General features: G+C 46.7%; 3 protein-coding genes and 2 non-coding genes across 9 annotated transcripts in view; 2 read left to right on the forward strand and 3 right to left on the reverse strand.

Annotated features, from left to right (window-relative positions):
• Positions 1-10,361, reverse strand: part of LOC120310636 (procathepsin L-like) — a 12,433-nt gene extending 2,072 nt beyond the window's left edge. Inside the window, exons 1-6 of the mRNA XM_039349272.1 lie at positions 10,308-10,361; positions 9,174-9,306; positions 7,666-7,788; positions 6,385-6,543; positions 4,553-4,777; positions 2,413-2,581 (exon numbers count right to left, since the gene is read on the reverse strand). Coding sequence (XP_039205206.1) covers positions 2,413-2,581; positions 4,553-4,777; positions 6,385-6,543; positions 7,666-7,788; positions 9,174-9,306; positions 10,308-10,342 — 844 coding nt within the window. The 5' untranslated portion in view covers positions 10,343-10,361. The remainder of the gene's footprint in view (positions 1-2,412; positions 2,582-4,552; positions 4,778-6,384; positions 6,544-7,665; positions 7,789-9,173; positions 9,307-10,307) is intronic.
• A 12,791-nt stretch (positions 10,362-23,152) lies between these two features.
• On the reverse strand, positions 23,153-80,930 carry DPP9 (dipeptidyl peptidase 9). Of its 5 annotated transcripts, none has more exons than XM_039349280.1 (21): positions 80,740-80,930; positions 78,284-78,373; positions 70,229-70,485; positions 67,742-67,854; positions 66,396-66,569; positions 63,078-63,246; positions 62,226-62,339; positions 57,320-57,448; positions 56,379-56,440; positions 54,595-54,695; positions 52,937-53,114; positions 51,333-51,498; positions 47,557-47,636; positions 45,425-45,577; positions 42,667-42,802; positions 39,959-40,104; positions 37,589-37,735; positions 35,060-35,212; positions 33,049-33,191; positions 27,725-27,836; positions 23,153-24,675 (listed from the first exon to the last, which is right to left on the reverse strand). In XM_039349280.1, the coding sequence occupies exons 2-21, from the start codon at positions 78,337-78,339 to the stop codon at positions 24,583-24,585; spliced, it is 2,682 nt and encodes an 893-aa protein (XP_039205214.1). In that variant the 5' UTR covers positions 78,340-78,373; positions 80,740-80,930; the 3' UTR covers positions 23,153-24,582. The 5 variants fall into 5 exon arrangements, with proteins under 5 accessions (XP_039205214.1, XP_039205215.1, XP_039205216.1 ...); XM_039349281.1 differs by lacking the exon at positions 80,740-80,930 and adding an exon at positions 80,354-80,653; XM_039349282.1 differs by lacking the exon at positions 80,740-80,930 and adding an exon at positions 80,344-80,653.
• An 820-nt stretch (positions 80,931-81,750) lies between these two features.
• TRNAG-UCC lies at positions 81,751-81,822 on the forward strand. The gene has a single exon. It is a non-coding gene; the product is annotated as a tRNA-Gly (tRNA).
• Positions 81,823-82,201: 379 nt separating this feature from the next.
• TRNAV-CAC lies at positions 82,202-82,274 on the reverse strand. The gene has a single exon. It is a non-coding gene; the product is annotated as a tRNA-Val (tRNA).
• Positions 82,275-140,648: 58,374 nt separating this feature from the next.
• Positions 140,649-143,045, forward strand: part of LOC120310643 (protein fem-1 homolog A-like) — a 2,614-nt gene continuing 217 nt past the window's right edge. Inside the window, exon 1 of the mRNA XM_039349286.1 lies at positions 140,649-143,045. This exon is cut by the window's right edge and continues 217 nt beyond it. Coding sequence (XP_039205220.1) covers positions 140,783-142,753 — 1,971 coding nt within the window. The 5' untranslated portion in view covers positions 140,649-140,782 and the 3' untranslated portion in view covers positions 142,754-143,045.

The raw sequence follows: 143,045 nt of genomic DNA on the forward strand, positions 1-143,045 counted from the left end.
TAGATAGATAGATAGATAGATAGATAGATAGATAGATAGATAGATAGATAGATAGACATGATAGATGACAGATGATAGATGATAGATGATGGATGGATGGATGGATGGATGGATGGATGGATGGATGGATGGAGAAAGAGAGACTGACTGACTTACTGACTGACTGACTGATGTGGAGTCCTTGGTGCTCTCTGAGCTTGGTTATTTTCTTCCAGACGTTTCATAACCCAACTAGGTAACATCATCAGTGCTGGAAAGTAGTGTGGGGTTTGCTCTCTGTTTACATACAGGTGGCTTGCCCTGTCAGCATTGGGTGGGGATGGTCTTGATGTTTCCTTGATTAGGCTGTTGTTTACTGTTTGATTGTTGGTCTGAATTGGTTGTTCTTTGATTGGGAATTTGTTTACTGCTTGATGGTTGATATAGTGTTTATTTATTTATTTATTTATGAGACTTATATACCACTTTAAGTGCAAGCACTTTCTAAGCGGTGTACACCAGTAAGCAATGTGTATATATATATATATATATATATATATATATATATATATATATATATATTTACATTGCCCCCAACAATCTGGGTCCTCATTTTACCTGCCCCGGAAGGATGGAAGGCTGAGTCAACCTTGAGCCGGTGAGATTTGAACCGTTGACCTGCTGAACATAGTCAGCTAAAGTGGCCTGCAGTACTGCACTCTAACTGCTACGCCACCTCGGCTCATTAATATTTAATAATAATATTTAATAAGTGTTAAACTTATTTACTCTATTTTTATTTACTGTTAGACTTCTACGCCAAGACTTCTACGCTAGGCGGCTTACTGTCATGCAATTAAAATACCAAATAAAACATTACGCGATGAGTGTTAAATCTTGGTGTTGTCTTTGGTTATCTAGGTGTTGTTTGCTGGTGAGGAGGCGTTTTGATCTTTTTTGTTTCCTTGGTGGCTTTTTGATGTCTGTTTTGCCACTAACATATTGTATAAACAGACAGCAAACCCCACTCCTTTGTAGCACTGATGATGTTACCTAATTGGGTTGTGCAACGTCTGCAAGAAAAAAACAACCCAATGGTATGTAAATATAAGCAGAGAGCAAACCTCACTCCCTTTTAGAACTGAAGATTTTACCCAAACCCAATAGAGGCCATCCTTGTTTCAGCAAGCAAAATTGGCACCAGTGACTTGGTCATTAAGCAGAGCAATCACTAAATGAAAGGGTCCTGTGCCCACGATCCGAATGTAAGGACCCACCCCACTTTGCATCTTAAGAAGACAGAACTCTTGGAATATTTCTTCCAACAGGGATCCTTTATTAAGAGAAAATGGTTGCAGGCGTTCTAGACAGGACTTGAGGTTCAAGCTCTCCCATTCGAGGTTTTAAGGGGTTCCCCAGTAGTCCCACCCAATCACCCCCCTCTTCCAGTGACAGTTTCAGGCATCACAATCCCACCCCTTTTTTCCTTTCTTCCGTCTGGATGGAGACTTCAGATAAACTACATGAAAGGTAAATAGCCTCCTTTGTTATGATAAGGCCTTTTGGTGCTAACCCCATTCAAACTCTTTGAAGTTGCAATACACACATTCAGTTCCTTAGAAGTATACTGAAGGAAGTGAGGGCCATAAAGCCCTTTTGTTCTCCCCCTTCTCTCCCTCTTATGGCAGAATCCAGAGAAGGCAGAATTGGGGTTTTCTATATTTGATAACCAAAGATGAAATATAATTGGATTCTGGCACCGACTTTCTTTTGCTTTAAAGAGCCATGAAGCTCTTCAAGACAAGGATGGCTCGCAAAGTGACTTTTTTCATGAGTAACGGTGAATGGTCATTGTCTGAAGCAATCACTAAATGAGGACTGTCTTTATTTAGCCCACAGATCTATCTTACAGCCATCAGATTACTCTACAGCAGGGGTCTTCAACCGTGGCCCTTTTAGGACTTGTGGACTTCAACTCCCAGAATTCCTCAGCCAGGCACATTTAAATTTACATTTTTATCATCACCCAGAAAGGAAAAACACAAGATAGTCAGGCACATAGGGATATCCTGAGGTAAATCAAACAGTATACAGAACACCCAGAGGAAAAAAGGCGGGAAAAAAGGGAAACGCCCCCTTCATACTCACAGCAACCAATCAGAGTGTAGATTGCCTCATGCATGAGTCAGCACTCTCTAATTCAGGGGTCTTCAAACTTGGCCCTTTTAGGACTTGTGGACTTCAACTCCCAGAATTCCTCAGCCAGCATGGGGGAACTATGGCCCCTTCATGACTTGCAGACTTCAACTCCCAGAATTCCTCAGCCAGTGTGCCTGGCTGAGGAATTCTGGGAGTTGAAGTCCACAAGTCATAAAAGGGCCACGTTTGAAGACCCCGGCTCTACAGATCCTCAATTGCCTCAGTTCTCCTTACCCGACTTATAGAAATGGAATCCGAAATTCTTCGCGTCCACACCCAAGGATACTGGCCCCATCGTGGCCACAGCTTGCTCCAGGGCTGCCTCATTCTGTGACTGAATCCGCACTAAGGACGTGCAGTTGCCCACCCGAGTTGTTGGGTTGTAGTGACATTCGAACTCGTCCTGCAGAGATGGGACAGGAAGACGCAGGGGAAGTTTAGCAGCCTTTTCTGAGACTGGCCCATAGAACATAGAATCAGGGTTGGAAGGGATGTTGGAGGTCATCTAGTCCAACCCCCTGCTCAGGCAGGAAACCCTATACCATTTCAGACAAATGGCTGTCCAATCTCTTCTTAAAAACTTCCAGTGTTGGAGCATTCACCGCTTCTGGAGGCAGGTTGTTCCACTGGTTAATTGTTCTAACTGTCCTTAGTTCTAGGTTGCTTCTTTCCTTGGTTAGTTTCCATCCATTGCTTCTCGTCCTGCCTTCAGGGGCTTTGGAGAATAGCTTGACTCCCTCTTCTTTGGGGCAGCCCCTGAGATATTGGAAGGCTGCTATCATGTCCCCCCTCGTCCTTCTCTTCATTAAACTAGACATCCCCAATTCCAGCAATTCCTTATATGTTTTAGCCTCCAGTCCCCTGATCCTCTTTGTTGCTCTTCTCTGCACTCTTTTTAGAGTCTCAACATCTTTCTTAAATTGTAGCAATCAAACTGAGACGCCAAATTAGCTCTCCATGTGTGATTTAGTGCACTGCACAGAATAAATAGCAATAGCACTTGGACGTATATCGCTTCACAGTGCTTTGACAGCCCTCTCTGAGCAATTTATAGTCAGCCTATCTGCCCACTGCTCCAACAATCTGGGTCCTCATTTTACTGACGTCGGAAGGACGGAAGGCTGAGTCAAGTTTGAGTCGGAGAGACTCGAATTGCCAAACTGCTGCCAGTTGAGACTCAGCAGAATTACCCTGAGATTTGCTACTTCGCGGGGGTGGGGGGACAAATTCAGCATTTGGCTACAGTAGATCCAGTTGCTGTTTTGGCTAAGAGTGGTGGTCCTCACTTTATGGAATAGCTTGATCCCTGAGATACGTAGGAAAGCCCGCATCCCTTGCCTGCAGGCTGGAAAATAGTCAAACCCATCTTCCATCGAACAGGGGTCCTCAACTCTGGCAACTTTAAGACTTGTGGACTTCAACTCCTAAGTCACTTTTTTCAGTGCTGTTGTAACTTTGAGGGGGTCACTAACTGAATCGATGTAAGTCGAGGAGCACCTGTAGAGTATGACCTTTTAAGTAACATACTGTTCATTGTGTAATCAACAAAATGGCCAGTAAATAGAAGAATAATAACTACAAACATAGTCTTGGGGGGGGGGTCCTTCATGCTCTCTGGATTGGTTCTTTTCTTGCAGACATTTCATGACCCAACTAGGTAACATCATCAGTGCTGGAAGGGGGTGGGCTTCTTCAGAATAGAGTAGAGTAGAGTAGAGTAGAGTAGAGTAGAGTAGAGTAGAGTAGAGTAGAGTAGAGTATCTCGTCCTGTAGAGATGGGACAGGAAGACGCAGGGGAAGTTTAGCAGCCTTTTCTGAGATTGGCCCATAGAACATAGAATCAGGTTTGGAAGGGACATTGGAGGTCATCTAGTCCAACCCCCTGCTCAGGCAGGAAACCCTATACCATTTCAAACAAATGGCTGTCCAGTCTCTTCTTGAAAACTTCCAGTGTTGGAGCATTCACTATTTCTGGAGGCAGGTTGTCCTCACTGTCAGGAAGTTTCTCCTTGGTTCTAGGTTGCTTCTCTCCTTGATTAGTTTCCATCTGTTGCTTCTTGTCCTGCCTTCAGGTGCTTTGGAGAATAGCTTGACTCACTCTTCTTTGGGGCAGCCCCTGAGATATTGGAAGGCTGCTCTCATGTCCCCCCTCGTCCTTTTCTCCATTAAGGAGGAGCTTAATGAAAAGAGCTTTGTTTCATTCTTTTCGTTTCTAGCACTGATGACGTTACCTAGTCGGGTCATGAGACGTCTGTAAGAAAAGGACACAGCTCAGAGGGCCCCGAGGACCCCACAGCTCCACTCTGAGCCACAAAGATTCTCTTCCGTCGGTCGATCACGCCTTGCCCATGTCCACCTCGTCTCCCTCTCTCACCTTCTCCGGGTAAGGATAATCCTGCTCCGAATTGATGCCTCGGTTGTCCCGAACGTACTCAAAGGCGTGGCTGACGTAGCCTCCATGACAGCCCTTGTTGCCCAGCTTCCAGGAGCAGTCCATGAGGTTCTGCTCGCTCAGGGGGACCAGCTTGCCGGTCTTCTTGAAGAGCAGACCCTCCAGAGCCCCCGTGGCACTGAAGGCCCAGCAGGAGCCACAGTGTCCCTGTGAAGAGTGGAAGAGGCTGGGAGGAGCTCTGCAGGGCCAGGAGGCCAAAGCTGGTGTCTAGGGTTCGGTATTTAATTGAGGAGGAGGAGAAGGTAGATGGAGACAGTGAAAGAAAGGAAGGACAACGAAGGGAAGGTAGAAGGAGAAGGTGAGAAGGAAGAGAAGGGGAAGGGAAAGAAGAAGGGGAAAGAGGGAGAGAGGGAGGAGAAATGGGAGAGGAGAAGCAATGGAGGAGGAGGAGGGGAAGGGGAAGGAGAAGGGGAAGAGGAGTATAGAGGGAGGAGAAATGGGAGAGGAGAAGAAATGGAGGAGGAGGAGGAGAAGGAGAAGGAGAAGGAAGAGAAGGGGAAGGGAAAGGAGAAGGGGAAGGAGAAGTAGAGAGGGAGGAGAAATGAGAGAGGAGAAGAAATGGAGAAGGAGGAGGAGGAGAGAAGGAGAAAAGGATGGGGAGGGAATAGGAAGGGGAAGGGGAAGAGGAGTAGAGAGGGAGGAGGAGGAGAAATGGGAGAGGAGAAGAAATGGAGAAGAAGGTGAAGGAGAAGGAGGGGAAGGGCAAGGAGGAGAAGGAAGAGAAGAGAAGGAGAGGATGGGGAGGGGAGGGAATAGGAAGGGGAAGGAGAAGGGGGTAGAGAGGGAGGAGAAATGGGAGAGGAGAAGAAATGGAACACTGCTATCATGTCCCCCCTCGTCCTTCTCTTCATTAAACTAGACATACCCAATTCCAGCAACCGTTCCTTATATGTTTTAGCCTCCAGTCCCTAATCATCTTTGTTGCTCTACTCTGCACTCTTTCTAGAGTATCAATATCTTTTTTACATCGTGGTGACCAAAACTGGATGCAATATTCCAAGTGTGGCCTTACCAAGGCCTTGTAAAGGGATATTAACACTTCACGTGATCTTGATTCTATCCCTCTGTTAATGCAGCCTAGCACTGTGTTGGCTTTTTTGGCAACTGCAGCTCACGGCTGGCTCCTATTTAAGTGATTGTCCTCTAGGACTCCGAGATCCCTCTCACAGTTGCTACTATTGAGCAAGGTACCCCCTATACTATACCTGCACATTTGGTTTTTCTTGCCTAAATGTAGAACCTGACTTTTTTCACCACTGAATTTCATTTTGTTAGTTAGTGCCCAGTGTTCAAGTCTGTCCAGATCCTCCTATATCCTAAGCCTGTCTTCTGGAGTGTTGGCTATTCCTGCCAGCTTGATGTTGTCTGCAAATTTGATGAGTTCCCCATCACTTGGGGAACTCATCACTTGGTCAAAGAATGCCATAAGATTTGTCTGGCATGATCTATTTTTGAAGAAAGAAAAAGGAAGATGAAGATGAAGAGAAGAGGGAGGAGATGAGGAGGAGGAGAGGGCAGAGAAGGATCGGAGAGAGAAGAAAGAGAAGGGGGATGAGGAGGAGGAGATGGAAAAAGAAGGAAGAAAGAAGAGGAAGAAGAAAAAGATTGGTCTGGAGAACAAAGCTGGCTGTCATGGTCCCCTATCATTGCAGAAGGAGGAGGAGGAGGAGGAGGAGGAGGAGGAGGAGATTTTTCCCGTAAACGTGGAAAAAAAGAAAAATTCTAGCTTGATTACAAAAATCCCCAGAACTCACCTGATTTTTTATAGGAGTGACGAAGCCCTTCGTACGCCAGTCCACCTGCTTGGGTATCTCCTTCGTGGCTGATTCTTGGAAGTAAGTGGCACCTTCTTCATGCTCTTTGGTTTGATCGGGCTGGAAACGATTCAACATCTGGTTAAACTCCTCATCTGTCTGGGGAAGAAATCAGGAATTTTGTCTCCCGCTGGTGACTTAATTTTTCAGCAAGACAGCAGACCAAGTCGTGGGAGAAACCGAGGTAGAGAAGGTGAAAGAGGAAGATGGATGTGCTTCTAAGGTAGTCATCAAAGGGAAGCCAAACTGTAACTCTCTAGGCTACAGCACCGTTTCTTAACCTTGGTAACTTTAAAGTATGTGGACTTCAGCTACCAGAATTCCCCAGGCAGTATCTGTGGACTTCAACTCCCAGAATCCCCCAGGCAGCATCTGTGGACTTCAACTCCCAGAATCCCTCAATCAATATCTGTGGACTTCTGCCTGATCTTCTTCTCCGTTGGCCCTCAGAGATGGCTCGGACAGCTGAGGGAGCCGCCGCTCCTCATCAGCTGAGCAGAGCCTCCTCGACAGAAGTCGCATCCTCCAGGGCGACTTTGGACCGGCATAAGGATCTGCCAGCAGAGGGAAAGCTAGCCGACGAGGAGAGAAGTCTCCCCGTACGACTAGAGACGCCGCATATGTGGGCTTCAGCTACCAGAATTCCCCAGGCAATGTCTGTGGACTTCAACTCCCAGAATCCCTCAATCAATATCTCTGGACTTCAACTCCCAGAATTCCCCAATCAATATTTATGGATTTCAACTCCCAGAATCCCCTAGTCAGCATCTCTGGACTTCAACTCCCAGAATTCCCCAGCCAGCATCTCTGGACTTCAGCTCCCGGAATTCCACAGCCACTATGGACTCAGCCGGTGCGCACCACTTCGGCAGAACCTGTAGTTAATTGTTTGTTGCCCAGGCCTAGAACGAACTTCCGAAAGCGGCATCCACACAGAGAACCGATTGTTCACCTATGTTAATCCCACCACTGGTCGTAAATCAAGGACTGATACCTTTAATTTGGCCCTCCAATGAAAAGAGAGGACGTGTTAGCGAAGGCGGAAGTCAAGAAGAGATGGCAGAGGATGAGATTTGTTAGATAGAAAGATCAACACAACGAATGTGAATTTGGGCAAACTCCAGGGGACGGTGGAGGGCAGAGGGAGCTGGCGTGCTGTGGTCACAACGATTAGACACAACTTAGCAACTGCACAACAACAACAACCCATCCAGAGTTTACCAGATCACCCAAGTGGTTCATGGCCACTTGGAAGCTGTGTTTGCCCTGAGCGGCTTCCAAATTGTGTTGTTCAATTCTCCACAGGTTCCTCTCCCAAATCGTCCGACGGAAAGATTCTTCCTCCTGTAACGACACAAAGGGCCTGTCACAAACTGAGACACAAACGCTCCCCCCCACAACCCATCTCACCCCAAGGGAACCCCCCCCAAACTTAAATAACATTTTAATTTAAGGCCAGTGACAAGGAGACACCATGATCCATTAGCCAGTGTTTCTCAACCTTGACAATTTTAAGGCACGTGGACTTCAACTCCCAGAATTCCACAGCCAGCAATGCTGGCTGTGGAATTCTGGGAGTTGAAGTCCACGTGCCTTAAAATTGTCAAGGTTGAGAAACACTGAAGCCTGATCCAAGAAGCAACAGTAGATAGATTTCAGTACAGGTCAATTTACGACCATAGTGGAGCGCCAAATTTTTGTTGCCAGCGAGACAGTTGTGAAGGCAGTTTTGCCCCATTTTACAGCCTTTCTTGCCACAGTTGTTAAGTGAATCACTGCAGTTGTTAAGTTAGGACCAAGGTTGTGAAGGGATTCCGGCTTCCCCCACTGACTTTGCTTGTCAGAAGGTCGCAAAAGGGGATCGCAGGACCCCAGGACGCTGCGACCGTCATAAATATGAGTCAGTTGTCAAGCGTCTGAATTTTGCTGCAATGGTCATAAGTGTGAAAGTTGAAGTCCACCCATCTTAAAGCATGCTGAATGGAGAATTCTGGGAGTTGAAGTCCACCCATCTTAAAGCATGCTAGATGGGGAATTCTGGGAGTTGAAGTCCACCCATCTTAAAGCATGCTGGCTAGGGGATTCTGGGAGTCGAAGTCCACCCATTTTAAAGCATGCTGGCTGGAGGATTCTGGGAGGTGAAGTCCACCCATCTTAAAGCATGCTAGATGGGGAATTCTGGGAGTTGAAGTCCACCCATCTTAAAGCATGCTGGCTAGGGGCTCCTGGGAGTCGAAGTCCACCCATTTTAAAGCATGCTGGCTGGAGGATTCTGGGAGGTGAAGTCCACCCATCTTAAAGCATGCTGAATGGGGAATTCTGGGAGTTGAAGTCCACCCATCTTAAAGCATGTTGGATGGCAAATTCTGGGAGATTAAATACACCCATCTTAAAGCATGCTGGTTGGGGAATTCTGGGAGTTGAAGTCCACCCGTCTTAAAGCATGCTGAATGGGGAATTCTGGGAGTTGAAGTCCACCCATCTTAAAGGATGCTGGCTGGGGAATTCTGGGAGTGGAAGTCCACCCATCATAAAGCATGCTACATGGGGAATTCTGGGAGTCGAAGCCCACTCATCGTAAAGCATGCTGGCTGGGGGATTCTGGAAGTCCACCCATCTTAAAGCTGCCAAAGTTGAGATCCATTTATGTCCCCTTCCAATACAGTAGAATTAGGTCTGCTGGACACACTTCCCAACTGGACTACCTCACAAGGCTGACACAAACTCACCTCCAAGTAGCTCTTGGCGTGTGTTTCCTTCCATCCCTTCCATGCCCCTTCCAAGGCCAGATCCACGGGGTTGCAGGACACTTTCAGAAAGACCAGAGTTGTCACGGTGAGCCGAACAAATGACCACATGTCTCTGTCTTGGTGGAAATGAAGATATCCTGGGGATTAAGGATGCTTAAAGCTGGGGTCCCTGTGCTCCCACTGATTTTATTCACCCCAACTGCTGCATGATCAATTTCTCGCCTAAATAAAAAACCTTGGCATTTGCACTAGTTAAATTTCATTCTGTTATTTTGAACGCATGTCTCTAACTTACCCCGTGCACCTTCAAGCGTGTTTCTGTCTCCTGGAATAAGTAATTCCACCCAGTTTTGTAAATTTAATAAGCGCTCTCTCTCTCTCTCTCTCTCTCTCTCTCTCTCTCTCTCTTTCCCTCTCTCTCTCTCACACCCTCCCTCCCTCCCTCTTTCTCCTTAAGTCAGTGGTTCTCAACCTTTTTAATGCCGCGACCCCCCAACCGGTCATAAGTCAAGGACTACTCAACCGGTCGTAAGTCGAGGACTACTCAACTGGTGCAGCACCGTTTGCAGAATGGGACTTTTGGCGGGCTCAGCAGGGCAGAGACAGCCTGGACAATTCCTATTGGCTTTTGAAAGCCAATAGAATTAGACTCTATTCAAGAGAGTCTATTCTATTGGCTTTCAAAAGCCAATAGAATAAAAGGGATTAGCACAGCTAAGGAAAAGGGGGGAAAAATGGCGGACTGCGTTGTTTGGCGACCCCCGTGAAATGGTCGTTCGACCCCAAATGGGGTCCCGACCCACAGGTTGAGAACCACTGCCCTAAGTCGTTAATAGAAAAAACCATCTTGCTTGGATATTTTGAAGTTTTCAAAATGTCAATTCAAATTCAATATAGAGAAAGCTAAGACAAGAAAAAACAACTGCACTAGTATAATATAGGTGGTCCCTGGCTCAATAGTAGTAACTGTGAGAGGGATCTCGGAGTCCTAGTGGACAATTACTTAAATAGGAGCCAGCCGTGTGCTGCAGCTGCCCAAAAAGCCAACACAGTGCTAGGCTGCATGAACAGAAGGATAGGATCAACATCAGGTGAAGTGTTAATACCACTTACAATGCCTTGGTAAGGCCACACTTGGAATACTGCATTCAGGTTTGGTCACCACGATGTAAAAAAGAGGTTGAGACTCTAGAAAGAGTGCAGAGAAGAGCAACAAAGATGATTAGGAGACTGGAGGCTAAATCATATGAGGAACGGTTGCTGGAATTGGGTATGTCCAGTTTAATGAAGAGAAGGATCAGGGGGGACATGATAGCAGTCTTCCAATATCTTAGGGGCTGCCCCAAAGAAGAGGGAGTCAAGCTATTCTCCAAAGCACCAAAGGGAAGGATAAGAAGCAACGGATGGAAACTAACCAAGGAGAGAAGCAACCTAGAACTAAGGAGAAACTTCCTGACACTGAGAACAATTAACCAGTGGAACAACCTGCCTCCAGAAGTGGTGAATGCTACAACACTGAAAGTTTCTAAGAAGATACTGGACAGCCATTTGTCCGAAATGGTATACGGTTTCTTGCCTGAGCAGGGGATTGGATTAGTGGATCTCCATGCCCCCTTCCACCCTATTATTCTATCTTCTATGTTTAGCAGGTGGACATCTGGTGTGCGCCAGGCTGGGGAAGTTCTCCGTAAATCATAGCCATGATCCTAGCAGGTATGCCCAGTACTGCACATTGAGGCCTGCCAACTTAACAGAGGTTCATGAAGCCTTAGATAAAGCAAAGTATTAAAGGCAGATTATTTTTTTTTCTTTCGTTAGATTTCTCATCCAATATGATTGTACAATTTGAAACTGGGTGGGATATTAAGTGGATCGCTGCAATTGTTCAGCTAGTAACAGGGTTATGAAATCGGCCTGGCTTCCCCATTGATTTTGTCAGAAGGTCACAAAAGGTGAAGCCTTCCCCCCCCCCCTTTTTACGAGTCTGTAATCCCTTGGTTCAGGGTGGAATTGAAGCGACCTGAGCTGAGCGTTTGCTGGCCTTCCTGATGCCTATGCAGTGTTTGCAGGAGATTATTTTCTCTTTGCGCCCTGAAAGAGAAAATTCTGTTGCTGCCTAGGATTGACGTGTCAACATCCAGCTGAAGAATCCAAATAAAACTCCAGGTTCATTCCATTTCTGAAAATCTTACCGTTTATTGAATACACTGCTTGGCTTTGTTGAAACAAAACAAAGTTCCAACACCAGTTCATAGACTTATAATTTTCCCAGCAAAACCCCCAACATCTTCCATAATTCATAGCCACAAGTTCAAGTTTGTTATCGGAACCGTCTGCTTCAAATCCACACCTGTTCTGGTGTCCTTGAAAAGGCTTCAGGCTCTCACGGACTGGGTATGCAGCTAACGAGTAGGCTGGCTGGGTCGCTCAATAGTCAGAAACTGGTGAAGTGGTCACAGCAACGCCTGCATTTTCTGCGTCGCATTAAGAAAAGCACATCCTCCTTCCCCTGTCCTGACCACTTTCTACAGGGGGACGATCGAGAGCATCCTGTCATACGGCATCACAGTCTGGTTTGAAAGCATCCCTGCTTCAGACAGGAAGGCGGTGCAGAGAGTGGTGAGGACAGCCGAAAAGATCATGGGCAGTTCCCTCCCTCCCATCCAGGACAAAGTACAGAAGCGATGCTTGAACAGGGTCCGTAAGATCATCTGGGACACCACACATCCTCTTCACGCCCTGTTTTCCTTGTTACCTTCTGGGAGGAGGGGCTCCGTGGTATCCGAAGCAGAACATCCAGATTCAGGCAGAGTTTCCTTCCATACAGCATTAACCTTGTGAACTCTCAAGCTTCCATTATATATTCAAGATGGACAGTATTTAATATTTATTTGCTACGTACAGTATATGTAGGGATGTAGGTCTATACACATGTTGTATATAGTATGTTTAGGTGTGTGTCATGTCTGTGTTTCACTTTGAGAGCAGGCAACTAAATTTCATTTTTGATGTGTGCCGTTGAAGTGCTTCATTAGTTGGAACCTCTGACAAAAGGTTTATCTTATCTTGTCTTGTCTTCTTGCCTTGCCTTGCCTTATCTTATTTTATCTCTCCCCCTCCCTTAATCTAAAGCAGTGGTTCTCAACCTTTTTAATGCCGCGACCCCCAACCGGTTGTAAGTCGAGGACTACCCAACCAGTGGTAAGTTGAGGACTACCCAACTGGTCGTAAGTCGAGGACTTTCCCTGCCCGGGAGCACCGCTCATGTGTGGTGCCGCCCCCTGTGCCGGCTGAGGCATAGCTGGCAAGGGGCAGCGACGGCGCAGGGCGACCACCGGCTGGGCCACCAGCTGGCCCAGCCCAAGGGAGGTAAGGCACCCGCCGGGCCCCACACGTGCCAGCAACCCTCCCTGCGCCCGCCGGCCTCCCACCTCCCACCCCTGGCCCTCTTTTACTTCCATTTTTAATAGTTGCTCAGCAGGGAGGGGTGGAAACTTCCAGACAGCTCACCTTCGCTGCAGACAACTTGCAGCACCGTTTGCAGAATGGGACTTTTGGTGGGCTCAGCAGGGCAGAGACAGCCTGGACAATTCCTATTGGCTCTTGAAAGCCAATAGAATTAGACTCTATTCAAGAGAGTCTATTCTATTGGCTTTCAAAAGCCAATAGAATAAAAGGGAGTTGCACAGCTAAGGAAAAGGGGGGGGGGAAATGGCGGACTGCATTGTTTGGCGACCCCCGTGAAATGGTCGTTCAACCCCAAATGGGGTCCCGACCCACAGGATGAGAACCGCTGATCTAAAGGCACGTAGCTGTCAAAGTTTCATCCTTGGTCTAAAGTCTCAACTTTCCCAGTGGGAAGCAAGAGTCTTCACCTTAAGGCCCCCATGCTACTCTAATGTCACCTTACAATAAAGTAGAATTAATTCATCGGTCTGGGTTTTGCATCTGGGCCATTGCAAGGCTAACAAGCCCAATCTGGCCCTCTTCCCATTGCAGTCTGTTTCTGTGGTTCTGCTCCCCTAGACACACACACACACACACACACACACACACACACACGTGAGTGCACATAATATGCACACAGGAAACAGACCTTGCCTCATCGCGATTGCGGCATTTTTAGGGGAAAGACGAGAAGAAAACCTTTTTTTTTTTAGCAAAACATTCAGTTTCCAAATGTTTTGCTGTTAAACAGTGCAGGGTGGGAGAATTAGGATTAAATTGCAGGAATATTTTTCCCAATCCTTTCCCCCCCCTCCCTTCCCAAGGGGTCTTTATGTTTTGTCTACCGCTACCCCTTCAGTATTTTGGATCATTATGACTCCTGATGTTGCAGCTAAGATTAGAATGAGGAACCGCATTAAATGCAATTAATTCCGGGCCTCGCCCTTTATGAGTCTTTCTTCCTACCTACATCAACAGCTCCTGCTTCTCTCAAGTTAGGTGTTCCTTCTTCATTCACAGGATTCTATCTGTGGAAAAGCCCCATCTACTTTTGTAGGGAAATGCTAGGACACAAACACCCCCCCCCCAAATTCTGGCATGATCTTTACATTAATTTATAATAGAATAACAAGGTTGGAAGGGACTTTGAAGGTCTTCTAGTCCAACCCCCTGCTCAGGTAGGAGACCCTATATCAGGGGTAGGCAACCTTGGCTCTTTTATGACTCGTGGACTTCAACTCCCAGAATTCCTGAGCCAGCCATGCTGAGGGGACAGGGAGACGTTTCCAAGCTGACCCATGCTGGCTCAGGAATTCTGGGAGTTGAAGTCCACGAGTCATAAAAGAGCCAAGGTTGCCTACCCTTGCCCTATACCATTTCAGACAAATGGCTGTCCAGTCTCTTCTTTAAAACTTCCAGTGTTGGAGCATTCACTGCTTCTGGAGGCAAGTAGTTCCACTGGTTAATTGTTCTCACTGTCAGGAAGTTTCTCTTTAGTTCTCTCTTTGGTGAGTTTCCATCCGTTGCTTCTTGTCCTGCCTTCAGGTGCTTTGGAGAATAGCTGGACTCCCTCTTCTTTGGATCAGCCCCTGAGATACTGGAACACTGCTATCCTGTCCCCCCTCGTCCTTCTCTTTATTAAACTAGACATACCCAATTGCAGATACCGTCGCTTATATCTTTTAACCTCCAGTCCCCTGATGATCTTTGTTGGTCTTCTCTGCACTCTTTCTAGAGTCTCAACATCTTTTTTACATCGTGGTGACCAAAACTGGATGCAGGATTCCAAGTGTGGCCTTACCAAGGCGTTATAAAATGGTATTAACACTTTGTGTCATCTTGATTCTATCCCTCTGTCAATGCAGCCTAGGACTGTGTTGGCTTTTTTGGCATTTGCAGCTGCCAAAAAACTGATAATTAAGTTATATTTCTTAACACCTCTATCGTCCCCACCAACAACAATGTACTCAGCAGCCTCTCCTCATGTGTATACTGGACCACACAAAGAGTGTGTTTGCCTGTGATCAAATGAGATGGCTTGAAAGGGACGTGAGCATCTTAGGAACATGATAAGTATATCTCTGGCTGCAGGATGGTCAAGCGGAGCTTCCAGAGGCTGGGGCAGTCTACCTAAAAAAACTAAGCATTTCCTAGAGTCTTTGAGCGCAGCTCCCTGTTTTAATGGAAGATGACAGATGTCCCCTTGTTCAACAGCAGCTCCGTCCCCCGATTTATGACCTGTTCCCCCCAACTGCGCTTACCTCTTTCCCAGAAGAAAAGGCTAGGAAAAGAGATTTTTTCTGCTTGCCCGTCTCCCTCCAACAGCAAAAGTCACCGGATCTCATGAACTTTTTCTCCCCCCACCCTCCTGCCCAGTTTCCTTTCATTTGCCCTGCCTCCCACCTTGTGGGTTTTGCAAAGCTAAAAGCCACAAGTTTGTGACGTGAGCCCAACTTCCACGGAACCTCCACCGGTAGCTCTCCAGCACAACAGAGGATGTGGTTTTCTTGCGGTGATCCGGAACTCAGGGCTTGTGCTTGCTCAAAGAAGAGAACATGAAAAAGAGGGCATGAAAAATAAATGCACGGGACTTCCTAGGTGTGCAGGGGGTAAGAATGAGGAGGGTCCAATGAAGGGTCTGTGGCGAAAAAGGTCCAAGGTAATTTTTGGGCTGCATCCAACGCAGGACAGGGGAACAGTCACTGAGCTTTATGTCATTCCAGCTCTGAACCCCCCCCCCCCAAAAATGCCGTACACCCCATTTTAGAAGAGACAGGGAGAAACTGGAGAGGTTCACAGTTGCCAAAAGAGGTGGGAGAACCCCATTTTTTAAGAGCTACGGGTCGTCCTCAACTTATGACAACTGAGCCTGACGTTTACCATTGTTAATGTTGAGTCCTCGAATCAATGGCGAACGAATGCAGCACATTCTGTAGTTCCAACAGCTCTTTTATTGAAGTCTTTTCCACTCCGTCACAGCTCTGAGGCTCGCAGGCCTCTCAGACTCCTTTTAACAACGTCCCCGGGCAGAATGGTAACAATTAGGTGCGCTCCGAGCCTCGCGCATGTGCGCGAAGCCGGTGCCAGCCAGTCTGGTCCCGGGCAGCTTGCAACTGCCCGGGACCATTGCAACGTCCCGAGCCTGCCTTTGCAGGCTCAGGACACAACAGTTAAGCCAGAAGTTCAGACGGTTGCGAAGCTGAGTTTTGCCCCGTTTGACGACTTGGCTTGCCACAGTTGTCGAAACGAATTGTTGCAGTTGTGTAACGAGTCACAGATGAATCCGACTTCCCCATGGACTTTGCTTCGCAGAAGGTCGCCAAAGGAGGCATCACATGACCCCCGGACACTGCGACTTTCGTAAAACATGAACCAGTTGTCATGTATGTGAACTTTGAGCACGTACGTGACCGTGGGGACACTGCAATGGTTGTTAAGGGTGAGAAACAGGCAAAAGTCCCTTTTTTCGTTGCCACTGAATGGCCACTAAAGCCAGGGGTAGGCAACCTTGGCTCTTTTATGACTCGTGGACTTCAACTCCCAGAATTCCTGAGCCAGCCATGCTGAGGGGAAAGGGAGAGGTTTCCAAGCTGAGCCATGCTGGCTCAGGAATTCTGGGAGTTGAAGTCCACGAGTCATAAAAGGGCCAAGTTTGAAGACCCCTGCTCTTAATCTTTATCCTAGGTAGGCAACCTTGGCCCTTTTATGACTCGTGGACTTCAACTCCCAGAATTCCTGAGCCAGCATGGCTCCGCTTGGAAACCTCTCCCTTTCCCCTCAGCATGGCTGGCTCAGGAATTCTGGGAGTAATAATAATAATAATAATAATAATAATAATAATAATAAAACAGACAAGCACCTGCAACATAACACCCCAGACTTAACAATTGTCGATAAGAAAGACAAAAAAGTCTGGATAGTGGACGTGGCAGTGCCTGGAGACAGCAGAATAGACGAGAAAGAACTGGAGAAGATAACAAAATACAAAGACCTACAAATAGAAATAGAAAGACTGTGGCAAAAGCAAGCAAGGGTAGTACCAATAGTATAGGCTCCTTGGGTGCAATCCCAAAACAACTGGAGCACCACTTGAACACCATTGGCATTGACAAATTCGCTATTAGTCAATTGCAAAAGGCAGGCCTTATTAGGAACTGCTTCCATCCTGCGACGATATCTGTAATACCATCAAACATCCACATCTGCCTATCCCAGGTCCTGGGTAAGGACTCGATAGGTAGACAAAATGCCAAATCCAGTCTGAACATCTGGCTGACTGTGCGATGATCGATAATAATAATAATAATAATGAGGAGGAGGAGGAGGAGGAGGATAGAGTTGGAAGGGACCTTGGAGATCATCTAGTCTAACCCCCTGCTCAGGCAGGAAACCCTATACCATTTCGGACAAACGGCTGTCCAGTCTCTTCTTAAAAACTTCCAGTGTTGGAGCATTCACTGCTTCTGGAGGCAGGTTGTTCCACTGGTTAATTGTTCTGTCAGGAAGTTTCTCCTTAGTTCTAGGTTGCTTCTCTCCTTGATTAGTTTCCATCCGTTGCTTCTTGTCCTGCCTTCAGGTGCCTTGGAAAATAGCTTGACTCCCTCTTCTTTGGGGCAGCCCTTGAGATACTGGAACATGACTATCATGTCCCCCCTCGTCCTTCCTTAAACTAGACATACCCATTTCCAGCAGCCTTTCCTTATATGCTTTAGCCTCCAGTCTCCTAATCATCTTTGTTGCTATTCTCTTTCCAGAGTCTCAACATCTTTTTTACATTGTGGTGACCAAAACTGGATGCAGGATTCCAAGTGTGGCCTTACCAAGGCATTGTAAAGTGGTATTAACACTTCACGTGATCTTGATTCTATCCCTGTTAATGCTGTCCAGCACTGTGTTGGCCTTTTTGGCAGCTGCAGCACACGGCTGGCTCCTATTTAAGTGTCCACTAGGACACTAAGGTCCCTCTCACAGTTACTACTATTGAGCAAGGTACCCCCTATACTATAACTGTACATTTGGTTTTTCTTGCCTAAATGTAGAACTTTACTTTTTTCACCATTGAATTTCATTTTGTTAGTTAGTGCCCAGTGTTCAAGTCTGTCCAGATCCTCCTATATCCTAAGCCTGTCTTCTGGAGTGTTGGCTATTCCTGCCAGCTTGGTGTTGATTGCAAATCTGATGATTTCCCCATCTATCCCCTCGTCCAAATCATTGATTAAGTTGTTGAAGAGCACTGGGCCCAGAACAGAGCCCTGGGGCACCCCACTATACACTTCCCTTCATGTAGATGTGGTTCCATTGAGGACCACATGCTGAGTACGGCCGGTCAGCCAGCTATGGATCCATCTGGTGGTGATGCTGTCTACCCCACATTTTTCTATCTTATCAAGTAGTAGGTTGTGGTCTACTTTGTCAAATGCCTTACTGAAGTCCAAGTAAATTATGTCCACAGCATTCCTCTGATCCACTAATTTTGTCACTTGGTCAAAGAATGCAATAAGATTTGTCTGGCATGATCTATTTTTGACAAACCCATGTTGGCTTTTAGTAATGACTTTGTTTGCCTCTAGGTGTTCGTTGATTCGTTGTTTGATTATCTTTTCCAGGATCTTCCCAGGTATTGAGGTCAGGCTGATAGGTCTGTAATTTCCTGGATCCATTTTTTTTTCCTTTTTTGAGGATGGGAACTACATCAGCTCTTTTCCAGTCCTCTGGTAGTTCCCCTGTGTTCCAGGATCTTTGAAAAATATAGTTCAGTGGCTCCGATATCACATCTGCCAGTTCCTTGAGAACTCTGGGGTGTAATCCCTCTGGTCCTGGCGATTTGAACTCATCTAGGCTGGACAGGTGCTCCCTAACCATTTTCTTGCCTATCTTAACTTGTGTTTCTGTTTTGTTTTTTATGGCACTATTTTGGATAGGTTGGTCTGTTTTTTCCCTTTGTGTAAAGACAGATGCAAAAAATGAGTTAAATAGTTCTGCTTTCTCCCTGTTGCTTGTCACCTTCTTGCCACTTTCACCCACTAATGGACCAATCGTTTCCTTCACTTTTTTCTTGTTCTTTACATGTTGAAAGAAGCTTTTTTTTTGTTATTTTTGACTTTGGTCGCAAGTCTTAGTTCATTTTAAGCCTTGGCTTTCCTCAATTCATCTTTGCAGGCTCGAGCTATTTGCTGATATTCTGACTTAGTTATGTGCCTCTCTTTCCACTTTCTATACTTGTCCTTTTTATCTTTCAGTTGATCAGAGAGTTCTTTATGCAGCCATGCTGGTTTCTTTTGAGAGCTGTTATTTTTCCTCTTTGTTGGTATTGTGCTGGACTGGGCTTCTATTATCTCACTTTTCAAAAGTGAGTTGAAGTCCACGAATCCTAAAAGAGCAGAGGTTGCCTACCCCTGCACTAAACAAATGGTTGTTGAGGACTACAATTTAGCCTCAGCTGTGGTCGTAAATTGAGGACTATCTGTACTTTGAAAAACCCTGATCTAAAGCATTTCAAACAGAGGATCACCCATCATCAGTAGAGACCCCCATTTGGCACTGAAGACTGAAAGAACCCCCCCCCCAGTTAAACCTGTGTTCCCACATGCACCTTATCACTGATTTCTTACACCCACGCAGGCCACCGAACTGCAAACTCTTTGCAAAGCTGCGGACTAACAAGAGTTTACCAAAAAGCTTGTGAGGTACCTGCTAGCTTTGCCAGGTGGAGTTAAAGGTGTCGGGTGTACAGAATCATAAAAAGGTGAGAAAAACTGAGCAGGGTGTCTTTAAAAAAAAAACAGAAAAGAAATAATCAGGTGCCAGAAATGACTCTGCTATTCAGAAGCATCAATGGGGGGTGTGTGTGCAGAGTAGCCATTTTGTCTTCAGAGACGACACAGAAATTGCGAGTGACAATTTCAAACTACAAACTGGCTTTGAAGCACCGGTTTTTGCGGCCTAAGTTCTTGGCTCATTTTGGACTTCCCTTATGGAGAAGTCAAGGGCCTACACAATTTTATTTTTTTATTTTTGGCTTCTCTTAAGCAATGTTTTCCCAACCTCAAAACAACTTTCTAAGATGTGTGGACTTCAACTCCCAGAATTCTCCAGCCTATTCTCCAAAGCCCCTGAAGGCAGGACGAGAAGCAACGGACGGAAACTAATCAAGGAGAAAAGCAACCTGGAACTAAGGAGAAACTTCCTGACAGTGAGAACAATTAATCAGTGGGACAGCTTGCCACAAGAAGTTGTGAATGCTCAATCACTGGAGGTTTTTAAGAGGAAATTGGACAGCCACTTGTGTGGAATGGCATAGGGTAGGGGTAGGCAGGCAAACTTGGCTCTTTTAGGACTGGTAGACTTCAATTCCCAGAATTCCTGAGCCAGCCATGCTGAGGGGAAAGGGAAAGGTTTCTAAGCTGAGCCATGCTGGCTCAGGAATTCTGGGAGTTGAAGTCCACCAGTCATAAAAGGGCCAAGTTTGAAGACCCCTGCTTTAGAATTATATTTCCTAAATTTCCCAGCCAGCATGATGGAAGAATTTTGAAGCTGTAGTCCCAAAAGAGATTGAAGGCAGATAATCAAGAAAGGCTGGCTTAGATTCAGGCATTGAGTTTGAACATGGCATAGGCCAGTGGTTGGCAACCCTGGCTCTTTTATGACTCGTGGACTTCAACTCCCAGAATTCCTGAGCCAGCATGGCTCAGCTTGGAAACCTCTCCCTTTCCCCTCAGCATGGCTGGCTCAGCAATTCTGGGAGTTGAAGTCCACGAGTCATAAAAGGGCCAAGGTTGCCTACCCCTGGCATAGGGTTTCCTGCCTGAGCAGCAGGTGGGACTAGAAGATCTCCGAGGTCCCTTTCAATTCTGTTATTCTGTACTGTGTATCTTAAACTATCGCCCAGGTTGAGAAACACCAGTCTTGAGTCTTGATCAAGGTTTGTCAGTGACGAAATTTACAAGTCACAGGACTCCACAGTCGTTTTGAAATAACTACGCTGGTCAGGGCATTGGCTCTCCAGCTCAGAAGCCATATAACAATTCCTGAGAATATCGCTAGAAAAGCCAAATAGTTTAATCAGGATCCCGTCTTGGTTTGTCTGGATTTCTACAGGCCAGTTGTGGGGAGAAGTTCAACCTAAGCACGTTTTGCCTGTTCTTGAGCAGGGGGGGCTAGAAAGATGATGATGATGATAATAATAATAATAGTAATAACAATAATAAAGTTGGAAGGGACCTTGGAGGTCATCTAGTCCAACCTCCTGCTCAGGCAGGAAACCCTATACCATTTCAGATCTTCAGGCTTCTAGGGAGGAGAGAGAGAAACATGAAAATTGCAGTGGCAAGAGTCCCCAACTTACGATTATAATCAAGCCAGGAATGATGGTTGCATGTTGTACTGGTCATTAAGTGATCACCATGGGACTGCATCCAGTTTTATGACGTGTGTGTGTGTGTCAGTCATTAAGTGCACTCAGGGTCAGCAAATGGGGAAGTAAAATGCGTGCTCCTGGCAGAAAATGTCGCAAATTATGTACCACAGGATGGTAAATGGGAAGGAAGCTGGCAAGTAGCCCTGGGGAGGGCAGCTGCAACTTCAAATGGTTACTAAAGTGACCTGTTGTTAAGTGGAACACTACCTTAAAGCAGTTAAGGAAAGCATCTGGTTTCTAAGTACAGTAGTCCTCGACGTACAACAGTCCACGTCAGTTGCCGAGGACCCAAGTTTTGATCAAGTGACTGTGGGGATGCAGCGACGGCCGTTAAGTGTGAGGATGGACTGGTCATACTTCACTTTTTGCAGTGCTGTCATAACTGTTGCTAAATGAACTTTTTCAGTGCTGTCGTAACTTCGAACTCACTAAATGAACTGTCATAAGTCGAGGACTCCCTGTACTCGTGTTCTAAAATAATATAACTGGAGTACAGGGAGTCCTCGACTTATGACAGTCCGTTTAGTGACCGTTCGAAGTTATGACAGCACTGAAAAATGACTTGTAACTATTTTTCACACTTACGACCGTTGCAGCATCCCCGCAGTCACCTGATCAAAATTCGGAGACTTGGACACTGGTTCATGTCTATGATGGTCGCAAGGTCCCCAGGGTGTGTGTGTCACGTGACTTCCCTCTTGTGACCTGACAAAATCAACGGGGGAAGCCAGATTCACTTAACAACCGGGTGGCTAGAAAAGTCATAAAACAGGGCAAACCTTAACAAATTTCTCGCTTAGCAACAGAAATTCTGGAGCTCTGTGGTGGTCGCAAGTCAAGGGCTACCAACAGTGGTTCTTTTTCATTCCTGCATTCCCAACGAAGTCAAAACTAGAAAAAAAATTCAGCCCCCAAACCCTTCTGCCCATACAGCTAGACCAGTGGTTCTCAACCTTTCTAATGCTGTGACCCCATAATACAGTTCCCCATGTTGTGGTGACCCCCAACCACTTATACATCCCAGGTGCCAGGGGTGTGGCCAAAGGGGGAAAAACAATGGTGGACAGCCTTGTTTCGCGACCCCCATGAAATGGTCGTTCGACCACAAATGGGGTCCCGACCCACAGGTTGAGAACCACTGAGCTAGAACAATTAACCAATGGAACTCCTTGCCTCCAGAAGTTGTCAATGCTCCAACACTGGATTTTTTTTTTTAAAAAAGAGACTGGACAGCCATTTGTCTGAAATGATCTAGGTTTTCCTGCCTGAGCAGGGGATTGGACTAGATGACCTCCAAGGTCCCTTCCAACATTATTATGATTATGGATCATTGCAGTCAGCCAGATGCTCAGACTAGATTTGGCATTTTTGTCTACCTATCGAATCCTTCCCAAGGATTTGGGACGGGCAGATGTGGATGTTTGATGGTATTACAGATCTCGTCGCAGGATAGAAGGAGTTCCTAGTAAGGCCACCTTTTGCAATTGACCAATGGCGAATTTGTCAATGCCAATGGTGTTCAAGTGGTGCTCCAGTTGTTTTGGGATTGCACCCAAGGAGCCTATGACTATTGGTACTACCCTTGCGTGCTTTTGCCACAGTCTTTCTATTTCTATTTGTAGGTCTTTGTATTTTGTTATCTTCTCCAGTTCTTTCTCTTCTATTCTGCTATCTCCAGGCACTGCCACGTCCACTATCCAGACTTTTTTGTCTTTCTTATCGACAATTGTTAAGTCTGGGGTGTTACGTTGCAGATTATGATTATTATTGATCATCGCACAGTCAGCCAGATGTTCAGACTGGATTTGGCATTTTGTCTACCTATCGAGTCCTTACCCAGGACCTGGGATAGGCAAATGTGGATGTTTGATGGAAGCAGTTCCTAGTAACGCCTTTTGCAATTGACTAATAGCGAATTTGTCAATGCCAATGGTGTTCAAGTGGTGCTCTAGTTATTATTATTATTATTATTAGCATCATCATCATCATCCCATTAATTCCCAAGCGGGCGATTCTGCAAATTTAAAATAAAAATAAAAATATAAATAAGACACAGGTTATTAAAAAAAAAAAAAAGTCACACCAGGCGGGAAGCAACCGTATTGCCTCGTTCCAATAGTTTAATGAGTCACTACATCTTACCACTCATAATTATAAAAGAATAAGAATCCATAAAAATATTTTCTTTTCATAATACGCACTTAAAGAGACTGGGGGATGGGGAGGGAGGAGAGTTGTTGTTTTTGCGTGTGGTTGTGTGGTTCAGACTTTTTTTTTTTCTTCTTCTTCTTCCGTGGCCAGGCCGAACGTTTCCTTCTCGCTTTCCGTTTCGCCCCACCCAGGGGGAAGCAGGAACGGACGGTCGGGCCGGGGTGGGTGGGTGGGGGGCAGGAGTTTCTCCAGAGGGGCAAACGCCAAGTGGAGACCCCCGGATCTCTCCCCGGACTGCTGTTGACGCTGAGTGGGTACATTGGGGAGACGTAGGGCAGAGGGCGACCGCAAAGCGAACGGACAAGCGACATCCGCGGGAAGGTTGGGAGGTGGGGGGGGGAGACCAAAAAAAAAATACAGTCGCTGACCGGCAGAGAACTGAAGCAATGCCTATTTTAACAGGGACCCCCTCCCTCAGTGGCAGGACGAGGAGACGGGACAAGGAGAGAGATTAGGACACAACCAGAAAGAAGGAAAAAAAAAAAAAGATTCTTCCATAAATAAAACTCACAAGGCTAAAGAAAAGCTAATTTTGCTAAAGAAAAAGGAAAAAAAAAAAAAAAAACCAAACCAAACTCAGCCACCGTTATGCCTGGTTTCCGGATAGCTTTCAAACATGCTGGAGGGGTGGGGGTGGGAAAGGATGGGGCGGGGGGGGGGATCCAAGAGACAGCAGCACCACATGCTTATAAATAGAGACCCCTGACAACCCCCCCCCAGTTCCTCTTCCAGTCAATTTTCCTCTTTCTTTCCCCCCTCGTCCTTTCCTCTCCCCTTGCCCGCCGAGCCCACCTAAAAAGTCAGGAAAAGGATCTCCTGCATCCGAAGGGGGGGGGGAGCCAAGCCAGCAACAAGGTGGAAAGTGGGAGTAGGGGGGGGGGAGGCTGGTGGAGACACACACAGAGAACTCTAGCGAGTAAGAGAGAGAGAGACAGGCAGACAGTCCGAGGGGCAAGGTGGGATGGGGGGGGGGAACTGCCCGTCTTTTATTTCCAGCACAAAGAAAGTAGCAGCAAATACTTGGGGGGGGGACTTGGGGGGGGACAGACTAAGAAAAAGCCATAAGGGAGGCTGGGGAAAAAAAAACACGTTAGAGCTGCGCCATCTGGAAAGCAGGAGAGCCTCCCCGGAGCCCAGCGCAAGGAGAGACGTGCCGCCACCATCACCCCCCCCCGAGGCGGGTTTTGTGCTCTGCGTTCGAAGGCTGCCCCGTGGCTGAAGAGAAGCAGCAGGAGCAGAGAGAGGAACCGTGTTGGCGTCCACGGCGAGGGGAGGGGGGGGGAGAGCAGGAGGAGGGAGGGCCCGTCCGCCCTCTCAGAGGTATTCTTGAAGAAAGTGCAGCAGCGTGATTTCGTAGTGCTCGCCAGACTCAGGGCAACGAATACTGTGTCGCTCGTTGGGATAGATCTGCGGGTGAAGGGGAGGGAAGAGAATGGTGTAAGAGTCGGACCCTTCCGGACAGCCACGGAGGAGGGCGGGGGTCCCCTTTGGACAGGGGTCTTCAAGCTTGGCCCTTTTATGACTGGTGGACTTCAACTCCCAGAATTCCTCAGCCAGCGTGCCTGGCTGAGGAATTCTGGGAGTTGAGGTCCACACGTCATAAAAGGGCCAAGTTTGAAGACCCCTGATATCGACTTGAAGAGGAGTGGACTTCAACTCCCAGAATTCCTCAGCCAGCGTGCCTGGCTGAGGAATTCTGGGAGTTGAGGTCCACACGTCATAAAACGGCCAAGTTTGAAGACCCCTGATATAGACTTGAAGAGGAGTGGACTTCAACTCCCAGAATTTCTCAGCCAGCGTGCCTGGCTGAGGAATTCTGGGAGTTGAAGTCCTCAAGACATAAAAGGGCCAAGTTTGAAGACCCCTGATATAGACTTTAAGAGTGGACTTCAACTCCCAGAATTCCTCAGCCAGCGTGCCTGGCTGAGGAATTCTAGGAGTTGAAGTGCACAAGTCATAAAAGGGCCAAGTTTGAAGACCCCTGCCCTTGGACCTAGCTGCAGGAGGGGAGGGAGAGACAACCAAGGCCATAGGGAGAAACCCCCATCCCTTTGTTCTCAGCCTCGTTCATCATCTATCTAGCATAGGTTGTCCCATGCTGGAACCGACCTCTTCTCCAACTGCTGGGATCCTAAAATCTCCTAGCTTGGGGAAGCATTTAGCAATAGACTTATAGAGCGCTTCACAGTGCTTTACAGCCCTCTCTAAGCGGTTTACAGAGTCAGCCCGTTTCCCCCCAAGCAATCTGGGTCTTCGTTTTACCGACCTTGGAAGGATGGAAGGCTGAGTCTACCTGGAGCAGGTGAGATTTGAACTGTTGGCAGTTGGCAGAGTCAGCCTGAAATGCTCCATCACTGGAGGATTTTAAGAAGAGACTAGACAGTCACCTGTCTGAAATGGTGCAGGTTCTCCTGCGTGAGCAGGGGGCTGGACTAGAAGACCGCCAAGGTCCCTTCCAACCTATTCTATTCTATTCTATTCTATTCTATTCTATTCTATTCTATTCTATTCTATTCCATTCTTTCATTCCTTATTCTATTCTACTCTACTCTTCCATTCTCTTCTATTCAATTCTCTATTCCATTCCATTCCAATCACTGTGCCATTACAGCTTTAGGATGCCACCAAAGAGATTGCAGGGTGCTCCAGACATGCCGGACATCCTGGCACGACACCCCCGCCCTTATTGTGATGGGTCTGCCCTAGCTAAGACACCAACACTTCATCTTCTCATTCTACACCAGTGTTTCCCAACTTTAGCAACTTTAAGATGTATGGACTTCAGTTGCAGAGTAAGTCCTGGAGGCAAGATGCAGGCCAATGGTGGATGGGCCAAAGGTCTAACGCAGGGCTTTTCAATCAGTGGTACGGGTACCACCTGTGGTACATTGGCACCTGGCAGGTGATATGCGACCATCCTAGAAAAGTAGCAGGGGAGGGGAATGGGCTGAACCGGTGGCAACACCGCACAAGCCTGAGCGAGAGATGGCTGGAGCTGCAGGGCTGTCAGGGCTCAGCGGAAGCGCCAGGATCAGCTCTTCTTCGGGGCTGTCAGGGCTCAGTGGAAGCGCCAGGATCAGCGCCAGGATCCAGCTGGAGCTCGGTGCTGATCCTGGCGCTTCCGCTGAGCCCAGAAGAAGCACCGATCAGCTGGAATGTTGCAGCATCTCCAGGGTCTTGTGATTTACATTCAGATGCTTGGCAACCGATTTATATTTATGACAGTCACAGTGTCCCAGGGTTATGTGAAGTGACCAAAACCTGCTGCAACCACCCAGCAGACGGGGGGAATAAAAACCAAACACCCCCCACCCACTCCCACTGCCAACAATGAAAACCTCGGACAGGAGGAAGAGCGCAGCTGGGTGGGCAGGCAGGTGTCTTGCTCGGCTGTGGCTTGGGGGGCACTTTTTTCAGTGCCATTGTAATTTCTAAGAGTCACTAAGCGAACTGTTGTAAGTTGAGGACTACCTGTGCTTTATCACTTTTTTCCTTTTTTTGGGTCATCAAGTTTTTGACACCTTGCTAGGCGACTGGTGGTACTCGGATGTTGCCATATCCTAAAAGTGGTACAATGGGTGAAAAGGTTGAAAAGCCCTGGTCTAACGGTGCCAAGCCGTGGTGGCGGCAGTGGTTAGAATGCAACATTGCAGGCTCGCTCTGCCCACTGCCAGCAGTTCAATCCTGAGGGGTTCAAGGTTGACTCAGCCTTGTATCCTTCCAAGGTTGGTAAAAGGAAGACCCAGATTGTATGTGCGTGTGTGTGGGGTGTGTGTGTGTGAAATGCTGACTCTGTAAACCGCTTAGAGAGGCCGATCAATTCTAAAGAGGCGTGTCAGTTTTGATAACTGTCCTTCCCACTCATGAATTTTGCAAAGTTTTCTTTAGCAAGGTTTATTAAGGGGAAATGTGAAAGTAATACAAGAATTCCAGCTTGTAAATTCTTTTCAGTTTAGGAACCGTGAATCCAGATGTGTGAACTTCAATTCATTAGGTAACACCATCAGGGCTAGAAAGGAGTGGCGTTTTGCTTTGAGTCTGTGGCTTGCACTACCAACTGGAGCTAACAGTAAAGAACAGCCCAAGCAAGGAATCCCCAAAAACACTCCCACCAACAATGATAGGGCATGTCTGGTGAATCTCCCCCCCCCCTTGAAGCACTGATAATGTTACCCAGTTGGGTCATGAAATGTCTGCAAGAAAACAACCAACTTCAGGGAGCACCAAGGACCCCGCAGTCATTGTCATAACCGTCTTCGTCCTCCCCCTCTCCCTTTCTGCAGCACCCCCTCCCTTCTAAGGACGGAAGGAAGGAAGAGAGGGAGGGAGGGAGGGAGGGAGGAAGGATAAATACCAGTACCTTAGCTGGCAGAGACCTGCACCTTACCAGCTGCAATTCTCCTCTGATGCCAGCGGGCAGCACCATGCCCTTCTCATTTCCAGCACTCTTACCTACCTGTAGCTGATACGGTTTCCCAGCCCGGATTAGTTGGGAGATCAAGAAACTGGTATGGAAAAAGTGCACGTTTTCATCCAGAAACCCGTGGAGAATCAGCAAGCGGTTGGGCCTGGGAAGTAGAGAGAGAGAAATGATCCAGGCTAAGTGTCAACCGTCCCTGCTTGATCAGTTAGGAAAGAAAGACTCCCGGCCCACGATTAGCCCAAAACATACTTTACTAAAGCTGAAGTGGTTACAGAAGAGGCGAAGCTGGATCTGAGATTTTCGCGCACAAAGGATGCAATTAGCATCCCAGGCCGACACCAAGTAGCATCGGTTCGATTGGAGCAGCACAAAAACCGTCGGCCACGCTTGTGAGTTCATCAAAGTCTGGTGTTGTGAGTCCGTGCCAGCCAGTGGACCCGGCAGCTGAGTCTGGGGAATCGGAGGAGGAGGGGCCTGGAGAGCCATCAGAGTCAGAGCAAGACGCTGATGAGCTCCAGGACTTACAATCTGATGAAGAACCTGGCCCCTCCACTCGTGCTCAGGCAGAGGCCCAGCTGTGTGGGGAAGCTGAGTCAGACTCTGAGGACTCACAGCTGGAAGATATCATAGATGCTTGCAAACGCAGACTAGCAACAAGAGCAGGACAGAGGGAGGCAATGGGGCGACTCCAAAGGAGGAGAAGGCATTAAGAAGCCACTTAATAAAAAGGGAAGGTGTGTGCGATGCTGGTTGCTGAAGGCAACCGTTTGCAAAGGACTTAAGTTTCATGGAATCAGGTTCTGTTCGCCTTGCCTGTGAACAATTCTCTGTTTGAATCCTGTTCTGTTTGCCTTGGGACAATTCTCCATTTGCATCGTGTTCTGTTTGCCTCTGCTTTTGGGACATTTTGCAGGTCTGTACCTAATTAATAAAAGGGGTTTGTTTTTCCTGCATTTCCAGCCTACTTGTTAAAAAAGGGCTTGTGAGTTAACAAGGACTCACATAGTCTGGGATAGAACACCTGCCACACCATGAGCAATTCCATCAACAGACACACTGACCTACAGTCAGCCTACGAACGCCTCAGGATCCAAATCAATTGTACAATCAACCAGAGACAGCACTGACCCTCAACCATCCCGGGCAAGCCCCCACACCAGTTGACCTCCCGATGACCTTGACTTGAGTAACCTCCCCATCACAAGACTCACACTGGACCCATCACAGACCCTCACTTGATATACCCACACCTGAAGATCTTATAAAGCAGGGGTCCCCAACCCCTGGTCAGTGGACCAGTACTGGACCACGGCATGCCAGCAACCGGTCCGCACAAACAAGCAAAGCCCCATCCATGGGATACAGGCAGCACGGAAAGCCATGCATTCTCTGGTCAGTGGGAAAGCCTTTCTCCACAGAACTGGTCCCTGGTGCCCAAAAGGTTGAAGACTGACATCCTGTCATGCCTCCATCAGAGTCTGAATCTGCAGAGGAAATGAGCTGGAACAGGACCCTGTGGAGGTGGAGGGGTCTGTGGTTTCAGAGGAATGTGGGGAAGGGCAGGCCGAAGCAGGCCAGGGCCCTTCAGGAGTGGGACAGGAGGAACACAAGAGACAGAGTTCAGGCGATGAGCAAGGGCCGCCCCCTTGAGCAAGGGCCGCCCCCTCCTGATCGTAAAGCATGGAGAGTGGAGAGGAGGGAACAACGCAGGCAGACTCAGCTACTTGGGAGGAGAGCGTCCCGCCCCTCTCCACGAGGCACACCTGGAGACGGAGATTTAAGGAGATGCTGTGGGGAGAGGCATTTGTCGGGAACAAACGCTGATTCCTTGGAGTTTGGTGTATTGTTGCTAATCTCTTGTTCTGTGACTTCTGTTTGGAAACTCGAACTATTGGATTGACTGATCACGTTACTTGAATGTTTAAAGACCTCAGACCGTATTTCGGCTTGTCTCTTTTGAAAACTGTTCAGGCAAGCTTGGATTCAAACAGACTCGTTAAGTTTATGTCTTCTTCTTTGTTATCTCTATGGCCTTGCGCACTTATGCTAAGCAGACTGTATTTGAACCTACTTTCAGCCAGAGTTGGCTGAAGGGGTGTGTGTGTGTTCTTTTGTTGGAGGCTTGCCAGCAATCGTGGGAGCATTTGGGGAAAATTTGGAGCAATAAAAGAAGTGTTTCAATTGCCAGCTGACTGCATTGCCTCTGTGCTGTGCCCTGGGTCATCACACATCCCCTAACAAACTCTGCTGAAGACGTTACCTAGCCTAGTAACGAAACGTTAAGAAACCAACCCAAAAAAGCTTGAATTAAGGAGATCCACCCACGATCCCTTTTCCCCAGCCAAGCCCTGGTCATCGGTCAATTAGGCGTTAACAAATTGTTTGGGAAACGGTCCCTGTCTCTGTGCACTTCTGCATTCCTTTGGTGTGTCCTTGAGACAGCTGATGCATCCCATGGGACCGGTTTCGATTCCTCTCGGTTCCCTCCCTATGTCCCTAACCCCCCCCCACTGCTCCATCCCCATTACTAATGTCAAGCTGTCAGCTTGTGATGCGTAGCTTAGCAGAATGGCAGCCTTGACAATAAGACTGATGGAAAAGCACCTGGATGGGCGCACCTGGGCTAAGCACCAAATTACCAGCGACACTGGTGAAACGTTGGGAAAACAGCAGGAGAGGTGAGGTGCGGAAAAATCAGAGGCCGTGTTCGCACCGCACAAAGCATGCAATATACGTTTCGAAAGGGTCCGCCTTCAAGCTAAGCCACAACGTGGTTTATTTGCTTTGGGCTTAGTGTAATTTCCAAATCCTACCACTTTGGGTTTTTAACCAGGTCGGTTAAAATCCAAAGAGTCGCCTTGTGGAGGAGACGGGCGGCATAAACACTGAATAAATCAAAGAAACAAACAAAATTAACACCGAAAGCAAAGCTTCTGTTTGACTTTTGGGGCAACTCTGCGCGTTTTGTGAATCTAGTCCGATGAGATCACGTGTCAAGCAAAGCCAGGCAAGGGGTTAAATTCCAGGTTCGGTGTGTCGTTTGAACCCAGCACTCTGGAGCACTATTCCTTTCTCACTATCTTTTCCAAGGTGGTGGGTGGGTTTTTTTTGGGGGGGGGGGAAGGCAGGACATCTGATGCTCCTAACGAAAGGTTAACCACAATTGCGACCTAAATTTCTGTGTGGCTAAGCGAGGCAGTTGCTAAGTGAAACATCTGCCCCATTCTACGACCTTTCTTGCTGCAATGGCCTAAGTGTGAAAAATTGTCACAGGTCACTTTTTTTCAGTGCCGTTCTGACTTGGAACAGTCATTAAATGAAAGTTGTAAATCAAAGGACTATTTGCACAGAAAGGCGTACGAATATCCAAGGCAAGCTTTCCATCTGGCACTGAACGCTGAGCTTGGCATCACCACATCGAACTGTCCATCTCAATGGGGAGATGGAATGGAATGGAATAGGATGGAGTAGAGTAGAGTAGAATAGAATATAGAATAAATAGAATGGAATGGAATAGAATAGAATAGAATATAAAATGGAATGGAATGGAATAGAACAGAACAGTGGTGGCGAACCTATGGCACGCGTGCCAGAGGCGGCACTCAGAGCCCTCTCTGTGGGCACGTGCGCCATGCCCCGGAGATACCAACTGTCCCTCTTCAACCAGCTGCCCGCTAACTCGCCGAGGTCCTACATGGCCGGATGCATCCCAGCATCCATGCGCTCGCTGGCCTCTGTGTGCAGGGGCCGATGGTGTCAGGCAGCAGCCGCCCCGGCCCCTGCCTCACCTTGCCCTGTGACAATGGCATTCCCGCCCTACCTCGCCTTGCCCAGCCTCACCCCGCAGGACGAGTCTCCTGTCCACCGCCCCACCTGCCAGAGACCCCATGGATCTCCCCCAACCCTGCCCGGCCCCCACAGGCGTCCCTCCCCATAAGCAACATCGAGGTGATCATGCCCACTCTGGCCACACCCACCCAATCTGCCATGACCACTACAGCCACGGCCACCCAGTGAGCCACGCCCACCTGGCACCTGGCGATAAATAAGTGGGTTTTGGGTTGCAGTTTGGGCACTCGGTCTCTAAAAGTTTCGCCATCACTGGAATAGAATATAGAATAAATAGAATGGAATGGAGTGGAACAGAACAGTGATGGCGAACCTTTTAGAGACCGAGTGCCCAAACCGCAATCCAAAACCCACTTATTTATCGCAAAGTGCCAGGGCTGCATCAGGATTGTAATGCCCTCGGGGGGGGTGTGGCCCACTGGGTGGGCGTGGCTGCAGTGGTCACGGCAGACTGGATGAGCCTGGCCGGGGCCAGTCCCTCACCATCTCTGGGGCAACCTCAGGGGGCCAACACCGCTTGCTCGCTGTCTTCCTGCCCTGTCACTTCCAAACGCCATGTGCTCGCTACTCTGGCGAACTCTGCTGGGGCAACAGCACGCGTGCCCACAGAGAGGGCTCTGAGTGCCGCCTCTGGCACGTGTGCCATAGGTTTGCCACCACTGGAATAGAATATAGAATAAATAGAATGGAATGGAATGGAATAGAATATAAAATAAATAGAATAGAATAAATAGAATATGCAATAGAATGGAATGGAATGGAATGGAATAGAATAGAATAGAATAGCATAGGAGCTGGAAGGGACCTTGGAGGTCTTCTAGTCCAGCCCCCTGCTCAAGCAGGAGAACCTATACCGTCTCAGACAGGTGATTGTCTAGTCTCTTCTTAAAGATCTCCAGCGATGGAGTGCCCACGATTTCTGAAGGCAAAGCTGTTCCATTGGTTGATTGTCCTCAATGTCATGAAGTTTCTCCTTAATACCAGGTTGCTTTTCTCCTTGACCAGTTTCCAACTATTGTTTCTCGTCCTTCCCCTCTGGTGCTCTAGTGAACAAGCTGACCCCCTCTGCCTTGTGGCAGCCCCTCAAATACTGGAACACTGCTATCATGTCACCCCTATTTCTTCTTTTCTTTAGACTAGCCAAACCCAAGTCCCGTAGCCGTTCATCGTATGTTTTGGTCTCCAGGCCTTTGATCATCTTAATTGCTCCTCTTGTGAATTTTTTTTCCAAACTCTCAACATTTTTTGTGATACGGTGACCAAAATTGGCTGCAATATCCCAGGTGTGGTCTCACTAGGGCTTTATAAAGCGGTACTAATACTTCGCGTGATCTCGATTCTATGCCTCTGTTTATACAACCCAGGATTGTATTAGCTTTTTTAGTTGCTGCTGCACACAGCTGGCTCATAGTCAAGTGACGATATTGTGAATCTGGTTGAGGGGGCCTCACCCTTACACCCTTTCCTCTACGCCCCCCCCACCCCATCTGATATTGCATAATACTCACTCATTAGGGAGTTTCTCGACATGCAGGGCCACCGAGCCTGCTTCGTAGCCTTGCTGGTTGTTCTCCGGGACATCCATGTACCGCTCCGTGTACCCGGTATCGTAAGCCATCCAGACGGTGACGGGGGCTCCTGCTATGGCGACCTACGGGAGGCGAATGAAATAAAATCTCAGGGGCTGCCCCAAAGAAGAGGGAGTCAAGCTGTCCTCCAAAGTGCCGGAAGGCAGGACAAGAAGCAACGGGTGGAAACTAACTAAGGAGAGAAGCAACCTAGAACTAAGGAGAAACTTCCTGACAATTAGAACAATTAACCAGTGGAACTACCTGCTTCCAGAAGCAGTGAATGCTCCAACACTGGAAGTTTTTAAGAAGAGACTGGACGGCCATTTGTCTGAAATAGTATAGGGTTTCCTGCCTGAGCAGGGGGTTGGACTAGATGACCTCCAAGGTCCCTTCCAACTTTATTATTATTATTACCAGAGATCCACTTTGGCTATTCCATATTTCTGTAGTAATATGAACTAGCCATTTCTATATCGGCAAATCAATCTTATAAATAAAACCCATAATCATGGCGTCCTTTTTTTTCCACCTCAAGCACAAAGTCCAGAAGTGGTTTCCAAGTAGAAACAAAAGTACTTAAATTCTTTTCTTTTATAAAAACAGTCAATTTAGCCATCGGTGCTAATTCCATCCACTGGGTGTATGTTTTTCTGTTTTTTTTATTCCCCTTGATAAAAAAGAAAGCATGCAAAATGTAAGTAGATAAATAGCTACCACTTCGATGGGAAGATAACAGCATTCTGTGCGCCTTGGCGTATAGCCATACTGGCCACAGGAATGGAATAGGAGTAGGTGCAGAGCAGAGCAGAGTAGAATAGAACCAAACAGAACAGAATATAGTATAGAACAGAATATAGAATAGAATGGAAGAGAACAGAATATAGAAAAGAACAGAATAGAACATAAAACAGAATAGACTATAGAATAGAAAGAATAGAACAGAGAACAGAACAGAGAACAGAACAGAACACAGAACAGAATAGAAAATAGAAAAAATAGCAGAACATAGAACAGAATATAGAACAGAACACAGAACATAATGGAGAATAGAACAGAACAGAGAACAGAACATAGATCAGAATAGAATAGAGAATAGAACAGAACAGAACGGACTATAGAATAGAAAGAACAGAACAGAGAACAGAACATAGAATAGAATATAGAACAGAACAGAATAAAACAGGGAACAGAGAACACAATAGAATAGAGAATAGAACATAATAGAGAACAGAACATAGAACAGAATAGAATAGAGAATAGAACAGAACAGACTATAGAATAGAAAGAACAGAACATAGAATAGAACATAGAATAGAATATAAAACAGAACATAGAATAGAACAGAGAATAGAGAACACAATAGAATACAGAATAGAAGATAACAGAATAGAGAACAGAATATAGAACACAGAACAGAATAGAGTAGAATAGAATAACAGAGTTGGAAGGGACCTTGCAGGTCTTCTAGTCCAACCCCTGCTCAGGCAGGAAATATACCATTCCAGACAAATAGTTGTCCAGCCTCTTCTTAAAAACCTCCAGCATTCAGAGCTTCTGGAGGCAGGTTGTTCTGCTGGTTAATTGTTCCCACTGTCAGGAAGTTTCTTCTTAATTCTAGGTTGCTTCTCTCCTGGATTAGTTTCCATCCGTTGCTTCTTGTCCTGCCTTCAGGCGCTTTGGAGAATAACTTGACTCCCTCTTCTTTGGGGCAGCCCCGGAGATATTGGAAGACTGCCATCATGTCCCCCCTGGTCCTTCTCTTCATTAAACTAGACATGCCCAATTCCAGCAACCGTGGAATGACCACGGAAAATGTCTTTGGACAGCAGTGGCTCCCTCGGCTAGGAAATGGAGATGGGCCACCAGCCCCTAGAGTTGGACACGGCTGCACAGGGGAAACCTTTTACCTTTTGAGCGGGGGCCCAGCCAGCCAGCCTGGAAGGCTCACCTTGAAAACATGGGGCTTGTAAATCAGCCCCACAAGGGAAAGGAAACCTCCGTACGACCAGCCGTGGATGGCAACGCGGCTGAGGTCGATGAACCCGTATTTCTCCGCGACGTAATGTAAACCTTCAACCTGGTCCTCGATCTCCACCTGGCCCTGAAGGGGATGGCAGAGGAAAAAAAGAAAGAATAACAGACTTACAAAGAGCTGGAAGGGACCCTGGAGGTCTTCTAGTCCAACCTCCTGCTAAAGCAGGAACCTAGACCGAGAGGTGTATATACAAGGCAAGGAAAGGGATTTGGGTAACAATTTTTAATCTATCAACATCTTCTTTTTTTTCCTTCATTTTCTGACAGCCATCGAGCAAAAATCGATGGAGGCAGGGGTGGGATTCAGCTGGTTTGCATTGGTACAGTAGAACCGGTAGCGAAATTTTGCTGAGTTCGAAGAACCAGCTGAATGCACACCGCTTCTGGAAGTCCGTTCTAGGCCTCAGAGGCCTGGAGGGGGCTTCACCAGCCTAGAACTGCCCGCCGGAAGTGCGTGGATGCCACTTCCAGAAATCTGTTCTAGGCCTCAGAGGCCTGGAGGAGGCGTCCCAGGCCTAGAACGGCCCACCAGAAATGCGTGGATGCCACTTCCAGAAGTCTGTTCTAGGCCTCAGAGGCCTGGACGGGGCTTCACCAGCCTAGAACTGCCCGCCGGAAGTGCGTGGATGCCACTTCCAGAAGTCCGTTCTAGGCCTCAGAGGCCTGGAGGCCTCCCAGGTCTAGAACGGCCTGCCGGAAGTGCGTGGATGCCACTTCCAGAAGTCCGTTTTAGGCCTCAGAGGCCTGGAGAAGGGGTCCCAGGCCTAGAACGGCCTGCCGGAAGTGCATGGATGCCACTTCCAGAAGTCCATTCTAGGCCTCGGAGGCCCAGGCCTGCATCCAATAAGGGAACCAGTTGTTCAGGTATTTGAATCCCACCACTGGATGGAGGGACAGTTTTGGCAGGCAGCAGGGCGCTCTCCTCACAGCGCCAAGAGCTGAGCCGGGTGGCGCGAATCTGATGAGAAGTGCAATGCTGCCTAGCCCCCAGGCTGCCCAGTTTCAGCAGGCAGCAAGGTGCAAAGCTGGCGAGCTTCGCACCTCCCGGCTCAACCTCTCGGCGCTGTGAGGAGAGCGCCCCGCTGCCTGCTGAAATTGAGCAGGCTGGGGGCTGGGCGGCCTTGCGCTTGTTTTCGGATTCACGCCACCTGCCTCAGCCTTTCGGCGCTGTGAGGAGAGCGCTCCGCTGTCTGCCGAGATAGGGCAGACTAGGGGCTGGGCAGCATCGCGCTTCTTTTGGGATTTGCGCCGCTCGGTTCAGCCTCTTGGTGCTGTGAGGAAAGCGCCTCGCTGCCTGCCAAAACCGGGCAGGCTGGGGGCTGGGCGGCGTCACGCTTTTCAGATTCACGCCGCCTGGCTCAACCTCTCGGTGCTGTGAGGAAAGCGCCCGGCTGCCTGCCGAAACCGGACAGGCTGGGGACTGGGCGGCATTGTGCAGGTAACGTTGACTCTCACGCTGCTCATGGCATCCCCCAGAGCCCACCAAGCCAGATTTGTGAAGTAGGTGAGGGCCATGTGCTGGCCACTTCCAGGCGATGGTGCATTTCTTCATTCCTCACGAAGGGTGACACCTCTCCAGCTGCGTTTCTTGCCTGTTTTTCTCCCTCCCTCGTCTCAAATATGTTCCCACCACTCTGTACTTAGGAAGGAAAGAAGGAAAGAAGGAGAGGGAGGGACTGAGGGACCTTAGTCCTGCCCTGCTGCTCTTTCACCACCACCCCCTTGCCCCCTCCTCCTGGCCTATCCTGGGGGTCTCCCATCCTAGTGCTAAGGAAGCTTTGGATACAAAGCCGGGTCTCCTCCCATGGAGAGGGAATGGGCCTCCCTCTGACTTTGCCCTCATCCCCATCATAAGCAACCTGGCTAAGGAGAGCAAGCACAACAGCAGCAGCAGCTTGAGGAGGAGGTAAGTGCAGCTGGCCACCCCCTTGGGGAAGTGGGGCTGGGCTTGGTGCCGCAGGTGCTCGAGGGCCAGGCTGGGCGCTTGACCTCTGCTGTCCGGGGCTCCCGGCAGCCCACGCCACCATCCAGCCCCCCCCCTCCACATGGCCTGAGAGGAACGGTGAGGCTCCTCCAGTGGACCATGCTTTGGCACTTGCCCTGGTCCTACCCCCTTCTGCCAAAGACCCTCAGATCTGTCCCTCTCCTGCCCAGGCCCCCACAGGCACCCTTGATGCAAATGATGTAGAGCTGGCCACGCCCACCCAGTAGGACACACCCACTCCCTTCATGCCCACCCAGTAGGCCGCAACCACCCTGGCCACACCCACCCGGCCCCCTGAGGGCAACCACAATGCTAATGCGGCCCTCAATGAAATTGAGTTTGACACCCCTGCAATAAGGTAACACATGCCAGTAGGATAATAATATAACATTTTACTCGTCTGAACGGCGAGACAAGAGGCCAGATCCACCGCCTGGAGGTAACAGGACGAGAACTCACCATTTGGTTCTTAAGAGCTCCCTCAAACTTAAGGCCTCTCTGGCATGAGCCTCGCCCGTCTATCACCACCACGGCGTAGCCGAGGGACGCCAGCGTGTTCAGCCGCAGGTACTTGATCCCTTTGAAGGAATTATTCACTAGTTGGACCTAAGAGACGAGCAGAGGAAAAAAAAAAGGGGGTGGGAACAAGGCACCCATTTGTAAGGGAAGCAGCTTTTTGTGGGATCCAGTTTCCTGTACGATCCTCATTTTGAAAACGTGGCCAAGGTAGCAAAGGCCGTTTCGCAATCGTGGTGAATATCTGTAGCTCAGTTGCGGGATGAGGGTGAAAGATTGGTTCTCCGAATTTGTGGGTTGGTTTTTGGACGCTTCGTTACCAGGCCAGGTAACACCTTCAGCGGAATTTAGGGCAGGAGTCCCCAAACTATGGGCTGTGGCCCACTTCCGGGCTGCATCCTATTGGCCACTGGGCCACTGCATGCTTATATGCGTGTGTGTGTGTGCAGCCGCGCTCGTGCGTCGTGGGTATTCGCGGCCCCATTCGTCCGAGCATCCTGGGGGTTTGCGGCCCCACTTGGGTGAGCGTTGCTGGTGTTTGTGGCCCCACTCGTATGTCGCGGCTGTTTGCGGCGCCACTCGTGCAAGTGTTATGGGCGTTAGCAGCCCTACTTGTGTGAGGGTCGCAAGCATCTGCGGCCTCACTCTTGCGAGCGCTTTCGGCACCACTCACACAACCAATGGGTGTTCGAGCGCGCGTGCGCTTACTACCCACACCACCCCTTCTTTCCCCCCCCTCCCCCCTGCTCCAGGCCGCCAACTCTGAAAGGTTGGGGAACTCTGATTTAGGGGACGACACTGTCGGTGCTCTTCTCTTTACAAAGCCCTTACAAACAGGAGAACACGGGCATCCACTAAACTCCGCTGAGGATGTGTACCTACCCTGGGAACAAAACATTGGAAAACCAACACACAAGCTCAGAAAACCAACCTTTTCCCTCAAAGGCAATTTTCTTGCTTTCTGAACCAAGGTGTCAACGCTGCTAACATCGGATGTTTTTGTTTGGACAACATATGAAATTGCAATCATTTTCCTTCTTGTGTTTTACTCTTAGAATTAGAGTTAGAATTAGATGATACTGGGGGGGGGGGGAGGAATGTGCATGGGAGTTTAGTTAGACATAACAATACTGTAACTAGTGTGAGAACCAAGGTTTTTGAAATAAGAGACGATAAGAATTGGACTGGAGAACTGCAGGGAAGGTCTGCATTTCAAACTAATTGGAGAATGTGATTTATGATTGTAAATTAGAGGAGGGAATTGTGCTTTGATACTATGTGTTCAGGGGAGGGGAATTCAGATTTGGACTTTGACTATGTATGTGCCGATGCTATGCTTCTCGAATAAAGATTCTTTAAGGTAAACAATGCCTTGAAGTTCTTTGAAGAGTTTCATCTGTCGGAACCATGAAGGCTCTGAAGGACAGGAAGAAGCTTGATGTTTTTGAACTTTGATACTGGAGGAAACTTCCAAGAATACAGGTATTCCTCGAAGTTACGACCACAATTGAACCCAAAAGGGATGCTGCTAAGACAAACACTGGTTAGGTGAGTTTTGCCCATTTTTCTTGTCGTCGTTAAGCGAATCATTGCATTTGTGAAGTCAGTAACACGGTTGTGAAGTGAATCTGGATTCCCCAATTGACTTTGCTTGGCAGAAGGTTGTGAAAGTGGATCACGTGACCGTCCCCCCCCAGGACGTTGCAACTGTCATAATTATGAACCACTTGCCAAGCGTCCGAATTTTGATCACGTCACCGTGGGGACTATGTGACAGTTGTTAAGTGCGAAAAACGGTTGTAAGTCCATTTTTTCAATGCCGTTGTAACTTTGAACAGTCACTAAATGGACAGTGGTAACGCGAGGACTACCTGTACGGGGAACCCTTGATTTCCAAACATCCGCTTCGTGACTGTTTGAAATTACAACGGCACTAAAAAAATTGACTAAGCACCGTTTTTCATACTTACGACCGGTTGCAGCATCCCCGCGGTCACATGATCAAAATTCAGACGCTTGGCAACTGTATTCATGACGGTCGCAGTGCCCTGGGGTCACGTGGTTCCCTTTTGCGACCTCCTGACCATCAAAGTCAACGGGGGAAACCAGATTCGCTTAACAATCTCACGATTCACTTAACAACTGGAGCGATTCACTTAATAAGCATGGCAAGAAAAGTCGTAAAATGGGACAAAGCTCACTTAAGAACCGTCTCGATTACGCAACAGAAACTGTGGGCTCAACTGCAGTCGTTAAGTCGAGGACTGCCTGCATTTGGTGGCCCGTCCTCCTGACCACCGGGACCCGCCTTACCTGAGGCCCCCCGTAGACAAAGAGCACCGTAGGATGCTTCTTCCCAGGCTGGAGGTCGTGCGGCTTGTACACCATCCCGTAGAGTTCGACGTCGGACTGCGTGCGGAAATGACAGATCTCGGGGGGGACGTAATCAGCAGGACAGCCTACAAAACACGGGAAGCAGAGGGGTGGGGGAAGAGTCACGCCAGTCGTACTCACACGACGCCACCTTCTTACCAGCGAAGATGGTCCTGTTGTGAGTCCTCGCCAGGCAGTGAACCCGGCAGCTGAGTCTGGGGAATCAGAGGAGGAGGAGGAGGAGAAGGAAGGGCCTGGAGGGACATCCGAGTCAGAGGAAGGCTCTAAGGAGCTCCAAGACTTACAGTCGGACGAGGAGCCTGGCCCCGCTACTCACGCTCAGGCTGAGACACAGCTGTGCTGGGAGCCTGAGTTAGACAATGCTGAATCACAGCTGGGCGGTATCCAGGATGCAAGAAAAGAGAGTAGGACAGAGGAATGCAATGGGGCTGCTCCAAAGGCAAAGAAGAAGGCATTAGGAAGCCACGCCTTGCTGCATAATAAAAGGGAAGGTGTGGACATTGATTCAGGTCTGTGAATAATAAAAAGGGATTTGTTTTTTCCTGCGGTTCCAGCCTGTTTGTTGGAAGAGGGGTTTCTCCTTGTGAGCGTAACAAGGACTCCCATAGGTCCTCCTGCCAGATGTCTCTGGGAATGGTCCTGCTTAGTAAAACAGGTTGTTTCTCGTCGTGGAATTAAACATAAAATGTAGCTTCTGAATACAGGTAGTCCTCGACGTACGACCGCAATGGAGCCTGGAATGGTTTATCTTGCCAAGTGAGAGAAATTTGGTTCAGTGAGGTCTGCCCCATCGGGTGATTTTTTTTTTCCTTGCCACCTTTGTTAAGTGGATCGCTGTGGTTGTTAAATTAGTCGCACGGTTGCAAAGTGAATCTGGGGCACTGGATTTTGCAAATTGTGATCACGTGACTCTGGGGGGGGCACTGCAGCCATCGTAAGTACGAATCAGCTGCGAAGCATCTGAATGCAAATAGTGTGACTGTGGGGAGGCTACAACAGTCACAAGCGTGAAAAACGGGCAGCAGTCACTTCTTCAGGGCCACTGTAACTTTGAACGGTCACTAAATGAACTGTCGTAAGTTGAGGACCGCCTGTATTCTGCGGGCGTGGAGAACGAACTCCCGAGGGAGACGAAGACACGGGCTCTTCGATCCAAAATCCTAGAGTGGTTCTCCCAATACAGGCAGTCCTCGGCTTGTAACAGTTCATTCAGTGACCGTTCAAAGTTACAACGGCACTGAAAAGAGGGATTTATGACCGTTTTTCACACTTACGACCGTTGCAGTATCCCTGTGGTCGTGTGATCAAAATTCGGACGCTTGGCATATTTATATCGTATTTATGACGGTGGCAGAGTCCCAGAGTCACGTGATCTCCCTTCAGATAAGCAAAGTCAATGGGGGAAGCCAGATTCACTTAACCACCCGTGTCGCTAACTTAACAACTGCAGTGATTCACTTAACAATCGTGACATGAAAGGTTGTAAAATGAGGCAAACCAAGGTTAGCCAAGGTTTCACTTAGCCACAAACATTTTGGGCTCAATTGTGGTTGTAAGTTGAGGACTAGCTGTAATACTGCCACAGAAAAGGGCCTTCAGGGGGGTGGGGGGTGGCCCCTTCCTTATGGAACATTGTTCCCCTGAATTAAGGATGGCCTGTGTGCTGCTGCTGCTTTTCCATAATGCCCCCAAAACATGGTGTTGCCAGCGAGCCTCGGGGTGACACAGATGGAGTTCATCGAGTGGCTGATTTGTTTGTTGCTGTCACAAGGTTTGTGTGTATATAAAAGAGAGACAGACAGAGACCCAGAGAGAGAGAGAGAGAGACAGACAGAGACACACAGAGAGAGAGAGAGACAGACAGCGAGACAAACAGACAGGCAGACAGACAGAGACAAACACACAGAGAGAGACAGAGACACAAACAGACAGAGACAGAGAAAGACACACATACACAGAGAGAGAGACAGAGAGAGACACAGACAGACAGAGGCAGGCAGAGCGAGAGACAAGACAGAGAAGTAGACAGAGAGACAGAGACAGACAGTCAGAGAGACAGACAGAAACACAGAGATAGACAGGCAGAGACAGACAAACAGTCAGAGATAGAGACACAGAGAGAGAGACAGAGACACAGACAGAGAGACACAGAGAGAAACAGATAGGCAGAGACAGAGACAGACAGAAACAGAGGCAGACAGAGTCAGAGAGAGAGAGAAGAGAGAGAGAGAGAGAAAGGGAGAGAGGGAGAGGGAGGGAGGGAGAGAGAGAGAGAGAGAGAGAGAGAGAGAGGAGAGAGAGAGAGAGAAGAGAGAGAGAGAGAGAGAGGGGGGGGGAGGGAGAGAGATGGGGGTTTTATATGCCGAATTTTTAAGCCAGACTCACCGATGTCCAAGTTGGGTGGCGATATATATTTAATAAATTAATTAATGCATGTCCGTCAAGAACGAAGGGCGGGGCAAGAACCCTCCCATCCCAAATTCTCTCTCCCCCCCCCCAGTTCCACAGAGAAGTTGGCCCACCCCTTCTTCCTAAGATCTCAAGGCAGAGCTTGGCCACCTGTGTGTGGCTGGCCCTAACCTTGGTGCCCGTGGCTGAATTCAGACGCCCGGCCCAATTTTACTCACTGGCAGCTTCCATCATGCTGGCCCAAAACTTTGGCTGCTTGTGGAGGGGGTCTTCGTCGGAGCCGCTGAGCTTGTAAACGTGCACACAGGGAGGGGTCCTGACGCTACTGTAGTGACTGATGAACATATCGAAGTTCTGCGGGAAAGGATGAAGATCAGGAGAGCGTCCGGCATCCAGACCAAGCGGGGGGGGGGAGGTCCAAACCTGGCGACTTTTAAAGACTTTTGGACTTCAACTCCCAGAATCCCCTGGAACTTTCAATACCCAGAATCCCCTGCAGCCTGAACTCAAAAAAGGATCAGGTAGCTGGTGATCTGTCAAGCCTATTCTGGAAAGAATTTGCTGGTCAGGATACAGGGCGGTCCTCAAGTTACGACAGCTCTTTCACTGACTAAAGTGAACGACAGCGCTGGAAAAAGCGAGGTGTGTTCATTTTTCACACTTACGACCGTTGCGGCATTCCTAGGGTCACGGGATCGAAACTGGAAACTGACTCATATTCGTGAGGGTTGCAACATCCCCAGGTCTCCTGACCCCCTTTGGCCAGGTCAAAGGGGAAGCCAGATCCATTTAATGGCCGTGTTATTAACTTAACAGCTGCAGTGATTTGCTTAAAAACTGCGACGGGAGAGAACGAAAAATGGGGCAAAGCTCGCTTAACGACTGTCTCGCTTAGCAACGGAAATTTTGGGCTCAAGTGTGAGGACTACCTGTAACGATGAAGACTCCAACATGGTGTATTCGGGTCCTTGGTTGATCTGGACCACTCCCTCTTCTCTTCCCCAATTAAAGAGCAGTTGGGAATCTTTCTTTCTTTCTCTTTCTTTCTTTCTTTCTTTCTTTCTTTCTTTCTTTCTTTCTCTTTCTCTCTCTCTTTCTTTTTTTTTTTGTAATTGCCAGCCACGTTACAAGTGGACCATTTCTGCTCTGCCCCCATAACTCCAAGCTGGAGAAGACTTCCAGTTAGAGCAGTGGTTCTCAACCTGTGGGTCAGGACCCCATTTGGGGTCGAACGACCATTTCACGGGGGTCGCCAAACAACGCAGTCCGCCGTTTTTTTCCTCCCTTTTCCTTAGCTGTGCTACTCCCTTTTATTCTATTGGCTTTTGAAAGCCAATAGAATAGACTCTCTTCAATAGAGTCTAATTCTATTGGCTTTCAAAAGCCAATAGGAATTGTCCAGGCTGTCTCTGCCCTGCTGAGCCCGCCAAAAGCCCCATTCTGCAAACGGTGCTGCACCAGTTGAGTAGTCCTCGACTTACGACCGGTTGAGTAGTCCTCGACTTACGACCGGTTGGGGGTCGCGGCATTAAAAAGGTTGAGAACCACTGAGTTAGAGACTAAGAGGCTACTCTTAGTTCACTCAGGGCTAGTCTTAGTCACCAGAGACTCTAGAAACATCGTGGAATGAATATGGACACCTGCCCGTAGAAGCGCAGGTCTACCAGGATGATCCTAAAAGCTGCTTTTTTTTTCCCTCCCTCCCCCAAAAGGCGACTGGACTAGCTTGGTTTTTCCTTGAAGACCTTTCGCCTCTCGTCCGAGAAGCTTCTTCAGTTCTGACTGAAACGTCTTCCGAGGAAAAACCAAGAAAGTCCAGTTGCCTTTTGAGGGAAGAAAAAAAAAAGCACCTTTGGGATATCAATATCTCAGGGGCTGCCCCAAAGAAGAGGGAGTCAAGCTGTTCTCCAAAGAGACTGAAGGCAGAAGAAGAAGCAACGGATGGAAACTGACCAAGGAGAGAAGCAACCTGGAACTAAAGAGAAACTTCCTGACAGTGAGAACAATTAACCAGTAGAACAACCAGAAGCGGTGAATGCTCCAACACTGGAAGTTTTTAAGAAGAGACTGGACAGCCATTTGTCTGAAATGGTATAGGGCAGTGGTTCTCAACCTTTTTAATGCCGCGACCCCCAACCGGTTGTAACTCGAGGACTACTCAACTGGTGCAGAATGGGACTTTTGGTGGGCTCAGCAAGGCAGAGACAGCCTGGACAATTCCTATTGGCTTTTGAAAGCCAATAGAATTAGACTCTATTGAAGAGAGTCTATTCTATTGGCTTTCAAAAGCCAATAGAATAAAAGGGAGTAGCGCAGCTAAGGAAAAGGGAAAAAAATGGCGGACTGCGTTGTTTGGCGACCCCCGTGAAATGGTCGTTAGACTCCAAATGGGGTCCCGACCCACAGGTTGAGAACCACTGGTATAGGGTTTCCTGCCTGAGCAGGGGGTTGGACTAGATGACCTCCAGGGTATCTTCCAACTTTATTATTATTTATTATTATTATTGATCATCGCACAGTCAGCCAGACCTTCAGACTGGATCTGGCATTTTTGTCTACCCATCAAGTCCTTACCAAGGACCTGGGATAGGCAGATGTGGATGTTTGATGGTATTACAGATATCGTTGCAGGATGGAAGCAGTTCCTAGTAAGGCCGCCTTTTGCAATTGACTAATGGCGAATTTGTCAATGCTGATGATGGTGTTCAAGTGGTGCTCCAGTTGTTTTGGGATTGCACCCAAGGCGCCTATCACTATTGGTACTACTTTGGGTGCAATCCCAAAATAACTGGAACATGACTTTAACACCATTGGAGCATCATCATCATCATCATAATCATCATTATTATTATTAATCATCCATAACCTGGATGACTGAGGAACTCCACAGACATCTACCAGGGGGTGAGGTGGGTTTCATTTTAACCTGGATGGACTGGTTGCAAGAGTTCAACTTTCAGACCTGCGGAAACGGACCTGACTCATGGAGCAGCTGTGGGAAAAGCCCAGAGTGGTGAGCCGCACGACCTCGCCAGGAGATTCGTAGCTGACCACGTAGAGATGGTGTTCCAATGGGGTATCCTTCGTGCCCTGGAAATACACCAGCTTCGTTTCTTCATTGACCCAAATCTGGAGATGCAAAAGAGACAAGTGTCAACGTCCAGCTCAAGGATCCAAACAAATCGCCAGGCTCTGAAAATCTTACCGTTTATTGCAGTGGTTCTCAACCTTTCTAACGCCGTGACCCCATAATACAGTTCCCCATGTTGTAGTGACCCCCAAGCGGGTGTGGCCACCAATAAGAGGGAGTAGGACAGCTAGGGAAAAGGAAAAAAAATGGCGGACAGCGTGGTTTGGCGACCCCCGTGAAATGGTCGTTTGACCCCAAATGGGATCCCGACCCACAGGTTGAGAACCACTGGTTTATTGAAATACAAGGCACGATCCTGTCGAAGCAAAACTAACTCTTGAGGTTCCCAGACACCAACTCATAGAATTAAACGATAATTTCTCCAGCCAAACACCCCCCCACCCTCTCATCTAGTCTCTGTAAACAATTTCGCTTTGTTATGGGAACCGTCTGCTTCTCCTCCGCACCCGCTGCAGTGCCCTTGGAAAGGTTTCAGGCTCTCACGGGTCGTCAGAGGAATCATAAAGGTTTCGTTTCTCCATCTAAACCAGTGGTTCTCAACCTGTGGGTCGGGACCCCATTTGGGGTCGAACGACCATTTCACGGGGGTCGCCAAACAACGCAGTCTGCCATTTTTCCCCCCCTTTTCCTTAGCTGTGCTATTCCCTTTTATTCTATTGGCTTTTGAAAGCCAATAGAATAGACTCTCTTGAATAGAGTTTAATTCTATTGGCTTTCAAAAGCCAATAGGAATTGTCCAGGCTGTCTCTGCCCTGCTGAACCCGCCAAAAGTCCCATTCTGCAAATGGTGCTGCACCAGTTGAGTAGTCCTCGACTTACGACCGGAGGCAGTCGCGGCATTAAAAAGGTTGAGAACCACTGATCTAAACACTTCTAAAGCAGCACCTCACCCACACACGCACACATGCACCCAACGCAAATGGCAAGTTTCGTCCTTGACGGACGGAGTGAGAGAGGATGGGAGGGGCAGAGCGCACGTGGAAAACTGCTTTGAGAATCAGAATTGTGAGAGTTCATTTCAGCTACACACCCTTAGTTTCGGAGGTTATTGGCCCAGTTGGGCTGAAAAGGGCAGCAGCGGTGTCATCTTTAAAGTTCTGAGCCAGTTTTGATCACAGCGATCGTTCTGACTTTTTTGAACCTGATCCGCGGATGCTCCCTCCTTAGCTTAGCTGCAAAAAAGATCCCAGAGTCTGCATATTAAGTCAATGGATAAATCCTGCAATTAACAGTGTATTCTGCCCAGGGTAACCTTTTCAGCAAAAGATGATCTTACCAGTTGGAAAAATCTGCTCGAGTAAAACAGCATTTGTGTGTCTGTGTATGTGGGAGCCTTTGAGTCAGTTTTTGACTCCTGGGGCAGTTGAATTGACAAGTTTTTTTTTTTTTTTAAAGGGATTTGCCACTGCCTCCTTCCTCGGGCTGAGAGAAAGTGACTGACCCAGCCGGCTTTCATGTCTAAGGCAGGACTAGAACTCACCGTCGCCTGATGACTGGCCCAAAATCACCCAGCCGGCTTGCATGACTAAGGTAGGATTAGAACTCACCGTTGCCTGGTGACTGGCCCAAAGTCACCCAGCCGGCTTTCATGCCTGAGGGAGAACTAGAACTCACTATCTCCTGGTGATTGGCCCAAAGTCACCCAGCCGGCTTTCCTGCCTGAGGTGGAACTAGAAGTCACCGTCTCCTGGTGATTGGCCCAAAGTCACCCAGCCGGCTTTCATGCCTGAGGGAGAACTCACCGTCTCCTGGTGATTGGCCCAAGGTCACCCAGCTGGCTTTCCTGCCTAAGGCAGAACTAGAATTCAGAGACTCCTGGTATCTATCCTGGTGCCATAACCAATACACCAAACCACCTCTCTGATTCCTGCAGTAGGAAACTATCAATCAGGAACCAGAGAAGAGATGGCAAAGGCCTGAAATGGCGTTTTCACTGGGCGCGCAAGAGACCTTGTACCTTGTATCCATGCCGGGCCAAAACTTCCCATTCTCCACTCGTGAGGGCCGCTTCTTCCTTCAGAGGGCATTTGAAGTCACCTGAAAAGACAGAAGAGAGTCGATGGCCCAATTCCACAGCGGCTCCCTGGGATCAGCTGTGAGGACAATGCATCAACCATAATTTGCTGGGCTACAGCTCCCATCCTCCCGTGCCTAAACGTTCGAAGACCTATGGAGACCTCTGGGTTTGCCTTGCCTTAAATCAGGGCTGGGCAACCTTGGCTCTTTTATGACTCGTGGACTCCAACTCCCAGAATTCCTGAGCCAGCCATGCTGAGGGGACAGGGAGAGGTTTCCAAGCTGAGCCATGGTGGCTCAGGAATTCTGGGAGTTGAAGTCCACCAGTCATGAGGGGGCCATTGTTCCCCTATGCTGGCTCAGGAATTCTGGGACTTGAAGTCCATGAGTCATAAAAGACCCAAGGTTGCCTACCCCTGCTCTAGAAGTTTCTACTAGACCACGGGTAGGCAACCTTGGCTCTTTTATGACTCATGGACTTCAACTCCCCAAATTCCTGAGCCAGCCACGCTGAGGGGAAAGGGAGAGGTTTCCAAGCTGAGCCATGCTGGCTCAGGAATTCTGGGAGTTGAAGTCCACGAGTCGCCAAAGAGCCAAGGTGGCCTACCCCTGCCTTAAATGAAGCGGAAGGGAGCAGAACACTTGGGAGTGTCGCCTTCCCCTTTGTGACCTCCTTAAGAGTGTCCTTACAACAAGACAGGATGCTTTCGTCTAAAATGAACTGGGAACAGTCCCATTTTTGTTTTTTTCTGAAAGGAGAAGCTCTTGGTGGCCTCTGAGCTTTGTCTTCTTGCAGATGTTTCATGACCCAGCTAGATAACATTATCAGTGCTAGGAGGAGGAGGAGGAGGAGGATGACAGTTGGTCCTTAATGCTCTCTGACTTGCTTGTTTTCTTGCAGACGTTTCATGACCCAGCTAGATAACATTATCAGTGCTAGAAGGAGGAGGAGGAGGAGAATGACAGTTGGTCCTTAATGCTCTCTGACTTGCTTGTTTTCTTGCAGACGTTTCATGACCCAGCTAGATAACATTATCAGTGCTAGAAGGAGGAGGAGGAGAATGACAGTTGGTCCTTAATGCTCTCTGACTTGCTTGTTTTCTTGCAGACGTTTCATGACCCAGCTAGATAACATTATCAGTGCTAGAAGGGGATGAAGTTGGAGGAGGAGGAAGAGGAGGAGGAGGATGACAGTGGATCCTTAGTGCTCTCTGACTTGCTTTTTTTCTCGCAGACATTTCATGACCCAGCTAGGTAACATCATCAGTGCTAGAAAGGAATGTGGGGCTGGCTCTCTGTTTGTAGATAAGTGGCTTGCCCTGTCAGTGTTGGTGAGAGTGTGGTTTTCTCATTAGTAGTTCCTTGATTAGACTGCTGTTTACTATTTGACTGACAGTCTGAACTGGTGGTGCAGGCATCTGTATATAGAGAGCAAACAACAAAATCCCCTCTAGCACTGATGATGTTACCTAGTTGGGTCATGAAACGTCTGCAAGAAAACAGCCAAACTCAGAGAGCGCCAAAAACCCTACAGCCCTTCTCCTCCTCCTCTCTCCCTCCCTCCCCTACAAACTCCACTCCCTTCTAGCACTGATGATGTTACCTAGTTGGGTCATGAAACGTCTGCAAGAAAACAGCCAAGCTCAGAGAGCACCAAGGACCCCACAGTCCTTCCTTCCTTCCTTCCTTCCTTCCTTCCTTCCTTCCTTCCTTCCTTCCTTCCTTCCTTCCCTTCCCTTCCCTTCCCTTCCTCTCTCTCTCTTTCTTTCTCTTTCTTTTTCTTTCTATTCTCCTCCTCCTCCTCCTCCCTGCAAGGTCCCCAAGCGCTGATGATGTTACACAGTTGGGTCGTGAAACATCGGTAAGAAAGCAACTAAGCTCAAAAAGCAGCAAGGACCCCACAGTCCCCTTCCTCTTCTCCACAAAGCCCATTCCCTTCTAGCGCCGATGATGCTACATAGTTGGGTTGTGAAACCTCTGGAGGAAAAACAACCCAATTCAGAGGACATCCAGGAGACTCCATTTCAACCCTGGGCTACAAATATTCTCCTTTTTTTCTGAAAGGCTCAGGAGGGGGAGATAGCAAGAGAAAACCCCGTGAGCTAAAAGGAGCCCACCAACATCGACCGAGAAGAATTTCTGCCAGATCGAAAGATTCGTGCAAATCCCAGAAAAAGGATTTTTCCAAGTGGGCGTTTTGCCACCCACAACTGTGCTGGGCGAACAAGTTCACACTGTTGTTTACTCTTTCTCACTATTTCACTTGACCACTTTTTAAAAAAGGGTCTTAAACGTCTTTGTTGTTTTTAAATGGCTGGCAAATTCGACGTTACGACAGCCTCCCCCCAGGTGCTTAAGACCCCATTCTGGTGTTCTCACAACCACACATACATGCAGACACCCGCAAAGTCACACCCACAGCCATTTGCAGCACTGCGTCGCCCAATGACCCCATGCTTTTCAGCCTTTTTTTTAAAAAAAAAAAAAAAATTATTTGCCAGTTTCTGGCCTGTTACTTCTGGTTTCCAGCAAAAAAAAAAAAATACTGATTTGTATAATGGATTTGTTTTATGACTGTAGTGTTCGCTGAACAGCTGCCACAAAATAAAATTTGTAAAATCAGGCACTCCTGTGGCGACCTGCCGAATGACTGCAACTCTAGGCTCAGTTGCAGTCATAGGTCAAGGACTACCTGCAGACATATACTGTATACTTTCCTTACCTGTGAAAACCAGTTTGTTAAAAAAAAAAGAAGCAACAGGTGAAAAAAAAAATTTTTTTCCCCACTCTGAACCAATGCAACATAAGCTATCTTAGGAAGGGATTGTGTATTGAAATATTCAAGACTGGGGTCCATGGTGCTCTCTGAACCTGGTTGTTTTCTTGTTTTCTGCTTCATAACCGAACTAGGTAACGTCATCAGTGCAAGAAGGGAGTTAGTGGAGAGGAGGAGGAATAATGGGACTGTGGGGTCCTTGGTGCTCTCTGAGCTTGGCCGTTTTCTTTCAGATGTTTCATGACCCAGGTAGGTAACATCATCAGTGCAAGAAGGGAGTGGGGTTAGTGGAGAGGAGAAGGAGGAGGAGGAGGAATGGGACTGTGGGGTTCTTGGTGCTCTCTGAGCTTAGTCGTTTTCTTTCAGACGTCTCGTTACCCAGGTAGGTAACATCATCAGTGCAAGAAGGGAGTGGGGTTAGTGGAGAGGAGGAGGAGGAGGATTGTGGAGTCCTTGGTGCTCTCTGAGCTTGGCCGTTTTCTTTCAAACGTTTCATGACCCAGGTAGGTAACATCATCAGTGCAAGAAGGGTTAGTGGAGATGAGGAGGAGGAGGAGGAGGAGGAATAATGGGACTGTGGGGTCCTTGGTGCTCTCTGAGCTTGGCCGTTTTCTTTCAGACGTTTCATGACCCAGGTAGGTAACATCATCAGTGCAAGAAGGGAGTGGGGTGAGAGGGGAGGAGGAGGATGGCTGTGGGATGCTTGGTGCATTCTGAGCTTGGTGCTTTCCTCGCAGACGTCTTATGACCTAACGGTGTAACGTCACCAGGGTTGGAAGGGAGGAGGGGTTGTAGAGCGGCGGAGGAAATGTCGCTCTCGGAGCGTGCAACGTTTCACCAACTAGGGAGCCTCACGAGCGCTAGAAGGGAGCAGGGTTGGCTTTCCTTTCACGTCCCAGGACTCTGCAGAGGGAGGAGGCCCCAGCGCTCCCAGATCTCACCTTTGCTAGGCAGGTATGGCTGAGTCCAGTCGTACGTCTTGCGCTGCAGGATGGCTGTGACTCTGTACAGGTGGCAGAAGCCCGTCTGGCACTCGTTCGCTCGGAGGAAAGTCAGCTCCTCCTCTTCCCCCTCGGACTGGGCGAAGGGGTAGAAGATGTCGTGGACCTAGCCGGGAGGCAAAAACGGCAGGAGAGGCTAAGGACCCATCCGCTCAAAGAGGCAGCAATCGGGGGCGGGGAACAGTTGTTGGGAGAGTTTTGCCCCGGGTTACGACCTTTCTTGCCACAGCTGTTAAGTGAATCAGAGTAAAAAAGAGGTTGAGACTCTAGAACAGTGGTTCTCAACCTTTTTAATGCCGCGACCCCCAACCGGTCGTAAGTCGAGGACTACTCAACTGGTCGTAAGTTGAGGACTACTCAACTGGTGCAGCACCGTTTGCAGAATGGGACTTTTGGCGGGCTCAGCAGGCAGAGACAGCCTGGACAATTCCTATTGGCTTCTGAAAGCCAATAGAATTAGACTCTATTCAAGAGAGTCTATTCTATTGGCTTTCAAAAGCCAATAGAATAAAAGGGAGTAGCACAGCTAAGGAAAAGGGGGAAAAAATGGCAGACTGCGTTGTTTGGCGACCCCCGTGAAATGGTCGTTCGACCCCAAATGGGGTCCCGACCCACAAGTTGAGAACCACTGCTCTAGAAAGAGTACAACAAAGATGACTGGGGGACTGGAGGCTAAAACATAGAAGGAATGGCTGCTGGAATTGGAAATGTCTAGTTTAATGAAGAGAAGGACGAGGGGGGACATGATAGCAGTCTTCCAGTATCTCAGGGGCTGCCCCAAAGAAGAGGGAGTCAAGCTATTTTCCAAAGCGCCTGAAGGCAGGACAAGAAGCAACGGATGGAAACTAAATCAAGGAGAGAAGCTACCTGGAACTAAGAAGAAACTTCCTGACAGTGAGAACAATTAACCAGTGGAACAACCTACCTCCAGAAGCAGTGAATGCTCCATCACTGGAAGTTTTTAAGAAGAGACTGGACAGCCATTTGTCCAAAATGGTGTGGGTTTCCTGCCTGAGCAGGGGGTTGGACTAGATGACCGCCAAAGTCCCTTCCAACTTTATTATTATTATTATTATTATTATTATTATTATTATTATTATTATTATTATTATTATTACTATGGATCATCGCACAGTCAGCCAGATGTTCAGACTGGATTTGGGATTTTGTCTACCTATCGAGTCCTTACCCAGGACCTGGGATAGGCAGGTGTGGATGTTTGATGGTATTACAGATATCGTCGCAGGATGGAAGCAGTTCCTAGTAAGGCCGCCTTTTGCAATTGACTAATAGCGAATTTGTCAATGCCAATGGTGTTCAAGTGGTGCTCCAGCTGTTTTAGATTGCACCCAAGGAGCCTATGACTATTGGTACTACCCTTGCTTGCCTTTGCCACAGTCTTTCTATTTCTATTTATAGGTCTTTGTATTTTGTTATCTTCTCCAGTTCTTTCTCGTCTATTCTTATTATTCTTATTATCACACTTGTTAAGTGGGGGGTGGAGTTATAAGTGAGAAAAGGCCGCGTATTTGAGCCTGGCTTACGTTGATCCAAACGTTGGTGACTTCTTCGTAGACAATGAAGGGATGGGTGTTCTCGGGCACGGCTTTGGCAAATTCCAGGCGCTGTTCCTCGTTTTCCGGGACCGGGATGAAGAGGGCGGGAGGGAAGAGGACCAGCTGGAGCTGCTGCTGAGGTCTGTCTAGGAACATGGCCCATGCGCTGCAGGGAAGGGGGAGAGGGAAGGAAAAGAAAAGTTGGCGGGCAGGAAAGCCAGGGGGGAGCAACTGCAGACTAAACCTTGGGAACACAGCTGAGTAATGCTGTGAATTGGGGGGGGGGGGGGTGTCTCCAAACCTGGCACCTTTAAGACTTTGTGGACTTCAACTCCCAGAATTCCTCAGCCAGCTATGGCTGGTTGAGGAACTCTGGGAGTTGAAGCCCACCAGTCTTCAAGGTGCCAGGTTCTGGAGAGCCCTGCCATAAACCAAACTCAGGGTTTAGTTCTCAAGTTCCTCCGGCACAACTTTTCCAGTCTCTCTCTCTCTCTCTCTTTTTTTTAATTTCAATTTTTCCCATTTTTAGTCACTAACGTCTGAAATTCAAAAGGTAGACAGCTTGGGAGTAGGGCAGGAGGGAGAAGCCACAGATCCCAGGAAAGCCTTGATCAAGACACCCCACATATTGATGAAGGAGAATATTTGTAGCTCATGGTTGAAATGAGGGCTCCTTGGTGCTTTCTGAACTGGGTGGTTTTCTTGCAGATCTTTCATTACCTAAGTAGGTAACATCATCAGTGCTAGAAGGGAGTGGGGTGTGCAGAGGAGAGGGGGAGGAGGGGAAGAAGAAGAAGGAGAAGAGGAAGAGGAGGAAGAAGAAGAAGAAGAAGAAGAAGAAGAAGAAGAAGAAGAAGAAGAAGAAGAAGAAGAAGAAGAAGAGGAGGAGGAGGAGGAGAAGGGGAAGAAGAAGAAGGGGAAGGAGGAGGAGGAGGAGGAAGAGGAGGAGGAGAAGAAGAAGTAGAAGGGGAGGGGGAGAAGGGGAAGAAGAAGAGGAGGAGGAAGAGGAGGAGAAGAAGAAGTAGAAGGGGAGGGGGAGAAGGGGAAGAAGAAGAAGAGGAGGAGGAGGAGAAGGGAAAGAAGAGGAGGAGGAGGAGAAGAGGAGGGGGAGAAGGAGGAGAAGGGAAAGAAGAGGAGGAGAAGAAGAAGGGGGAGGGGGAGAAGGGGAAGAAGAAGAAGAAGAAGAAGAAGAAGAAGAAGAAGAAGAAGAAGAAGAAGAAGAAGAAGAGGGGGAGGAGGAGGAAGGGAGGAGGAGGAAGAGGAGGGGAGGATGAAGAAACGACAAAATGTGGGTTCCTTGGTGCTTTCCTTGCAGATCTTTCATTATCCAACTAGATAACAACATCAGTACTGGAAGGGAATAGGGTGTGCAGAGGAGGAGGAGGAGGAGGAAAAGGATGGGGGGGGGGTTCTTGGTTGTCTCTGAGCTTTTCTTGCAAATGTTTCACGACCCAATCAAGTAACATCCTCAGTGCCAGTCCTCTTATTACCCTAGTTTGGATAATGAAACATCTGCAAAAAAAAAAGCCCACCAAGCTCAGAGAGCACCAAGGACCCCTCACTCAGATATTGATCAAAATGCGCAAACACCCTAACCTGGGATAAGGTAGCTTAGCTGTCTCCACCTCAACTACACAGATACTTACTATTTGCCATCTCGGGTCCAACCAGCTCGCGCAATGTACTCCACGTTGGGGAACATGGTAGCAAAGGGGTGCACCAGCTCCATGTCGCGGGCATGCATGATCTGCCAATATTCAGGGAGGGGGGAAAGAGATTGAAAGTGTAACCGGAGAAAGTTATGTAGATGGCAAAATTTACACGTCTCTGCCAGAAAAAGTATCCCCACAGCAGAAACAATATGCACATTTGCACCGGGGTTGAGTAGCTTCTATAAATTGAACTTAATTAAATCACAATTAAAGTAAATTGCTTAAAAACAATTTTTAAAAAAAATTAAAACGATAACTTCCTTTTCATTCATTCGTTGATAAAGGCACTTTCATTTTTATTTGGTTCTGTTACAAAGTTGCTTTTTTTATAAGCCACCCAGCCCCATAATTACTTTGGGCGGAACAAAATAGACCATTAAATATATAGGCAATTAAAATAATAAAGGCAGGATGAAAATAAATAAATTCCAGCCAAGAAAGGAAAACCCAATACAGTTTAAAAAAAAAAACCATCTAGAGAAAAACAATTGTCATCATCCCGATAGTTGGACTTAATTTTTATTTAATGATATTTTTTTTATTTTAAAAGGAAAATGAAGATTTCACCTAACAAATTAACCAAATGAGAACTGAGGCTGTTTTGGGGCTTGGGGTTTTTTTTTTTTTTTTCATTTTTAAATGACTCATAGGAGGATCCAGTGATTGATGTCCTGTATTGAAGCTGAGAGGAGGACATTTGTCAGTGTGTTATGTGATCGCTGTCAAGTTGGTTGGGTTTTTTTGTGTTCTTTCGTTTAGTGAGCTTGTAAAACGTAGTAAAATTAAAGTAGTGGTGCAAAGAGCTGACCAGTTGCCCAGAAAGCGATGTAAAATAGTATTATTAAGTGAACAAGGCTACAGTCATAAAGAAATTGGAAGAAAAATGGGTGGAAACGTAACCAAAGGTGGCACTTCTACTGTACCGCTTTCCCAAAAGGTTTCCACAATTTTGGCCACTACTGTAATGTGACGCTGGACTCCTACACGGATAAGGAAACCCGGAAACAGCGTCCAGTTCAGGTGGACCCACATTCCCAGAAGGAGATCTTCTCACACAGGAGGAAAAAAAAGTTTAAAAAACCAACAGGACTATTTGTTTAGTGACCGTTCAAAGTTAGGATGCTGTTGAAAAAAAAAGTAATTCACGACTCATCCTCGTGCTTACGACCGTTGCAACGTCCCTGGCAGTTCACCTGATCAGCATGCGGACATGTAAATAAATCCTGCCTGTACAGGTAGTCCTCGACTTACACCCGTTCGTTTAGTGACCGTCCACTGAAAAATGTGACGTATGACCATTTTTCACAGTTGTGAGCTTTGCAGTCTCCCACTGATCATGTGCTCGTTAAGTCAAGGACTGCCTGTATTACATCTGGTTTTCCAACAAAAGATTGGACAGCCATTTGTCCAGGATGATATAAAGCAGGGGTCTTCAAACTTGGCCCTTTTATGACTGGTGGACTTCAACTCCCAGAATTCCTCAGTCGGCCATTTTGATGAAACTGCAGGCTTGGATCCAGAGCAGAAGTCTCCAAACTTGGCCCTTTTATGACTGGTGGACTTCAAATCCCAGCATTCCTCAGCCAGCATGCCTGGCTGAGGAATTCTGGGACTTGAAGTCCATAAATCATAAAAGAGCGAAGTTTGAAGACCCCTGGCCTAAGATAAAAGTATAAAAATCAAAGCTTCCATACCGGAGCCTAAACAGTTGGACTCACCTTTCCTTGGCTGTCGGTTTGAAACTCTGCCAGTTTTAGTGAGATCTTGGGATTTTTGCTACCTGAAATGGACGTAAAATAAAGAGATGCAAAATATAGTGATCTGAAGTTGTAACATCTGCATCCAGATGGTTTCCCCTCCCCATGAGGGAAAAAAATCAGTTCTACTCACTTAGGTTAATTTCTTTGCACCTGAGTTGGGGGGGGGGGGGAAGAGCTACGTAGATAATCTAATTATATTGACAATTTTGTCTGGTGCCCTATGCAGTGTTTGCTCCTCTCTCCTCACAGTGGTTAGTAAGGGTGCCACCATGGAAAAACCATGATTAGACTACTCCAAATTGTTCAGGATCACAGAAAGGCAAAAACAAAAAATGAAGATGCTGAGACTCTAGAAAGATTGCAGAGAAGAGAGCAACAAAGGGGACTGGAGCATAAAACTTAGGAAAAACGGTTGCTGGAATTGGGTATGTCTCGTCTAATGAAGAGAAGGACGAGGGGGGACAGGATAGCAACGTTCTAGTATCTCAGGGGCTGCCCCAAAGAAGAGGCAGTCAAGCTATTCTCCAAAGCGCCGGAAGGCAGGACAAGAAGCAACGGATGGAAACTAACCAAGGAGAGAAGCAAGCTGCAACTAAGGAGAAATTTCCTGACAGTTAGAACAATTAACCAGTGGAACAACCTGCCTCCAGAAGTTGTGGGTGCTCCAACACTGGAGGTTTTTAAGAAGAGACTGGACAGCCATTTGTCTGAAATGGTATAGGTTCTCCTGCCTGAGCAGGGGTGGATTAGAAGACCTCCAAGGTCACTTCTAAGCCTTTTATTCTATATTGTATATGTCAGTCTGCATATAGACTGCATATGGACATATGGAGGAGATCCCTGCTAGCTCTGTTGGGAATATCTGCCACTGTTTTCTCCTTCCATCACCCCTCACTGACCTGTTCTGGGATACCGGTATGTGTCTGTTTTCCGTTCTTCAAGGGCTGGGGAAGGGACGTGAATCACCTCCACCTCAGACTCATCCACTTCCTCATAGAGAATTCGCAAGGTCTTCCAGCCTTCGGGTCCTAAATGGAAAGCAGGCGGGTAGAAGGACGGGAGGGAGGTTAATAGATAAGAGAAGGTAAACCTTATTGTCATTTTTTTTTTCTGTGTACAGAATGGAACACATTAAAATGAAATTCTGATGCCTGCTATATACACACACACTCACACATCATACATATATATTTATATACACATACATGTGTGTGTGTGTGTGTGTGTATTAATCACAGTCCATTTTAAATACATAGTGGGAAAAAAAGTTTTGAGCGTTAACGAGGTTGATACTATATGGTACAAGTAATCCTCGACTTACAACCGTTCACATAATAATAATAATAATAATAATAATAATAATAATAATAATTATTATTATTATTATTATTATTATTATTATTAAACAGTGGCCCACCTAGTAAGCTGTTGCAAGAAGATTGCACAGACTGACTACAAGCAGCGGCATGACAAAGTAGCAACAATGGTGCATTGGAAGATCTGCAAAAAATATCATTTGCCTGTAAGCAAAAACTGGTGGGATCATAAAATAGAGAAAGTCATAGAAAATGATAAAATTAAACTTCTCTGGGACTTCAGAATTCAAACAGACAAGCACCTGCAACATAACAACCCAGACTTAACAATTGTCGATAAGAAAGACAAAAAAGTCTGGATAGTGGACGTGGCAGTGCCTGGAGACAGCAGAATAGAAGAGAAAGAACTGGAGAAGATAACAAAATACAAAGACCTACAAATAGAAATAGAAAGACTGTGGCAAAAGCAAGCAAGGTAGTACCAATAGTCATAGGCTCCTTGGGTGCAATCCCAAAACAACTGGAGCACCACTTGAACACCATTGGCATTGACAAATTCGCTATTAGTCAATTGCAAAAGGCGGCCTTACTAGGAACTGCTTCCATCCTGCGACGATATCTGTAATACCATCAAACATCCACACTGCCTATCCCAGGTCCTGGGTAAGGACTCGATAGGTAGACAAAAATGCCAAATCCAGTCTGAACATCTGGCTGACTGTGCGATGATCCATAATAAATAATAATAATAATAATAATAATAATAATAATAATATAATAATAATAACTAGAAATAACAGGAGTCAGTAGAAACATCAGAAAATTTGTGCAAAGATCGATGGCACAATGGAAGACACAGTTGCAGATCAATGGTGAGAGACTGGGAGAGGTTAATATCAAGAGAGGAATATTTCAAGGAGATTCATTATCACCATTACTATTTGTTATTGCACTGTTTCCTCTGTCAACAATACTGAATAACTCAGGACATGGCTATCAAACATCAAAAACATCTGCCAGACTATCCCACCTCCTTTACATGGATGATCTGAAGCTGTATGGAAAAACATCATCTGAAATAGAATCGCTGCTCAACACTGTCCGTATATATAGCCAAGATATTGTAATGGAGTTTGGCTTGGACAAATGTGCCACACTTACTATCAAACAAGGAAAAATAGTGAAAACTGAAGGAATCAAGATGCCCCACGAAAATAACATTAAGAGTCTGGATGAGGAAGATTACTACAAATACTTGGGTATCCTTCAAGCTGACAACATCAAGCACACTGAAGTCAAGAAAAAGGTTAGAGGTGAATATATCAAGAGAGTGAAGAAGATCTTAAAGTCCAAACTCAATGGAGGAAATACCATAAAGGCAATCAACACCTGGGCAATCCCAGTCATTAGGTACACAGCTGGAATAGTGGACTGGACTCAAGCAGAACTAAAAGCAATGGATAGGAAGACCAGAAAAATAATGACAATGAATCATGCCCTTCATCCACGCAGTGACATTGACAGACTTTATCTACCAAGGCAAATAGGTGGGCGTGGAATGCTACAAGTACATCAGATGGTTGAAGAAGAAAAAATGGCTTTGGAAGAATATCTGAAGAACAATGATGAAGATGCACTGAAATTAGTATATCAGGAAGGCTTACTGACTACTGGAGAGACCAAACTGGCCTACAAGAAAGACCAAATGAAGAACAGAATAGAGGCATGGGAAAACAAAGCACTACATGGCCAATACATTAAAAAAATAGCTGGGAAAGCAGATAATAACAAGACCTGGCAATGGCTAAGAGCAGGAAAATTGAAGAAAGAGACCGAGGGACTAATTCTGGCTGCACAAGACCAAGCCTTAAGGACAAATGCATACAAAGTCAAAATTGAGAAGACAGCAACAGACAGTAAGTGCCGCCTATGCAAAGAAGCTGAAGAAACAGTGGACCACTTGGTAAGCTGTTGCAAGAAGATTGCACAGACTGATTACAAGCAGCGGCATGACAAAGTAGCAACAATGGTGCATTGGAAGATCTGCAAAAAATATCATTTGCCTGTAAGCAAAAACTGGTGGGATCATAAAATAGAGAAAGTCATAGAAAATGATAAAATTAAACTGCTCTGGGACTTCAGAATTCAAACAGACAAGCACCTGCAACATAACACCCCAGACTTAACAATTGTCGATAAGAAAGACAAAAAAGTCTGGATAGTGGATGTGGCAGTGCCTGGAGACAGCAGAATAGAAGAGAAAGAACTGGAGAAGATAACAAAATACAAAGACCTACAAATAGAAATAGAAAGACTGTGGCAAAAGCAAGCAAGGGTAGTACCAATAGTCATAGGCTCCTTGGGTGCAATCCCAAAACAACTGGAGCACCACTTGAACACCATTGGCATTGACAAATTCGCTATTAGTCAATTGCAAAAGGCGGCCTTGCTAGGAACTGCTTCCATCCTGCGACGATACCTGTAATACCATCAAACATCCACATCTGCCTATCCCAAGTCCTGGGTAAGGACTCGATAGGTAGACAAAATGCCAAATACAGTCTGAACATCTGGCTGACTGTGCAATGATCCATAATAATAATAATAATAATAATAATAATAATAATAATAATAATAATAATAATAATAATAAAAGTTGGAAGGGACCTTGGAGGTCATCTAGTCCAACCCCCTGCTCAGGCAGGAAACCCTATACCAGGGGAGTTAACCCAAGGGAGTCGCCACTGTTCTTAAGAGGGTGGGGTAGAAATTCCCTTCCCTCTCTCCTCACAGGGGGAAAAGATACTTTGGGCAGCTTTTACAGGAAAAGAAAATACTTACCGTATATTCCGGCATATAGGGCGACCCGGCGTATAAGACGACCCCCGAGTTTGACGCCGGGTCGCAAGATGACCGACGCCGAGTCGCATGCCTAGAAAGTTGTCTTATACGCCGGAAACTACGTTATTTCCGGCGTATAAGACGATCGACGCATGCCTAGAAAGTCGTCTTATACGCCAGAAACTACCTTATTTGCGGCGTATAAGACGACTCAGCGTATAAGACGACCCCTGAGTTCGGAGGCTGTTTCGACACTCTCAAAAGTCGTCTTATACGCCGGAATATATGGTAAGATCTTAAAGAGAAGATCAGATCTCACCCAGTTTCATCCGTGTTGCTTTAGAAGTGCTTGATGGTAACTTCGGCTGTCAGCAGCTTAGTGATGACCCATATTGCTACAGCCGGCCTTTCCTCAGCCGGTTTGCAGGGCTGCCCTGGATCAAGCGGAAGGGCTGCAGCCCTCCCGCAATCAAGCGGGGGTCCCCTCCTTGCTCGTCGCCCCTACAGGGCGACTTTCGACCCTTTTCAGGGTCCCCCCAGCGGAACGAAATCGAACGCGGAGCTCGCCTTCCAGTGTTCGCGGCGGCCGCGATGGCAAACTGGAAGTCCCTTCCAGCTCTATTCTGACTGACTGAAATTAGCATCAGTGGGTAGCTTATAAATTAACAGGAGCACAACTCCAGTGAACTTTTGATATTTTTCTTTGAGCCTTCACGTACCAAATCTAGCGAAATCTTTTTCTTTTGTGTTGTGGAAATGGGACACATCAGATTGCCCTTCCTCACACAGAGAGGATCTGCTTATAATCCTTTTGTCTTGAGGCGGGGAAAAAAACCACAGACCACATGGTCTGGATTATGGCTCCCATATCCCAAAGGTGCTTTTTTCAGGAGGCGACGGGACTTTCTTGTTTTTCCTTTGAAGACGTTTTGCTTCTCATCCAAGAAGCTTCTTCAGCTCTGACTGGATGGTGGGGGAAATGGAAGGATTTATACTCCTTGCGGATAGCTGGTCATTTGTATTCTTTTAGAAATTCTGTTTTAGAAACAGAAAATTCTGTTTTAGCGAAACGTCTTCAAAGAAACACAAGAAAGTCCAGTTGCCTCCTGAAAAAGCATCTTTGGGACAACCAGGACCTGGATTGACTGAGCATCTCCACGGACACTGAGCCGTGCACTTTGGGATGAACACCCTTCGGATGGTGCGGGAGGTTGGACGGATTCCCAGAAACCATTGCAGGCTCCAGGAACCATTTGCGCTTCAGTTGGAGAGGCAGACAACACAGACTCATCCCCAGCAGCCTGTACCCGTCTTCAACAAGGAAGGGACCCAGGGCAGAAGACATCCTGCAGCCAAAAAAGCTCCACACCCATTTGCACCACTCAGGGGACCCGGAGGACACAGACAAACCTCCAGGTGGCCTCAACAACCCTCTAAAAAGGATGCAAATGACCAGCTGTCTTTGGGACAACCAGGACCTGGATTGACTGAGAATCTCCGTAGATATTATGGCTCCCATTTTTATGGAACACGCTGCCCTCAGAGGTGTTCCTCCCATCCCAAAGACACGGTGGGCCCTCTTTTCCAGCAGATTCAGACCTTAATTGGAGAAGACAGCCATTTAGAGAGGGCAGCCTGGAACACGTACCTTCCTGACAAGATGTTGGACACCACCAGTACCCTGTGAACCGATCAAATTCTTCTTGGATGACAAAAGTGGCCACACCGGCTGACTTGGGGTCATCGAGCACACTGGATAAACCTGGAAAAAAAATGGTGACGCTCTTTATATCAAGTGTCTTAAAAACCCCCAGTGAATAGAATAGAATAGAATAGAATAGAATAGAATAGAATAGAATAGAATAGAATAGAATAGAATAGGCTGTTGAATAGAATATAGAATAGAACAGAATTGTGGGATAGAATAGAATTATGGGATAGAATAGAATGGAATGGAATAGAATAGAATTATGGAATAGAATAGAATAGAATAGAATAGAATAGAATAGAATAGAATAGAATAGAATAGAATAGAATAGAATAGAATAGAATAGAATAAATAGGCTGTTGAATAGAATATAGAATAGAATAGAATTATGGGATAGAATAGAATGGAATGGAATAGAACAGAATTATGGGATAGAATAGAATAGAATAGGCTGTTGAATAGAATATAGAATAGAATAGAATTATGGGATAGAATAGAATAGAATTATGGGATAGAATAGAATGGAATGGAATAGACTAGACTAGAATAATGGGATAGAATATAATAGAATAGAATAGAATAGGATGTTGAATAGAATATAGTATAGAATAGACCAGAATTATGGGATAGAATTATGGGATAAAATAGAATAGAATAGAATAGAATAGAATAGAATAGAATAGAATAGAATAGAATAGAATAGAATAGAATAGAATAGAATAGAATAGGCTGTTGAATAGAATAGAATTATGGGATAGAACAGAATTATGGAATGGAATGGAATAGAATTACCTTTCTGGCAGAAAGTCAGGCGCCGTTCTTCCCCCGTCTCAATGTTGGCCACCCATAGGTCGTTGCTGTTGATGAATGAGAAGAAGGAAGGGTCCGCTGAGCAGATTTTGGGGTCCATCCTGGGGCCGGAGCATTGCGTCTGGATTTCCAGCGGCTTCATAGGAGAGACCTGGAGCCGAAGGAAATTGCCTTTGAATTAGCCATTTGCAGGTGCTCCTCGAGTGACAGCCGTTCGTTTAACGACTGCAAAGTTTCCAAAAGGGAGTTATGACCGGTCCTTGCATTTGCAACCGTTATGACAGCCCCACAGTCACGTGATCAGAATTTGGGCACTTTTCAACAAGATCTCCCACAATTGGAGCATTGGGGGGGGGGGCGTAGGTCACGTGATCGCCAACTGCGATCTTCCCAGCCGGCTTCCGACTAGCAAAGTCGCTTAACATCTAATCTATTGATAAATGTAATAAACATGTTTTTACTTAGCTGTTATAATAAAAACTATTAGCTTAAATATGAGATAGCAGACATCAAGAGAAAAAAGAGAGGAAGCATTTAATGTTGAAATAAAGAGAAATGTTGGTTACTAAATTTAAGACATTTGGAAATTAGTAGAAAATTAATAAGAATGTTATGCTGTATTATTAATTAGTTGAGGTAAGATGGCGAGAAATAGAATATACTCAAATAGATAAGACGTGTATCCTGAACATTAGATCTTGTGATGAATTGTGATAAAGGGAACTGGGGTTATTTAAAACTTGGAACTTATAAATATTAAATGTTAAATCTAAATATTAATGGGAAACTAAAAATTGGGAAAAACTACTTAGGACATTGATTGTCTATAAAGACCGAATGTTAAAATAACCAGGAGATGTATAAACTAAAAATTATTGATAAATGTTAAGAAAGTTATTTTTATTTAATTGATATAATAAGAATCGTATTAGTTTAAACGTGAGACGGTAAATACTAAGGCGAAAAGAGAGGAAATATTTAATGTGGTAGTTTGAGACTTGCACTAAAGATACTTGTTATGTTATTGAACGATCGATTAACTCAGCCGCCCTGTTGATTTTTAAATATTTAAATGTAAAATTAGAAAATCAATAAAGCTTTTAAAAATAAATAAAAAAACCTAAGGGCAGTCCTTAACCTATGACCACAACTGAGCCCAAAATTCCTGTTGCTAAGTGAGACATATTTCTTAAATGAATTTTGCTCCATTTTACAATCTTTCCTAAAACAGGTGTTAAGTGAATCACTGCAGTTCTTTAGTAACACAGTTGTTAAATGAATCACTGCTGTTGTGAAGCCAGCAAGCCAGTCGTTAAGTGAGTCTGGCTCCGTTGATTCTGATTGTCAGAAGGTTGCAAAAGGGGATCACGTCACCCCCGGAGACAATGCGACCGTCATAAATAGGAACCAGTTTCCAAGCACCCCAAGTTTTATCACGTGACCACGGGGAGGCTGCAACGGTCGTTTAAGTGTGAAAAAAACGGTGGTGAATCACTTCCTTCAGTGCTGTTGCAACTTCAAGCAGTCACTAAATCAGGGGGTAGGCAACCATGGCTCTTTTATGACTCGTGGACTTCAACTCCCAGAATTCCTCAGCCAGCCATGCTGAGGGGAAAGGGAGAGGTTTCCAAGCTGAGCCATGCTGGCTGAGGGATTCTGGGAGTTGAAGTCCACAAGTCATAAAAGAGCCATGGTTGCCTACCCCTGTCCTAAAGGAACATATGAAAGCATAATTAATGTCAATTAATGTAGACCAGTGGTTCTCAACCTGTGGGTCGGGACCCCATTTGGGGTCGAATGACCATTTCATGGGGGTCGCCAAACCATGCTGTCCACCATTTTGTTCCCTTTTCCCTAGCTGTCCTACTCCCTCTTATTGGTGGCCACACCCACTTGAGGGTCACCACAACATGGGGAACTGTATTATGGGGTCACAGCATTAGAAAGGTTGAGAACCACTGATGTAGACGTTATCAGTTTAGAGCAGGGATAGGCAACCTTGGCTCTTTTATGACTGGTGGACTTCAACTCCCAGAATTCCTGAGCCAGCATGGCTCAGCTTGGAAACCTCTCCCTTTCTCCTCAGCTCAGGAATTCTGGGAGCTGAAGTCTACGAGTCATAAACGAGCCAAGGTTGCCTACCCCTAGTATAGGGTTTTCTGCCTGAGCAGAGGGTTGGATTAGAACAGGTGTCCCCAACCCCTAGGCCAGGGGTAGGCAACTTTGGCTCGTTTATAACTCGTGGACTTCAACTCCCAGAATTCCTGAGCCATACATGCTGAGGGGACAGGGAGGTTTCCAAGCTGAGCCATGTTGGCTCAGGAATTCTGGGAGTTGAAGTCCATGAATCATAAAAGAGCCAAGGTTGCCTACCCCTGGCATAGGTGTATCTATCATGTCTATCTATCTATATCATCTATCTATCCATCCATCCATCCATCTATATCTATTTGTATCATCTGTCTGTCTGTCTCTATGTCTGTCTCTGTCTATCTCTACCATCCATCCATCTATCCATCCATCCATCTATAGTTGTATCATCTGTCTGTCTGTCTCTGTCTGTCTGTCTTTGTCTATCTATCTATCTCTATCATCCATCCATCCATCTATATCTATTTGTATCATCTGTCTGTCTGTCTGTCTATCTATCTATCCATCCCTCCATCCATATCTATTTGTCTGTCTGTCTGTCTGTCTATCTATCTACCTACCTACCTACCTACCTCTATCTATCTATCTATCTATCTATCTATCTATCTATCTATCTATCTATCTATCTATCATGTATGTTCAAAGTATCTATCTATCATGAAAGTTCAAAGTTACAACGGCACTGAAAAAAAGTGACTTTATTACCGTTTTTCACACTTATGAAGCATCCCCCTATGGTCATGTGATGAACTGACTCATATTTATGACGGTTAACAGTGTCCCCGGGTCACGAGATCCCCTTTTTACGACCTCCTGACAAGCAAAGTCAACGGGGAAGCCAGAGTCATTTCACAACCGGGTTCCTAACAACTGCAGTGATTCCCTTAATAACCGTGGCAAGAAAAGGTCATAAAACGGGGCGTAACTCACTTAACTAATGTCTCATTTAGTGACCTAAATTTGGGGGAGGGGGCGCGTTTATTCCTACCTACTTCGAGCACAAATGTCTCACTGAGCGACCTAAATTTGGGGGGCGGCGTTTATTCCCGCTTCTTTCCGAGCACAATCGCTTTGATCACGGAGGCCCCCCAAAAAAGGCACCTGTCACTCAAGGGCCGCAAGGAAGGGAACCGGCGGTGAGAAACTCACCATAAAGCCATTTTTGCCTCCATCCTGACAGTAGAAGAGGCTGTTGCTAGCCTGGAAGAGGAAGAGGCCGCTCTCTCGGTGGAAGTCGTAGGAGGTGATCCCGAAGACGCCCAGCCGCTTGCGCTCCCTCAGCAGCTCCTCCTCTCTGGAGTACATCCCGTGGTGCGGGGTCGCCTGGGGGGGGGGGGAAGAAGAACCGGTGGGATGAAGGAGCGGGGCCCTGATGTGGATCCAGAGCCCCCCCACCAAGAGATGTGTTTCTTTTCAAATCAACGAAAATACAGGCTGTCCTCGCTTAACGACGGTCCTGCTTAGCGACCGTTCCAAGTTGCTGCCTGGGCGGGAGGGAAAGAACTGGTGGAATGAAGGAACAGAGCGCAGGTGCGGATCCAGAGCCCCTCTGCCAAGAGATAAATGGGTTTCTTTTCAAATAAAGGAAAATGCAGGATGTCCTCGCTTAACGACGGTCCTGTTTAGCGACCGTTCCAAGTTGCTGCCCGGGCGGGAGGGAAAGAACTGGTGGAAAGAAGGAACAGAGCGCTGGTGCGGATTCAGAGGCCCCCCCCCAGGAGACAAATGTGTTTCTTTTCAAATATAGGACAAAACAGGTGATCCTCACTTAACAACGGTCCTGTTTAGTGACCATTCCAAGTTGCTGCCTAGGCAGGAGGGAAAGAATCATTGGGATGAAGGAACAGACCACTAGTGTGAATTCAGATGGGCCCAAGCAATAAATGCATTTCCCTTTAAATAAGAGACAAGACAGGCAGTCCTCACTTAACGACGGTCCTTTTTGGCGACCGTTCCAAGTTGTTGCCTGGGCAAGATGGGAAAGAATCAGTGGGGTGAAAGAACGTGAATTTAGGGTGCATCCCCCCCAAAGTGAATGCATTTTTCCTTTAAGTAAAGGACCATAAGGGTTAGTCCTCACTTAACGACGGTCCTGTTTAGCGACCATTCAAAGCTACAACGGTGCTACAAAAGTGACTTTGTGACTGATTCTCACACTTAAACCACCCTCCTGTGATTGAGATTCAGGCGCTTCGCATCTCGCGGGCATTTACCCCGGTTGAAATTTCCCACGGTCACATTGGCAGCTTCTGCTAAGCAGATTCCGAAAACTAGATGTTTCGCTTAACGTCCAGGAGAAAAAGTGACATCGTCACATTTTACTACAGTCGTGGGATGCCTTGTTGAATGACCACATTGCTTAGCAACAGAGTTGGGGGATCCCAACAGTGGTCGTTATGCGGGGACTGCCTGGGTCCGATTCCAGATTTGGCCGAAACACCCGAGGGCCACGGTGTGTGTGTGTGTGTGTGGTGTATAACGACAGATGTTCTCACCTGGAAATGATCCAGCATTTGCTTCCACGACAACAGCAGGAGGGCTTCCTTCCGTACCTTTTTGGGAATCTCCGAGTACAGGAGAGAATTTTCCCGGCTTCCGTACGGCATTCCTAAATGAGGAAGGTCAGAACAGGGAAAAAAAGCCTTTTATTTAAACTCTACGGATTAGAACAGTGGTTCTCAACCTTTTTAATGCCACGACCCCCAACCGGTCGCAAGTCGAGGACTACTCAACCGGTCGTCAGTCGAGGACTATTCAACTGGTGCAACACCGTTTGCAGAATGGGACTTTTGGCGGGCTCAACAGGGCAGAGACAGCCTGGACAATTCCTATTGGCTTTTGAAAGCCAATAGAATTAGACTCTATTCGAGAGAGTCTATTCTATTGGCTTTCAAAAGCCAATAGAATAAAAGGGAGGAGCACAGCTAAGGAAAAGGGGGAAAAAATGGCGGACTGCATTGTTTGGCAACCCCCGTGAAATGGTCGTTCGACCCCAAATGGGGTCCCGACCCACAGGTAGAGAACCACTGGATTAGAAGCTCTTTGTGAGTTTAAACACGGTAGTTTTTCTTTTTTAAAATTCTCCGGACCAAACAGAGACACACACAATCAGCACTGGTGACGTTACCTAGTCTGAGTAAAGGAACGTCTGCAAGAGAACAAGCCAGCTGAGAGAGCAGCCAGGACCCTACTGTCTCCCCTCCCCCTTCCTCTTCCTCCTCCTCCTCCTCTCCACAAACCCCACTCCCTACTAGCACTGATTGTGTTATCTGGTTAGGTAATGAAACGTCTGCAAGAAAACACGCAAGCCGAGGGAGCACACATTCGGTAAAGCTCAGTGTTATAGTCCCGCTTTAGGCGTGAAAGCCGACTGGGTGACTGTGGGCCAGTCACCAGGAGATGGTGAATTCTAGTCCTGCCTTAGACACGAAAGCGGCCTGGGTGACTTTGACTTTTGACCGTGAGTTCTAGTCCTGCCTTAGGCATGAAAGCTGCCTGGGTGACTTTGGGCCAATCACCAAGAGATGGTGAGTTCTAGTCCCGTCTTAGGCACGAAAGTCAGTTGGGTGACTTTGGGCCAATCACCAGGAGATGGTGAGTTCTAGTCCCGCCTTAGCCACGAAAGCCAGCTGGGTGACTTTGGGCCAATCACTAGGAGACGGGGAGTTCTAGTCCCGCCTTAGCCATGAAAGCCACCTGGATGACTTTGGGCCAATCACCAGGAGACGGGGAGTTCTAGTCCCGCCTTAGACATGAAAGCCAGCTGAGTGACTTTGGGCCAATCACCAGGAGATGGTGAGTTCTAGTCCCGTCTTAGGCACGAAAGTCAGTTGGGTGACTTTGGGCCATCCCTCTCACTTAGCCCAACCAACCTAGCAAAGTTGTTGTTGTGGGGAAAGAGGAGGGGAAGGAGGATGGGTTGCTAAGCTCAATACCCCGAGTTATTTGTAAGAATGAATGAATGAATGAACGAACGAACGAACGAACGAACAGGCTGAAAACAGACAACAGATTGTAACTGGCAGCCTAATGGGCCTAGAATACACACACAGACACACACACACACACACAAATATAAGATATGCAGATGATACCACTCTAACGGCAGAAAGTGAAGAGGAACCAAAGAGCCTCTTGATGCGGGTGAAGAAGGAGAGTGCAAAAGTTGGCTTGAAACTCAACATTAAGAAAACCAAGATCATGGCATCCGGCCCTCTCAATTCCTGGCAAATAGATGGGGAAGAAATGGAGGTAGTGACAGATTTTATCTTCCTGGGCTCCAAGATCACCGCAGTTGGGAACTGTAGCCAAGAAATTAGAAGACACTTGCTCCTGGGGAGGAAAGCTATGGCAAATCTAGACAGCATACTAAAAAGCAGAGACATCACCCTGCCAACAAAAGTGCGTATAGCCAAGGCGATGGTTTTCCCAGTTGCAATCTATGGATGTGAAAGTTGGACCATAAGAAAGGCTGAGCGCCAAAGAATGGAGGCCTTTGAACTATGGTGCTGGAGAAGACTCCTGCGAGTCCCCTGGACTGCAAGGCGATCCAACCGGTCAGTCCTGGAGGAGATCAACCCTGGCTGCTCTTTAGAAGGCCAGATCCTGAAGTTGAAACTCAAGTACTTTGGCCACCTAATGAGAAGGAAGGACTCACTGGAGAAGGGCCTAATGCTGGGAAAGATGGAGGGCAAGAGAAGAAGGGGACGACAGAGAAGGAGGTGGCTGGATGGAGTCACTGAAGCAGGAGGCATGAGCTTCAAGGGACTCCAGAAGATGGAAGAGGACAGGAAGGCCTGGAGGAATGTTGTCCATGGGGTCGCGAGGTGTCGGACACGACTTTCCAACTAACAACAACAACATCCCAGGTCTTTGGGAAGACAGATGGATAAAAATGCCAAATTTGAAACTCTGAACATCTGGCGGGCTGTGTGATCAACCCTAATTGCATCTTTTTGGTGCCAACCGAGGTGAGGTCATACCTAGGTAATACAGCCGATGGGAATGAGGGCTTGACTCTTCTGTTTTACGGACAAACTGGAAGTCGTGGGGGGCCTTATTCACGATCATTCCCGTGTACTTCCGGCTGCCGTGAATGATGTCACGCAACCCCTCCCACGAGTGTTTCTCCACCTGGAACTGGGATGTGGAGGCGTCCTCCATCTCGACTGCCTCGGCACTGTCAGGCAGAGTGTCCACCGCTGTCATCTTCCGCCTCCCTCCGGAACTGGTCAAGGAACTAGGAGAAAAAGAGGACGGGAAAAAAAAAAAGAAATTAGGGAGAACAGGAAGGATAAGAGAGGAACGAGAGAGTTTGCGTTTATATATCCTTACTTAAGGCCACACCTGGAATACTGCATCCGGGTTTGGTCACCGCATTACAAAAAAGATATTGAGATTTTGGGAAAAGGGCAGAGATGAACAACCAGGATGATTAAAGACCTGGAAACTAAAACATATAAGGAACGGTTGCTGGAATTGGGTATGTCTAGTTTAGTGAAAAGAAGGACGAGGGGGGACATGATAGTAGTCTTCCAGTATCTCAGGGGCTGCCCCAAAGAAGAGGGAGTCAAGCTATTCTCCAAAGTGCCTGAAGGCAGGACAAGAAGCAACGGATGGAAACTAATCAAGAAGAGAAGCAACCTGGAACTAAAGAGAAACTTCCTGACAGTGAGAACAATTAACCAGTGGAACTACCTGCCTCCAGACGTTGTGGGTGCTCCATCATTGGAGGTTTTCAAGAAGAGACTGGACAGCCACCTGCCTGAAAACAGATCATGCCAGACAAGCCTTATTGCATTCTCTGACCAAGTGACAAAATTAGTGGATCAGAGGAATGCTGTGGATATAATTTACTTGGACTTCAGTAAGGCATTTGATAAAGTAGATCACAACCTACTACTCGATAAAGATAGAAAAATGTGGGTTAGACAGCATCACCACCAGATGGATTCGTAGCTGGCTGACCAGCCGTACTCAGCATGTGGTCCTCAATGGAACCGCATCTACATGGAGGGAAGTGTGTAGTGGGGTGACCCCGGGCTCTGTTCTGGGCCCAGTGCTCTTATGTTGATGTTGTCAACATCTTCATCAACGATTTGGACAAGGGGATAGATGGGGAACTCATCAAATTTGTGGATGACACCAAGTTGGCAGGAATAGCCAACACTCCAGAAGACAGGCTTAGGATACAGGAGGACCTGGACAGACTTGAACACTGGGCGCTATCTAACAAAATGAAATTCAGTGGTGAAAAAAGTCAGGTTCTACATTTAGGCAAGAAAAACCAAATGTACAGGTATAGTATAGGGCAGTGGTTCTCAACCTTTCTAATGCCGTGACCCCATAATACAGTTCCCCATGTTGTGGTGACCCCTAAGTGGGTGTGGCCACCAATAAGAGGGAGTAGGACAGCTAGGGAAAAGGGAAAAAAATGGCGGACAGCATGGTTTGGCGACCCCCGTGAAATGGTCATTTGACCCCAAATGGGGTCCCGACCCACAGGTTGAGAACCACTGGTATAGGGGATACCTTGCTCAATAGTAGTAACTGTGAGAGGGATCTCGGAGTCCTAGTGGACAATCATTTAAATATGAGCCAGCCGTGTGCTGCAGCTGCCAAAAAAGCCAACACAATGCTGGGCTGCATTAACAGAGGGAGAGAATCAAGATCACGTGAAGTATTAATACTACTTTACAATGCCTTGGTAAGGCCACACTTGGAATACTGCATCCAGTTTTGGTCACCACAATGTAAAAAAGATGCTGAGACTCTAGAAAGAGTGCAGAGAAGAGCAACAAAGATGATTAGGGGACTGGAGGCATGGTAAAATATATAAGGAACAGTTGCTGGAATTGGGTATGTCTAGTTTAACAAAGAGAAGGACGAGGGGGGACATGACAGCAGCATTCCAATATTTCAGGGGCTGCCCCAAAGAAGAGGGAGTCAAGCTATTCTCCAAAGCACCTGAAGGCACGACAAGAAGCAACGGATGGAAACTGATCAAGGAGAGAAGCAACCTAGAACTAAGGAGAAACATCCTGACAGTGAGAAAAATTAACCAGTGGAACAACCTGCCTCCAGAAGCGGTGAATGCGCCAACACTGGAAGTTTTTAAGAAGAGACTGGACAGCCATTAGTCTGAAATGGTGTAGGGTTCCTGCCTGAGCAGGGGGTTGGACTAGAAGACCTCCAAGGTTCCTTCCAGCTCTATTCTGATTGATTACCTCTTTGGGATTTAGGGCAGAACAAGGCTGCTGCTCCTTGACTGCACCCCATTGGCAATGCAGGTAGTCCTCGGCTTATAACTGTAATGGAGGCTGCTCATTAGGCAGCAGTTTTAAAGTGGGTCATCCCACAATTGGCCCTATTTTATTACCTTTCCCTTGCAGCAAATGCTACGATCATTAAACAACCCAGGAATGCTGAGTGCCCTTGCAACTTTAAACGGTCACTAAAAGAATGGTTGTTAAGTTGAGGGCTTCCTGCATATCACAACTGCAGCGTTACATATAGGAACAGATATTCTACCTCAGCTGCACAAATTTAAACAAACAAACATACAAACCCACAACTCTGCAAGACCAGTCCTAAGAAAGAAGAGAATTCAAATGACTCCTTTGGGTCAGAAGGGCCACCGTGATGTATTTATTAACGATGTTTGCATTCTAATTACCCACCACTAACCCATTTAACCCAGTTCATAACTGCATAAAACTAAAACTTGAACAGTTAACCAGAATGAAAATCAACATCCTGCAAAGTACTATTACCGCTTTATAAAGCCCTAGTGAGATCACACCTGGAATACTGCAGCCAATTTTGGTCACAGTATCACAAAAAAGATGTTGAGAGTTTGGAAAAAAAAATTCAGAGAAGAGCAACTAAGATGACCCAAGGCCTGGAGACTAAAACCTATGCAGAACGGCTGTGGGAGTTGGGTTTGAGACAATATAGATTCTCCTGCTTGAGCAGGGGGCTGGACTAGAAGACCTCCAAGGTCCCTTCAAGCTCTACTCTATTCTACTCTATTCTATGATGAAAACAAGGGCAGCCTAAAATCAATCAATCAATCAAAGCATTGCTCAACGAAGCCTTAACGTTAACGGTTGCTGTGGAGAAATGCAAGCCTTGTGCCTCGCGGAGATAGGTTTATACGAAGTATAAAATCCTAAATGCTAAAATACGTCAAGAAAATAGTGTTTTCCACCCCCATAAGGTCACCAGCCCTCTTTGTAAGTCGAGGACTGGTTAAATGTTGCCACACTACCCGAAGGCAACAGCTTAAAGGAAGTGGATGCACTCAATGGAACTAGTCTGAGTGGAGACGGGCCTGAGGTGGTCTAACCCAGGGCTTTTCAACCAGTGGTACGGGTACCACCTGTGGTCCATTGGCACCTGGCAGGTGGTACACGACCATCCTAGAAAAGTGGTAGCGGGGGAAGGGAATGAGCTGAACCGGTGGCAGCACTGCACAAGCCTGAGCGAGAGACGGCTGGCTGCAGCTGCAGGGCTGTCAGGGCTCAGCAGAAGCGCCGGGATCAGTGCCAAGCTCCAGCTGGAGCTCAGCGCTGATCCTGGCACTTCTGCTGAGCCCAGAAGAAGCACCAATCAGCTGGAAAGCAGCACTGATCCTGGCGCTTCTGCTGACCCCAGAAGAAGCGCCAATCAGCTGGAATGTTGCAGCATCTCCAGGGTCTTGTGATTTACATTCAGATGCTTGGCAACTGATTCATATTTATGACGGTCACAGTGTCCCGGGGTCATGTGAAGTGACCAAAACCTGCTGCAACCACCCAGCAGACGGGGGGGAATAAAAACCAAACACCCCCACCTCACCCCCGCTGCCAATCCTCAACAGAAATGCTCACAACAATGAAAACCTCGGACAGGAGGAAGAGCGCCACCGGGTGGGCAGGCAGGTGTCTTGCTCGGCTGTGGCTTGGGGGCCACTTTTTTCAGTGCCATTGTAACTTCGAACAGTCACTAAGCGAACTGTTGTAAGTCGAGGACTACCTGTAATTTATCACTTTTTTCCTTTTTGGGGGGGGGTCATCACTTTTTTGACACCTTGCTAGGCGACTGGTGGTACTCGGATGTTGCCATATCCTAAAAGTGGTACAATGGCTGAAAAGGTTGAAAAGCCCTGGTCTCACCCATCCACCTCCAACTTTTGACTTTTCCAGAACATCCAAAAGAATTCCGAGGAATGTTCCAAAGACAGGGGGGGGAAAGCACTTTCCATTTTGGGTAAGAAAAGCTGCGCCCACTCTCCAGCAAGGGTCATCAAGGCAGCTGAGAAGACACCTTTTGAGTATTGCTTGGGAAACTCAAGGAAACATCTCCGAAGCCTCCCCAGAACTCACAGCTCAAGTTGTTGTCCAGTTTGGGCAATGAAGCGTCAACGTGAAAACAACCGAGTTAAGACAGCACCAAGGACCCCATCTGAAAAAGGTCTTAAAAAACAACAATCATCCTAACAAACAACTGTGCAAAAACCGATCTCGGACTGATTTGGCCTATCTCTCCTCTTGAGAAAAACATCCAAATAAATTCTGATGCAACCTTCTGCAGCCAATCACACCATGACTGTGCGTCTGTGTCTCAAGGCCAAATAAGATGGGGGGATTTCCCCCCCCCCATTATTTGTGCACTCCCATGCCGAGGGATACGGCAATTGCCCAGCTATGAAGGATCCCTTAGGGCTGTCATTCAGAATGGAAGTGAATCGACGATACCCAAACGATGCTGAAACACTGAAAGAGGTGCGGAGAAGAGCAATAAAGTTGATAGAGGGACTGGAGGCCAAATCATATGATGAGGAAGTTAAGGCATGTGTAGTAGTAGTAGTAGTAGTAATGACAAATTGGCCATTAGTCAATTGCAAAAGGCGGCCTTGCTAGGATCCGCTTCCATCCTGCAACGATATTTATAACACCATCAAACATCCACATCTGCCTATCCCAGGTCCTTGGGAAGGACTCGATAGGTAGACAAAAATGCCAAATCCAATCTGAACATCTGGCTGACTGTGTGATGATCAACAACAACAATAATAAAGTTGGAAGGGACCTTGGAGGTCATCTAGTTCAACCCCCTGCTCAGGCAGGAAACTCTATACTATTTCGGACAAGTGGCTGTCCAGTCTTTTCTTAAAAACTTAAGTTGGAGCACTCATAACTTCTGGTGGTAAGTCGTTCCACTGGTTAATTGTCCTCAACGTCAGAACATTTCTGGGTGCATGCTGGGGAGGTGTCACCCTTTGTGAGGAGTGAAGAAATGGACCGTGCCTTGGCGCTTGCCCCGGTCCCACCCCCTTCTGCCAGAGACCCTCAGATCTGTCCCACTCCTGCCCAGGCCCCCACAGGCACCCTGGACGCGAACGATGTAGAGCTGGCCATGCCCACCCAGTAGGCCACACCCACTCCATCCACACCCACCCAGTAGGCCGCACCCACCCTGGCCACCGCCCCCCCAGGGCAACCACAATGCTGATGCGATCCTCAATGAAATTGAGTTTGACACCCCTGGTTTAAAGTGTCCTGCCTTGAGCACTAGGTTCGACTAGAACAGACATGTCAAACTTGCAACGTCGCACAACGTATGGGAGCTTTTTTTGCCATTGCTGGCAATGGGGTGGGCATGACTCCAGTATGATGAAACTGGCCTGCGGGCCGGCAGTTTGACACCCCTGGACTAGAAGATCTCCAACGTCCCTTTCAGCCCTATGATTCTATCTTCTAAAAAAGGTACATCCAACTCACAATAAAATGAGATATCAAAGGCGGGAGAGGAAATGGACTTAAAAAAAATAAACTCAAATCTTCAGTTCAAAGGTAATATTCATGGAGAGCTATAAAATCTATCTATAGATTCTTTTTTCCCCCTCGTGTATGTGTGCATACACACACACACACACACACACACACTCAAACTAGACTGTGATGTTTCTCCGTGTCATATAAGGGTGTGGCTATATGCATAATGGGGTTGTTGTTGTTTTTTGAGAGCAGAATGCAATGCAGTTTCATTTTAATGTATGTTGATTAGTATAAATTTAAAATGACAACGACATTTTTAGTCTGTTCTACCTGGCTCTATGTTTTTTTTTTTTTTTTTGTACCAGGTTCCAGGGAATGCCAGCTTGATTTGAACACCTCCAAAACTTAATGATATATATATATTTTTTTTAATAAAAAAGCCTCGACAGCTCTGTAAGAAATGTCTGATAACAAGAATCTTTGTTTTGTTGGGTTTTGTTTTGCTGAGTTTTTCTTTTTTAAAGACAAAACGTCCACATTAAAAAAGTGGGCCCAAATTGCACAGCCTATAACGATGAGGAAATGTAACACAAATTAAAAAGCAAAGGAAAAGGACTCCCATGGAGGAAGCCATCTCTTATTTTAAGGCTAAGCAGACTTATACTTTGAAGGTCAGTTCAAGGGAAAGAGAGTCATAAAATGATCTAACCTCTGCTGATTGAATATGGCAAACTGCCTTCCTCGTTTTCACTGTCAAACCTCACCACACATACAAAAACTAAGTCATCGTCCCCTGCTTAGGTGATAACGGGGGGGGGGGACGGGGACAAAACAGCAAACATTTTCCAAAGCACACATATAATTTTGTCTTGGGTTGAGATGCATATAAACAAAGGACTAGATTAAAAAATAAACAACCAAGCTCAGAAAACATCAAGGTCCCCACAACCAGCCTCCTCCTCCACTCCTTTCTAGCACTGATGATGTTACCTAGCTGGGTAATGAGAAGTCTGCAAGAAAACAACCAAACGCAGAGCGCACCAAGGACCCCACAGGGAGAAATATTAAACAGTAGAACAAGCCTCCTGGAGTTGTGGATACTCCGTTGCTGGATGTTTTCATGAAAATAGTGGAATATTTGTCCCAGGTTAGGGGTAGGCAATCTTGGCTCTTTTATGACTCGTGGACTTCAACTCCCAGAATTCCTGAGCCAGCCATGCTGAGGGGAAAGGGAAAGGTTTCCAAGCTGAGCCATGCTGGCTCAGGAAATCTGGGAGTTGAAGTCCACGAGTCATGAACGGGCCAAGGCTCCCTAGACCTGCTCTAAAGGTACAAATCAGTAGTTCCAGCGGATGTAGAGTTAGTCTGTAGCAGGGGTGGGGAACCTCGGCTCTTTTATGACCCGTGGACTTCAACTCCCAGAATTCCTGAGCCAGCATGGCTCAGCTTGGAAACCTCTCCCTTTCCCCTCAGCATGGCTGGCTCAGGAATTCTGGGAGTTGAAGTCCACGAGTCATAAAAGAGCCAAGGTTCCCCACCCCTGCACTAGACCAACTCTACATCCGGTGGAACTACTGGTTTGTACCTTTAGAGCAGGGGTCTTCAAACTAGGCCCTTTTATGACTCGTGGACTTCAACTCCCAGAATTCCTGAGCCATCCATGCTGAGGGGAAAGGGAAAGGTTTCCAAGCTGAGCCATGCTGGCTCAGGAATTCTGGGAGCTGAAGTCCACGAGGCATAAAAGAGCCAAGGTTGCCTACCCCTGGGCTAGACAGTCACTTGTCTGAGATGGTATGGGTCAGGGCTAGTCAACCTTGCCTCTTTTATGACTCGTGGACTTCAACTCCCAGAATTCCTGAGCCAGCATGGCTCAGCTTGGAAACCTCTCCCTGTCCCCTCAGCATGGCTGGCTCAGGAATTCTGGGAGTTGAAGTCCACGAGTCATAAAAGAACCAAGGTTGCCTACCCCTGTCCAGGTGGTATAAAGACTTTTGCCCTGGGCAGAGAGGGCTGGGCTAGAAGACCTCCAGATCCTTTCCGACTTATAATTCTATGGAAGCACCCACTCTCAAAATACCAGGGCTTCAAAATTACCTGGGCAAATATTTAGCGAGCTGTCTAACTGGAGAGCAAAATGCCAGCTTTTTTCCCATCGAAGGCCAAAGGTAAATATTATGACAAGCAACATTTAACCGTCGTTATAAGCTGTAGCTCTGCCTGTTCTTACGTTGCACCAATGGACAACTCCTGCTTCCTCGGGCCTCCTGGGAAACGTACCTTCCCCAACTTCCTGTGCTTTCGTTTTCCAGCCGAGCCCTCTTTATTTTCTGCATCAACTGCTAAGCGAGCCTTAGACAGGATAAGAAACTGTGTGGAGGAAAAAGAGGAAAAACAAAACAAAACACCAGAGCATAAGAGAGGCCACTAATTAAGCAGTTTAGCTAAAAGGCATTTTACTTCACCCATAAAAACCTGAATCAAAATAACTCGTGTTAGGAGTGCCCAACTCATAGTCCACCCACCCACCCACCCACCCCCAAAGCCTTAGGCAATATCCAACCTCCCATTATTGTAATTTTAAAGGCAACCTTAAAGGAAAAATACTAAACAGAAGGAGAGTCATTCCAGAAGCTGCGTGCAATTCATTTAAATCCATTTTACGTTTGGGTCTTACTCCATCCCAGCATACTCTGAAGGACAACCCTTGGCCCATAAAGTATTTTGTATGGCAGGTTAGAATACTGCACTATGGAATGCCTTTTAAACATCTGATCAAAGTATTTTCCCCAAGCATTAGAGGGCAGTGCCAAGGACTGAAGTGGAGAATTTCTCCACATTAACTGTGGAATCTGCCAGCAATCGTTAAGAACTGCCTGGAGAGTCTTCAAAGGGAAATGTGTATTAGAGGACCTATCTTTTTTTTTTTCATTTTCTTACGATAGAACAAAAGTGTCCATTCCTGTATAATTATCCACCTGCTAAATTAAAAAAAAAAAAGCACAAGTGGATCACATTCCAAATTTCACGTTGAGGCTGCAATAGGATGATAAGGTTTAAAACTTTTAGAATTGACATGCCTCAGGAATCCCAGGCCTATTAACATTAACGTTCATATATCAAAATCAAGATTGGCCTGATCTCTGGGGTTGTTGATGCTCTGAGTTTGGGTTTTTTTTTTTTTTTTTGCAGAGCATCAACCACCCCACAGATCAAGCCAAGCTTTGCTTTAATAAATGAATGTTAATATAACAGGGCTGGAGTTTTTGGTTTAAATGTCTGCAAACCCCCCCCCCCAAATCTCAGAGAGCACCAAGGACTTCACAGTTCAACCCTGAGTAATATTCTCTTGTATTGGCCTGACCTTTTCTATCCCTGGTTGGGTAACACGTTTTAATTCAAATTTAGCCAGACAGGCCTCCTATAACTAAGGGTCTGGCAACGCTGCAGACCTGACTCTCACCTTAATTTACAAAACTTGCCCTCTGGCTTGGATTCACACACCATGTCCAGCCCAGCTTAATCCAATATAATTGCTGGGCTCACATAACAAACGACAAACCTAAAAATAAATTATTATTTACTGCTTCCCATGACCGCAGCCTGATCCATACAACTGCGACCTTCTTGGTGATGATATTACCTAGGTGGGTGGTGAAACATCTGCAAGCAAACACCCAGGACCCCATAGTCCTTCTCCTCCTCTCTGCCAACCTCACATTCCCTTCTAGCACTGATGACGCTACCTAGATGGGTCACAAAACGTCTGCAAGAAAACCACCCAGCTCAAAGATCCACACAGGACCCCACAATTCCACCCTTCTCCTCTACGCATTCCTGCACCATGCTTGCCATACAATAAAGACGATAAAATGCAACATAGGAAGATCTCAGCCAGGTTTCTATTACACACCCCAAAATAATCTCCATGCACTCCCCCTTCCCATTTTATGTGCATCTAGTGGAACTCCAGCCAGTAAAAGAGGGGAGGCAAGCAAAGCTCCAGGAAAGGAAAGGAGCTGCAGTGCCTGATGGCTGCCAATGAAAAGCCACGGCCTGCCTAGAGAAAGAGGCAGTCCAGGAAGACCGATTCCATTCCAGGGTGCATCGTCTCCCCTTTTTGCTCAGGTCACCTCCCTAGAAGCATCCATGTTCCACCCAGAGCTAAAGGTTGCCTCTAGAATTGTGTTTCTTCCCCCGGGCAGCTGGGGACTGCAACTCCCAGAATTCCACAGGCAGCTTTGTTGCCTGGGGAATTCTGGGAGTTGCAGTCCCCTCCCCATCTGAAAGCTGTCCAGCTGTTGAGCCAAAGGAGAATCCATCAATGAATCCCTCGCTACCCCTTCTCACGCTGCAGCTCCAGCCCAGGGCAAGTGAGGGCAATCCCAGGCCAGGCCGGCTCCGCCGCTCCCCATCCCCGCCTGGACCCCAAGACGCTGCCCGGGCTCGCCTCCTCTCCAGCCCCGGCGCGCGCATCACGTGAGTCCAGGGTCCGAGGGGCGTGGCCACGCTCCCTGGAGGGCGGCCGCAAGATGGCGTGGCCTCTCCCTCCCGCGAAGGGCGTGGCCACAAGCCCCGCCCACTCCCCCTGCACGAGCCTCGCCGCGGCCGTTGGGAGCCCTCCGCAAGGGCGGCCGCCGAAAGGGGCGTGGTCCGGCATTGCTCGCGCTCTCTCTCTCGCTCTCTCATTCTGTCTCAGGGCGGGGCCTCCCCCCTCCCGCCAGCCCCGCACTCACGACGTGGCTCGACGGCCTCCCCCAGGCCGAGGTTTTTCCGCTGTGGGGAAAAGGGGGGAGGGAGGGGTCGGGAGGTCCCGCGGCGGCGTCACTCCCGCTCCATTTCCCTTCCTGTGGACTCAGGAGGTCCCGGAAACGGGGGAGGAGGGGGGGAAGGGAAACCGCCCGCCTCTTCGAGCCTCCCACCGCGACCTTTCGCCCGGAAACGGAAGCGGTGTCGGCCTCCTCGGGACGCTGCGTCATCGCGCGAGAAGGACGGGAAAGGTGGGGGGGATTGAGGGGGAGGGATTCTTCCAGTTCTCGCGAGAGGGGTGGAGCATTAAAAACTCCGGTGAGGCATGATCTCGCGAGACTTAGGGAAAAGGCGCGGAATCCCCGTCCGGAGCTTGACGGGCGGGACCATTTCATTCAAAATACGAAGGGGGGAAATCTTGGAAGGAACCATTCGGTAAAATTGGGGGGGAGAATAGCGTGTCTGAGAGAAAATATTGGAAGGTGCGAGGAAATAAAAACCCGTTTGAGAATGACAGAATTGTGTCACTGTTTGTCTTTTCACGCTCCGTATCTGCCGTACCATCACTAACTCCCGACCAGTGAACACGGAAAGCCTATAAACGACATTACAGTTTTAGGTAAAAGGAAAATAAAACAAAGGTCTACATTTGCTTTGGACGGAACGATTCCCGAAAGAGGGGAGTGGCGGCCCTGGGCCACGTTGCCATGACAGCGGGTCGACGTTGCCGAGGTAACCAGTGGGGTGGGGCCTGGCACCTGAGGTGGAAGAAACCATTTACTAAAAGGGGAAATTGTGTCTTCCAGGAAAGGAAAATAAAACCGACCCAGACAAATAGCCATTTCTCTCTTGTTTCCTGCAGGGCATTTTTTAAATATTTTGGATGGACGGCAGTTAAATGTGAGAAAAATAATATTCGTATTCGGGCTCAGAAATGGTATGGCCCGTATTGAGGGACGGTGAGAATAGGACTAGAACTAATATCGGGTTTCGTAGTGGCGTTGGTGGTATAGTGGTTAGCATAGCTGCCTTCCAAGCAGTTGACCCGGGTTCGATTCCCGGCCAACGCAAGTTCGTTTTTATTATTTATTCATAGTACAACTTTGCTTTTATTTACTAAAAATTATACCCCTTGATTAGCCATCAAGCACCTAAATTCAAATACACTGTCGATTTTTCCCTTTGCAGGCGCTGTATCGTGTACATTTCCATTTCTATTCCCTTCCCCGTTCTTGCTCTCCCCCAATTCCCTGCAAAACCCTGTAATTTTAATTTTTGTTGCTAAGATGGCTTTGCACCCTGCAAGAGCGATGCTGACTCGATTAAAGTGAACCACTGATTTTAAAAAGGGGAGGAAAAGAAACCTGGAAACTCTTAACTCGCGTGCTATTCTGAATTGCAAATTGAATGCAAATATATATATATGTATGGTGAAATAATAAAAAAAAATGTTTCCGCCCGGGATTGAACCGGGGACCTTTCGCGTGTGAGGCGAACGTGATAACCGCTACACTACGGAAACCCTAGTACTTGCTATCTTTTTATTTTTCCTCCATATTAAATAGTTTGGATATTCCTGTTCTGCAAAACGGATTTCTGTCTTATTTCTGCAACATTCCTGGGTTCTTCTTCCTTTTCTCACTGTACGTTTCTCCAAGCATAAAAGTCCTCCTTATAACCTCTTGATTTAAGTTAATTTCAACCCTCCCCTCAATAGAAATCCTGCAGGGTTGTTTTCTTGCTTTTCTGGGCTGTGGATCCCACTGAATGAAATAAAGAAAAAAGTCGCCTCAAAGTATAGCCCTTTTTGAGGTATCACAGAATTTATTTATTTATTTATGAGACTTATATACCGCTTTAAGTGCAGGCACTCTCTAAGCGGTGTACACCAGTAAGCAATGTATATATATATATTTACATTGCCCCCAACAATCTGGGTCCTCATTTTACCTACCCCGGAAGGATGGAAGGCTGAGTCAACCTTGAGCTGGTGAGATTTGAACCGCTGACCTGCTGAACACAGTCAGTTAAAGTGGCCTGCAGTACTGCACTCTAACTGCTGCGCCACCTCGGCTCCTCGAATTCCCCAGCCAGGCTGGACTTCGACTCCCAGCATTCCCCAGCCAGAATGCTTAAAGATGAGTGGACTCCAGTTGCCAGAATGCACGACTCCCAGAAGTCCCCAGCCAGGGTGGACTTCATCTCCCAGAATCACCCAGCCAGAATGGATTTCGACTCCCAGAATTCTCCAGACAGAATGGATTCGACTCCCAGAATTCCCCAGCCAGGGTGGACTTCATCTCCCTGAATTCCCCAGCCAGAATGGATTCGACTCCCAGAATTCCCCAGCCAGGGTGGACTTCGACTCCCACAATTCCCCAGCCAGAATGGACTTCGACTTCCAGAATTCACCAGCCAGCGTGGACTTCATCTCCCAGAATTCGCCAGCCAGAATGGATTTCGACTCCCAGAATTCCCCAGCCAGGGTGGACTTCATCTCCCAGAATTCCCCAGCCAGAATGGATTTCGACTCCCAGAATTCTCCAGAGTGGACTTTGACTCCCAGAATTCCCCAGCCAGGGTGGACTTCATCTCCCAGAATTCCCCAGCCAGAATGGATTTCGACTCCCAGAATTCTCCAGACAGAATGGATTCAACTCCCAGAATTCCCCAGCCAGGGTGGACTTCATCTCCCTGAATTCCCCAGCCAGAATGGATTCGACTCCCAGAATTCCCCAGCCAGGGTGGACTTCGACTCCCACAATTCCCCAGACAGAATGGACTTCGACTTCCAGAATTCACCAGCCAGCGTGGACTTCATCTCCCAGAATTCCCCAGCCAGAATGGATTTCGACTCCCAGAATTCTCCAGAGTGGACTTTGACTCCCAGAATTCCCCAGCCAGGGTGGACTTCATCTCCCAGAATTCCCCAGCCAGAATGGATTTCGACTCCCAGAATTCTCCAGAGTGGACTTTGACTTCCAGAATTCCCCAGCCAGGGTGGACTTCATCTCCCAGAATTCCCCAGACAGAATGGATTCGACTCCCAGAATTCCCCAGCCAGGATGGATTTCATCTCCAGAATTCCTCAGCCAGGGTGGACTTCATCTCCTAGAATTCCCCAGCCAGGGTGGACTTCATCTCCCAGAATTCCCCAGCCAGGGTGGACTTCATCTCCCAGAATTCCCCAGCCAGAATGGATTCGACTCCCAGAATTACCCAGCCAGGGTGGATTTCATCTCCAGAATTCCTCAGCCAGGGTGGACTTCATCTCCCAGAATTCCCCAGCCAGGGTGGACTTCATCTCCCAGAATTCCCCAGCCAGAATGGATTTCGACTCCCAGAATTCCCTAGACAGAATGGATTCGACTCCCAGAATTCCCCAGACAGGGTGGACTTCATCTCCCAGAATTCCCCAGACAGAATGGACTTCGACTCCCAGAATTCCCCAGCCAGGATGGATCTCATCTCCCAGAATTCCCCAGCCAGGATGGACTTCATCTCCCAGAATTCCCCAACCAGGGTGGATCTCCCAGAATTCCCCAGCCAGGGGAATTTGACTCCCAAAATGGTCCTCTCACTTATGACCATTGCAGCGTTGGCAACCAGCCTCTATTTACAACGGTTGCAGCGTCCCAGGGTCACGTGATCGCCATTTGCGATCTTCCCAGACGGCTTTGGATAAGCAAAGTTTATGGGGGGAAGCCATTTAACGACCATGTCATTCAGTGATTCGCTTAACAAACATGACGAAAGGAGGTTGTAAAATTGGACGTAACTTAGCAACAGAAATTCTGGTCCCAAATGTGGACGTAAATTGAGGACTCCTCATAACACTTGCCTTGGATTTCCCCTTCAAAACGAGTCCTCAGTTCTGTATTGAGTTCATATTGGAAAATTTGCCAGCAGAGGTCAGAACCCACCCAGATATCAAAATTCATCTTTCTATGCCCAGAGAAATTAAACCGTGGCAAAAAGATCAAACTGCAGGAATACTGTTTATTAACCAGGGCTTACTTATACCCTTTCTAACCAAAATTTCTCTTTCAAATATGAAATCCAGCAACCCGTTTTCAAGGATTGCTTTGAAATCCTCCACCTCATGGTTAGAAAACCAGTGAAAAAATAATTGGTGTTAATAATACCGACATTGGTACAGTCTTTCTAAAAACCACACATTAGAAAAGATTTTAAAAGCTAAAGTATAATGCATTCATAACAATCAAGAACAAAACGCAGAGCATCGCAGATTCAAGCAAATCTTAAATTGCTCAGGTCAATAGTATAGAATCAACCCTGCTAATTTTAAGCTATGTGAACTTTGACTCCCAGAATTCCCCAGCCAGCATGTTTTAAGATGGGTGGACTTCGACTCCCAGAATTCCCCAGCCAGCATGCTTTAAAATGGGTGGACTTTGACTCCCAGAATCCCCCAGCCAACATGGTTTAAAATGGGTGGACTTCAACTCCCAGAATTCCCCAGCCAGCATGCTTTAAGATGGGTGGACTTCGACTCCCAGAATCCCCCAGCCAGCATGCTTTAAGATGGATGGACTTCGACTCCCAGAATCCCCCAGCCAGCTTGCTTTAAGATGAGTGGAGTTCACCTCCCAGAATTCCCCAGCCAGCTTGCTTTAAGATGGGTGGAGTTCACCTCCCAGAATTCCCCAGCCAGCTTGCTTTAAGATGGGTGGAGTTCACCTCCCAGAATTCCCCAGCCAGCTTGCTTTAAGATGGGTGGAGTTCACCTCCCAGAATTCCCCAGCCAGCATGCTTTAAAGTAAGTGGACTTCAACTCCCAGAATTCCCCAGCCAGCATGCTTTAAAATGGATGTATTTCAACTCCCAGAATTCCCCAGCCAGCATGCTTTAAGATGGGTGGACTTCAACTCCCAGAATCCCCCAGCCAGCATGCTTTAAAATGGGTGTATTTCAACTCCCAGAATCCCCCAGCCAGCATGCTTTAAGATGGGTGGACTTCAACTCCCAGAATCCCCCAGCCAGCATGCTTTAAGACAGTGGTCTCCAACCCCCGGTCCGTGCACCAGCATGCCGGAAACCAGGTCGTACAAAAAAGTGAACTCCTTTCCACAGGATGCAGGCAGCACACAAAACCATCCCCCCTCCGGTCCACGAAAAAAACCTCTCTCCACAGAACCGGTCCCTGGTGTCCAAAAGGTTGGGGACCTCTGCTCTAAAGCAGGGGTCCCCAACCATCGGTCCGTGGATTGGCACCGGTCCGCAGCATGCCGGCAAGCGGGCCGCACAAATAAGCAAAGCTCCATCCTCGGGATGTGGCAGTATTGAAAAACCACAACCCCTCCGGTCTGCAAAAAAACCCCTCTCTCCATGGCCCCAGTCCCTGGTGCCCAAAAGGTTGTGGACCTCTGCTTGTAGATGGGTGGACTCCAGTTCCCAGAATTCCCCAGCCAGGTTGAGAAAGAATGCCTTAAGGCAGGGGTCTTCAAACTTGCCCCTTTTATGACTCCTGGACTTCAACTCCCAGAATTCCTGAGCCAGCCATGCTGAGGGGAAAGGGAGAGGTTTCCAAGCTGAGCCCTGCTGGCTCAGGAATTCTGGGAGTTGAAGTCCACCAGTCATAAAAGAGCCAACCCCCTGCCTTAAGGAATACCTAGATACATGGATCCTAAATTGAAAAGCTGGAATTCTTGTATCACTTTTCCATACGCCTTAATAAATCTTGCTAAAGAAAACTTTGGGAAACTCGTGGAAAAGCACAGTTACCGAAATCTGATGCTGCTCTTTCGCCTTGCTCAGCCAAACACGAAGAGTTGGAAACCTCTGTTGAGGGATGAGTGGATCCTATTTCCTTCCTTGAAAACAGGGAAGACTCCTTTTTTGACCCAATGTGTTAGACCTTTGACCCATCCACCCCGGATTGCTTCTTCTCCAAGTCTCCGGGAAGAAACGTACATCATCACTTGTGCTTTTTTTCAGGAAGCAAGTGGACTTTCTTATTTTTCTTTGAAGACGTTTCGCTTCTCCTCCAAGAAGGTTCTCCAGCTCTGACTGGATGGTGAGAAAGGGAAGGATTTATACTCCTTGCAGACATCTGGTCATTTGCCTCCTTTTAGAGCAGTGGTTCTCAACCTTTTTAATGCCGCGACTCCCAACCGGTCGTAAGTCGAGGACTAAACTGGTGCAGCACCGTTTCCAGAATGGGGCTTTTGGCGGGCTCAGCAGGGCAGAGACAGCCTGGACAATTCCTATTGGCTTTTGAAAGCCAATAGAATTAGACTCTATTCAGGAGAGTCTATTCTATTGGCTTTCAAAAGCCAATAGAACAAAAGGGAGTAGCACAGCTAAGGAAAAGGGGGGAAAAAATGGCGGACTGCGTTGTTTGGCGACCCCCGTGAAATGGTCGTTCGACCCCAAATGGGGTCCCGACCCACAGGTTGAGAACCACTGGTTTAGAGAGTCGTTGAGGCTACTTGGAGGTTTATCTGTGATACAACATCGTCCGTCTCCTGTCTACAACAAAGCCCTTTCAGCAGTTCCAAGAAGGCTCCACACCATTTGCACCACTCAGGTGAGCCTGAGGAGTTGAAGTCCACAAGTCTTAAAGTCGCCAAGTTTCAAGACCCCCTGCAATCTGGGATGTCCTTGTTTAATGAGCACTCATTTAGTGACCATTTGGACACGCATTGGTTTTGAACGAGTGATACTTATACTGGTCCTCGAAGTTGTGGCTACTGACGCATCCCACAGTCACATAATCACCATCTGCGACCTTCTCCGTTAGCCTTCTATAAGCAAAGGTCAATGGGGAAGTCAGCCAGTTTGAAACAGTGGTTAAGGCACCAGGCTAGAAAACAGGAAACTGTGAATTCTGGTTCTGCTTTAGGAAAGAAAATTGGCAGGTTGACTTTGGGCCAATCACCAGGAGATGGGGAGTTCTAGTCTCGCCTTAGCCACAAAAGCCAGCTGGGTGACTTTGGGCCAATCACTAGGAGACGGGGAGTTCTAGTCCCGTCTTAGCCATGAAAGCCACCTGGATGACTTTGGGCCAATCACCAGGAGACGGGGAGTTCTAGTCCCGCCTTAGGCATGAAAGTCAGCTGAGTGACTTTGGGCCAATCACCAGGAGACGGTGAGTTCTAGTCCCGCCTTAGCCACAAAAGCCAGCTGGGTGACTTTGGGCCAATCACTAGGAGACGGGGAGTTCTAGTCCCGCCTTAGCCATGAAAGCCACCTGGATGACTTTGGGCCAATCACCAGGAGACGGTGAGTTCTAGTCCCGCCTTAGCCACAAAAGCCAGCTGGGTGACTTTGGGCCAATCACTAGGAGACGGGGAGTTCTAGTCCCACCTTAGCCATGAAAGCCAGCTGGATGACTTTGGGCCAATCACCAGGAGATGGTGAGTTCTAGTCCCGCCTTAGCCGTTAAAGCCACCTGGATGACTTTGGGCCAATCACCGGGAGATGGTGAGTTCTAGTCCCGCCTTAGCCGTGAAAGCCACCTGGATGACTTTGGGCCAATCACCAGGAGACGGTGAGTTCTAGTCCTGCCTTAGGCATGTAAGCCAGCTGGTTGACTTCGGCCAAGTCCCTCTCCCTCAGCCCAACCCACCTCACAGGATTGTTGCGGAGAAGAGAGGAGGCGGTGTGTTGGCTTATATTCACTAGCTTGAGCTATTTGTAAAAATAATAAAGGCAGGATGCACATGAAGAAAAGCAAAATAAAACGAACACAAGAACATCAAGCTTGGCCTCCAATGAGCAACTTGATCAACCTTTCTCAGTCTCTTTTTTCATGTCCCTGGTTCTCCCTAATCAATTCAGCCGGACCGCGAAAAATTTCTGCTTTTCCCAACGTTCAGGATGATTGGCGCTAGCTGGGTTGAGGCAGCCTCCGGGGCTCAGATGATTGCGGACGGCTGTCCCCCAAGACTGAGGCCTCCGCTCCGTCCGTGCCCTCTGCGGACTGCCTCCGATTAGGCGCCCAGGACTCTCTTTCGCCAGAGATGCACAGGGGTTGTCGAAAAGCACAAACAGGCGATGCGGGAACGGGGGATTAAACTGACCGTCCGTTTCTGCTGCGGTTCTTTCTGCTGACACGGCCTCGCTTGCACGGACTTTAATTGGCTTTATTTAGTTCTCCGCCGTCTGGCAAAAATGGTGTCTTCAGGGCCAGGAGTTGGAAGATTCCCTGGGAAGGTTGAGACAGGTGTGGGAGGGTGTTAATCAATAGGCCCTCCTTGATCGTTAGGATTGGGATTTACACATGGTTACACAAAGTAACAACGGCACTGAAAAAAAAAGAGACTTGTTATCTTTTTTCCCCGCACTTAGGACCGCTACAGCATCCTGGTGGTTACGGGATCCAAATTCAAACGCTGGGCAACCGGCTCGTATTTATGACGGTCGCAGTGACCCGGGGTCACGTGATCTCCTTTGGCGACCTCCTGACAAGCCAATGGGGAAGGGAAATTCACTTAACAGATGTGTTACATCTGCATTGCAGAGTCCGGTTCTTTTTCATCTTTTTCAGGGTTCTGCTGGCTGCTCCATTTGCAGCACAAATGGTTCATTAAGACTTTCCTTTGTCAATGCAGGTCGCTCTTCGGAAGCTGCTTCCATTAAGAGTAAACCGGTAAGATCCCTATAAATCAGTGGTTCTCAACCTTTTTAATGCCGCAACCCCCCAACCGGTCGTAAGTCGAGGACTACTCAACCGGTCGTAAGTCGAGGACTACTCAACTGGTGCAGCACCGTTTGCAGAATGGGACTTTTGGCGGGCTCAGCAGGGCAGAGACAGCCCGGACAATTCCTATTGGCTTTGGAAAGCCAATAGAATGAGACTCTATTCAAGAGAGTATATTCTACTGTCTTTCAAAAGCCAATAGAATAAAAGGGAGTAGCACAGCTAAGGAAAAGGGGGAAAAAAATGACGGACTGCGTTGTTTGGCGACCCCCGTGAAATGGTCGTTCGACCCCAAATGGGGTCCCGACCCACAGGTTGAGAACCACTGTTATAAATGAAGCCGTGGGAGATAATCAGAGTAACAGAACTGGAAAAGACGTCAGAGGTCTTCTAGTCCCACCCCCTGCTCAGGCAGGTGACTCTATACCAGTGACGGCGAACCTTTTAGAGACCGAGTGCCCAAAGTGCAACCCAAAACCCACTTATGCATCGTAGAGGGCCGGGTGGGTTTGCCCCATTGGTTGGGTGTGGCCAATTGGTGTGGCCCATTGGGTGGCCGTGACTGCGATAACGGCAGACTGGGTGGGACTAAAAAGTTCAGTTAATTCCAACTTTGCAAGATCTTTCTTTTTCCCGCGAGAAAGTGAAATTGACTGATTGAACTTTTTTTTTTTTTTGCACACGGCGGCGGAGAAAAGCGAAAAGGTTTTATAAAACCCAGCTGAAGGCCTAGGACTGGGGCGATAGTGCGCGTGCCCACAGAGAGGGCTCTGAATGCCACCTCTGGCACCCGTGCCATAGGTTCGCCACCACTGCCTATACCATTTCAGACAAATGGTTGTCCAGTCTCTTCTTGAAAACCTCCAGTGATGGAGCACCCACAACTTCTGGAGGCAGGTTGTTCCAGTGGTTAATTGTTCTCACTGTCAGGAAATTCCTCCTTATATTCTAGGTTGCTTCTCTCCTTGGTTAGTTTCCACCCGTCACTTCTTCTTGTCCTGCCTTCAGGGGCTTTGGAGAAGAGCTTGACTCCCTCTTCTTTGGGGCAGCCCCTGAGATACTGGAAGGCTGCTATCGTGTCACCCCTCGTCTTTCTCTTCATTAAATTTGACATGCCCAATTGTCCTGCCTTCGGGTGCTTTGGAGAATAGCTTGACTCCCTCTTCTTTGGGGCAGTCCCTCAAATATTGGAAGACTGCTGTCATGTCCCCCCTCGTCCTGCTCCTCCAAACTGTTACAGAATACAGAATAACAAAAGTTGGAACGGAACTCGAAGGTCTTCTACTCCAGAAGATCCCAACATTTTGGGCACTAGGGATCAGTTCCATGGAGAGAGGTTTTTCCGCAGACCGCAGAGTGCGTGATTTTGTGTGCTGCCTGCATCTCGTGGATGGGGCTTTGCTTGTTTGTGCAGACTGGTTGCTGGCATGTTGCGTTTCGGTACCAGTCCATGGACCAGGGTTGGGGACCTCTGTCTTAGTCCAACCCCCTGCTCAGGCAGGTGACTCTATATCAGGGATAGGCAACCTTGGCCCTTTTATGACTCGTGGACTTCAACTCCCAGAATTCCTGACCCAGCCGTGCTGAGGAGAAATGGAGGTTTCCAAGCTGAGCCATGCTGGCTCAGGAATTCTGGGAGTTGAAGTCCACAAGTCATAAAAGGGCCAAGTTTGAAGACCCCTGCTCTTAATCTTCATCCTAGGATAGGGTTAGGCAACCTTGGCTCTTTTATGACTTGTAGACTTCAACTCCCAGAATTCCTGAGCCAGTCTGGCTCAGCTCCATTTCTCCTCAGCACGGCTGGCTCAGGAATTCTGGGAGTTGAAGTCCATGAGTCATAAAAGAGCCAAGGTTGCCTACCCCTGGTCTATACCATTTCAGACAAATGGCTGTCCAATCTCTTCTTGAAAACCTCCAGCAATGGACCACAACTTCTGGAGGCAGGTCATTCCATTGGTTAATTGTTCTCACCATCAGGAAATTCCTCCTTATTTCTAGGTTGGTTCCTGCCATGGACCCATTGCTTCTGACAGTGACTCCCAGACCGAGTTTTTGTAAATTGATTGACAACTTTCCAATACATGTAGTCCTCGACTTACAACTATTGGTTTGGTCACCACTCAAAGTTTCAAGGCCACTGTAAAAAGGAACAGACTAATGTGCAGGAAAATACAAGTAGTCCTCGACTTACAACCGTTCATTTAATGACCGTTCAAAGTTACAAGGGCACTAAGAAAAGTGACTTGTGACTGTTTTTCATACTTACGACCATTGCAGCCTCCCACGGTCACGTGATCATAATTCAAATGCTTGGCATTCATACGTAAGGTTCTACATTTAGGCAAGAAAAACCAAATGTACAGGTATAGTATAGGGGGTACCTTGCTCAATAGTAGTAACTGTGAGAGGGATCTCAGAGTCCTAGTGGACAATCATTTAAATAGGAGCCAGCTGTGTGCTGCAGCTGCCAAAAAGGCCAACACAGTGCTGGGCTGCATTAACAGAGGGATAGAATCAAGATCACGTGAAGTATTAATACCACTTTACAAGGCCTTGGTAACGTCACACTTGGAATACTGCATCAGTTTTGGTCACCGTGATGTAAAAAAGATGTGGGGACTCTAGAAAAAGTACAGAGAAGAGCAACAAAGATGATTAGGGAACTGGAGGCTAAAACATATAAGGAACGGTTGCTAGAATTGGGTATGTCTAGTTTAACGAAGAGAAGGACAAGGGGGGACATGATAGCAGTATTCCAATATCTCAGGGGCTGCCATAAAGAAGAGGGAATTAAGCTATTTTCCAAAGCACCTGAAGGCAGGACAAGAAGCAACGGGTGGAAACTAATCAAGGAGACAAGCAACCTAGAACTAAGGAGAAACTTCCTGACAGTGAGAACAATTAATCAGTGGAACAGCTTGCCTCCAGAAGCAGTAAATGCTCCAACACTGGAAGTTTTTAAGAAGAGACTGGACAGCCATTTGTCTGAATGGTGTAGGGTTTCCTGCCTGAGCAGGGGGTTGGACTAGATGACCTCCAAGGTCCCTTTCAACTTTATTATTATTATTATTATTATTATTATTATTATTATTATTATTATTATTATTATTATTATTATTATTATTATTATCAATCATCGCACAGTCAGCCAGATATTCAGACTGGATTTGGCATTTTGTCTACCTATCGAGTCCTTACCCAGGACCTGGGATAGGCAGATGTGGATGTTTGATGGTATTACAGATATCGTCGCAGGATGGAAGCAGTTCCTAGTAAGGCTGCCTTTTGCAATTGACTAATAGCGAATTTGTCAATGCCAATGGTGTTCAAGTGGTGCTCCAGTTGTTTTGGGACTGCACCCAAGGAGCCTATTACTATTGATACTACCCTTGCTTGCTTTTGCCACAGTCTTTCTATTTCTATTTTTATTATTATTATTATTATTATTATTATTATTATATTTATGACGGTCGCAGTATCCTGGGGTCACGTGATCCCCTTGTACGACCTTCCAACAAGCAAAATCAATGGGGGAAGCCAGATTCGCTTAAAATATTACTAACTTAACAACTGCAGGGATTCGTTTCACAGCTGTGGCACAAAAGGTCGTAAAATGAGGTAAAATTCAACATACGTTTCACTTAGCAACAGAAATGTCGGAACTCAATTGCGGTGGTAAGTTGAGGACTATCTGTAAACTCAACCACCATCCGAGGGGCTGCCTCCCCTCTCAGCTCTGCTAGGAAGGGGAAAGCTGAAACAAAACGTCCATGAATTCTTTTGATGAGTTTTTGTTAATTCATTTTGCTTTGAATTTCAGACCTGACTTTCTTCCAGGGAAGACAGGTAAGAGATGGAACTCTTCCCATTTTGCATTCCCGTTTTATACAAATGCTGTGATCTTGTTTAGAGGCCATGGTCTCCAGGCTCCCCCCCCCCACCCAAAGGTCCAAGCTTTCTTTCAGGGTGCAGTTGGGGCCCCAGTTTTGATTCCCAGCAAGTAGCCCTAGATAAATGCCGCTTTCAAAAACTAGGAACCCCCTTTTTTCAGAGGTCAGACTGAAAATAATTATGGGCATCAGGGGAGATGATTCAAATTCCATTTACTTCTAAGGTTTCCAGCCGCTTCGGGGGGGAACAGCAGTTTGATGCTCTCAGGCATCAGCTATCTTCATAATCCAAAGGGCAAAAATAATAAGAGGCGTGCATTTAAGTTGTATCCGCAAAGGGTGAGGATTTATAGGGAGACAGGGAAGAGGGAGGGGAGGGGGAGGGGAAGGAAGAACAGCACAAAAGGGCTCTAGAAGAGGGAGGGAGGAAGGGAGGAAGGAAATGAGAAAGGAAGAAAGAAGAAAAGGAAGAAAGAGAAGACATCAAGGAAGGAAAAGAGAAAGAGAAAAAGAAAGATGGAAAGAAAGAAAGAGAGAGAGAGAGAGAGAAAGAAAGAAAGAGAGAGAAAGAAAGAAAGAAAGAAAAAAGAGAAAGAAAGAAAGAAAGAAAGAAAGAAAGAAAGAAAGAAAGAAAGAAAGAAAGAAAGAAAAAGAAAGGGGAGGAAGGGGGGAGAAGGAAGAAAAGGGAGAAAAGGGAAGGAAGGAGAAAGGAAGAAAGAAAGAAAATGGAGGAAAGAGGGAAGGAGGGAGGAAGGAAGAAAAGGACAAAAACAAAAGAAAGAGAGAGAGAGAGAGAGAGAAAGAAAGAAAGAAAGAAAGAAAGAGAAAGGGGAGGAAGGGAAGAAGGAAGAAAAGGGAGAAAAAAGAAGGAAGGAGAAAGGAAGAAAGAAAGAAAATGGAGGAAAGAGGGAAGGAGGGAAGGAGGAAGGAAGGAAGACAAAAGGACAGAAACAAAAGAAAAAGAAAGAAAGAAAGAGAGAGAGAGAGAGAGAAAGAAAGAAAAAGAAAGAAAGAAGGGAAGCAGAAAATGGAGTAAAAGAAAAAGGAAGGAGAAAGGGATGAAGAGAAAAAATGGGAAAAGGGAGGGAAGAAGGAAGGAAAGAGAAAGGAAATGGAGGAAAAAAGGAAGAAGGAAGGAAGGAAGGAAGGAAGGAAAGAAGGAAGGACAAGAAAGGGAAGGAGGAAACAAAAAAGAAAATAGAGTTTTCCCACATCTATTTCTCCTGTGAAGATTCTAGAGACACTTAAGCAAATATTTACATTCATTTTCCTTTTACCATCTAAGGAAACTAACAATAGAATTTGTTTTTAGCATGCCTGGAACTTCAAAAAAAACACCCCAAGTCTTTCTTTTAATGTGAACTTTAAATGGATTCGTTTATATGCCTATGTCCCCTCCAATACATTTTTTTGTTCTTGGTCCACTTGCGGATCGAAAGAGCCCAATCAAACAAAAATCTCAAAAACAACAACGGAACAACAACAGAAGATGCCGGTAGGGAAAAACCACCCTCGCAAGCCCTTTAAAAAAAAAAAAAAAAAAAAAATTCCAAACACTGCAGCAGGAGCCCCGATACTTTGAATCATAACCCTCCAACCCCTTAATGCTTAACTAGGCTGGGACCTATGGGTCTTGTAGTCTCAAAACCCTGACAATTCGCCTCTTGGGCCCGCTCCTAGCAAACGGAACTGCAAGGCTTAGATTTTTTTAAAACAAAATTTAAAAAGAAAGGAAAGAAAAGCTGGTTGGAAACAGGGAAGAACAGAGGGACTTCTCCAAAGATGGTTGGGGGGGGGGTTGCAATTTGGTGGGCTTTGTGCAAAAGATTGAGTGTCTCACTCACACACATAGACACACACACACACCCACGCACACCGAAGCTGTCCGTCGCCCTGGCTTGGCTAATGCTACCTTTCCACTGGCAGTTCCCAGGTAGGTCCTGAGGCGGTTCCCGTGGCAACCTGCAAATCTCAACAACAGGTTGCTAGCCTCCATCACGTGTGCGGGAGAATTAATCAGCCCCTTTGCAAAAATAAAAAATAAAAAAAATCAGGTCGGGGCGAAGTCCGGAGACTCCAAACGTACAACAGCTTCACTCACTCACAGACACACACACACACACACACACACACACACACACACACACACATCTCCCTCCCCTCTCCTGCTTTGGTTGCTAATTACACAGAAAAAGGCAGCAACGAAGGTGGAAAAACAGCTCCCAAATAATTACACGCTCAACCCTGACCTTTCCTTGTGGCTGGCTCTCACCTGCCTTTCCAAGGCCTTCGTCCCCTGCCACAGGATCAGGCCACCTCCCAACCCTTTGACAGCCACTTGAAAAACAAACGTGGCCATCACTAGCCAAAGGCCACGGCGATGCGAAAATGGAGAAATAAAAGCAAGGATAAAAACAGATCAATCATTCCTTAATTGGAGGAGGGGAATTAAAAGAAGAGAGAATTGCCTGCTCGCCGGCATTGGGCAGAAACTTAAATCTCACAACTTTGCTGTGCTGGATGAGGTTTCGGTGCTGTGTCTCCCGCAGGCCCTTATCTTGGAAATAAAGTAAGGTTCTAGTCCACATGGTGCTGAATTAAAGGGATGGGGGAAATTGGCTGCTCTGGTTTTGTCCTCTATCCAGGGGCCTCCAAACTTAACTTGAAGAAGGAACGGGGAATTCTGGAAGCTGACGTCCACAAGTCTTAAAGTTGCCAGATTTGGAGAGCCCGTCTCTAGTTGAAAAAACATCCTCTGGGGAAAACTGACCGGTCCAATTTCAGTTTAAGAACAAGACAGGACTGCTACATGGGATATCTGTCACTCCTTGGCTAGCCCTCTTCTCCAAAATAGCCAGTGCTCAACTTATAATCATTCACTTAGTGACTGTTTGAAGTTATCACGGCACTGAAAAAAAATGAGTGTGGATGTCTTGGTGTTTGTATTTAGGATTTAATTTCTGAAAGCCACCTGGAGTCTGAATTGGGTGACCATATATAAATTTTCTCAATAAGAAACAGAATGACAGAATAACAGAGGTGGAACGGCTGAGGAATTCTGGGAGATGACGTTTATTAATACCACATTACATGCCTTGGTAAGGCCACACTTGAAATGCTGCATCCAGTTTTGGTCACCACGATGTAAAAAAGATGTTGAGACTCTAGAAAGAGTACAAAGAAGAGCAACAAAGATGATTAGGGGACTGGAGGCTAAAACATATAAGGAACGGCTGCTGGAATTGGGTATGTCTAGTTTAATGAAGAAAAGGACGAGGGTGGACATGATAGCAGTCTTTCGGTATCTCAGGGGCTGCCCCAAAGAAGAGGGAGTCAAGCTATTCTCCAAGGCATCTGAAGGCAGGACAAGAAGCAACGGACGGAAACTAATCAAGAAGAGAAGCAACCTAGAACTAAGGAGAAACTTCCTGACAAGTCAGAACAATTAACCAGTGGAACAACCTGCCTCCAGAAGCGGTGAATGCTCCAACACTGGAGGTTTTTAAGAAGAGACTGGACAGCCATTTGTCTGAAATGGTATAGGGTTACCTGCCTGAGCAGGGGGTTGGACTCGATGACCTCCAAGGTCCCTACCAACAATTGTGGGAGTTGAAGTCCACAAGTTAGAAAAGGGCCAAGTTTGAAGACCCCTGCCCTATACCATTTCAAACAAGTTGTTATCCAGTCTCTTCTTGAAAACCTGCAGTGATGGAGCACCTACAACTTCTGAAGGCAACTTCTGTTCCACTGATTCTCACGGTCTTAGTTCTAGATTGCTTCTCTCCATTGCTCATTGCCCTCCAGGGCCTTCTAGAATAAGTTGACCCCCTTTTCTTTGTGGCAACTCCTGAGATATTGGAAGACTGCTATTCTATAGAATAGAATAGAATAGAATAGAATAGAATAGAATAGAATAGAATAGAAGAGAAGAGAAGAGAAGAGAAGAGAAAAGTTAGAAGGGACCTTGGAGGTCTTCTAGTCCAGCCCCCTGCTCAGGCAGGTAACCCTATACCATTTTGGACAAACGGCTGTCCAGTCTCTTTTTAAAAACTTCCAGTGTGGGAGCATCCACAATTTCTGGAGGCAGGCAGTTCCACTGGTTAATTGTTCTCACTGTCAGGAAGTTTCTCCTTAGTTCTAGGTTGCTTCTCTCTTTGATGAGTTTCCATCCGTTGCTTCTTGTCCTGCCTTCAGGCACTTTGGAGAATAGCTTGACTCCCTCTTCTTTGGGGCAGCCCCTGAGATACTGGAACACGGTTATCATGTCCCCCCTGGTCCTTCTCTTCATTAAACTAGACATACCCAATTCCTGCAACCGTTCTTCGTATGTTTTAACTTCCAGTCTCCTAGTCATCTTTGTTGCTCTTTTCTGCACACTTTCTAGACAGTCTCAACATCTAATAAATACACAAATAAATAAACTGACATCTAATAAATACATAAATAAATTAACATCAAATAAATAAGAAGGAAGGAAGAAAGGAAGAAAGAAAGAAAGAAAGAAAGAAAGAAAGAAAGAAAGAAAGAAAGAAAGAAAGAAAGAAAGAAAGAAAGAAAAAGGCTAAAACACATAAAGAACGGTTGCTGGAATTGGATATGTCTAGTTTAACGAAGAGAAGGACGAAGGGGGACACGATAGCAGTCTTCCAGTATCTTGGGGGCTGCCCCAAAGAAGAGGGAGTCAAGCTATTCTCCAAAGCGCCTGAAGGCAGGACAAGAAGCAACGGATGGAAACTGACCAAGGAGAGAAGCAACCTGGAACTAAGGAGAAACTTCCTGACAGTGAGAACAATTAACCAGTGGAACTACCTGCCTCCAGAAACGGTGAATGCTCCAAAACTGGAAGTTTTTAAGAAGAGACTGGACAGCCATTTATCTGAAATGGTGTAGGGTTTCCTGCCTGAGCAGGAGGTTGGACTAGATGACCACCAAGGTCCCTTCCAACTGTTCTATTCTATTCTATTCTATTCTATTCTATTCTATTCTATTCTATTCTATTCTTCCATTCCATTCTGTATTCTATTCCATTCTCTTCTATTTTCTATTCCATTCCATTCTATATTCTATATTCTATTCTATATTCTATATTCTATTCTATATTCTATATTCTATTCTATGTTTTTTTCTATATTCTATATTCTATTCTATATTTTATTCTATATTCTATTCTATATTTTATTCTATATTTTATTCTATATTCTATTCTATTTTATTCTATTCTATTTATTCTATATTTTATTCTATATTCTATTCTATTTTCTATTCCATTCCATTCTATATTCTATTCTATATTCTATTCTATATTCTCTTCTCTTCTCTTCTATTCTATGGAGGGAGGGAGGGAGGGAGGGAGGGAGGGAGGGAGGGAAAGAAAGAAAGAAAGAAAGAAAGAAAGAAAGAAAGAAAGAAAGAAAGAAAGAAAGAAAACAATAAATAACTAGGAAGGTTACAGACCAGAGAAAGGAATGGGGTAAAGACAGTTTCAGACGCAGCCCTGTCCTGGTCCCACCAGCTGGTCTTTTAGCCTGGAAGATGGAAAGGCTCGCAAAACAGATAATTGGGGGGGGGGGCTATTGCTAAAAACCTCCCTTGACTAGAAACATCGGAGAGCGAGGCTGGGTGCCCTGCCTCCGATCAGTCCCCGTCTTTATTATGTCTCTGAGTGGTTTTTAATCCTCCACCGTGATGATTACCGTCTGTCTCAGCAGCATCTTCAACTCCAAATGAGACAGCATGGAGCATCGGGCTTAGAAATGGAAAACGCCAGACAAAAGGAAAAAAAAAAACAAAGTGATCAGAGGAGAGGAAAAAAAAATAGAGAGAGTGATCAGCTTCTTCCAGGCTGGCATCAATATAACTACAGGTTGTCCTCGGCTTACAACCACAGCTGAAGCCAAAATTCTGTTGCTAAGCCAGGCGGTTGTTAGCTAAGCTTTGCCTCATCTTACGACTTCTCTTGCATTCCTAAGTGAATCCCTGCAGCGGTTAAGTTAATGACCTGGTTGTTAAGTGAATCCGGCTTCCCCCATTGACTTTGCTGGTCAGAGGGACAAACGGGGGGGGTCACGTGACCCCCGGGGACGCTGCGACCGTCATAAATATGAACCGGTTTGAATTTTGATCACGTGACCAAACGAGGATGCTCCAAATGGTCGTAAGTGCAAAAAAACTGAGGTAAGTCACTTTTTTCAGTGTCATTGTAACTTTGAACGGTCACTAAATGAACGGTGGTAAGTTGAGGACTTCTTGTTTCTAGGTTTTGTCCAGACTGACGGTCCCTTGCTGGCCCTCGAGGTAGGAGAGAAATGAGTGGAAAATGTTGGAAAGTGTTTGTATTTTACTTCCCCATCCGGGCTTCCTTTTGAACCCAGGAAGGTCCCCTGTAGCTTAAGAGCAGATTTCAACCCACAGAGGACAAAGCAGTGCACCACGGACCATCGAGTTAACCTCTGGAACTCACTGCCACAAGAACAGTCCTCAAATATTTCTAAACTCTCATCAATTCTTCCTTGGACCAAGAGGTTCCTTCATGGATCCAGGAAATCCTGGCTGGACATATCGGGGGGGGGGTACTTACAATCCAGATTCAAAGTTACGACGGTTGCCCCAACCACAGTCAGGTGACAGCACTCCAGACACCTTGGTTTTGTTTGCCAGAGGCTCCCTAAGAAAGTTGTAAATGACAATCCCGGGACGTTGGGATGCTGTTTATATAAAGCAGCGGTTCTCAACCTGTGGGTCGCGACCCCATTTGGGGTCGAACGACCATTTCATGGGGGTTGCCAAACAACGCGATCCGCCATTTTTTTTCTGGGGCGGTGCATGGGGGCGCCGCCGCGTATGCATGCCATGCAGGGGGCGCCGCCGTGCATGCGTGGCGCACAGGGGGCGGTGCATGGGGCGCCACCGTGCGCGCGTGCCGCGCAGAGGCGGCACATGGGGGCAGCACCGTGCGCGCGCGCCGCGCAGGGATGGCGCATGGGGTGCCGCCACGCGTGCGCGCCACGCAGGAGGGCGCCGCCATGCATGCGTGCCACACAGGGGTTGGCGCCGTGCATGCGCGCCGCCTGCTTATGACCGGGGTCGCCGTATAAAAAGGTTGAGAACCACTGATATAAAGGTATATAAACAGAGAGCAAACCCCACTCCCTTCTAGCACTGATGATGTTACCTAGTATGGTAATGAAACGTCTGCAAGAAAACCACCCAGCTCAGAGAGCACCAAGGACTCCATAGTCATTGTTCTCCTCCTCCTCCTCCTCCTCCTCCTCCTCCTCCGCCTCCTCCTCCTCCTCTCCTCCTCCTCTTCCTCCTCCTCTCCACTAATTCCACTCCCTTCTAGCACTGATAATATTAGTTAGTATGGTAATGAAACGTCTGCAAGAAAACCACCAAGCTCAGAGAGCACTCAGGACCCCACAGTTCTCCTCTTTCTCCGCCTCTCCACAAACCTCCCTCCCTTCTAGCACTGATGATGTTACCTAGTTGGGTCATGCAACGTCTGCAAGAAAACAACTAAGCTCAGAGAGCACCAAGAACTCCACAGTCGTCGTTGTCGTCGTCCTCCTCCTCCTCCTCTCCACAAATCCCACATTCCCTTCTAGCACTGATAACATTACCTAGTTGGGTCATGAAACGTCTGCAAGAAAACGAATAAGTTCAGAGAGCACCCAGGACCCCATAGTTGTTGTTGTTGTCCTCCTCCTCCTTCTCTTTCTCCTCCTCCTCTTCACAAACCCCACATTCCCTTCTAGAACTGATGACGTTACCTAGTTGGGTCAAGAAACGTCTGCAAGAAAACCACCCAGCTCAGAGAGCACCCAGGACCCCACAGTCCTCCTCCTTTCTCCTCCTCCTCCTCCTCTCTGCAGACCCCACTCTTAGCACTGATGATGTTACCTGGCTGGGTCATGAAATGCCTGCAAGAAAACCAGCTCAGAGAGCACCCAGGACCCCACAGTTCAGCCCTGAGCTTCAAACGTTCTGTTCTATTGGCAGAACAAGATTTTGAGAAAGGGGCGGGGGTGCAACCAAAAGCCCAGCTATGGCTGCCCACCGCATGCCCCCCCCTTCATGTGCCCATCCTAGGGCCTTGCAGAGCCTGGGCCCCTCTGGGCACCATCTGCAAGCCCTCCATGCCCGTCTGTGGCCTCCTTCTGTGGTTACTATAGAGACACTAATGTGGCCATTAGCAGTGTTTACCAGGCAGAGCCGGGCAGACAGATGGTGGCCTCCACTCCACCTGAAGCTGATTTGATGTTTTCCAGCCCAGGCTGGGATTTGGGGCTTGGCAAGGATTAGAGAGGAGGGTTAAAATTTACACATCTGTTGTGAATCTGAAACAGGAGCTGTTCCTCCAGGTTAGAAGGATTAAGTGGCCCAGCGGCCGCCAAGGTCTCACATGGAGATGAGGGCTGGAGAGGGAGCTTTCGCTGGTTTTGGAGTCTCTGGGGAAAGAGGAAGGAAAGAAGGAGAGGGAGAAAGGAAGGAAATGGAGAAATAGAAGGAGGAGGACCAAGAGAGAGAGAGGGGGGGGAGGAAGGGGAGGAAGAAGGAAGAGGAAAACAGGGAGGGAGGGAAGAAGGAAGGAAGGAAGGAAGGAAGGAAGGAAGGAAGGAAGGAAGGAAGGAAGGAAGGAAGGAAGGAAGGAAGGAAGGAAAGAAGGAAGGAAGGAAGGAAGGAAGGGGAGAAAGGAAGAAAGGGAAGACAGCAAGGAAGGAAAAGAAAGAGAGAAAAAAGAAAGAAAGAGGAAAGGAAAAGAGGGAGGGAGGAAGGAAATGAGAAAGGAAGAAAGAGAAGAAAGAAAGGGAAGAAGGGGAAGATAACAAGGGATGAAAAGAGAGAGAAAGAAAGAAAGAAAGAAAAAGAAAGAAAGAAAGACAGGAAATAGAGAAAGAAAAAAGAACAAAGAAGAAAGGAAAAGAGAGAGGGAGAGAGGAAATGAGAAAGGAAGAAAGAGAAGAAAAAAAGGGAAGAAGGGGAAGATAGCAAGGGAGGAAGAGAAAGAAAGAAAGAAAGAAAGAAAGAAAAGAAAGAAAGAAAGAAAGAAAGAAAGAAAGAAAGAAAGAAAGAAAGAAAGAAAGAAAGAAAGAAAAGTAACTCTCTCCACCTGCTGTTTTAGTCTGCCTCCATCTACTTTCCGGATAGCTCCCAGCATCACCCAGAACAGTGGTTCTCAACCTGTGTGTTGGGACCCCATTTGGGGTCGAACGACCATTTCACGGGGGTCGCCAAACAACGCAGTCCGCCATTTTTTCCCCCTTTTCCTTAGCTGTGTTACTCCCTTTTATTCTATTGGCTTTTGAAAGCCAATAGAATAGACTCTCTTGAATAGAGTCTAATTCTATTGGCTTTCAAAAGCCAATAGGATTGTCCAGGCTGTCTCTGCCCTGCTGAGCCCGCCAAAAGTCCCATTCTGCAAACGGTGCTGCACCAGTTGAGTAGTCCTCGACTTACGACCGGTTGAGTAGTCCTCGACTTACGACCGGTGGGGGTCGCGGCATTAAAAAGGTTGGGAACCAGTGACCCAGAGGCTAGAAAGAATTTAGAATAGAATAGAATAGAATAGAATAGAATAGAATAGAATAGAATAGAATAGAATAGAATAAAATTTAGAATGGAATAGAATTTAGAATGGAATATAGAATGGAATAGAATAGAATAGAAAGAATATAGAATAGAATAGAATAGAATAGAATAGAATAGAATAGAATAGAATAGAATAGAATAGAATAGAATAGAATAGAAAGAATAGAATGGAATGGAATCAGAACAGAGCTGGAAGGGACCCTGGAGGTCTTCTAGTCCAGCCCCCTCCTCACGCAGGAGAACCTATACCATTTCAGACAAGTTACTGTCCAGTCTCTTCTTAAAAACGTCCAGTGACGGAGTGCCCACAATTTCTGAAGGAAAATTGGCAACAATATAAAACTTGCTGCCTGTGGAATGTGCTGGCACAAATGCATCTAGGTACTCCTCAACTTATAACCATTCATTTAGTGACCATTTGGAGTTACAACAGCACTTGAAAAAAGTGAGTTATGACCATTTTTCACACTCACAACCACTGCAGCAGCAGCATCCCCCCGTGATCAAAATTGGGACGCTTGGTGACTGATTCATATCTGCGATGATTTTCGGTGTCCCCAGGGGGGTCACGTGATCCCCCTTTTGCGCCCTTCTGAGAAGCAAAAGTCAATGGGGGAAGCCAGATGGTGGTCCTCGACTTACAACAGTTTGTTTAGTGACCGTTCAAATGTACAACAGCGCTGAAAAAAGCGACGTACACCATTATTCACACTTATGACCCTTATAGCATCCCTATGGTCAGGTGATTTGCTTTTGGATGCTTGACAACTGACTCACATTTACGACGGTCGTAATATCCTGGAGTCATGTGATCCCCTTTTTGTGACAAGCGAAGTCAATGGGGAAGCTGGATTCACTTAATGACAGTGGTTACTAATTTCACAACTCCAGTGCTTCGCTTAACAAACGTGCCAAGAAAAGTCATAACATGGAGCAAAACTCACTGAATCAATGTCTCACTTAACCACATAAAGTTTGGGCTCTGTAGTGGTCATAGGTTGAGGACTGCCTGTACTAACGGAGCAACTGCAGCGATTTGCAAAAAAGGTTGTAAAATGGGGGCAAAACTCACATAACAAAGGTGTCCCATTTTGCCACGGGCTTCACCACACTTAGCCTCTTCTACAAATGATATGCACATTAACCACAATTAATTTTTTTTTTTTAGTTAACGGAGGGAAACTAATCAAGGAGAGAAGCAACCTAGAACTAAGGAGAAATTCATGAGTGGGTGGCCAAGCGGCTGAATTTGGATCACGTGACCAAATGCTGCAAGAGTCGTAAGTATGAAAAGTGATCATAAGTCACTTTTTTCAGTGCTGTTGTAACTTTGAATGGTTAATAATAATAATAATAATAATAATAATAATAATAATAATAATAAAGATGGAAGGGACCTTGGAGGTCATCTAGTCCAACCCCCTGCTCAGGCAGGAAACCCTATACCATTTCAGACAAATGGCTGTCCAGTCTCTTCTTAAAAACTTCCAGTGTTGGCGCCTTCACAGCTTCTGGAGGCAGGCAGTTCCACTGGTTAATTGTTCTCACTGTCAGGAAGTTTCTCCTTAGTTCTAGGTTGCTTCTCTCTCTGGTTAGTTTCCATCTGTTGCTTCTTGTCCTGCCTTCACGTGCTTTGGAGAATAGCTTGACTCCCTCTTCTTTGGGGCAGCCCCTGAGATATTGGAACGCTGCTATCATGTCCCCCCTCGTCCTTCTCTTCATTAAACTAGACATACCGAATCCCATCAACCGTTCCTTCTATGTTTTAGCCTTCAGTCCCCTAATCATCTTTGTTGCTCTTCTCTGCACTCTTTCTAGAGTCTCAACATCTTTTTTACATCGTGGTGACCAAAACTGGATGCAGCATTCCAAGTGTGGCCTTTCCAAGGCCTTGGAAAGTGGTATTAATAAACTTCAACTCCCAGAATTCCTCAGCCGTTCCACCTCTGTTATTCTGTCATTCTGTTTCTTATTGAGAAAATTTATATGGCCACCCAATTCAGACTCCAGGTGGCTTTCAGAAATTAAATCCTAAATACAAACACCAAGACATCCACACTCATTTTTTTTCAGTGCGGTGATAACTTCAAACAGTCACTAAGTGAATGATTATAAGTTGAGCACTGGCTATTTTGGGGAAGAGGGCTAGCCAAGGAGCTAATATCACCCATGTAGCAGTCCTGTCTTATTCTTAAACTGAAATTGGACCGGTCAGTTTTCCCCAGAGGATGTTTCTTCAACTAGACGCAGTGTTTCTCAACCTTGACAATTTTAAGGCATGTGGACTTCAACTCCCAGAATTCCACAGCCAGCATTGATAGAGACAGACTCTCCAAATCTGGCAACATTCAGACTTGAGGACTTCAGCTCCCAGAATTCCCTGTTCCTCCTTCAAGTTAAGTTTGGAGACCCCTGGACTACAGGACTAAATCAGAGCAGCCAATTTCCCCCGTCCCTTTAATTCAGCACCATGGGGACTAGAACCTTACTTTATTTCCAAGATAAGGGCCTGCGGGAGACACAGCACCGAAACCTCATCCAGCACACCAAAAGTTGTGAGATTTAAGTTTCTGTCCAATGCCAGCGAGCAAACAACTCTCTATCTCTTTAAATTTTAAATTTCCCCATTCTGGGCGTTGAAGTCCACAAGTCCTTAAAGTTGCCGAATGTGGAGACCATGAGGACTAGAAGACCTCCAAGATCCTTTCCAACACTAGACCCACGTTCAAAAGGAGCTTAAGCGACCGGTCACCAGCAGATTGGAAGGATTAAAAGGAGCACAGCGGATCGGCCTCCCATCCCATAACATTTGTGGGGTGGCTGTGACCTACCCTTGCAGTCAAAACAGGAAACAGGTAGAACTGTGGTGAGGATCAGAATTTGTCCTGTTCAAGGACAGGATACCACCAGGTGCAAATGCCGAAGGCAGGTGGTGTCCAGATGTGGCTTGTGAAATAGAAATGGCAGGCAAAATGAGTGGGGGGGGGGTTTTCCTCAACTTACAACAGCTTCGCAGTGTTTCTCAACCTTGACAATTTTGAGGCATGTGGACTTCAACTCCCAGAATTCCACAGCCAGCAATGCTGGCTGTAGAATTCTGGGAGTTGAAGTCCACATGCCTTAAAATTGTCAAGGTTGAGAAACACTGGTAGTGACTGTTCTAAGTTACAACAGCACTGGAAAAAAAGTGACTTAGGACCATTTTTCACGCTTATGACCGTAGCAGCGTCCCTACAGACATGTGATCAAAATGTGAACAGTTGGCCACTGATTCATATTTATGACGGGTTGCAGCGTCCCCGGGGTCACATGAGTCACCTTTTGCGATCTTCTGACAGGCAAAGTCAATGGGGGAAAGCCAGATGCACTTAACAACCGTGTTACTCACTTAACAACTGCAGTGGTTTGGCTTAACGACTGTGTCAAGAAACGCCGTCAAATGGGTCAAAACTCACCAAACAGGTTTCTCGCTTAACCCCGTAAATTTTGGGCTCCATTGTGGTCGTACGTTGAGGACTTCCTGTATGGGCAGTTCTCAACTTATAAACATTCAGTTAGAGCAGGGGTCTTTAAACTTGGCCCTTTTAGAACTTGTGGACTTCAACTCCCAGAATTCCTCAGCCAGGCACGCGTGCCTGGCTGAGAAATTCTGGGAATTGAAGTCCACAAGCCCTAAAAGGGCCAAGTTTGAAGACCCCTGCTTTAGAGAGAACCTTTGCAAAGACTTTCCAGCAAAGTTCAAATCTTCTTTGTTTAAAATAAAGAGGGTTAAATGCAGGTTAAACAAACAAGTTTGTGCTCTTTCCTAAAAGTAGTACAGGTGGTCCTCGACGTATAACCGTTCGTTTAGTGACTGTTTGAAGTTACAAAGGCACTGAAAAAAGTGACTTGAGACTGTTTTTCACACCTACGACCGTTGCAGCCTCCCCATGAGTCACATGATCAAAATTCAGAGGCTTGGCAACTGACTGTATTTATGACGGTGACAGAATCCCCAGGGGTTGTGTGATCCCCTTTTGTGAGCTTCTGACAAGCAAAGTCCAAAGCCAGATTCCCCTAGCAGCTGTGCTACTAACTTAACAACTGCAGTGATTCACTTAGCAACGTGGGGCAAAAGTCACTTAGCTGTCTTGCTTAGCAACAGAAATTGTGGGGTCAATTGTGATCGTAAGTCGAGGACTACCTGTAAACCTGTGAATGTAAGCAGCCTGCTTGCTTATCTGTCTGTCTGTTTGTCTGTCCATCCAACTCTGATTCTATTCTATTCTATTCTATTCTATTCTATTCTATTCTATTCTATTCTATTCTATTCATTCCAATTTCTATTCTATTCATTCCAATTTCTATTCTATTCTATTCTATTCTATTCTATTCTATTCTATTCTATTCCATTCCATTCCATTCTATTCTATATTGTTCTGTTCTATCTTGTCCCATCCTGTCCTATCCTGTTCTATTCTACTCTACTCTACTCTATTCTATTCTATTTTCTATTCTATTCTATTTATTTTCTATTCTATTTTCTATTCTATTCTATTTTATATTCTATTCTATTCTATTCTGTTCTGTTCTGCTCTGCTCTTCTCTTCGCTGCTCTGCTCTGCTCTGCTCTGTTCTGTTCTATTCTACTCTACTCCATATTCTGTCCTGTCCTGTCCTCTCCTGTCCTATTCTATTCTGTTCTGTTCTGTTCCATTCTGTTCCGTTCTATTCCATATTCTGTTCTATTCTGTTCTGTTCTATTCATCCATTTATGAGACACACAATTTGTCTGGGTCCATCAGGGCTTAGATGTCCAGATGCAGACAAGGCTAAAAGGCCAGGATGGTCTGCATCCAGGGCCCCTCCCGGAGGTGGGGGTGCACCCAACAGCCTGACAGAGGTAGCAGGACCTCTGGAGATCCCATCCCTCTGACCACCTCTCCCCTCACATTGTCCATCATCCTGTTTTACATCATTTGTAGGGCAGAGCATAAAGATATGGCTGGCAGATTCTTTCAAAATGGCATTTGGGGAGGGGGGGGCATCCGTGATGCAGCTGCCCAGAGGTGCAGCTTTGATTCCATCACACGGGGGGGGGGGGCACCGTGGTTCTCCTGACCTCAGGACGAGGCTCATCACACAGCTGCCAATAACTAAAGCATCTTCTGGAGGAAAAGGGGACTTGTGGCCGTTAGCCATCCATCTTTCCTAATTGGAGGAATTCAGGGCTCTCGGTTCGTGGGTAGAGTAAAAGTCACCCTCTTGTCTCCCTCGCAGGGGTCCCCATTGTCACCTGATTGACAGTAGAATGGGAAGGGGGGGGGCTGGGTGTCCTCTGATGGGGCAATGAAAGGATGGGCGAACGGAAGGGGTCCCACCAAGTCAGCCTCTCTACAGATAGCCACAAAGGTCAGGAGAGCCGTTCCCGCTTAGTTCAGTGGTCTTGGAGCCCCCACCCACCCAACACCTTCCCCAGACCTGTTGCTAGCAGCTTTTCTCTCCGGGCCCCACCCCGATGGGAGGAGACTCTTATTCTGAAACCCAGGCTCCATCTATGATGTAATTGTCCCTTTGCCATAGTACCAGGCAGAGGGTGGGCAGCCAGCCGCTCATTGGCCCGCCTGAAGGGGGGGGGGAGGAGGCAGAAAGGCCCAACTGTCTCACGGTCGCCCCTCCAGGCCCCTCCCAGCTGTCTTCCTCACAGACTATAAAAAGGGGGTCCCATAGCTCAGGGTGCTCTCCGGCGATCCCCCCACCTGGCAGAGGCTGACTTTTGAGGGACAGGTGAGAAAGTGGATTCCTTTTTTTTTAAATCTCAGCAGGAGGGTGAGGAGGGGGCTGGAAGGAAGGAAGGAAGGAAGGAAGGAGGGAGAGAGGGAGGGAAGGAAGGAAGGAAATAAAGGAAGAAAAGGTAAAGGGGGAGGGAGAAAGGAAAAGGAAGGAAGGAAGGTGTGAATGGGGAAGGAAGGGAGGAAAAGAAAAAGAAAGGAAGGTGTAAATGGGGGAAAGGAAAGAAGGAAGGAAGGTGTGAATGAGGGAAGGACAGAGGGAGAGGGAGGGAAGGAAATAAAGGAAGAAAAGGTGTGAAAGGGGGAGGAAGGAAGGTGTGAATGGGGAAGGAAGGGAGGAAAAGAAAAAGAAAGGAAGGTGTAAATGGGGGAAAGGAAAGAAGGAAGGAAGGTGTGAATGAGGGAAGGAAGGAAGGAGAGAGGGAGGGAAGGAAGGAAGGAAAGAAGGAAGGAAGGTGTGAATGAGGGAAGGAAGGAGGGAGAGAGGGAGGGAAGGAAGGAAAGAAGGAAGGAAGGTATGAATGAGGGAAGGAAGGAGGAAGAGAGGGAGGGAAGGAAGGAAGGAAATAAAGAAGAAAAGATGTGAAAGGGGGAAGGAGGAAGGAAGGGGTGAATGGGGAAGGAAGGGAGGAAAAGGAAAAGAAAGGAAGGTGTGAATGGGAGAAGGAAGGAAGGAAAGAAAAAGGAAGGAAGGAAAAGAAAAGGGAAGGAAGGTGTGAATGGGGAAGGAAGGACAAGAAAAATGAAGGGAGCTGTGAAAGGAGGAAAGAAGGAGAGAGGGAGGGAAGGAAGGAAATAAAGGAAGAAAAGGTGTGGAAGGAAGGAAGGAAGGAAGGAAGGAAGGAAGGAAGGAAAGAAGGAAGGAAGGAAAGAAGGAAGGAAGGAAGGAAGGAAGGAAGGAAGGAAGGAAGGAAGGAAGGAAGGAAGGATAATTTTCCAGCGCAACCCAAGCAGTTTCTTTAGGTAAATATAAGCATGATTCTTGGCGGGTGTGTGTGTGTGTGTGAATTTGTGTATGTGTTCCTGTTGTTGTTTTTTTTAACCCAGACTCCTCAAACCCAACAACATCTTGTGCTGAAGCAAAAGAAACAGGCTTCAGCTGAAAGCCAGCCCTCCAAAATTTCTGGGGTGTCCAGAACAACTGAACAAAGTTATTCCTTCCCATCCAGGAAAAACCTATCTGGGGCCCCCAAGAGTTCTTCCCAGGGTCTACATTCAGGTAGGACAAGCTGAGTTGAATCCTTGGACTAGCCCACCTCCTCCAGGTGTCCCAAGAGGAGAACCTTGAGATTTAATGTAATAATAATAATGATGATGATGATGATGATGATGATGATGATGATGATGATGATGATGTTGGAAGGGACATGGAGATCATCTAGTCCAACTCCCTGCTCAGGCAGGAAACCCTACACCATTTCGGACAAATGGCTGTCCTGTCTCTTCTTAAAAACTTCCAGTGTTGGGGCATTCACCGCTCCTGGAGGCAGGTAGTTCCACTGGTTAATTGTATTTAATTCACTTTTTTTCCCCCAAACCAGATGACGCTTCTGGTGCCTCCTTTTCACTTTCCACCTAACTTAGCCTGCCAACAAATAGCCCAGAATTGGGGGGGGGTTGGGTTGCAGCTTCCTGGTTCCCCCTCACCCCTTTAAAAAAATCCATTTGTGTAGGACGCAATAAGAAGTCCTCTTTGAGCAGGGGGGGTTGTCTAGAAGATCTCTGAGGGCCCACCCAGAGCTAGGCTTCTACGATTCTGTGCTGGGTCTTTAAAGAGAATCTCTCTCTCTCTCTCTCTTTTTAAAAAAAATATCTCTGTTTCATTTTTTTTTAAAGAATCCACCCAGGCAAAGAAAAAAAAAACACCTTTGTTTGATTTGCAGAAAATTGTGCCATTGAAGTGTCTGTGTGTCCATCTCTCTGTGGGCGGTCCAGATGTGTATATACAGGTAGTCCCTGATTTATGACCACAACTGAGCCCAAAATTTATGTTGCTAAATGAGAAATGTGTTAAGTGAGGTTTTACCCCGTTTTACAACCTTTCTTTTCCCCCGGTCGTTAGCTGAATCCTTGAAGTTATTAAGTGAGTAACACGATTGTTAAGTGGATCGAGCTTCCCCGTTGACTTGGCTCATCAGAAAGTCACGTGGCTCCAGGGACCCTGCAGCCGTCATAAATACGAGTCAATGGCCAAGCGTCTGAAATTTGGAACACGGAACCCTGGGGCTGCGGCTACGGTCGTGAAGTGTGAAACACGGTCGTAAGTCCCTTTGGTTCCCAGCTCCGTTGTAACTTCAAACGGTCACTAAATGAACTGATGTAAGTCGAGGACGGCCTGTCTTAGGCCGTTTGTCATTCTCTTAAAGTCAAACTTTCTGTCTGCCTGACCCTCAGCGGCTCAGCTTTTTTTAACTCGAGAGCTTTTAGGATCCCTGCCAACCGCCCGCTATTTTACAAGCCATGATTAATTTAAGCGAAGGGAAGGTCTGATCGTTCCTTCAAACCCAGGATTGTCTCAGCTTCTTTTCTACTGATTTGTTCTCTTAAAATGCTTCCCCTCCCCACTCCCCAGGAAAGCTAAAGCTGACCGAAAAGCTAATATCTACCAGAAAACACCGCCATGAAAAGGCTAAAATGTAAAACCTGAAGGACCAATAAAATAAATATACAGTAATAGTAATAATAATAATAATAATAATAAAGTTGGAAGGGACCTTAGCGGTCATCTAGTCCAACCCCCTGCTCAGGCAGGAAACCCTATACCATTTCAGACAAATGGCTGTCCAGTCTCTTCTTCAAAACCTCCAGTGCTGGAGCACTCACCGTTTCTGGAGTTATGAGGCACAAAGAGTCACGTCCAGGTTTAAACCTAGTTTGGAAGCAATCAACCACCTTCTAACCAGGAAAAAAAAAGTCCTGGTTCTCCAGCACAAAAAAAAGAGAGACAAAATTATCCGGTTATGTCTCTTATGCTCCTACCCAGACAATCTTGCATACAGCTAGTCCTCAAATTATGACCACAATTAGGACTAGATTTTCTGTTGTTAACTGAGGAGGTGGTTAAGTGAGTTGTCACGGATTTTTACAATCTTTTTGGCAACGATTGTTAAGCAAATCACTGCGGTTCAGGGAATCACACGGGTCGCTAACTGAATCTGGCTTTGCCCCATTGACTTTGCTGGTCAAAAAGGCTAGCTGAGAAAGTCACAAATGGGGATCACATGACTCTGGGGTCCTGCAACCGTCATAAGTCCATGTCAGTTGCCAAGGGCCCAAATTTCGATTACGTGACTGTGGGGAATGCAGCGACGGCCGTACGTATGAGGACAGACTGGTCATAATTCATTTTCTGCAGCGCCGTCGTTTAACTGTCGCTCAATGCACTTTTTCAGTGCCGTCGTAATATCAAAAGGTCACTAAATGAACCGTCGTAAGTCGATGACTCCCTGTACTCATGTTCTAAAATCATATAACTGAAGCAAGTACAGGGAGTCCTCGACTTACAACGGTTTGTTTAGTGACCGTTCAAAGTTACGACCGCTGGAAAAAAGCGACTGATGATCATTTGTCATGCTTACGACCGTTGCTGCCTTCCTCCAGCGGTTGCGTGATCAAAATTCAGACGCTTGACAATTGACTCATATTTACGACCGTTGTAGTATCCTGATTCTCTTTTGCGACCTTCGGACAAGCAAAGTCAATGGGGAAAAGCCAGATTCGCTTAACAGCCGTGTGACTCGCTTAATGACTGTAGTGATTCACTTCACAGATGAGGCAAGAAAAGTCGTAAAATGGGGCAAAACTCACTTAACAAATTTCTCACTTAGCAAAATAAATTCTGCACTCAGCGGCGATCATAAATCTATCTGTCCCTGTATAAATTTACCTGGTCATCTATAATAATAATGATATAATGATGATGATGATTAGAATAGAATAGAATAGAATAGAATAGAATAGAATAGAATAGAATAGAATAGAATGAGTTGGAAGGGACCTTGGAGGTCATCTAGTCCAACCCCCTGCTCAGGCAGGAAACCCTATCCCATTTCAGACAAATGGCTGTCCAGTCTCTTCTTAAAAACTTCCAGTGTTGGAGCACCCACAGCTTCTGGAAGCAAGCAGTTCCACTGGTTAATTGTTCTGACTGTCAGGAAGTTTCTCCTTAGTTCTAGGTTGCTTCTCTCCTTGATCAGTTTCCATCCTTTGCTTCTTGTCCTGCCTTCAGGGGCTTTGGAGAATAGCTTGACTCCCTCTTCTTTGGAGCAGCCCCTGAGATATTGGAATGTGGCTAGCCTGTCCCCCCCTTGTCCTTCTCTTCTAGTACTTTTCTCCCAATCTTTCTCTTTGCAGGATCTTCCACTATAAGCATGGCAGGGCAGGCCTTTTTCTTTTGCTCCTAAACTAAATTAAACTAAATTAAGGCCTTAATTATGTCCTTTTAATTTAATTAGCCAGTTATTCCTTGCCATCAATAAAGGGCCGTCCTCAAAGCGTTTCCACAGACCAGGGCCCGCTTCACTAACTCCCCGAGGATGGCTGTGACTTATTTTATAGCCCTTAAAGTATTTTTTTTAAAATCACTTTGCATCCAAAGGGTTCAAGGAAGTAGTTTACAGGTACATAAAAACTACCCATCTCTCTGTCTCTCAGAATATTTAAACCTCCGCTGAACAGCGAAGGCCGTAACTGGGATCTCATTGACAAGACTGTTGCCATCCTAATTATTTGCACAGTTACGATGCAAAGCCGTTTGGGGTTATTGCCAAATGCAAATCGACCAATAACTAATCTATATATTTTAATTAGCCTGCCTAAGTCTTTGAGGGTCAGTGATGATTTAAGCAAAATATTGGACAGAAAAAAAAAGAGGAAGTTTTTCAGACTTTTCAGGACCCTGGACAGCTCCCGAGTAATTTATGAAGCAGCGTCATTGCCCAGTCTTCTCCGTGAAATACAAAGCCCATCATCCTCAGAGAAGACGGCCCCTGGCTGGAATGACTGGGGGAAAGGATTAGGGACTTTGTTTCTGTGTTTTAGGAGAAATTCTTGGCCCAGCCAGGCTGGCCAGCGACAATCAATTTTGTATCAGTGTACCGATTTATCAGTATGATCACAGCTGAGCTCAAAATTTATGTTGTTAAGTGAGACATTTGTTAAGTCAGCTTTGCCCCATTTTGTGACCTTTCCTGATGTTAAGTGACTGACTGCAGATGTTCAATTAGTAACCCGGTTGTTAAGTGAATCAGGCTTCCCCCGTTGACTTTGCTTGTCAGAAGGTCGCAAAAGGGGAACGCAAGACTCTGGGACGTTGCAACCGTCGTAAATATGAGTCAGCTGCTGAGCATCTAAATGTTGATCACATGACTACGGGGATGCTGCAACTGTCATAAGTGTGATAAACAATCATCTTTTAAGAGGAGACTGGACAGCCATTTGTCAGAAATGGTATAGGGTTTCCTGCCTGAGCACAGGGTTGGACTAGATGACCTTCAAGGTCCCTTCCAACATCATCATCATCATCATCATTATTATTATTATTAGTCACAGTCACTAAATGAACTGCTATGTTGAGGGGTACCTGTACTTTTTTTGACGGGGGAACAAATTCTAAAAATAATGCTTGTCATCAAATTGGAATTTAAATTTGGGGGCCAGGGGGGAATGGAAAATATTTTATTTTATTTATTTGTAAAATTGGTTAGCCACTCATCTTACCACAGGGTAACTCTGAGCAGTTTACAATTTTGCAGAGCGCCCACTTCTCCTGAAGTTTGATTGGCTCAGACAGATACATCCAGACATCTTGCGCACAGCTTAATATTTGCCAAAAATAAAAAAATAATGGGTGGTCTCTGGTTAAATAATAATAGTAATAGAGGCGGTGTTTATTTCTTGGTGTAATTGATTGATGTTGCATCATTCATTCCGGCTCTTCAATTGGTGTACAGTAGGGGGTCTTCAAATTTGCCCCTTCATGACTTGCGGACTTTAACTCCCAGAATTCCTCAGCCAGCATGGAGGAACTATGGCCCCTTCATGACTTGTGGACTTCGACTCCCAGAATTTCTCAGCCAACATGGGGGAACTATGGCCCCTTCATGACTTGCGGACTTCAACTCCCAGAATTCCTCAGCCAGCCCTGTTTGATTTCAACAGAGATCGTCAACCTTGGCCCTTTTATGACTTGCAGACTTCAACTCCCAGAATTCCTCAGCCAGCATGTCTGGCTGAGGTATTCTGGGAGTTGAAGTCCACAAGTCATAAAAGGGCCAAGGTTGAAGATCCCTGGTGTACAGGAAGTCCTCGACTTACAACCACAGTTGAGGCCAAAGTTTGTGTTGCTGAGCAAGACTATTAAGTGAGTTTTGCCCCATTTTACAATCTTTCTTGCCACAGTCATAAAGTGAATCACTGCAGTTGTTATGGGAGTAACCCGGTTGTGAAGTGAATCTGGCTTCCCCACTGACTTTGCTTGTCGCAAAAGGGGATCACGTGACATCTGGGGACACGGCGACCGTCATAAATAGGAGCCAGTTGCCAAGTGGAGAATTTTGACCACATGACCCTGGGGATGTTGCAACAGTCATTAAGTGTGAAAAATGGTCAAAAGTCCTTTTTTTCAGTGCCGCTGTAGCTTTGAATGGTCACAAAATGAAATGTTGTAAGTCCAGGACTGTCTGTATTGTGTAGGAACTTACCGAGTTTACGTAGTTTGATCCTGACCGGCTCAAGGTTGACTCAGCCTTCCATTCTTCTGAGGTCGGTAAAATACCCAGATTGTTGTGGGGGGGGGGGGAGACAAGATGCTGACTCTGTAAACCGCTTAGAGAGGGATGTAAAGCACTGGGAAGCGGTATAAATGTTTAAGTGGTATTGCTATCTATCTATCTATCTATCTATCTATCTATCTATCTATCTATCTATCTATCATATCATCTATATCTATCTATCGTATCATCTATTTATCATATCATCTATATTTATCGTATCATCTATGTATCTATGTATCTATCTATTGTATCATCTGTTTGTCTATCTATCTCTATTTATCTATATCTATCTGTATCATCTATCTGTCTGTCTATCTTTATCGATCTATGATATTTTATTGTATCATCTATCGTATTATCTATCTGTGTGTATATCTCTCTCTCTCTCTCTCTCTCTCTATATATATATATATATATATATATATATATATATGTATCGTCTGTCTGTCTGTCTGTCTGTCTATCTATCTATCGTATCATCTATTTATTGTATCATCTACCTATTGTATCATCTATCTATCATATCATCTATCTGTGTCTGTGTATCTATCTATATCTATCTATCTATCTATCTATCTGACTATTTATCTGTATCATCTATCTATCTATCTATTGTATCATCTATTTATTGTATCATCTACCTATTGTATCATCTATCTATCTATCTATCTATCTATCTATCTATCTATCATATCATCTATCTATCTGTCTGTCTATCTATCTCTATCTATCTATCTATCTATCTATCTGACTATCTATCTGTATCATCTGTCTATCTATCTATCTATCTATCTATCTATCTATCTATCTATCTATCTATCTATCTACCATCTCTCTCTCTTCTATCTACAATATCTATCACTGTCTATCTGTCTGTCTATCTGTCAATATTCTCTCTCTCTTTCTCTTTCTCTCAAGAGGTCTAGCGGCACAGTGGTTAGAGTAGAGTATTACAGGTTAATTCTGCCGACTGCTAGTAATTCGATCTTGACCAGCTCAAGGTTGACTCAGCTTTCCATCGTTCCAAGGTCATTAAAATGAGGATCCAGATTGTTGGTGGGGGGGAAATAGGCTGACTCTGTAACCACTTAGAGAGGATTGTAAAGCACTGTGCAGCAGTATATATATGTGTGTGTGTGTGTGTGTGTAAGTGCTATTGCTATTCTAAACCCTCCCTAACTGGGTTCTGGTAACAGGTGAGGCAAAGGTACAGCTGGATCCTACCTTGAAGGCTATCAGATAAATCCAGGATTACCTTGTTTGTCAGATCTTTGTGTTCCTGATAGACGGCCTTGCCCTTGTGTCCTTTTGAGTCCCTGTGACTTGTTTATTCCCCACAAGTGACAATGAGGAGTCTCAAAAGCCTTGGCCAGGGGTAGGCAACCTTGGCTCTTTTATGACTCGGGGACTTCAACTCCCAGAATTCCTGAGCCAGCCATGCTGAGGGGAAAGGGAGAGGTTTCCAAGCTGAGCCAGGCTGGCTCAGAAATTCTGGAAGTGGAAGTCCACGAATCATGAAGGGGCCATAGTTCCCCATGTTGGCTCAGGAATTCTGGGAGTTGAAGTCCACAAGTCATGAAGGGGCCATAGTTCCCCATGTTGGCTCAGGAATTCTGGGAGTTGAAGTCCACAAGTCATGAAGGGGCCATAGTTCCCCATGTTGGCTCAGTAATTCTGGAAGTTGAAGTCCATGAGTCATAAAAGAGCCAAGATTGCCTACCCCTGGCCTTGGCTATGGGGACCTTGACAAAAAGCATGATCTCGCAACTTCTAGATCAGAGGTCCCTAACCCCCAGTCCGTGGACCAGCACCAGGCTGTGGCATCTCAGCAACTGGTCCACACAAACAAGCAAAGCCCCATCCGTGGGATCCAGGCAGCACACAAAACCACACAGCCTCCAGTCCGTGAAAAAAACTCTCCCCACGGAACCAGTTCCTGGTGCCCAAAAGGTTGGGGACCTCTGATCTAGATCTCCCTCTCTTCCTCTCCACCTCTTCAGTCCTTTGGTCCAGCAGAGATACAAGCCACGTTCCCACAACAAGCTAGTCCCGACGAGGGGCAGGTCTATAGAAGCATTGACCCATGGTTCATTATTAACCTCAGTCAGGATTCTGAAGAGGGTTTTTTCATGGCTGAGTGGATCGAATTACAGGTTATCCTTGATTTAAGTTCAGTTGCTCAGTGATCATTCAAAAGTTACAACAGACCCCCCCCTTCCCCCCCTCAAAAGGTATTGGTAATCCTCAGCTTATGTCCACTCCTTTAGTGACTGTTTGAAGTTACAACGGCCCTGGAAAAAAGTGACCAGCTGATAGAGAGAAAGGGGACAGTTTGCGCTTCAACTTTAAAAAAACAAAACCAGAAAGAGTACAGAGAAGAGCAACAAAGAGGATCAGGGGACTGGAGGCTAAAACATACAAGGAACGGTTGCTGGAATTGGGAATGTCTAGTAGTTTAATGAAGAGAAGGACGAGGGGGGACATGATAGCCGAATTCCAATATCTCAGGGGCTGCCCCAAAGAAGAGGGAGTCAAACTATTCTCCAAGGCGCCTGAAGGCAGGACAAGAAGCAACGGATGGAAACTAATCAAAGAGAGAAGCAACCTAGAACTAAGGAGAAACTTCCTGACAGTGAGAACAATTAACCAGTGGAACAACCCGCCTCCAGAAACGGTGAGTGCTCCAACACTGGAAGTCTTTAAGGAGACTGGACAGCCATTTGTCTGAAATGGTGTAGGGTTTCCTGCCTGAGCAGGGGGCTGGACTAGATGACCTCCAAGGTCCCTTCCAACATTATTACTATTATTATTATTAAAACAAAAACATCTCTTTGCTGTGTTTGGGCAAAAGGAAAGAGAAGGGGGGAGAGCTCAGACTTTCAAACAGCTTCAATGAAAGTCAGATAAATTCTTAGCGGCAAAACCCTAATTTAAGGCTTACGATGGGAGCACAGGCTTCCATTTCTCCATGATTGGCCGAGCGCATGCTTGTGCAACCAGGAAAGGAGTAAAACCTCATTAGAGATGCCCTCCCTGGGTGATGAGAGCCGGTCACTCAGTTGGGTGTCCTTAAAGGGCGAAAAAGCCTCGTTTCCGACAGGAATGAAAATCGGGGGCAGGCAGAAAAAAGAAGAGAAGGTGCCCGGCTGCCTTTCGTCGAACGAAGCGACAAATATTCTTTATGCAGAGTCGAGAGCCGTTGCAGGCTGTCCTCCAGACTTTCTGATGGCTTAGAATCCAAGAAAAAACGTAGAGCCACAGGGAACCTCAAAGGTCATCTAATCCAACCCCCTTCCATTGCAGGGAAAGGACCCCACTGTGTCTTTCGTCAGTGGCCCTGCAAAAAGAACTCTTGGTTGGAGTGTGTGTGTGTGTGTGTGTGTGTGTGATTGAATGACCGGCTGGTTGATTTGCCTCTTTGGGCTGAGATATAATAGTAATAATAATAATAATAATAGTAGTAGTAGTAGTAGTAATAGTAATAGTAATAATAGTAATAATGATAATGATAATAATGATAATGATAATAGTAATTATAATAATAATAAAGTTGGAAGGGACCTTGGAGGTCATGTAGTCCAACCTCCTGCTCAGACAGGAAAACCTATACCATTTCAGACAAATATGAAAGGGCCTGATTCGTTTTAGGACTTTCGCTTAGCCATTTCTTCATTGCATTGGCTAGGTAGGCTCCTGCACCCCAAGGGGATCTGGGAAAGGCTGTAATTCAAGCAGAAAAGCATGTTGTCTAGATCAGTGGTTCTCAACCTTTTTAATGCTGCGACCCCTAACCGGTCGTAAGTCGAGGACTACTCAACCGGTCGTAAGTCGAGGACTACTCAACTGGTGCAGCACCGTTTGCAGAATGGGACTTTTGGCAGGCTCAGCAGGGCAGACACAGCCCGGACAATTCCTATTGGCTTTTGAAAGCCAATAGAATTAGACTCTATTCAAGAGAGTCTATTCTATTGGCTTTCAAAAGCCAATAGAATAAAAGGGAGTAGCACAGCTAAGGAAAAGAGGGAAAAAATGGCGGACTGCATTGAAATGGTCGTTCGACCCCAAATGGGGTCCCGACCCACAGGTTGAGAACCACTGGTCTAGATGCAGGTCAGAGCTGAGAAAACAACCTTGCTTGATAAACCAGAAGAGAGAGATGATCAATTAAGCCTCCACTGAGCCTCTGCTGTATCAGAGAGATGTCTAACACATCGTCTCTGTATATTCCTGTGGAAAAGAGCCTTTATTTATAACTTTGGAAAGCAGGAATTCCTTTTATTTTGAGAGAAACAATCATAGAGGCTACATTTACCTCAGGGGTCTTCAAACTTGGCTCTTTTGTGACTTGTGGACTTCAACTCCCAGAATCCCTCAGCCAGGCACCTGGCTTCCTCAGCCAGGTACCTTTCTATCTAGACCAGTGGTTCTCAACCTGTGGATCGGGACCCCATTTGGGGTCGAACGACCATTTCACGGGGGTCGCCAAACAACGCAGTCTGCCATTTTTTCCCCCTTTTCCTTAGCTGTGCTACTCCCTTTTATTCTATTGGCTTTTGAAAGCCAATAGAATAGACTTTCTTGAATAGAGTCTAATTCTATTGGCTTTCCAAAGCCCATAGGAATTGTCCAGGCTGTCTCTGCCCTGCTGAGCCCGCCAAAAGTCCCATTCTGCAAACGGTGCTGCACCAGTTGAGTAGTCCTCGACTTACGACCGGTTGAGTAGTCCTCGACTTACGACCGGCTGGGGGTCGCGGCATTAAAAAGGTTGAGAACCACTGATCTAGACAGATAGATAGGTATATTCTCCAAAGCACCTGAGGGCAGGACAAGAAGGACAAGATGGATGGAAACTCATCAAGGAGAGAAGCAACCCAGAACTAAGGAGAAACTTCCTGACAGTCAGAACAATTAATCAGTGGAACTACCTGCCTCCAGAAATTGTGGGTGCTCCAGTACTGGAGGTTTTTAAGAAGAGACTGGACAAGCATTTGACTGGAATGGTTAAGGCTTCTGTCTTGAGCAGGGGTTGGACTAGAAGACCTCTGAGGTCTCTTCCATCCCCATTATTTTATGATCTGTGCTCTGTAAAGACTTGTGGGAATCTGTTCCGTGACAGATTCACGTTTTATTGTTTTTTTTGTTTTGTTTTCCTCTTTGAAAGTGTATCACTTTTCCCCTACAAGCCCATGAGCACTTAGGATTTAAAACACAAAACCTACACAAACAGCCCTGCTTGGTTTCCGATTAAGGCTCTAATGTTACCCAGCGAAACCTCTGTTAAACTCCTGGGAAGATAACAGTCAGTAAAATCAAGGGGGGGGAGGAGGAGGAGGAGGAGGAGGAGAGAGAAAGAGGAAAGGGAAAGAGGAGAAGGAGAAGAAGGAGAAAGAGAAGGAGAAGGAGAAAGAGGAGAAGGAGAAAGGAGAAGGAGAAAGAAAAGGAGAAGGGAGAAAGAGGAGAAGGAGAAAGAGGAGAAGAAGCAGGGATGGAGGCGAAGGACAGAAGGGAGGAGTGGTGAAGGAGAAAGAGAGGAATGAAGAAGAGAGATCTTCCTCAATAGACTTGCTATGAGGCTGTTAATCCTTATTTAATGCCTGACAGGACAGGGATCAAATCTCTCTTCATCTAGGCCAGTGGTTCTCAACCTGGGGTCGGGACCCCATTTGGGGTCGAACGACCATTTCACGGGGGTCGCCAAACAACGCAGTCCGCCATTTTTTTTCCCCTTTTCCTTAGCTGTGCTACTCCCTTTTATTCTATTGGCTTTTGAAAGCCAATAGAATAGACTCTCTTGAATAGAATTTATTTATTTATTTATTTATTTATTTATGAGACTTATATACCGCTTTTAAGTGCAAGCACTCTCTAAGCGGTGTACACCAGTAAGCAATGTATATATATATATGTTTTATATTGCCCCCAACAATCTGGGTCCTCATTTTACCTACCTCGGAAGGATGGAAGGCTGAGTCAACCTTGAGCCGGTGAGATTTGAACTGCTGACCTGCTGAACACAGTCAGCTAAAGTGGCCTGCAGTACTACACTCTAACTGCTGCACCCCCTCGGCTCTTTCAAAAGCCAATAGGAATTGTCCAGGCTGTCTCTGCCCTGCTGAGCCCGCCAAAAGTCCCATTCTGCAAATGGTGCTGCACCAGTGGAGTAGTCCTCGACTTACGACCGGTTGAGTAGTCCTCGACTTACGACCGGTTGGGGGTCGCGGCATTAAAAAGGTTGAGAACCACTGATCTAGGCTTCCCTAAATTAGTGCACTCGAACAGGGGTGGACTACAACTCCCACAGTTCCCAGCTGGTCTCCCTTCCAATTCCGCCTTTCTAGGATTCTGCCACTCTGTGCCCTTCCAACCAGGATTACGTTGTAAGAAGAAGGCAGAAGCTTTCAATAACCACCATTCACCCCCACTTGTGGAAGAAAAAAAAGTGGGGGAGCGATTTAATGTGTTCCCCCCCCTCCCCGGAGAGAAACATCACCCCTTTTTCACCCAGCCGTTGTTCCTTCGCTGACTCGGCTCCCTCTTTATTTATTTTTTCTATTTTTTTAAATCAATCTCGCCTCTCTCTTTTTTTTCTCTCCCCTCCTCTCCTCCTCCTCCTCCTCCTCCTCCTCCTCCTCCTCCTTTTTTTTTAAAAAAAAGATAGAAAGATATCTCTAAAAAGATGAAAATTGTAGGCCAGAAAGGCTTAAATTGCTCCTCAACAAAAGAGACCATCAAGAGCCTGTCAATAACCTGTCAAAAGGCCAGAGGACACACACACACACACACACACACACACACACACACATACACACACACAGTTCTTTCCCTGCTGCCTGCCTATGTCAGCTTTTCCACAAAGTGGTGCACCGGGCACTTTCGGGGCAATTAAGCACACGCCTCGGCTCTTCTCTTCACTCTTTGCAGAATGGGGGGGAGGCAAAGCCGAGCCCATACCCCCCCCTTGACCTGTCAACTCAGGGGATAGACGCCTCCCCCCAAACCCCACAGGGTGGGTGGGCAGGTGGGCGAGACAGCCAAGGGTCCCTTCTCTTCCAGAAGCATCTGGATAGGTGGAGGGAAGGCTGGGGCGCCTGCGCTCCTGGACCACCACCACCCCCTGGCTCACTCCTGGGGCAAGCGGGTGTCCAAGGCATGGAGCTTCTCCCTGTTTATGGTGGGAATGGATCTCCTTTGGTGGTGGAAACGCTTTGTTTCAGCATAGACGTGGGCAGTCTCTGTGATATCTATGGGCCAATGGCCTGCCTTTCGATCCATCGATCTCTGTCTGCCTTACCTGTGCACTTGCTCATCGGTCTGCCTGTTCATCCATTTATCAATTTAACTATGTATCTACCTATTTACCTACTAATATACCCATCCATCCATCCATCCATCCATCCATCCATCCATCCATTTATCTATCTATTTACCTATCCATCCATCCATCCATCCCTTTACCTTCCTATGTAGCTATCTACAGTACCTATCAATTTACTTACTTACCTTCATGTATCTTCTATAATCCACCTACCTATCCACCCACCCACCCATCCATCCATCTCTCTCTTTATCCATTCATTTACCTTCCTATATAGCTATCTACCTATCAATTTACCTACCTATGTTCATGTATCATCTATATATCTATCTATCTATCTATCTATCTATCTATCTATCTATCTATCTATCTATCTATCTATCTCTATCTATCTATCTCTATCTATCTATCTATTTATCTATCTATTTATCTATCTATTCTATCTATCTATATCTATCTATCCTATCTATATCTATCTATCTACCTACCTACCTCTATCTATCTGTCTGTCTGTCTCTCTGTCTATCTATCTATCTTTTTTGTATCTATCTATCTATCTATCTATCTATCTATCTATCTATCTATCCTATCTATATCTATCTATCTACCTACCTACCTCTATCTATCTTTTTTGTCTATCTATCATCATCATCATCTATCATATCTCTCTCTTTACAATATCTGTCTGTCTGTCTGTCTGTCTCTGTCTACCTATCTATCTATCTATCCTATCATCTATATCTATCTATCTATTTATCTGTCTGTCTATCTATCTTTTTTGTCTATCTATCTATCATCATCTACCTAGCTTTGTAATTCTCTCTCTCTCTCTCTCTCTCTCTCTCTCTCTCTCTCTCTCTCCATCCACCTACCTATGTATCTACCTATCTACTTATTTATCCTCCTAGCCATTCCTTTTTATTAAAAACCTTTCTAACATTTTTATCTTCCTGGTGACATTTGCCAGAAATTGTATAAATGCTCTAATTGCACGCCAAATTTCAAGCCTGAGATTATAAAGAGCCTCCATTTAGAAAAGGTAGGGCTGTAAAATAACCACACACACACACACACACACACACACACACACACACACACACATACACACGGTGTTATGAACACTCACACAGCTGAATTTACAGTAAAGTGGAAAAGCCGAAACCACTGCCTTGCTTAGGAAATTGTGCGCTTAATTGTGGGCGTGAGTTGAGGACCATCTGTAATGAATTCCTTCTTCAACCAATATGGATCTTGCAGTATGTATACAATCTGAAGTCTTATGGATGAGGTTGCTGTCCAGGTGACCAGGAGCTGGGATTTGCCCCGTTTCTCCTGGAAGGTTTAGCCTGCTAGATGCGTGGACTCTCCGTTCTGGGAGTTGAAGCCCACACATCTTAAAAATTGCTGAAAAAAATGTCGTGGTTCCGATAGATGAGACCAATTAAAGCAGAACTCAGAGGCTTGGTTTTTCCTCTAAGACAGAGGTAGGCAACCTTGGCTCTTTTATGACTCGTGGACTTCAACTCCCAGAATTCCTGAGCCAGTCCACGAGTCATAGAAGAGCCAAGATTGCCTACCCCTGCTCTAAGAACATATTTTATTGGTTACAAAGCATCGGCCCAATTCAAAGTGAAACCAAGACTAAAGTTCCCTCCAGAAAGTAACAGTATTACAAAGTTAAACTTCCCACCCATAACCTATGCAATCAACTACATTTCTCAATAGAATAGTTTGGCAGGCTTTCTAGCATTAGGCTCAACCCCCTAGGGCCTAGGCCAAGGGTAGGCAACCTTGGCCCTTTTATGACTCGTGGACTTCAACTCCCAGAATTCCTCAGCCAGCCTCACTGAGGGGAAAGGGAGAGGTTTCCAAGCTGAGCCATTCTGGCTCAGGAATTCTGGGAGTTGAAGTCCACCAGTCATAAAAGAGCCAAGATTGCCTACCCTTGATCTATCTATCTATCTATCTGTCTGTCTGTCTGTCTGTCTGTCTATCTATCTCATCTAGGTCAAGGGTAGGCAATCTTGGTTCTTTTATGACTCGTGGACTTCAACTCCCAGAATTCCTGAGCCAGCCATGCTGAGGGGAAAGGGAGAGGTTTCCAAGCTGAGCCAGGCTGGCTCAGGAATTCTGGGAGTTGAAGTCCACCAGTCATAAAAGAGCCAAGGTTACCTACCCCTGGTCTAGGCTAACAAACAGAAATGACCTTGGTTCCCATGACCGAGGGGCACATACTCCTTCCATGCTCTTTCTATAGAGATATTCGGGGGGGGGGGATATATCCTTCCAATAATTGATAGGTATCCGGGCTGTTCCGACACTGCTTATCTCCAGTGTGGCTGCTTAAGGACGAACAGACTGTGATTATATCTAATGTAATGAAGAGAAGGATGAGGGGAGACATAACAGCAGGGTTCCAGTATCTCAGGGGCTGCCCCAAAGAAGAGGGAGTCAAGCTATTTTCCAAAGCACCTGAAGGCAGGACAAGAAGCAATGGGTAGAAACTAATCAAGGAGAGAAGCAACCTGGAAGTAAGGAGAAACTTCCTGACAGTTAGAACAATTAACCAGTGAAACAGCCTGCCTCCAGAAGCAGTGAATGCTCCAACACTGGATGTTTTTAAGAAGAGACTGGACAGCCATTTGTCCGAAACGGTATAGGGTTTCCTGCCTGAGCAGGGGGCTGGACTACAACAAGGGTTCAAACTCGCAACGTGTTGCGACATATCGCAACTTTTTTTCCATTGCTGGCAATGGGGTGGGTGCGGTTTCGGCATGATGGATCCAGCCCGCAGGCCGGCAGTTTGACACACCTGGACTAGAAGACCTCCAAGGTCCCTTCCAGCTATTATTATTATTATTATTATTATTATTATTATTATTATTATTATTATTGATCATCGCATAATCAGTCAGATGTTCAGACTGGATTTGGCATTTTTGTATACCTATCGAGTCCTTTCCGAGGACCTGGGATGGGCAGATGTGGATGTCTGATGGTATTACAGATCTCGTCGCAGGATGGAAGCAGTTCCTAGTAAGGCCGCCTTTTGCAATTGACTAATGGTGAATTTGTCAATGCCAATAGTGTTCAAGTGGTGCTCCAGTTGTTTTGGGATTGCACCCAAGGAGCCTATGACTATTGGTACTACCCTTGCTTGCTTTTGCCACAGTCTTTTTATTTCTATTTGTAGGTCTTTGTATTTTGTGATCTTCTCCAGTTCTTTCTCGTCTATTCTGCTGTCTCCAAGCATTGCCACGTCAACTATCCAGACTTTTTTGTCTTTCTTATCGACAGTTGTTAAGTCCGGGGTATTATGTTGCAGGTATTATTATTATTATTATTATTACTATTATTATTATTATTATTATTATTATTACTACCACTACTACTACTATTACTATTACTATTATATTATTATTACTATTATTATTGCTATTATTATTGCTATTATTGCTACTACTACTACTACTACTACTATTATTATTATTATCATCATCATCATCTCCACATGGCTGAGAGGCAGAATTCAGCCAAACATCTCTTAAACATCAAGAGGAACTTCAACAAGGAAACAAATCCCTTGAGGTGAAGTGGACTCTCCACAGAAGCTGACAGCTGTCCTTCTTGTAGACATCTCGATTGATTGTAGATCTTCCCCGGATTTCAGAATTTCCTCCCAACCTTATATAATATTTGAGTATGGATTAAAAGTTATTAAAAATATAAATTAGAAAAAAGTGCTTTATCCCTTTAGGGTTTAAAAAACAAGGCCCACCTGAAATTATATCATAGAGGATTCCTTTAATATGAATTATGGTACAGATTAATGAGTCAGTAGAGCAGTGGTTCTCAACCTTTTTAATGCGGCGACCCCCAACCGGTCGTAAGTTGAGAACTACTCAACCGGTTGTAAGTCAAGGACTACTCAATTGGTGCAGCACTGTTTGCAGAATGGGACTTTTGGTGGGCTCAGCAGGGCAGAGACAGCCTGGACAATTCCTATTGGCTTTTGAAAGCCAATAGAATTAGACTCTATTCAAGAAGCCAATAGAATAAAAGGGAGTAGCACAGCTAAGGAAAAGGGGGAAAAAATGGCGGACTGCGTTGTTTGGCGACCCCCGTGAAATGGTTGTTTGACCCCAAATGGGGTCCTGACCCACAGGTTGAGAACCACTGCAGTAGAGGCATATATTATTCCTCCCAGCCAAGAGAAGTAGAGAGGGCCAAATGGATTCTTTTCTCCGGAGAAGAAAATATATCTTAACCTAGTTTCTGTTTTGAAACGGCTTCCCGATTAAGTCCTGGCAATGAAGAAAAAAAAATTGAAATGTTGATTTGGTTTTTGCTAATCAGATAGGTTTATTGTTATAGAAATGGCTTGTGCATACTGTTGTGCAAAAGCAAAACGTTGCGTATGTGACGTTGTTGTCTTCCACTGTGCTAAAGAGAGTGGGAAGTTGTGCTAAAGCAGTGGTTCTCAACCTGTGGATCGGGACCCCATTTGGGATCGAACGACCATTTCACGGGGGTCACGAAACAACGCAGTCCACCATTTTTTCCCCCTTTTCCTTAGCTGTGCTACTTCCTTTTATTCTATTGGCTTTTGAAAGCCAATAGAATAGACTCTCTTGAATACAGTCTAACTCTATTGGCTTTCAAAAGCCAATAGGAATTGTCCAGGCTGTCTCTGCCCTGCTGAGCCTGCCAAAAGCCCCAATCTGCAAATGGTGCTGCACCAGTTGAGTAGTCCTCGACTTACGACCAGTTGAGTAGTCCTCGACTTACAACCAGTTGGGGGTCGCAGCATTAAAAAGATTGAGAACCACTGTGCTAAAGAGGGTTTTTTTCTTCTTTTCTTTTCTTTTTTCCCTCTTTATGCTACCTTTTTCTTTTCCCTCCCCCTTCTCTGAGTTTTCTATTTTCTGAATTTCTCTTTCTCTTTTATATTTTGATAAATCAATAAAACTATTACATTAAAAAAAAATCTCCTTCCAGCCTGAAGCTCACCGTCCCGTCCTTGAGAACCTCACCTGGAAATGCCAAAGGACGTCAGCTGATGGAAGAAGAGTTGGCCTGCTTCTGATTGGAAGACTAGTGATTTTGTTGTTCTGGTGTAGAAAAGCAACAACAAATCACAGCCTACCATCCAGCAGGGGCCCACCCCTCGGGAGTCCACCCCTGTTACCATGGCCACATAATCATCATCGTTCTCCCCCACCCTCCTCCTCTCCACAAACCCCACATTCGTTTCTAGCACTGATGATGTTACCTAGTTGGGTCATACAACGTCTGCAAGAAAACCACCAAGCTCAGAGAGCATCAAGGACCCCACAGTCACTGTTCTCCTCCTCCTCCTCCTCCTCCTCCTCCTCCTCCTCCTCCTCCTCCTCCTCCTCTCCCCACACCCCACTCCCTTCTAGCACTGATAATATTACCTAGTCTGGTCATGAAACGTCTGCAAGAAAACCACCGAGCTCAGAGAATAGTAAGGACTCCTCCTCCTCCTTCTCCCCCAAGCCCCACTCCCTTCTAGCACTTGATGTTGCTACCTAGTTGGGTCATGAAATGTCTGCAAGAAGACAACCAAGGTCTGAGAGCACCAAGGATCCCACAGTCCTCTCCTCTTCCTCCTCCTCCTTCTTCTCCTCCTCCTCCTCCTCCTAGTGCAGCGGTTCTCAACCTATGGGTCGCGACTCCATTTGGGGTCAATCGACCATTTCACAGGGGTCGCCAAGCAAGGCTGTCCGCCATTTTTTTCCCCTTTTCCGGGGGAGGTGCCTTACCTCCCTTGGGCTGGGCCAGCTGGTGGCCCAGCCGGTGGTCGGCCTGCTCCGTTTCTGCCGCTTGCCAGCTACGCCTCGGTCGGCACAGGGGGCGGCACCACGCATGAGTCGTGCTCCCAGGCAGGGAAAGTCCTGGACTTACGACTGGTTGGGTAGTCCTCAACTTACGACTGGTTTAGTCCTCGACTTACGACCGGTTTAGTCCTCGACGTACGACCGGTTGGGGGTCACGGCATTAAAAAGGTTGAGAACCACTGTCCTAGCGTTTTTCCGTGCTTCCAAACTGCAAGGCCGAGAAGAATCCCTGGGCCTGGTCCCTTCCCTTTCCCCATATAGAATGGACCGTATGCAGATAGTCCTTAACTTATGACCACAGTTGGCATTGGAATTTCTGTTGTGGTTGTTAAATGAGTCACGCCCGATTTTACTTTTTTTTTTTAAGTAAATCATCTTAAGTTGTTAAGGGAGTCATACAGTCTTTAAGCGAATCTGGCTGCCCCCATTGACTTTGTTAATGAGAAGCCACCTGGGTAGGTCAGCAATGGGGATCCAACGCCCAGGAGGTTGGAACGGTCACAACAGATAGTGGTTACCAAGCATCGGAATTTTGATCACGTGACCTGTGGGATGCCCTGACGGTTTTAGGTTTAAGGAGCATCATTTCTTTTCAGCCCTGTTGTAACTTCCAATGTTCACTAAATGAATGGTTGTTAAATGCAGAGCTACCTGGGTCCATATGCCCTTTATTGCACAGGACAGTTCTTTAACTTTCTAGTTTTTAATTCTATAGTGATTTTTATATCTCTGTTTTTTATTATATTGTAAAGTGCCAGGAGTTACCCCAAACAAGATAGATAATAGATACATAGATAGATAGGTGATAGATAGATAGATAGATAGATAGATAGATAGATAGATAGATAGATAGATAGATAATACATAGTTATAGATATAGATATGAAAGATAGATTGATAATAGATATGATAGATAGAAGACAGATGATATAGATAGATAGATAGATAGATAGATAGATAGATAGATAGATAATACATAGAGATAGATATGATAGATAGATTGATTGATAATAGATAGATAGACAGACAGACAGACAGACAGATAGATATGGATGGATGGATGGATGGATGGATGGATGGATGGATGGAAGACAGACAGATAGATTGATAATAGATAGATGGATGGATGGATGGAAGGAAGGAAGGAAGGAAGGAAGGAAGGAAGGAAGGAAGGAAGGAAGGACAGACAGATGGACAGACAGGCAGACAGACAAATAGATAGATTCAGAAAGCTGTCCTTTAACTTCATTTATTTTTCCAAAAACTCAATCTTGGCTTTTCTTTTGATCATTTTATTTTTAGCCATCCAAATGATACCACTTCAAGCACAGTCTGATTGCAGAAATTCTTTTTAATACTCACTTCATATAGCTTCATAACTTTTAGAGGTTTTTATATGTTTTTATTAGAATATGCACTTTGGTAAGTTCTTTTTGGACTTTGCTCTTGAAATTTTCCCTTTTTTTAAATCCTTAACAAAATCTCTTTCAGGTTTTTCTGTTTTTCAGCTTTGTTATTTATCATTTTCTGAGAAAACAGGGCAACTGAAGATTGGAGCTTTTTCAAATGCCTAAATTTGGACTGCATCTTGAAAAACATTTTTTGTTCCAGAACAATAAAATAAACTTTACCACTTTTCAGAGTCTGTACTGACACACTTTAGTAAAGTCCCAGTCCCGACTTCAAAATAAAATTAAAATAGATTGATCCTTTCCAATCTGTGACAATCTTTTGTGTGAATGGATGGATGCTACGTTTTTTAATTAATTCACTTCCTGGTACAAAGCACAGTGAGTGATAGGATGAAATAAACCACGGCTTGTAGAGTTGGTAATGTTTTTCAGTTACTTCAAGCTTCAATTGTATCGTGGGATCCGAAATGAACCTGGGTTGTATGGATTAAGCCTTTAAGCTACTATTACATGTTGAAAACCTAACCTGATCCTAGATTGTGTGAATGAAGCCAAGTTTAAAATGGTCGCTCCAAATACAGGTAGTCCTCCACATACGACAACGGAGCCCAAAATTTCTGTTGCTGAGTTAACAGTTGTTAAGTGAGTTTTGCTCCACTTTAACGACCTTTCTGACCATAGTCGTTAAGTGAATCACTGCAGATGTTCAGTTAGTAACATGGCTGTTAAGTGAAACAGGATTCCCCCATTGACTTTGCTTATCATAAGGTCACAAAAGGGGGATCACGTGATCCCAGGACACTGCAAACCGTCATAAATATGAGTCAGTTGCCAACCATCTGAATTTTGATCACGTGACCCGGGGTGTGTGTGCTGCAACGGTCGTAAGTGTGAAAAACAGTCACAAGTCACTTTTTTCAGAGCCGTTGCAATCCTGAACTATCACTAAATGAATCGTAAGTCGAGGACCATCTGTAGAATAACAGATAGGGGATGCAACATCACCCCCAGTCTGGGCACGCTGATAGTGGATGATGGGAGCTGTAAATCAACTGGAGTGTATGTGTGGGGGGGGGAGAAGATTCAATTAACTAGAATCTCCGTTCATTTGAAACAAACTGCAAATTCCTATTAATTGAATTTAGTTATTCCATTTACTTGTGGTATTTCTGCCTCCACTTGGTCTTCGGAGAAATGTTGCCAAGGTGATGGATTGCAAAAACATAAAGGGAAAAAAATGGGGGGGAAAATACGCCATCAAAAGCAATATCAAAACCTGCATTTATTTTTATTAGTTTTTTTCAAAAAAACCCACAACCCAACTACTAACCGATCGGAAAGGTCAGTCTAAAAAGCATTTATCTTGCAGAGAAGATGAGAAACATCTGCGGCATTAAAAGAGGTTTTAAGTGTCCCCTCTGTTTTCTCTGAGTTGTTTCTTATACAAGCCTCTTTCTCCCAAATTGGCATCCTAGAGATGGGTTTTGGACTTCAACTCCCATCATCCTTTCAACAGGGATCGTAACACCCATCATCACCCTTCTTGGCCTGGCTGGTTAAGAATCCCCATGCCTCTGCGGGGCAAATGATGGGAAGCAGCTTAGAGGAGATGTTTCTGCTTTGAAGAATTTTCAAACAAATAAAATTGGTGTATAACTCAGCCACTAATAACCAAATTGTCAATTTCCCAGCATCCAAAGGGAGGGAGGGGGCGAGCAGCAAGTCCTTGGTTCTCCAGATGTTCACATTCAGCTGCAAGGCAAGGCTTGGCCAGGCCTTTCCCACAATTCCCTAGTTGCTTCTTGCCGACAATCTTTGCTCCGGCTGGGCTCGCTTGCTTGACCAATCCAGATCTCAGCCTTGACGCAGCTTGGCTCACTTGCTTGAGCAGCATAGATCCCAGCATTGACCTTTGATGGGCAAAAGAGCAGACTGGGTCTTGTGCACAAATGCACCTCGAGCTCTGTGCAGAGAGCAGACCCTCTCGCTGCCCTCCCCAAGCTGCCTTGACGCAGCTTGGCTCACTTGCTTGAGCAACATAGATCCCAGCTGCCCTCCCCACCTGCAAGACCAGGGGGTCTTCAGACTTGGCCCTTTTATGACTTGTAGACTTCAACTCCAAGAATTCCTGAGCCAGCATGGGGGAACTATGGCCCCTTCATAACTTGCGGACTTCAACTCCCAGAATTCCTCAGCCAGCATGGGGGAATTATGGCTCCTTCATGACTTGTGGGCTTCAACTCCCAGAATTCCTCAGCCAGCATAGGGGAACTATGGCCCCTTCATGACTTGCGGACTTCAACTCCCAGAATTCCTCAGCCAGCATGGGGGAAACTATGGCCCCTTCATGACTTGCGGACTTCAACTCCCAGAATTCCTCAGCCAGCATGGGGGAACTATGGCTCCTTCATGACTTGTGGGCTTCAACTCCCAGAATTCCTCAGCCAGCATAGGGGAACTATGGCCCCTTCATGACTTGCGGACTTCAAACTCCCAGAATTCCTCAGCCAGCATGGGGGAAACTATGGCCCCTTCATGACTTGAGGACTTCAACTCCCAGAATTCCTCAGCCAGCATGGGGGAAACTATGGCCCCTTCATGACTTGTGGGCTTCAACTCCCAGAATTCCTCAGCCAGCAGGAGGGAACTGTGGCCCCTTCATGACTTGTGGGCTTCAATTCCCAGAATTCCTCAGCCAGCATAGGGGAACTATGGCCCCTTCATGACTTGCGGACTTCAACTCCCAGAGTTCTTCAGCCAGCATTGCTGGCTGAGGAATTCTGCGAGTTGAAGTCCACAAGTCATAAAAGGGCCAAGGTTGAAGACCCCTGTGCAAGACAGTTATTTAATGAGTTTTGCCCCCATTTTACGACCTTTCTCTCCACAGTTGTTAAGTAAATTGTTGTATTTCTTAAGTGAGTAACCCGGTTGTTAAGTGAATCTGGCTTCCCCATTGACTTTGCTGATCAGAAGGTCGCAAAAGGGGCATCACATGATCCCCCAGGACGCTGCAATCATCATAAATACGAGTCAGTTGCGAAGGGTCGGAATTTTGACCAAGTGACCATGGAGAGGCAGCGACAGTTATTAAGCGTGAAAAATGGTCATAAATCCCTTTTTTCAGGGCCATTGTAACTTCAAATGGACACTAAGTGACTGATTGCAAGGCGAGCACTATCTGTACATTGAGGGTCAACTGTGAAGCCTGTTGAAAACCAACGTGGCAATGAAATCATTTGCTCCAAATTTCTACTCCGCTGATCACGCCGTACATCTGCTCTGCCGCAGGCTAATTCCTATTTGCAAATGCAGATGTGGGCTTTCCTAATTGCACATCATCCGTAGTCACAACAACCCAATTAACATGTCAACGAGAGATGGGCCACCGCGGTTTCCTTCGGTGGGCCCGTAAACACAGTTAAATCCTTAGTTGCTCTTGCTGAGTGTGTGCTGTGCTGCAAAACACATTGCAACAACGCTCTGAACAAATTTTCCAAAATCCTGGAATTAAGGAGGCTATGTGAACTGTGCCAAACCTTTTCCCCTTGATGCAAAAGACTGTGTGCCCAATTAAGCTGGGTATTGTTGAGATAATGGAATGGAATGGAATGGAATGGAATGGAATGGAATGGAATGGAATGGAAGAGAAGAGAAGAGAAGAGAAGAGAAGAGAAGAGAAGAGAAGAGAAGAGAAGAGAAGAGAACAGAACAGAGTAGAATAGAATAGAATAGAATAGAATAGAACAGAACAGAACAGAAATATAGAATAGAACAGAATAGAATAGAATAGAACAGAACAGAGTAGAATAGAATAGAACAGAACAGAACAGAATAGAACAGAATAGAAATATAGAATAGAATAGAATAGAATAGAATAGAATAGAATAGAATAGAATAGAATAGAATAGAACAGAACAGAGTAGAATAGAATAGAACAGAACAGAACAGAACAGAACAGAATAGAATAGAATGAGTTGGAAGAGTCCTTGGAAGTCTTCTACTCTAACCCCCTGCTAAGACAGGAAACCCTTTCAGACCACTTCAGACAAATGGTTGTCCAATCTCTTCTTAAAAACATCCAGTGTCAGAGCATTTTTTTCTGGTGGCAAGCTGTTCCACTGGTTAATTGTCGTCAGTGTTAGGAGGTTTCTCCTTAATTCCAGGTTGATTAGTTTCCATCCGTTGCTTCTTCTCCTGCCTTCAGGTGCTTTGGAGAATAGCTTGACTCCCTCTTCTCTGGGGCAGACCCTGAGATACTGGAAGGCTGCTATCCTGTCCCCCCTCGTCCTTCTCTTCATTAAACTAGACAGACCCAATTCCAGCAACCGTTCTTTATAAGTTTTAGCCTCCAGTCCCCCGATCATCTTTGTTGCTCTTCTCTGCATTTGTCATTTGTCAATGTTTTTCCTCCTGATCTTTAAACCAAATCTGCGCCGGTGGGAACCCCTAAAGATGGCAGTTCTCCACATGGTATCTCCTAAATACCTTGATCCGCAAAGGTTCATAATTCTCAAACTGGCCAAACAAGAAAAAAGTGGAACACCACAAAACAGCCTTGCTTGAACTAGGACAATTCAGAAGTGTTAGAACAGTATTTTTCAACCCTGGCAGCTTTAAGATGGGTGGACTTCAATACCCAGAATTCCCCAGCTAGCATGCTTTTCGATAGGTGGATTACAATTCCCTGCGTTCTCAGCCACCATGCTTGAAGATGGGTGGACTTCAGTTCCCAGAATTTCACAGCCAGCGTGCTTTATGATGAGTGGACTTCAACTCCCACAATTTCCCATCCACCATGATTTAAGATGAGTGGACTTCAATTCCCACAATTCCTTAGTCAGCATGGTTTGTGATGTGTGGGAAGTCAGCCCTCCTGAGAAGGAAATATTAAAAGGGCAGAAAAATATATTTCCTCAAAGGATCTTAAAGAGGCAGAAAAGCATGCCCATTTTTCTTAATAGCCCGAAGTTTCCCTCCCTCAAGCAGAAGCCAGCTCTGTAGAAATGCAGATGTAAATAATCCATTCAAGAAGGTTGGAGCCCTGCAGCTAGAAGCTCAGGAAACAAAGACGCTTAAAATCTACATACCCCACACAAACTCTAAGACAGGGCATAGTAGGATGAACCCACAGATGCCAAAGGGGCACACCCAGACTCAGTTCAGAATACATGACACAGGAAATACAAAGCCTCAAACAGGAATAGGAAACAACTCCAGACAAAAGCCCCAGAGGGTATAAAAACCCACTCCCTACATGTGCTCTCTCTCTTTTCTTCCACAGCCATCTTCCTGTCTGGCTCTCTTCTTCAATAAACTGCAACCTTCTTTCTAAAGCAGTTGCCATGTTGTTTATTCCCGGCTTGGACTGAACTATGATGAAGACTTTTCCCTCAACAGATGAGTGGATTTCAACTCCCATAATTCCCCAGACAGCAGGCTTTAAGATGAGTGGATTTCAACTCCCACAATTCCCCAGCCAACAGACTTTAAGATGGGTGGACTTCAGCTCCCAGGATTCCCCAGACAGCATTTATTTCTTTTAGATTTGTGCATCGTGCATCTTATCTTCAAACATGCTTGAAGATGGGTGGACTGCAACTCCCAGAATCCCCCAGCCAGCATCCTAGCTAGAGGCAGGTCTGTCCACGGAATAGGCTCAAAACGTTCAAAGCTGAGACCTTAAGGATGTACCGTATTTTCCGGCGCATAAGGCAACCCGGCGTATAAGACGACCCCCAACTTCAGCGTCGAGTTGCATACCTAGAAAGTCGTCTTATATGGCAGAAACTACAATTATTTCCGGCGTAGAAGACGACTCGGCGTAGGAGACGACCCCCAACTTCAGCGCCGATTTCAACGCTTTCTAAAGTCGTCTTATACGCCGGAAAGTACGGTAACTGAAGTTCTACAACAGCCCCAAAAGCGCCTGGAAAGACGATCACACCTTTGTATCTGCCATTTTGACTTTTTTGACCCTGTGTGGGCCCAGGCCTAAGTCCATCAACATGGAGGAGCCCTCCTCCCTTCCCATCCAGTCCAATGAATCCATTAGACTGTGGCTTAAAATTGCTCTCCAACAATTGCTTTGAGCACAACGGTGAGTCCATTTGCAACGGAGGATTGGATAGTTATTCAGAAGTGCCAGGAAATTGCAGCCTTCTTCATTCGGAACAGACAATGGCTGGCATTTGATGGAAAAAAAGATTAGGCCCCTTGCCACGTTTGAGAGAAGGTCATGTCAAAGGGGGTAATTTCCAATTTTTGACCTCCAGTTCTCTCTTTTCTTCTCTTTCTTTCCCATTAGATCTTATCCGTGCTTCTCTCGGCCCGCACGTAGAGACAATATTTTCCATATTATATACATTTCGAATCCTTTGAGGTTTTATGTGCGCAGACATAAAACAGACCGTACAGCAGGGTTTGCCAACCGTAGCCATTTCAAGATGTGTGGACTTCAACTCCCAGAATTCCTCTAGGTGCCATTATGGGGGGGGGAGGAAGTGTTCTAAGTTAAACGAGCGATTCATACTTCATTGTGAAAGAATCAATTTTGGGAGTGGAAGTCGAGGCATCTTAATGTGGCTGAGGTTGAAAAGCATTTTCTGGGGAATTCTGGGAATTGAAATCCACGTATTTTGTCATTACTGAGGCTGAGAAGCATGCCGGCTGGGGAATTCTGGGAGTTGAAGCCTGCCCTTCGTAAAGCATGGCTGGCTGGGGGAGTCTGGGAGTTGAAGTCCACCCATCCTAACACATGCTGGCTGGGGGATTCTGGAAGTCCACCCATCTTAAAGCATGGCTGGCTGGGGGATTCTGGGAGTTGAAGTCCACCCATCTTAAAGCATGGCTGGCTGGGGGATTCTGGGAGTTGAAGTCCACCCATCTTAAAGCATAGCTGGCTGGGGGATTCTGGGAGTTGAAGTGCATCCATCTTAAAGAATGGCTGGCTGGGGGATTCTGGGAGTTGAAGTCCACCCATCCTAACACATGCTGGCTGGGGGATTCTGGAAGTCCACCCATCTTAAAGCATGGCTGGCTGGGGGATTCTGGGAGTTGAAGTCCACCCATCTTAAAGCATGGCTGGCTGGGGATTCTGGGAGTTGAAGTCCACCCATCTTAAAGCATAGCTGGCTGGGGGATTCTGGGAGTTGAAGTGCATCCATCTTAAAGAATGGCTGGTGGGGATTCTGGGAGTTGAAGTCCACCCATCCTAACACATGCTGGCTGGGGGATTCTGGGAGCTGAAGTCCACCTATCTTAAAGCATGCTGGCTGGGGAATTCTGGGAGTTAAAGCTCACCCCTCTTAAAGCATGCTGGTTGCGGAATTTTGGGAGTTGAAGTCCACCCATCCTAACACATGCTGGCTGGGGGATTCTGGGAGTTGAAGTCCACCCATCTTAAAGCATGCTGGCTGGGGAATTCTGGGAGTTGAAGCTCACCCCTCTTAAAGCCTGCTGGTTGCGGAATTCTGGGAGTTGAAGCCCACCCACCTTAACCTAGATGAGGCAAGAAACACTACCTGGAGAATGACTGCCTGCATTCTCCCATCCCAAAGAGAGGGTCAGCTTGCTTTTACCTCTTTCCAAGTCACATCTGGGAGGGAGGGAGGGAGGGCTCCCATAGCCTCACTCCAAAGAGGCAAGTGAGGGTCCTCATGGTCAGGAGGCGGGTGGGAAGCTGAGGGAAAGGCGAAAAAAAGGCCCATGAGTCAGCCTGGGAATTAAATGGATGCAGCTCTTACTAATGGACACTTGAGATAAAAGTAGGGCCGCATCTCCCGATGCCATGGCAACGTGGCAGAGACCAATGCCAGGTTGTTTGCACTGCAAACCCTCCATCACATCCCTTGAAGCCCACTTTGGAATCTAGACGTCGGCCGCCCCGCCAGGTGTGGCATCTGGGTGTCTCGGATTGCCACACCCATCAGCCACAGCAGCCCCGTGCACCTGCCCATCGCTCCGTCTTCAGGTCTCTTTTGATCCTTATTTGAGAAATGGATGTCTTCAATCGTGGTTCACCTGACGGAATGGAGAAAAGAGGCAGGCGGGATTCGTGATGCATCTACCAAATAAACAGGAAGAATAAACAGACAACATGCGCTAATGTAATGTTTTGTTTATTTATTTAAAACATATGTATGGCCCCCTCCCTCATTGTCAAACTGGGCAGCTTACAAGTGAAAATAAAATAGTCTCTCTCTCTCTCTCTCTCTTTCTCTCTCTCTCTCTGTGTGTGTGTGTGTGTGTGTGTGTGTGTGTGTACACCTAACATCGAAAAACAATAAAAGCAAATGAATATCGTGTGATTCTGTATCATCAAGTTGGTCTTGACAGTTAGCAACCATGTAAATAGATGTTATGGATTCAGGATTTTATTTTAATTTATTGTTTTATTCTGTTTTATTTTATTTATTATGCTGTCCAACCTCCATCCCTTCCCCCCTCCCCCGTGTGTGTGTGTGTGTGTGTGTGTGTGTGTGTGTGTGTCTTTTAAAATACTAAAAATGCAAATCTTGGGCATTATGCTAACAAATAAAAGAAAAAACGAACACCAGGATAGAATAAACCAGCCTGTTTAATATAAACAAGCCTGTGGTTAAGAAGATTCACTAAGCTTTCGTCCGGCTAAAAAACTGCCGGCGTCATCAGAGTTAGAATAGCAATCTCAATCTCCTGCTATTCTAACTCTGATGACGTCGGCAGTTTTTTGGCCAGACGAAAGCTTAGTGAATCTTGTTAACCACAGGCTTGTTTATATTAAACAGCTTGGTTTATTATATCCTGGTGTTCGTTTTTTCTTTTATTTGTTTATATATATATATATAAAATCCTTGACTTACAACCACAATTTAGCCCAAAATTTCTATTGCTAAGCGAGACATTTGCTGTGAGTTTTGCTCCACTTTACAACCTTTCTTGCCACAGTTCTTAAGTGAATCTTTCCAGTTGTTTAGTTAGTAACATGGTTGTTAAGTGAATCTGGCTTCCAGGTTGATTTTGCTTGTAACTGTGAAAAGTGGCCCTGTCCCTTTTTTCAGCGCCGTTGTAACGTTGAATGGTCTCTAAATGAACAGTCATAAGTCAAGAACTACCTCTAGGTATGCCGCTAAGTCAGGGGTAGGCAACCTTGGCTATTTTATGACTCGTGGACTTCAACTCCCAGAATTCCTGAGCCAGCCACACTGAGGGGAAAGGGAGAGGTTTCCAAGCTGAGCCATGCTGGCTCAGGAATTCTGGGAGTTGAAGTCCATGAGTCATCAAAGAGCCAAGGTTGCCTACCCCTGCTCTAAGTCAATAAAGGCAGATGGGCTATGTCCTACATCTGGTGTGGAACAGTATTGCACTGTCAACAATTTGCAACTGCCTTCATTTTTTTAAAAAAAATCCATGTACACATTTGCAACAGATATACAAAAGACCCAGGGCAGGCAGTGGTTTTCAACACGAGCTACTTAAATATGCGTGTAACTTCAGTCATTAAAAAACTGTTGTAAGTCGAGGACTACCTGTAACTACACCAACATCATCTTGTTTAGTTCCTAGAAGCAGAACAAATCTAGGCTGCAAACATTGGGATGGCCACTAGAGGGCGGACAAAAGTTGGAGATTTGGACGTTTCTGCCGCCCTCTAGCGTCCCGCTAGATAATTGCAACCAATGGCCAGTAGATCTAGTTTCATTTGTGCTGCTCTACGAATCTTATTCCGGGCAGAAAATTCACACGTGCAGTATTATTGCATAGTCTGTAATCATAGTCTGGAGGGGACACGCATTTTTTTAATTAGAAATATTCTTTTCATTAGAAAGAGCATCTACCAGGAGACTAAAGCCAACAAACTGCACTTCCCAGAAGCCAGCTCGCCTACTCCGACGCGCTCTCTCCGCTGCTCGTTCCCACAAGCCTCTGCTTCCTCAGACCCATTCTGGGAAATGGAGTTTCCTCCCTAGCGGGAAACCCAGCTGCATCTAGACCAGGGGTAGGCAAGCTTGGCTCCCTTGATGACTCCTGGACTTCAACTCCCAGAATTCCTGAGCCAGCCACGCTGAGGGGACAGGGAGAGGTTTCCATGCTGAGTTATGTTGGCTCAGGAATTCTGGGAGTTGAAGTCCCCGAGTCATGAAGGGGCCAAAGTTTTCCTCATGCTCGCTCAGGAATTCTGGGAGTTGAAGTCCACGAGTCATCAAGGGAGCCAAGGTTGCCTTGATTAAGATTAATCAATTAATTAATTAATTAAGATTAAGAGACGGGGTCTTCAAACTGGACTGTTTTATGACTCGTGGACTTCAACTCCCAGAATTCCTGAGCCAGCCATGCTGAGGGGACAGGGAGAGGTTTCCAAGCTGAGTCATGCTGGCTCAGGAATTCTGGGAGTTGAAGTCCACGAGTCATAAAAGAGCCGAGGTTGCCTACCCAAGGTCTAGGCAAAGCCTTCCCTTCTTTGAACTACCCTTCCCGAAAGCCTTCGCGCCCCCCCCTTCCAGCTCCCGTTAGCTTCCCTCGCGCGCCCGCGGCTTTTCCCTCCCGGCGCTTCTTGGGAAACGTAGTGACGAGCGGCCTTGCCGGCTTCGCAAGCCGCCGAGCGAGCGCCCGCAGCCGGACCACAAATCCCGGCGTGCTTCGCCGGGCGGAAGGGCGGCCATTTTGTTTTCGCCTCAAGAGGGCTCGAGATGGCGGCGATGGCGGCGCCGGTATCCGAGAAGCTGAGGCGACTGGCGGCGCGTCCACGCGGGCCGTCCCGCTGAGGGCCATCCGGCCATGGACCTCCGCTTGGCCGTGTACAACGCGGCGCGGGAAGGGAAGCTGAAGCTGCTGCAGAAGCTGCTGGGCGGGCGCGGCCGGGAGGAGCGGCAGCGGCTGGCGGCGGGGCCCGGCGGCGCGGAAGGCCCGCCGTTGTTGATCGCCTCCCGCCACGGGCACCGCGAGGTGGTGGAGTACCTGGTGGACCACTGCGGCGCGCGGGTGGGCGCGGGCGGGTCGGTGCGCTTCGACGGCGAGACCATCGAGGGGGCGCCGCCGCTGTGGGCCGCCGCCGCCGCCGGGCACCTGCCGGTGGTGCGGAGCCTGCTGGAGCGCGGCGCCTGCGTCAACCAGACCACGCTGACCAACTCGACGCCGCTGCGCGCGGCCTGCTTCGACGGGCACCTGGCCGTGGCCCGCTACCTGGTGGGCGAGTGCGGCGCCGACCTGGAGGTGGCCAACCGGCACGGCCACACCTGCCTGATGATCGCCTGCTACAAGGGCCACGCCGACATCGCCCGCTACCTGCTGGAGCGGGGCGCCGACGTCAACCGGCGCAGCCTGAAGGGCAACACGGCCCTGCACGACTGCGCCGAGTCTGGCAGCCTGGAGATCCTGCGCCTGCTGTTGGCCCGCCGGGCGCGGATGGAGCGGGACGGCTACGGCATGACCCCGCTGCTGGCCGCCAGTGTCACTGGTCACGCCAACATCGTCGAGTTCCTCATCCGGGGAGCTCTGGAGGAGACCCAAAGCCGGGACACTGAGGAGGAGGAGGAGGATGAGAAGAATCGGGAAGACGTGGAAGAGGAGGAGGACGACGACGACGACGAGACCGGCGGATCCCACGTCTACTGCACCCGTGAGGCCGCGGTGGAGGCGCTGGAGCTGCTGGGCGCCACCATGGTGGACAAGAAGCGGGACCTGCTAGGCGCCCTGAAGCACTGGCGCCGGGCGATGGAGCTGCGTCTCCAAGGGGGCGAGGGCCTCTCGAAGCTGGAGCCTCGGCAGCGGGTGCTGGCTTACGACTACGCCCAGGAAGTCAGCAGCATGGAGGAGCTGGAATCGCTGATCACGGATCCGGATGAGATGAGGATGCAGGCCTTGCTGGTCCGAGAGCGTATCTTGGGCCCGTCTCACCCAGATACCTCGTATTATATCCGCTACCGGGGGGCCGTCTACGCCGATTCGGGCAACTTTGAGCGGTGCATTAACCTGTGGAAGTATGCCTTGGAAATGCAGCAGGGCAACCTGGAGCCCTTGAGCCCGATGACGGCGAGCAGCTTCCTCTCCTTTGCTGAGCTCTTCTCCTACGTGCTGCAGGACCGTTCGAAGGGCGCCTTAGGGACTCAGCTGGGTTTCTGTGACCTCATGGTGGTTCTGAGCAAAGGAGTCCGCGAGGTTGAGCGGGCCCTCCAGCACCGGAAGGACCCGGTGGCGGACGCTTCCCAGTTCACCAAAGCCCTGGCTATCATCCTCCACTTGGTCTTTTTGCTGGAAAAAGTGGAGTGCGCCCCCGAACAGGAGCACCAGAAGCGTCAGACTATCTACCGCTTGCTGAAGTGTCACCCCCGAGGTAAGAATGGCTTCACCCCGTTGCACATGGCGGTGGACAAGGACACCACCACTGTGGGCCGCTATCCGGTGGGGAAGTTCCCCTCCCTTCACGTGGTGAACCTCCTCCTGGAGTGTGGGGCTGACCCAGACAGCCGGGATTACGACAACAACACCCCGCTGCATGTGGCTGCCCGGAACAATTGCCCCCTCATCATGAGCGCCCTAATGGAAGCCGGAGCTCATATGGATGCGACCAACGCTTTCAAACAGACGGCTTACGAGCTCCTGGACGAGAAGCAGCTCACCAAGGCCATGATGCAGCCTTTTAATTACATCACCTTACAGTGCCTTGCGGCCCGAGCGCTGGATAAACACAAGATCCCTTATAAGGGTTTTATCCCTGAAGATTTAGAAGCCTTCATTGAGCTGCATTAGCCAAGAAGGACTGTACTCCCTACTGGTGTCTCTTCCTAGACCTGCTGCAGCTGGCAGGGAAGAGAACTTGGACTCGTGGTCTTCCTGGGGTCTGGATTTTAAAAAGCTTTGGTTTGCACTTGGCCAGCTTATGTGGTCTCTGTCTTTCTTCTGTCCAGCCCCTGGCATGGAGAAGACGACTTTTGCCCAACGCACAAGTGGCCTCACTATCCGGGATCTTCTTAGGTAGATGATGGGCTCTACTGCAGTGTTTCTCAGCTTCGACCATTTTAAGAGGGGTGGACTTCAACTC

This window comes from Crotalus tigris, unplaced genomic scaffold (genome assembly GCF_016545835.1).
Source record: "Crotalus tigris isolate CLP2741 ecotype Arizona unplaced genomic scaffold, ASM1654583v1 scf7180000018244.697701, whole genome shotgun sequence".
Taxonomy (NCBI): Eukaryota; Metazoa; Chordata; class Lepidosauria; order Squamata; family Viperidae; genus Crotalus; species Crotalus tigris.

What these genes read in the sequence shown, in the direction of transcription:
- DPP9 (XM_039349280.1), bottom strand. Translation starts at nt 78,339, where the DNA reads ATGCAGAAAATAAAGAGGGCTCGGCTGGAAAACGAAAGCACAGGAAGT. An exon ending in AAACCGACAGCCAAGGAAAG is followed by an intron (nt 54,696 to 56,378) that starts GTGAGTCCAACT and finishes GAATATTGGCAG; the next exon opens with ATCATGCATGCCCGCGACAT. An exon ending in GAGCTCTTAAGAACCAAATG is followed by an intron (nt 35,213 to 37,588) that starts GTGAGTTCTCGT and finishes CATCCCCTTCAG; the next exon opens with GGCCAGGTGGAGATCGAGGA.